This window comes from Pinus tabuliformis, chromosome 8, assembly GCF_031772625.1.
Source record: "Pinus tabuliformis cultivar Carrire ecotype Pingquan chromosome 8, CPIR1, whole genome shotgun sequence".
Lineage (NCBI taxonomy): Eukaryota > Viridiplantae > Streptophyta > Pinopsida > Pinales > Pinaceae > Pinus > Pinus tabuliformis.
In genome coordinates, this window is record NC_142294.1 from 801,656,646 (window position 1) to 801,800,824 (window position 144,179).

The window sequence follows — 144,179 nt, forward strand, 5'->3', positions numbered from 1 at the left end:
ATTTTAATGAAATGAAATCAACAAGAGTTTGTGCAATTATCAAGGAGAGAAAAGTTGATATGTTTTGACTATCATTAAATTTCAAATATTACCGTCATATCACCAATTACAAGGCATGTTCCAATAAGTTCTTTAAAATTACAACTAATAGCATTATAGGTAAATGCTAATAATTTTTTTCAATAAATAAAAAATTAATCTCTAAAGTTTCATTTTGTAAAATTAGAATTATTTACTCTGTTTGACCAAAGTAATAGGTGGCCCTTCTATTGCCAAATGTTGCATAATAAATGGATAAATTCATTTTTTTTTAACCAAGTAAAGTTCCACCTTTGTGTATTTATCTTTTGATATAGTTTGTTTTCAGATAAACCAAAATCTTGTAATATGGTTTGTTAGATAAATCAAAATCTTGTAATATAGTTTGTTTTGAAATAAATCAAAATCTTGTAATATGGTTTGTTTTGAAATAAGTCAAAATGTTATAATATGATTTGTTTTAAAATAAATCAATATCTTTAATTGAAATTCTCGTAAATAAATTTATGATTTTAAATTTAAATTTAGAAAATAATTATCAATGGTAAATATGTCTTTTATTTTATTATTATTATTATGAAATATGTCTTTTATTTTATTATTATTATTATGAAATGTGACTACGTACTTTTTGGTGAGATCACTATTTTTAATCATTTGAAATACAATTTTGATGATACTCATTCTATACACTTTAACCACTCAAATTTACCATTTTAACAAAGTTTAGACAAAACTCATCTTTTGATATTTTTAATCTAAATCCAATAATACAACTTTTTAGTAATTTAAAGTATACTTTTAAATACATAAATAAATTCAATACTTTAAAATATCACTAAAACATTCAAACTATATAAACTATACCATTCAAATTTTTAACAAATTTATATTAAATTTTAAATTAGTTAAAAGATATATTTCAACTATTCAAAAAAATAAATAAATAAACTTAAAAATAAAAATAAAAATTCACCTAATTCTCATAAATGGAAGTCTTGACTTTGAGAACTTTTCAAAAAATTGAAAATTTTTACTTTAATAAAAATTACAAATAAAAAAATATATCACACATTAATGAACACACTTAAAAGTCTATGCCCAAAGAAGATAAATAATAATAATTTCATTAAATATATGAATTAAGCAGCTCCTCCAAATTACAAGAGCTTCAAAATATGTGATTACTTAAAGCCGTGTAAAGCTTAGTCTCTGCCAAACACGTGGAAATGAGATCGAGGTCGTCAAAGAAAGTGAGCAGCCGAGAGGGTCGTCTGATCAGAGGGAGAGTAGGTCAACACCGCATATCCTAAACCCTCCTCACATTCGGATATCTGATTTCTATCATAGTTTCTCGGTCTCTCAAACCCTGGAGGCTTAAATCCCGGTACCCTCCACATCAAATTCAGAGACAATCAATCCATCACTCCCATAGTAAGCTCACTCATATACTTCGGATTCTCTGGCGAAATGCACATCTTGGTCGGGCATACATTTGAAGAAAGACGTTGTTTCTTATGAAAATCTAACTGAACAAGCTTTGTTTTTTATGAAAATCTAAGTGAATGAGTTTGGTGATAATGAAATGAAATTTGAAAGAGTTTGTGCAATTATAAAGGAGAGAAAAGTTAATATGATTTGACTAGTATTAAATTTAAGTGTTATTATCATATCCTGAATTACAAAGCATGCTATAATAAAATTTTTAAAATTACAACTAATAACATTATAGAAAAATGTTTTTTTTTTAATAAATAAAAGTATTAATCTTTAAAGTTTTACTTTGTAAAATTGAGAATTATTTACTTTATTTGACCAAGTAATAGGTGATCAGCCTATTATCAAATGCATAATACAAGTTGTGGCAGGCATAATAAGAATGATAAATAACTTGAAATTATTTCATTATTCGACATTGAGTAAGGTGAGGAATACTTTGTAGAATGTTTTGTTGTACCATGGTTAATTACTTTGATAAGTATCCCGAAGTTGATAAATAAATCATTTTCCCAAATATGATGGATTAGAATTAAAAATGCCATCATATTCTCAATCTCATTTATATCAATGCATAATTCTCACACATAACTTGTTTATATAAATATCTTGTTTAAAACATGTTTAAATTATGAAATTTACTAAATATGATTAAAAAATTATCTTGTCATTTGCTAAATGGCACCTATCGACATTAACAAAAAGTGAAAGGATTAAAGAAACATTATATTCTCATATAAACAAGAGTTGAAAATTAATGTAGAAAGTTTGTTTCACGGTTGTGTGTGTCCTAGATTAGAGTTAGTTCCTATTTTCTAGGAGATGCTTTTTATCTCCTTAAGTTGAATATAAACTTATATATTTCTGATATAATGATTAATGAGATAGAGTGTACTGTGTTAAAAAATGGAAAGACAAAACTTGAATGAAACTTACACATTGAAAACTAGCATCTCATAGGTGAGAAAACTACACCCGGAGATTGTCCAAGCAATATGCTCTATCTCATTAATGTTTAAATTAGAAATATATAAGTTTACATTCAATTTAGCGAGATAAAAACCATCTCCTAGAATATACGAGCTAACTCTAATCTAGGACACACACAACTATGAAACAAACTTTCTACATTAATTTTCAACTCTCCCCGTTAATAGAGAAAAGATTCACTTGCACGCCTAACATCTCCTTAAACAATTCAAATTTAGTCTTCCCAAGAGGCTTGGTGAATATATCAACAACATCTTCACAGGTGCTACAATATTCAATAAAAATCTCTTTGGATTGAATCTTTTCTTTAACAAAATGAAATTGAGTATCAATATGTTTTTTTTTTTTATGAAAAACAATATTATTTTCCAGCTTGATTGAACTTTGGTTGTCACATTTTATCACTGTAGCATCCTTTTGTTCTTATCCTTTATCATGAATGAGTCCCCTCAACCAAATTGCTTCACAAGTGGATGTACATACAACTTGATACTATGCCTATGTTGGTGATAAATATACAATACTCTACTTTTTACTACAGCAAGAAATGATCCCAAACCCAATGTTGGAAGCATACCCTGTTATAGATCTTCTATCATTCAAATCTCCACCTCAATATGAATATGAATAGCTTGTCAGTTTAACATCAAAAGAATTAGTATATTTAATGCAAAAATTTATGGTTCCTTGAAGATACCTTAAGACACCCTTTGCTTCCACCCAAAGACTTTCAAGATGTTTCGTAATGAACTGACTCAACACACTGACTGAATATGCTAAGCCAGGTCAGGTTGTAGTCAAATAAATCAAACTTCCAACCAGTTGTTTGTACAATGTAGTATCCACCTCTTTAGAACCATCATCATTATGAAATTTAACATTCTTTTGTATAGTTACTGAAGTAGCTTTACACTAATCCATTCTGAATTTCTTAAATAATTCCCTGACATACTTCCCTTGAGTAACAAAATTTTGGCCAAAGTCCTATTGACGGGGCTGGACCTGCCAACATTCAGGCGATCACCCCGGTATGAAGTCCCAACTAGACCTCACACTGTTTGGTGTGGGAGTCCCATCCGGTATGATGGCCTGGTTTCCATTGTCTTAAGGATTTGCCTCAACTCTTGCTTGTCAGCACAGGAGAGTGGTATGCTTTGTCTTTGAGAAGTGATGTTCGTGTGCTTGGTGATTGCTAGTGTTACTTGTGTCAATGGTTCTTTCACTGTAGAGGGAGAGGGTGAAAGTGAGTCCCAAGTCTGTTGGGAGGAATCTCCAACTCTGCTAAGAACACACAACACAACATGACGTGCATAGCTTCTAGAGGAGCAGTCCACATGGACGTGGCAGTCACAACAATCAAGGGAAAATAACATGTACAACACTCAGCGGATGAGTGCACATGAGTTAAACGATTGTTACAACAAGTTTTATGTGAAAGGTATGTCTGATGTCCGGGGAGATAGCCACCATGGGTGAGACAGCGTTAACAACATGTACAACACATTTTCATTAACAGATTATGCATTACAACAAGTGAAATAAGTTCAAGTGTTCAACACAGGTTAAAGAAACATGCATTACAAGTGTTCAATATTAGTCTTACAACAATTACAATACATGTGTGAAAAAGTGTTGGCCTATTAGCAACCTTTGAATTAAGCGAAAGTTCCAAGACACATCCTTATACCATACATCACTAACCCCATGTGCAGGGTGTTGGAGCCACTACTTACTCCTCAAAGAAAAGATTATAAACTCTCTTGGCTATGTGGGAGGAGCTCAGGTGAAAATTCCTTTACATGTACAAATGAGGAGGTATTTATAGCCAAGGGTGAAACTCACCCTTGTAGCTATTCGACTACCCTCTTGTTTGACTTCCATGACTTTTCGACTTTACATGACTCTTTGTACAACAAGTGGGTCCCTTGGACTTCCACGTTACATTACATTGATCGAAAACATGGCCCACAGTGGAGATTTGGACAATATGACTCATGACACAACTCGACATGACAGTGCTGGTACATTCATGTTGCTGCTGGAGTGCATGTCGAGTTGCAGTGTCGTTGGGTGACGGATGTCTTCATGGTGTGTTACATCTTCACCTCTGCATGGTAAAGTGTGTGAAGTCTTCGATGGTTGTTGGTTCACTTGATGTTGCTTTGGCACGTTTCTTCTTGCTTGTATGTTGGAAGGCTTGACAAGCTTGCCTGTTCGTGAAAGGTGGATGTTCGTTCGTTCATTCGTCTGCGAGCATGTCTTGCATGTTTGCTCATCTGTCCGTCTGCGAACACATCTTTGCATGATCATTTGTTCGCGAGCACATATCTTCACATGCATTATTTTTTTGTTTGTTGGTGAATCTGTCCTTCTACATGTGCTCCCTTCATTCATCCCATTCGTCGTCACGCTATGTTTGTTAGTGTACCTATAACTGCAGTCACTCATGATGAGATGACATAAAATCCAAAAACCTCCTAGTCTACCATGACACATGATCATTTTGGATGCAGGTAACTGGGAGAGGCAGCAAGGTTGGAATGCGGGATGATGGCTCCAGGCACTACTGATGAAAACTGTGCAAGAGTCATTGGGTGATGAAGATGGGAAATCGAAGTCGACAGTGACTATCCGTGAGGTTTGGCTTGGCTAGAAGGAAAAATTCCATAAATTTTGGGAGGGACAATCTAGGCTACAGGAAGGCAAGGTAGAAAGAATCTACGCATTTTCTAGAATGAGTGGGAAGCAAGGGATTGACATAAAAATTTGTGCAATTTTTTGGAGGAACAGGTCGAGCTGCATGGAGGATTAGCAGGCAGAAATTTGTGCAATTTTTTGGAGGAACTGGCCGAGAGCCTGGTAGCCAAAACTGTGCAATTCTTGGAGTGAAATGACAGCTAGCTGTTGGGTCACTAGCAACAAAAATTGCGTAATTCCTAAGGGGAATAGGCAGTCAACTGTCGGGAGGTTGACAGCAGAAACTGTGCAATTCCTGGAGGGAACTGGAAATCTGTTGTTGGGAGCTGTTGAAATTTTGTTACGAAGTCAATAATTCGCATTTAATCAGAGCTAAGGTTGAAAAGTTGTCAAGGATGGAAAAATCTGAATGAGATAGACATAAGTTTTTTATATATTAAAAGTAAACTCTATTCAAATGGAATATGGTGAAGAATAATAGTATTATTATTTTGATCTAATTTTAAGATCACATTCAAGCGAGTCATCAAATTGGTGTATAACTAGAAAAAAGGTTGAAATTTGTGTCACTAATGAAAAAGTCAATAATTCACATTTAATTAGAGATAAGATTGAAAATTTGTGAAGGATGTAAAAGTGTCATTGAGATGGACATAAGTTTGTTATATATTAAAAATAAATTTCATTCAAATTGAATTTTGGATTGCAAGTGTATTTTATTGAGGAAATAATATTTATTAAAGGTATTGCAAAGTGTACTTTGTTAGGGAAATAATATTTATTAAAGGTAGTCAATTTAAAATTTTGATATATTTATTGAGAAAATGGTTTTTTCTTTTTACAATTTTTTTTGTTAATTTTAATCAAAATCTAGCATATATTTTTAAAAACTTCAGTTTAAATTGTTTAATTTGCTAAATTTGAGTGCCCCAGGGAGTTTTTTAGGTGTTGAATTCATTTATCCATTCAAAAATGCATTTTAAACGACAAAAAATCACATTCTTTCATAAAATTGAAGCTCTAGCTTGTTTTAATCTCCCTCCTCCCTGACTCCGACTTGTTTTAACCTCCTGACCTCCATGAAATTGAACCTCCCAACTCCGACTTGTTTTAACCACCTAACCTCCATAAAATTCAACCTCCCGACCTCTAAGTCAACCAAATCATTCGAATATATGGCCATCTTTTCAGGTGAAAAATTATATTTCGTCTATAAGTTAGATTACACCTACTTTTTATTATTATTTAAAAATGATAACTTTTAATTATTCAAATGATTTTATAAATTATAATTACATTATATTTTATAATTACATTTTTTAAACTAAAATTTGTTTTATTAATATAAATCAGTGCCGTAAGGTAGCTTAGTCCCAATAACTTAAATTAGAATTTATGTTTTGGAAAAAATTGCATAAAAATATAACATATATTGGCCAATCTTAAATTAATATTAGTCAAGAGTCAAATCAAATCCTAGAGGATGAACCACATTAGATGGTTAGAAACGTCGACCTAAACATAGACCTCAAACTAATGATGTGATTAATCTGAAAGACATTCTAAATAACAATATGGATCACATAAGTCTGAAATCAAAGAACTAATAAATTGAAACATCGATAAATTAATTTATTGCTCAGACACAAGGATTTGGATAAGTTTTTGTGGGTAGTAGTCACTAGTAAGTCCACATTTACAATTTAACTCGTACTAAATTGAAACGTCGATAAATTAATTTATTTCTTAGACACAATGATTTGGATAAGTTTTTGTGGGTAGTAGTCACTAGTAAGTCCACATTTACAGTTTAAATCCTACATAAGTGCTAAGGAAAACCCTAAATAATGGTGGGAAGTAACTCCTTAGAAGCATATGACTGGATTTAGTTTTAGATCATTTTCCTACAAAGATTAAGAATAAAAAATAAATGCACAAATATCTATATATCATGTATGAATATTGCAAATATATCCATAAATTATGGCATAAAATATGTGAGGAAGTTATCAACACTACATTATAATATATAAAAATTGCAGCAAGACTTTCAAATTATGGTCCAATCAAATGTTTGAAAAATATATATTTTGAAGGTTGAGAGATCAATAAAAATGACCTAAAAAACTTTAAGTCGGCCCGTTTGGAACCATCTAGTGTGGTTCATCTTCAGGAAAAGATGAAGAACCAAATCATGGCATTAGATTAAATAATTAAGAGAGTTGTCTTCTAGCCGTTAGAATATAACAATTAGTTTTGACTAAAAAATTATCATTAATTAATAAACATTTTTTTAATTAAAATCAAGTAATAGATGGAAATTAGTTGTAAATGAAGAACTAAATTAAATTTATTATTATTAATATTATTTTAATCAAAATGAAGATAAATAATAATAAGGTCAAACTTACTTATCCTAAACAATAAAACTAGAAAAATAATAATAATAATAAAAAAAAATAGTAAAAATAATAAGTTCAAAGTTAACTATTCTAAACCATAAAACTAAAAATAGTAATATTAAAATTAAAAAACAAAATAAATATAAAATATAAATCAAAATAATGAATTAACTCAATTTTATTATTTAAATCCAAAAATAAAATAATATGGTCCCGGAAAATTTAAAAGTAAATAAATAAGAAATAAAGGAATACCAACAATTCGATTAAAATAAATAAGTAAATATTATAAAAACTTAGGAATAAAAGGTAGGGATCCAACACCTATTAATACTTCACCATCGTCTCTATTCAGATTGATAGAGTTCCTTTCAATTTCCAAGGCCTCCCTAAACTTACAGTGATGAAAATGATCAATCCTTGCAATGACCCTAGCCTCTTCAATGGAGATGTAATGTTTTGTCTTTTCCACATGCTCTGCCAAAACGGAGGAGCGTGACTTTCCATGTTTGATGTCAGTTGCATGCTCAACAATCCTCTGATTAATTGAGCGACCAGTTTCACCAATGTACAGAGTCCCACAGGAACAAGGGATGACATAAACACCTTTCCCATATTTAGGGTTCACAAGGTCCTTCACTGACCTTAGGGAGATTCAGATAGTGTTTAGGGGCCTAAATGTCGAAGTAACCTTATGCTTCTTCGGGATCTTAGTAGTCTTGTATGTGGTTCCTTGTATAAACAGAAGATGCACCCCTGAAAACCGATCTTTAAGATCAATTTTAATCCTAGGACCCTTTTTAGCAATAAGGAAGGCTCTAATACATTGACACTTACTATAACCACTTTTATTAAAAACAATAAGGAGATGAGTTTTTTCATCATTGAGGTGGTTTTCATCAGAAACTCGTAATTCCTAAGTGGCTAAGGTGTTGAGAACACCTAGCTTTTGAACAGGGAAATTATGTGAATTCGCATGAAGATATTATTCGGTGTGAGTTTTCTTTCGAAAAGCCTGGTGGGAGAAAGAACCACCATCTCTCTTTGAAATAAGAATGTCGAGGAAAGGGAGGTTGACATCGATTTCACAGTCCATAGTAAACTTTATGGAACTAGATGGATTGTTAAGATGCTACAAAAAGAGCTCCAACTTTTCCCGACCATTAGACCAGATGATGCAAGTGTCATACACAAACCTTTTCGAAAGATTAAGCTGGAATAGAGCTAAGGACAAGGCCTTAGATTCAAAGCCCTCCATAAACGCATTAGCCACCATTGGGGAAAGGGGGGAACCCATGGAAAATCCACAAATTTGTTCATAGGATTTACGTTCAAAACAAAAGAAAGTAGAAGTAACAAAAATTTCAACCAAATAAGTTGTATCTGGGTCCGTAATGCGCTTGATGAATTCAATGATATCATTAATGGTGATATTAGAGTACAAGGAGACCACATCAAAACTCACAAAATTATCAACAAGGTCCAACCTTTAATTCGTTGACAAACAAAGGAAAATCTTTGACAAATGATTCAATCTGAACAACAAGAGGTTTAAGCTTATTGGCTAAAAACTTAGCAAGAAGATAGGTCACACCTCCAATGGTGTTGAAAATAGGATGCAGGGGAGCCCCTTCCTTGTGGATATTTGGAAGACATAAACCCTAAGAGTGATAGGGCTACTCTCAATCGGCTTTTGGCTAAGGGAGTGAACAATGCTACTAGATTTTATGGCTATAGCAATTGTTTTATAAATATTCTTTAATGGATTCTTATTGAGTTTTCTATAGCTCCCACTATTACAAAGGTGATATAACATTTTTCTCCAGAAATCTTCCTTATCTAAGATAACAGCAGCATCCCCTTTTTCAGCTTTAAGAACAACGATGTCCTTGTTATTATTCAAAGCTTTGAGAGCCTCAAACTCAGGTTTGCTAAGGTTGTTCTTAGGGGGCTTAGTCTTTCTTAGGACAACCGCACAATCCCATCTAATGATATCCCTAGTCGAGTCCGAAAACACCCTTATCCTAAATTCAACGTCATAGATAATCTCTTCCACTGGGATTTTTCTAGGGAAAAATTTAAATATTTCTCTAAAAGACTATAAACATGAGGATCAAAAGAAAAACGAGAAAGTTTAACAACTCCATTATTAAAATGGTTGAAAGAAATTATATTTTTATTATTAATATTGCTATTAGAATCAATAAAAAAGATTTTATTATTATTATTATTATTATTATTATTATTATTGAAAAATAAATATATTTTTCTAAGTTAAACATTATAAGTTGCATTGCTCAATGCCAATGTAATAATAGTTAAGAGGCGACTACTAGAGTCCTAAGTTTGTCGTGAGGATGAACCACATTAATTTGTTCGAAAGGTGAACCAAATCCTAATGATGTGATTAATCTGAAAGACATTCTCATATACTTATATATATATATATATATATATATATATATATATATATATATATATAATTGTGTTATTAATTATTTCATATTTAGGATTTGTTTCTAATCGAATCAACTAATCCAATCAAATCAACGGAATAAAATTCAACATATAATTAAATAAATTTAAAATATCTAAAAAATAATAAAGATATATTTTTTAATGAAAAATATTTTTATACTCTATATAAAAAATATATTATATAAGTTAATATGATATATCTATTAATTAAAGAAATATATTAATTTAAATCTTATTAATATAATACTTAATTTCGGAAATAATTTAGAATATCCTTATTAAACTATTATCAAACTTTTTTATGTTAAGAGTTTACTCTTAGTAATCAATAATAGATTGTATCAAAAATTCTAACAAAAGAACTCTGAAATGGATCTATTGTTTTGAAAGATATTTTGAATGTCTTCCTTCTCATTGGGAATTGGCTAACATAGAAGACATGGAGAAGTTTAAAAGTCTAATTGGAAATGATCTAGTGATTATTGACACCTTCTATCAACACATAAATTTTGTGACCTCAACCAGGTGGAATTTTTCTTCTTCACTTAGATTTCGCATCAATATTTCATCACAAGTCACATTCAATGGATGTTTTGGAAAGAATTGGGTCTCCACGAAGATGAAAGGCCCAGTTGGAAAAAAAAATCGTTTATTTCTCCCTTGAATCAGGAAAATGAATGAATAGTCCCTAAATTCGACTAAAAGGTACATTGCCAAGCTTCACTCCAACATATTTCACAAATCCATCCCCATAGCAGAGAAAAAGTTTTGCATGTTAAAATTCTCTCTGAAGGAAAAAAAAAAATTCCAACAAATTTCCAACTCAGGAAAAACTCCAAAAAAGAGTTTTAGTGATCCAAGCAAATGTAGCTACTACAAATCAAGAAATTGAAACAAATCAACATATTATTCTAGACTACTTTCTCAAGGGATGTTTGGATAGAGATCCAAAGGACTACATGGTCTAATTATTCATGGGAGGGAGCCACAAATGAAGAAGATTTTAAATCCTAGATAGACAATTGTCACACAAAAGAGTAAAACGCGCCCCCTTTGATGATAGCCTAGTAAATTTGGTTAGCCGAGAATCACTCCCTGTTCATTGATGTGTCTCCCTCATTTATCCAATGTGTAATGCAAGGATTTCTCATATTAAATTCTATCTCACAAAGCTCTCATATGTAGGATTCCCTCCAACGACTACACACCAGGATACAAAAGGACTAGCCTCGGGAATTTTTTGATGGTGTGGTTCAAGGAAAGTGATCCATTGGAGGGGTGAGGTGGGGGACACAATTCTCACACAAAAGAATACAAGGTGCCTCATTTAATAATAGCCTAGGAAATTTGGTTAGCTTAGAATCACTCCATGTTCATTGTTGTGTCTCACTTAGTTATGTAATGTGTAATGCAATATTTGATCATATTAAATTCTTTCCCACAAAGCTTGCATATCTAGGATTCCCTCAACGATTAGACACCACAATACAAAAGTAATTTCCTTGGGAATGTTTTCATAATATGGTTCAAGGAAAACGGTCCATTGAAGGACTCAGTGGCTAAGGGGGTTCAACTTTCTTTGGAGAAAGACATCTCTTAGCTTCATATCTACAGAGATTCTCTTCTTATTATAAATTGAATGAATGGAATAATTCTCATTGTAAAATTATACATGTATGATTCTCTTTCAAGACATAAATAGTGCTCACTCCTTCACTCACACCTCTTTTGACCATGTATATAGGGATAAGAACAAAGGGGAAAATCAACTCTCTCAAACTAGTTTGGAAATGGAGAGGAGAGCTGGGAAAATCATTGAAAATATCCAAATAAGCACGTCAAAGTATCTTCACCAAATAAGACTTCAACTATGACAAAATAGATCATAGTCTCATAGTTTAGATTCTACATGCTATTTTGAAGTCCTTGTTCCTTAAGCTTCTATAGGGAACTGTCTCTAAATGCTTATAACCTATACAACACATGAGGTAGTATAACATCAAATTTCTCTTTTGACTCAATACAATCAAGTTTCATAGTTTAAATTTTTTCATGAATGCCAAAGCAGCCCTTGTACCACCTCAGGGGGAGTATTTCTCAGAGTTTCTTCGACAGTCTTGCGGGCGGAGCTTTGAGTTCCTGTGAGGGAAAAAGATTGTACACTTACAATGCTTTCATAGTTGTTGCCAATGCATATTTGAATTTGGCACCACTAGATCCAACTGTTGGAAAGGAAGAGGAGGCAGGGCAAAAAATAACACAAATAAATCACACATAATAACACGAGATTTGACTCTTCTATTGATCACACAAAAACTTAATTATCACAATGAACCCGGTGAGGGGTTTTTAAACCTTTTTCAACTAACGAATCACCTAAAATAACATGAAAAGCAACCACACACTAAATTTGACTATGACTTAACTCGACTTGACTTGACTTAACTTGACTCCATAAATTTAGCGAACTCTTCATGCATGATTAATTAGCTGATTTTGACACTCCCCCTTAATTACGACTACTAAAATAAGACATGACTCATAAGAACTCAAACATGTATGTTGGTTTATGTTTTAGCTACACTTACAACACCCAAGTTTCTTCTATGAAAATAAAACACATCTTTTGCTAATGACTAGGTAAATATATCATCCAATTGATCACTATATTTACAAGGCTTCAACTGAACTTTTCCATTGCTCACAAGTTCTCTAATAAAGTGATATCTAGTATCAATATGCTTGATCTTTTGATGAAACACACTATTCTTGGATAGTGCAATCACTGACGTGTTGTCACAATATATTTGTATCGATCCTTGTTATTTCTTCTTGAGTCCATCAAATAATCTTCTTAACAATACTTCTTGACATGCTGCTAATGTTTCTTCTACATATTCTTCTTCTACTGACGGAAGTGTCACAATATGTTTCTTTTTGGATCCCCATTAAATCACACCTAAACCAATATGGAACACATAACTACAAGTTATCATCCTATCTTCCAAACTACCTGCAAAATCACTATCAGTATATCCAACCAAATCCTTTTTTTTGTACTTGGATACATTATGCCATAATCTCTAGTTCCTGCTATGTATCTTAGATTTTTTTTCCTACTCTCCAATGTGTGTCTTTTGGAGTCTTCATAAATATGGAAACCAGCCTTACTCCTTGCATAATATCTGGTCTTGTAGCTGTGAGATACATGAGGCTACCAACCAATATTTTGAATAGAGTTGGATTGAAATCTAATCCTTCATCATCCTTGCTTAACTTTGTACCTACTGCAACTGGTTTTGGGACAAGTTTGCAATTCTCCATTCTAAATCTTTTCAGCAAATCTCTAGCATATTTATTTTGACAAATAAAAATTCTTTTTCAGATTGCTCAACTTCTATGCCAAGAAAATATTTCATAAGTCGAAGGTGTGTCATCTCAAATTATTTCATCATGGATTATTTAAATTCATCCAATTCAAATTCACCTGTATAAATCATGTCATCAACAGATAAGCAAACAACCGAAATATATCCATGCTCATTTACCTTTGTGTATAAGGTAGGCTCAATGTTACTTATGCAAAATGCATTCTTGATCATTTAGCCGTCAATTCTACTATACCAAGCCCTAGGTGCTTGTTTGAGTCCATAGAGCGCTTTCTTCAACCTGTAAAATTTATCTTCTTTACCTTTAACTTCATATCCTCAAGGCTATAGCACATAAATTTATTCTTATAGAATTCCATTCAAGAAGGCTAATTTTACATCCATCTGATATACTTTCCACTTGTTCTCAGTTGTTGTGGCTAAAACTTCTCTTACAGTATCCAATCTGACTACTGGAGAAAACATTTCTCAAAAATCTATTCTCAATTGTTGTGAGAATCCTTTTACTACAAGTCTTGCTCTAAATCTATCAATTTCACCTTTCTCATTCAACTTTGTCTTTTACTCCCATTTCACACCAATGAGATTTTATCCGTTGGAAAATCAACCAAATCCCATGTATAATTTTTTTCAATAGCTTTAATTTCTTCATCCATGGCTTGGACACAATTGTCATCTTTGATTGCTTCCTCAAACGAAGAAGGTTGGAATGCCAATAATGAAAAATTTGAACTAGCACACAAATCATCATAAATATCTTTTATACTTCTCATTTTTCTCTTACCATTACTTAATTAATCACCTGATTAAATGTTGGGAGAATATTGATCTGTTGATTTTCTTAAAGATACATGTTGCTCAAAAAACCTTGGAGTCCTTGTTGGTGTGTCTCTGTTTGGTGTCTTCACCTGTGATTCTTGTTGCTCATTTTCTACTACATCATCTTCTTCCATTAGTGGCACTTGTGCATTAACTATTTTGTCTATAGTCCCATTCCAATACTCTTTTTCTTTGAACATAACATCTGTGCTAATTATGGTCTTCTTGGTGACAGGGTTATACAATTTGTAAGCTTTTGATTGCTCACTATAACTAGTAAATATGCATTTTTCACTTTTATTATCCAATTTATCTATTAGCTCTTTAGGAACATGTGCAATAGCTACACATCCAAACACTCTAAGATGAGATACGTTGCAAGACATAATTGACCATGCTTCTTCTGGTACTCTATTCATCACACCCTTTGTAGGGGATCTGTTTATCACATAAACAACACTTGCAATGGCTTCTACCCAATACTCATTAGATAAATTTCTTTCTTTCATCATGCTTCTCACCATGTTCATAATTGTCCTATTCTTTCTCTCTACTACACCATTCTACTGTGGTGTGTACTTGGTTATAAAATGTCTTTTGATTCCATGTTGTTTGCAGTAATCATGGAATTCCTTCGAATCATATTTTCCACCACAATATGACCTCAATACCTTGATCTACTAATCAATTTGGTTCTCTTCTAAGGCTTTTATTCCTTGAATTTTGTAAAATTTTCATATTTCTACCTGAAGAAGTAAACCCAAGTCTTTGTGTTATAGTCATCAATGAAAGTGAGGAAGTAACAACTTCCACCCATCGACTATGTCCTCATAGGTCCACACAGGTTTGTATGCAAATCTAGCTCAATAGGTTCCTTTACTATGTATGAAACTCCCTTTGGAAAACTTTCACGGTGTTTCTTTCCCAAGATGCAACACGCACAAGTGCTAGTAGGCTCTTTGATGAGAGGTAATCCTCTGACCATCTGTTTCTACTGCAAAAATATAAAACCAAAAAAGCACAAGTGTCCAAACTGAAAGTGCTATAACAAATAATCATTAGAACATGCAACTGTAAAAGAACTGACTTTATCATTATAATTCATAACTAGAGGAAAGAGTTTGTTCCTCGTTATATGAACTTTTGCTATCAACTGCTTGCTTGGGCAATGTTGGGCTTCCAATTTGTCATAATTTTGTGGATGAAACCATCCATTTTCGCATCATTCCATTCACCCATTGTCATCATTTCAAACCATATTTCTTCATAAACGCACAAAGTTCCCACATACATGTTTACATGGTTTATTATTATTATTTCCATTATTTTTAATGAATTAAGAAGAATTTTGCATGGTTTTACTATTGACAATTTAGCAAGTTCAAGTTGCTACAATTTTGTGAAGTTTCTGTAGCTATCTCCATGGTTGAGGTAGTAGCACCACTCTAGAAGGAAATCTGACATATGCACATTGTTACTAGGAGCTCAAATATGGATTTTTATTGGTAAAATTCCACCCAGCTCGCACATGTGGACCTCCAGTAAAAGATCAAGGGGAAAACGCAACAGTTTTGACCTGTCAACTTCAAACGCGTTCTCTAAGCAAATGCAAGAACATCTCAGAAAAACAAAACATGGGTTTTATTCAAAATGGACACAATTAAGTTCTCTATGGGATTTTTTCTCAAATTCATTACCATTTGAGAGGTTTTTGAAGTTCTTTGGAGCCTTATTTTGCAGATTACATGGATATATAGTTTTGAAGATCTCATGACCAAAAATTAATCAAGAAAATTATGAGTTTGTTAATTGTCTCAAAATTCTATAAATGGCAGTCTCTTTGATGAGAGAGATGATCAGAGATATCAAGGATAATCATAATTTGTAATTGTTGTTGTTGATTGAAGGAGAAAAACTCTATTGTTATCCATTGAATGTATTTTTTTTTAATATGGTGCAACTATGAATGAAATTGGTCATTTAAATCTGCAACACGCACGGGTGTCGTGCTTTTAGGCTTGACAACAATGCTTATTATATACGTCGATATACCTCGAGAGGAGCGAGGGAAATCGATAGAGGAAATGTTGAGTAGCTTATCCCATTTATGTTGAGGAGTTGGAGAGAGCAGGATGAGTCCACATACCAGAGCCAGTATTATTAGAGGGGTGGGTTAGGAAGGAAAGCCAGTCATACCTCGCCTTACCTTCACCTTCACCTTCGCTAGGTTAGTAGGCTGGAATATAAATGAAGTGCTTCTGGTGTCCTGCGGAGCCCGGGCCCACACACATTGATACGCCTACCAGAGAATGGTGGCTTGATAGAGTTGCGTCGTCGATCATCCCTACCAGTGAAAAGCTCATACACGATACCAAAACACCCTTACCGGTGCTAAGATCCTACCCTTATTGAAGGTCCGTTAGCTACACCAAAGGTATCATGGGCAGGTGCATGGAAAGCACCGGAGGCAGCAGCACAGTCCACATCTTAGTAAGCATAAGGGATAAGCTAATAAATCAGCCTTGATATCTTTCAAAGTGGGCCGTGGAATTTGATTTCCTTGGAGTCTATCCCACATACATTACCATAAGGGCGAGTGATTTCTAAGCCTAACGCCGGCATTTGTTCATTATCTAATGGGGAAGAAGACAGTGGATCTTTTATGGTTCTATCACCATCCGACTATTTTCGAATCGTTCTATTCAATGATTCTAAATGTTATGATACGGGAAATCAATCAAATAGAAAGGATCCTATGAGCTTTTGGCCTTCGATGGGTGAATGCTTTACGGCTTGGCTTGCTCGCACTTCTCCCTGTGGAGTTATCCCCTATTTTCAACACCTTGCAGTCCCCAGGAGGGACCCCAGGAGATTTGTGAGAATAGTATAGATGATTTCCATTTATTTCATATTCTCATGAATGGTTTGCTTTACATAGATTAATTGTTTATGCTTATCATAGATTAAAAACTCATGCTTTCCATAGATTAAATGTTTATGCTTTCTAAGGTTAAAAATTTTCATCATTCCATAGATTAAGGTTTGTAAGTTTTAGAAAAAAATATCCATGCTTTCATAGGATAAAATCTCATGTTTTCGAAGATCAATAATATTTATGTTTTTTTTTCTAGTTTAACATTAATTTCTTTTTAAAAAACTTAGTACTTTCATAGTTTATATTAAAGAATATAATGAATATAATTTCCTTTTGAAGTTTCCAATTGATTTCAGTTTTTCATAGATATTGAAAGCTAATCTACTAGCACATACAATGTAGTGTACTTCACAAGTTCATGTACCCGAATTGACACATTAATGCAAGTAATTTAACCATCAATTAAATTACCCAACATTTTGGCTCCATTGCCGGGAAAGTATACATAGGTGTTATCTTTCAATTGCATCTCATTCTTAGTTGCATCCATTTAGTTGCATAAGACTAATCTCATTTAATACATCCTAGAGGTAGATTCATTTAAAAAAAAAAAAAAAAAAAACTCTAATCACCTACCACCCCCATTATATCACGTGGTGCAATAAGAGCCACATCATCTTCCACATCATGAATTCTCATTTTTGTCGGTAGAAGAAGAGGTAAAAGAAAAGGATGTTGAAGAAATGGATGAAGATGATGACAATGAGGAAGATCCTTTTGGATTTCCCATTCAAGAAACTAATGTCAATGTTCATATGAAGAACATCCCTCCATCTGTACTTCCTAACTCCAAATGTATGAGATCAGAAGACACGGAAACCTTTATTTTTGAATTTGAAATAATTTGTAGATCTTATGGCTACTCATTACACATTCAAAAATTGAATTTGTTCCAGAAACATTGAAGGATAGAGCTCTTAGATGGTTCATGACTTTAGGAACAAATTCTATAAGGACATGGGATGATATGAAAAGAGTATTTTTGGAAAAATATAAAGATTATTGTATACACCATGACCTTAGAAATTAAGTCTTTAAGATGAACCAAAAAGAGGATGAAAGCCTAGAAGATTTAGTGGAGAGATTTAGTTATAATATCAAAATATCTAAATTGCATAATTTAGGATCAGACACATTAAAAACTTTCATACTAAATTCTATAAGGGATGAATGGAATGATCTTCTTAGCCTGGTGGGAAAAGGAGATGTCTCTCAATTGTCATTTCAAGAGATTTGTGAACTGCGAAGAACATATCAAGAGGAAAATCAAAGAATGTAAGATCCCCTCAAGATCCATTTATGGCAAGAGTAAGTAAATCGACATTAGGATTGGTAAGTCAAATTGAAGTTAACAATTCTCTAGAAATTCTTGGTAATTTAAATGAACAAATTGATAGGCTAAGAATGCAAAATGAGAAAAAAGTTGAGATTGTTGCTTCATTTATATTTTTCCCTAAATGTAGAAAGAAACATTCTTTGCATGAATGTCCACTTGATAACATTAAAATTTGTGAAATCTGTGTAGGAGCACATACTACTAGATATTTTCCATCATTACCAGGGTTAAAGGAAATTTACCAGGGAGAAAATCAAACACTAGAACAATCTTGTTATGTAGCTCCAAGAAGACCATGGCAGCATCATCAACCTAGTATGATGCAAGATCTTATTTCACAATTTCAAGGTTATGCACAACAATCTCAAAGTAATTGGAAAACACACTTGCCTTAGCAACCTTAAACATCTCAATCCCAACCTCAAAAGCAATCTTGGCAACCTTGGCCATCTCAATCACAAGCTCAAAATCAATCTTGAAAATAGGGTTGGCAAGAGCCTTATAGAGGAAATCCACCATATCCTCAATATTTTCCTCACTATCCTCAATACAAATATCAATGTTATACATACCATTCACCTCCACCACAACATCAATTTCACCATCAATTAAACTCAATTCAAACTTTCTCATTACCACCCACATAAACAGCCCAAAGATCCATTCCCACTCCACTACTTTCACAACCATTTCAAATCCCAAACAATAAAACACCTCAATCCACTTACAATAATAAGGTATTTCAAAATGATTCACCATATGTCATTGAAGAACAACAACCAGAAGAAGAAGATTTAGATAAGCTCCAAGAATCATGGATGCTCGTTAAAGAAGAGCAGTTGTTGGAACCTGAGATTGAAAATTTTCTTGCATGCCTATCACTAGATTCTATGAATGAGAATTACATCTCTAAAGACTTGCATGGAATAATAGTAGGAAGCCAAGGAAGAAAAGATTACATTGAATCTTGGTTCAAGACAGTCATCAGATCCCAATGCTCAATTTTCAGTATCTTCTGAAATCATCTCAATCAAGGCAATTGGTCTCTCATATATTGGTACATATCAAAGAGTATTTTTCAAACTTGCATATGAGTTTATCTATCGTCTTGTTACACACATGGTTCCATTAGAAGCATTCATATACTTGAACAAGATTTTTATTATTATTATTTTATTTATTTATTTATTTTATTTATTTATTTATTTTTTTTTTTTTTTTTTTTTTTCAGGTAGAGTAGGACATATAAAAAATAAAAAAATAAAAATAAAAAGAATTAAAGAGCAATATAAGTCCTATTTTTTTTCTAGGAAAACTTGTATTCCTAAAGAATGCTAGCCCTCTAGGTTTGGCAGCTACCCTAGAAACAACAATTTAAAGCAATTCAATGATTTCTTCTATGTGTAATAGATAAGAGAAAGATAATGGAACCAACCTGGAACTTCTGCTTAATCCCTCGCTTGATCTCTCTCCCCTTTGACAGAGCCTGCAACTCCTCCTCGTACTTAACGCGCTTGGAGAGTACCTGCCCAAGTACAACAACAAAGAACCATCAAAGCATCGTGATCTATTACAACATAAACATTACAAAATTAGATATATAATGAACAAATGATAGCATTCACAAATGATAAGATTCAGAATTGCACGATCATATGGAAGAAAACTTGAAGAGATTTATTAATAGAAGGGAGAATTACAACCCAGTTGTTTGATCTAGCATCATCCTCCTAGCTTCAATCCTTCTTCACCTCATGAAATAGAAAGATCACTCCAACAATACAATTTGCTCTTTCCTCAATTACAAACTATCAGCACTTCCTTGTAATTTACAATATTCCAGCCTCTAGATCTCTTGGATGGGGGATCCATTTATAGATGTTTGCAAGGGTGTGAGTCATCCATGAGGTTTGATTAGTGTCATTCCACTTGTTACAATGGGTTCCACAAGAGAAGGGATTGGATTTTCTTAGATCCCTTATTCATCCTTGGGCGAATTTAGAGAGGCAAGTGGCATAGGAGAAAGTTCTGGAAGATTCCATGAGCAATCAATTGACAAATGTCCCGAACATTTGCCCACACTCATCCATCGCACCCTATAGAAGGCCTAAATAGTATGCATCACACCCTGGCAGTGTACCACTCAGTATGCATCGCACTTTGCTAATGGAGCAGTCAGTATGGTTCAATTTAAGCAGTTTCTGGATGGTTTCTCAGGTGGAACTTTTGGGGAATGATGTATTTAGATGACTATGTTCCTTTAGGGTATGAAACTACTCTTTTAGGGGTTGATGAGCCCTAATACATCGACATTTAAGTTTGGGGTTGATGTGTCCAAATATGTTTATAACAGTTGCACCCTAAAGCATGAGGTCGTAAATATCCATGTCGGGTGAAATGCTTTATCATGAGGATTCGAAGTTTCGAACTGGAAGGTGACCTGCATAAGTTACAATAAAATACATCATCATAATATAATCTTTCATGATCTAGCTGAGGGAGGCATTCCCATGCAAAGCTTTATAAATTTCATTTCATGTACATAGATCAGGTAGTTGTCTGCAAATACAGAATTGTGATTCTATAGATATAGGGTTGCAATCCATTATTAGGATGACCATCTGTGTAGAGCCTCTGTACATTTGATGTTTTTATATCCCTGAATATATCGCAGCCCGAATGGATGAAACTAGATCCGGGGTCTTCAAACTCTTTCAATCTTTGCTCGATGTACAATTCAATCCATGTGAAGAGATGTTCTGAAGTCAAACATGGAAAGACATCGCCTAATTACCAGCCAATGATGTGAGTTGTTAACAGATGCGAGAGGAATCACCGATAATGATAATGACCCTCAATGTACTACAGTAAAACTCATGTGGTGTGAATACATGATCCGATGTCGAACACCACACAAAATCTTTCAGTTGAAGGCCATTGATGTCAACCTGTCGCCGGAAGTGAGAAACTTGCCATTGATGTATGCAAGCTCCAAAGAACTGAAAGGGTTGTTTCTAAGTCAAATTCTTGGATAATGAACTGATCTCGACAAGAAGCAACTTGTCGTAGGAGGGCCTTGATGTACCCCACATCTACGATACGAAATGAAACAAATGATTTCTAGAGGTGTAAAAATGAATTGACGACACAAGGTTCAGGAATGGTGGTCATGAAAAAATGAAGGTTGGAGGTATTGCAATGGATGAGACATTAACTGGATGGTGTTTTCTCAACTGAGTGACTTTTCTTGAACATGTTGGTGACACTGAAATGAATTGGTAGTGTTAACCCCAAAATATGGATTGTATGAAAGGCTAATGGTAAGATGACCGGTGAATGGAATAACCCAACCCAACTCAATAATGGAGATGAAGTGAAAGTGTCATGTTCAAGAGCGACTTGTTACCATAAATTCTTCAAGTTTTTTGCCTTTTTCCCCAGTCATTGCTGACCAATACCTCTTTATTTTTGTCAAGCTTTAGGAGGATAACATATGCTTGTTCTATAATTCGCCCTTCGGGAAAACCTGTCGCTATTTAATGTTTTAACGAGTCTAGCGACAGTGAAACTCGGTCTTGTCTAGATGGACAAGCTTGTTTCTATTATTTTAATGAGTTTAACGACAAGGATAACTTGGTACTTTTCATGTTTAGATAGTTTGAAAAGGGACGAAAAGAAAACTCCATAAGTTATTTTTTGTAAAGTAATCCCTCAATGTCTGAAAAAGGATAAAATAATACAGGAGGGATAACATTTCCAATACCTTAACGAGCTAGAAAAGACAAGCGCTCGACAATCTTTTCATATTTAACATGTCTGAAAAGTGTTTAAAGAGGACTCTATTTTGAGGAACGAGTGGTGTCTAGGGTAGCAACTGATTCCGGTGATGTTGGAAATTTTCAAAACATGTTGATTTATGTGAAGAGGCTGGCTAATAAAACCACTCATTGCCACTGTTCCTTAAAAAGGGTAAAAAAATCAAGTGAAAGCATATGGTCAACGAAAGAGATGGTGGTGATGAGATGAAAACAACAAGGCTTAAAAAGCGGATAGAATGGCAATCACAAGGGTTAAAAATTGAAAATGGGTTCATTTTTAGATAAGCTTGAACCATGGGGAACTATTTTTAATGGGTTCATTTTTAGACAAGCTTGAACCATGGGGAACTATGCTTGGAATTAGTTTCATGTTTACACAAGCTTGAAACGAACAAACTATGCTTGGCTTCAGTTTCCTTTTTAGACAAGCTTAAAACGAAAAAATATGCTTGAATTGGTTTGCATGCCCCCGGCATGATGTACAACATCACTGAATTGATTGCTAGCTGATGTAGGTATGGAACAGGTTGCCCATAATTAACCCGTGTCGAGGATGATACCATTGATATAAATGGACCATTTAGGGACAATGATTGACTTGGAGCTATATTTGGACCAGGAAATGAAAGCTAGTCAACAGTGACAATCTTGCCTTCATGCAGGAAACACATCACTCGAAAGAGTGTTGAAACAATAGCTTCCATGTTATAAACATAGTCATGCCCAAGAAGTAAATTGTAGTCTAAAGGTCCTGGGGCTACCATGACATTCATGTGAACGGTCTTTCCTCTCAAAGTGATAGGTAACTTTGGAAGGATCCCTAATGGTCGACTGGTTCCTCTGTAAAAGCCTAACAGATTCTGTGTAACAGGGACAAGTGGTGGTGAACCAAGCGCTTTCTAGAAAGTTGAGGAAAGGATACTCACTGATGCACCTTCATCTATAATAATGAAAGACATAATCATTTTACAAACTTGTACTATGATTTGAAAACGCACATAAGAAGGAAGGCAAGATCCTGCCAGTCGATTCCAATCAAAGGAAGTGACTAGACTACTTGGAGGGGGTACCGAAGAAACGAGAGAGTTAACCCCTTGAGTTACGATAATTGGAGGACTTTCCTCCTGTCTTGATGGAAAAGGTGGATTGCCCCCAAGCTCATTAGAATTTGAAGTAACAAAAAGAACTTCAACAGTATCATTTTCACTCTCTTCGGGAAAGGTACGATTAGCTGAAGGTGAAATCGGGTCAACTTTCATTTTGACCTGTTGATTTGGGTTGGGTATAGTCTCATTGGATTCACTTTTCCAGAGAGTGGTTTCGACTGGCAGTTGATTTTGGCCAGTCGATTCTTCAACTAGTGAAGTATTTAGGGAGAGTTTCCTGTAACCAGATGGAAGTCACTACGGTGAAGTAGGACGATTATCCAACACTCTTTTGGCTTCATCCAAAAAGGGACAAAGGTGAAGGGAATGATTACCTTCACATAACCTACATGGAATTCTTACCTTTCCCTTCTTTCCATGAACTTTACTATCACAAGTTGATAGTGTGTTACCAACATGATCTCCAGAGGTTGATGACACGGGATGGTGTGAACGGGAAGACCATTCTTTCAAGATCCAAGGAAAGTACGGACAATTTCAATGAAAATTGTCTTTCGCACAAATTATGCATGGATATTTGGGTTTGTGAAGCTTAATGGACGAATTTTCATTTGATGTTGCATTCAGAGCAATGGTTGCTTGGTTGCCCTCTTACTGAATTGGCTTCTTCTTCTTCTCCTACCCTTTCTTCTTTTTCTTAGCCACCTGGTTACTAGTACCAATACTTTCACCAAGCGAAGAGGAGGAAGGGGAGGAAGAAACAAACGAGGAAGAAGGTGAAGGGTCAACTTCAGGATCGACTGGATGTTGATTTTGTCTAGTTGAGGGTGTACTCGATTGTGGAGAAATCATGACATTTTGAACCAAAGAGGTTGAAAATAGCCATACTAGCATGCCAATGGTAAGTCCTCGAAGGGATAATGTAGCCATATAAGGAGCACCAATATTTCCGAAAGAAGGAAAAGAACTAGGATTCCCATCAAAAGGGATTTCTTGATCAGTGGACTCCGAATTTGTCGACATATGTCTCAACCTAAGATCAACTAAGAGATGGGGATGTTATTTCGAATTCAATTAATTTTAATGATGCTTGGACACAACTTTGCTTTTTTAGTTTTTAAGAGTCGAGAAAAAGCTAAAGATGACTCTAGTCTCCTTCGATTTTTAATGAGCTTGAAAGGACAAGTGCTCAGATGGACCTTTCCTTTTAAAAAGTCGAAAAGGAATGAAATTGACTACTCTAGAAAATCTAGACAGAGGGATTACCAAACTAATCTCAAAACTACAATATACACCTTGGTGATAAATTAAAAAGAAATTACCAAGGACTTATGTACGACAGTCAATCTTCCCGAATGTTGTGTTTAGTGCATTGCGATCGATAAGGCAGCAGACTCAGTTCCCCATGGATAAAGGATTTAAGCCTATTGTGGTCTCCCAAAATATACGCAACGATACGAGGAGCACAAGTCCATGCTAGCACTTGTCATATCAAGGAGGAGGAATCACCCAACCTTGAATGAAAACAATAGCCACTAGTTTTAACGACGCTAGAACATGTCACTAGCCTAGACCTCTAGATATGTTGCGTTAAGTTCCAAAGCTTTGTTAGGTTCATTGAAATTTATTTTAAAGTTGATCTTATTTAGAGTTTGCCTTTCAATGGTTCATCGCATGATGATGATCTAAAATTCCTAAGATGCAATCTACAATGATAAACAATCTTTATTTATTTGAGCAATGAAAATCCTAGCTACTAGGGAAAGAATATGATAGTGCTTTTAAGCAAAGAGAAAAGAGAACACACTAGTGCATTCCCTAAATCATGTTTTCGCACACAAAAGAAAAAATTCTAAATGAAAATTCATGTATTTGGTTTCGTTTTCCTTAATGTGAAAAATGCCAAAAGGGAAAACTAAATGCAGCAAAAATCTAAAATATTTCACTCAAAATGACATTTTCGACAATTTCTTCTTCAAAAGAGAAAGGAAGATTCTAAACGACACTTTCAATTTTGAATAAAAATGCTTTCGACACATCAAATATAAACAAATCAAACCAAGTACATGAAGAAAAGTTCAATCGATTATCAAGGGAAGGAATAATTTACGACACTTCTCTTTTCGATGAAAAAAGACAATTACAACACTTTTTGTACCAAAGCGACAAATTGATTTAAACAACTTTTCGACAAAAGATTGTAAATGATGAACAAACGCACAAAAAATTCACTAATCCTAATGTAATTTACGCTGATCTAAATGATGCAAGTAAGTTTCAGTGAGGAGGCACTGTTCATTTGCAGCAAAACAACCAAACAAAACTGAAAACAAGGTAAAAAACCCTCAATTTCTAGATGGAAAATGAGATAAGTGAATCATTGCACCTGGGCTTCATAGAAACTGAGATGCATCACACTTACTGCACTTGGGAGGTGCGATGCATACTGAGTCACAGTGGAAGACAGTGCGATGGTCCAGGGAGGGAAATTGAAATGGGTTTTGGCTCAAATGTGGAGTTGTTTTCAATCAGTTAAGGTGGGTTTTGATGAACAATGATGAGAAAAGTATAATGGAGTGCCTTGAAAGGTTACTGAGCTACCAAAGGGGCATCTATATGTGGTTGCAAGTCAAATGTTCAATTCATAAACTAAACCAGAGATTGACTGAAGCAGCATTCATCTACTATTCAATTGCAGAGCAAGAGCAGTTCGAAGGCTACGTGGTTGATTTTAGACTCTGTCTATAGCTTATCAAATTGAACGTAAAACAAACAATAACAACAAAGAAACATCTTTTCATTCCCCAGCGGAGTCACCAATTTGTTTCTGGGAAAACTAGTATTCCTAAAGAATGCTAGCCCTCTAGGTTTAGCAGCTACCCTAGAAACAACAGTTTAAAGCAATTCAATGATTTCTTCTATGTGTAACAAATATGAGAAAGATAATGGAACCAACTTGGAACTTCCGCTTAATCCCTCGCTTGATCTCTCGCCCTTTTGACAGAGCCTGCAACTCCTCCCCATACTTAACATGCTTGGAGAGTACCTGCACAAGTACAGCAACAAAGAACCATCAAAGAATCATGATCTATTACAACATAAACATTACAGAGTCAGATATATAATGAACAAATGATAGCATTCACAAATTATAACATTCACAATTGCACGATCATATGGACGAAAACTTGAAGAGCTTTATTAATAGAAGGGAGAATTACAACCCAGTTGTCTGATCTAGCATCATCCTCCCAGCTTCAATCCTTCTTCAACTCATGAAATAGCAAGATCACTCCAACAATACAATGCTCTTTCCTCAATTACAAACTATCAACACTTCCTTGCAATTTACAATATGTTGGCATTATGAGACAAGTGTTGTCCTTGATGGCAAATCACACAGATGACAGATCATAGTGCAGTAGGTCAGCAGCAAGGAATTGATGATCAGACTACAAGAATGAAGAGAAAATATATATACGCAGGTTCATCGTGACCGAGACGCGTATACACGTGGGTTAGTCGTTGAAAAGACGCGTATGCGTATACACACACTTTCATGCAAGGAAAGCGCATGTCGGAGAACTTATGCTTAGTCCATGGTATTTAGTCCTTCGTATTTGAACCTATGGTTTTGGGCCATGGTATCTCGTCAGAAGTGTTGATCCCAAGTATTGGGTCCATAGTATTGTTTTATTATGGTTTCGGACCATGGTATTAAGAAAGGCCTAAGACTATAAAAGGAGAAGAAGATCATTAGGCAAGTGCAATGAGAAAGTCTTGAATATCTGATGAAGTATAAGATCCAGTATGCAGGTTATGGGTTGATGATGTATTGCTTGATCTGAGCTAAGGAGGGATCTCACTGGTTGATGAAGAAAAATATCTAAGGATAGATCGGGATCAAATGGTTTGAAATGAACTATCTCTATATGATTGATTATGTTTATCTGACGCATGTAATGATCTGAACTGGGTATAACTTAAGTTTGAAATCACTACAAGTCATGATTGAATATTTATAGATCTATACGCAGGTTGCCTTTGGTGTAAGCGCGTATGTACGCAGGTTTGGTTCATTGTAGTAGCATATACCATTTGAGCTATGATGTTTGAAGTTACAGGTAGTTTTGGTTGTTGATGAGTTTTGATGACAGTTTAAAGGTGTCAGTATTCTGCATATACTGTTTGGTTGATTGTGTTTAGCTTCAGTATTGATGGATGAGAACTAATATTGGATCAGGATCATAATGACTCATATTTATGTAATCTAATGGACTAGATCTGGGTGCTAAAACTCATATTATCCTTGTATATGTAATAATCTGGATATGTCTGAAGTCAGGAAGTGCATCAAGTTATAAGTAATTGATGACATATACGCTGGTTCACCTTGGTGAAGTTGCGTATACACGCTGGTTCAGCACTTCCAAGTAGCGTATGCACTCTGATGCATGATTTTGTTGATACAGTTGGTTTTGAATATTGTTGCAGAGTTCAGTGTTCTGCTCTGTGTTCTGGCGACTGTATTGTTGACAGGGTTTCAGTGGTTCAGTGATTCAGAAATTGATGATGCTAGTATTGATTTTTTTGTGCTTCAATGATATTTATGGGTCCAGTATGAAAATTTGATGAAACATGGCCTTCAGATTATAGTTTTGTGCTTCAGGAGTATCTAGTCTGAAAATGTATGAAATGTGGTCCCTGGAGGATGAAAGGAGATTGTAGGACGGTGCCTACGTACTAGTACATCAGCTAATACAAGAGCAAAGGGGGTAGTAGCTCCCTTCCAGTAGCAGCTAGAGAACAAGTGAAGATTGGAGCATTCAGTAGGCAAGCACCTACGTACTAGTAAATGGATCAGCTAGTACAAGAGCTAAGGGGGTTGTAGCTCCCATCAAGGAGAGTCTGGAAAACTAGAGATGGTTGTAGCCCTCTGCAGGTAGAAGCCTGCATACTGGTATAAGACTGCACCAGTACATAACTATTGTAAAATGAAGTTTCTTATTAAGAGAAGATAGAGACGACTTGCAGCAGGTGGTTTTCACCCACATTGGGTTTCCACCTTATATCATGGTGTTCATGTGTGCTTCTTGTGTGTGTGATGATCTGTTCTGTTTTACTGCACCTGCTTACTGTTCATATGCTTAATTAAGTTCTGATGCACTAACTAAAGATCAACATTCAATGAATTAACTGAATCATAAGTATTCTGGATATACGCTAATTGCATTAGACTCAGTTGCGTATACCCGTGGGTTCTACTAACTAAAGTAGCGTATATGTATCTAAGTATGGAAATGAAAAAGTTTTATTGATTTAATAATACTGATTCACCCCCCCTCTCAGTATTATTTCCAACAATTGGTATCAGAGCAGGTCCTTTGGTAGAAGCTTGATAGCTTGAAGGAGATCCATGGAACTATGGGAAAGAAGCTTAAGAAGAAAGCACCTAAGAAAAAGAAAGCATCTCAGAAGAACTATGACAGTGGGTGTATTGATTGGGGAATATGTGGAAGGAGCACATCAGATTCAGAATCACTTCAGAATGAAGATGAACAAGATCTATCAGGTATGAATTTGTTATCCTCTGGTGATACATCTATTTATCCTCTTAAAGATGATGAATGTGATAGCGAAGCAATTGAATTTGCACTTATGGGTCAGCAAGAAAGATATCAAATGGAGGCAGAATTTAAAACGCTTACAGATAAAATTAGAGATCAACAAGATCTATTGAATAAAAGGGAATGTGCTTTCAAAGAAGAAGCTACCAAACTGAAAGCTCAACTAGAGGAAGGAAACAAGGTAAGGATGTTATTCAAGAACAAGGAAGACCAATGTCAAAAGTTGCAGGATGAAGTGGCATCATTAAGAAATGAAGTCAATGAAAGGAGCTCAATCATAAAGAAACTCAGAGATAGATCCAGTTATTATGAAAGGCTTGAAGCTATGATCCACTCACTAAAGGAAGATCTTGAAGAATCAAAGAAGCAGAATAAATATCTACTCCAAAAACAAGAAAACGAAGTTCTTGAATTGAGGCATCAGTTGGAACAAGAAAGAAAAGCTGAAGAAGACATGAAGAAGAACTATCGTGAAAAGGAAGAACATCTTCAGGTTGAGGTAAATATTCTAAATGATAAATTAGAAGAAAAGGATAAGATCTTATGATTTCACGATAGTACTAAGATCTTGGATGATATTCTTAGTAGTCAAAGGTCTCCTCCTATCAAAACTGGTCTTGGTTTTTATGAATCCACTGAAAGTGAATCTAGCTCACAAGGAGAGGCAAGAAACTCTAATGAGAAATTTGAAATGCACAACGAAGAGATGAGAAGAAAGCCCCATCAATAGCCAAGGAAAGAAATTCTTCAAAGGAAATCTTTTACTCCTCCAATGCATAATATTGAATGTTATGTATGTCATAATCTTGGACATGTTGCAGCTAGATGTAGAAGAAGAATGGTTCAAGATCATCACACATAAAGATCATCACATTCCAGGTACTTTCAGGGATATTGTTTTTCTAGCAATATGTTTGGTCACAAAGTTGATGAATGCTACAGGAGGAATATGAAACATATGAGATGTTATGCATGTAAAAAGCTTGGAAATATAGCAAAGGAATGCAGGAACAAGGTACGAGAACCACACCAAAAGGAGAAAACATCATCACACTTGAAGATATGGAAGAAGAAGGAAGTACAGTCAGGAAGATGTGGCACAGCACCATATACAGACATAACAGACTCAGGGGGAGCAAAAAGTGTAAAACTTCAGTGTCCTAAAGCTCATACGCAAGTTGCATAAAGGGAAGTCATGTATATACACGAGTTTGACATTGCATAGTCGCGTATATGTCAGTTTCAGGAAAGGCAGTGGGGACGGGCTCAGAAAAAGGGTCTGATATGATTCAGTCCATTATTTGCTCTATTGGTTAATAGTTACAGTCTGCTGAAGATGTGGGGAAATGTCTTGATACTTGTAAGATGTTTAGAAGTGTTTTGCTCCTAACTTGATGATGATGATGTCTTGATGCTTATTGCTGATATATGCATGATCAGATCTAACAGTAAATAGATGGCACAGGTTGAGGGGGAGCATATGCCTTTAATAATGCATTGTTGGCATTAAGGTTAATAGTCCTTGGTGATGATGCTTATATGGCTAAATGATATATCTTGCTATGATGTGGTTATGAGTTGTCCATGATAAAATCTCATATGATTCTTGGGGTTACATAGTTGATGTTCAGATCATATTTGTGGATTGATTCTTAGATGGTGCATATATGATGCTTACATGGTGATCTTCATAAGGATAAGGAGAAGTACAAAGCTTGAATACACATCTTCATTACTTGATGATGAGTCTCTCATATGCATAAAGATCATATAATACAGTTATGATGCACGATTCCTATAGTTCTTGGTGCTCATATAAAGCCTTGACAAAAGATCTTGAGCGCAAGATACATAGTGCTCGATACATGAATGATTACTCAAAGTTGCATTGTTGGAGACATGATGATGATGAGTTCTTACCTATATGTTGATAGGTTGATACTTACATATGTTGATTGATGCAGATATTCCCAAGTGATGATACATGGATGATCGTGTTGATAAGATGGCTATGGTGTTTTACACATATGATATAATGTGAATGATTTTATGATGATGAGTTGATATCTATATACAGACATATCTTGTCATAGGACATTTACATGTTGTTGATCTGAAAATGGTTGTACGCGGGTTTAATAAGGAGTATCAGCGTATATACACTTGTTTCTGTGGATACAGATGCATATATGTTAATTTGAAGGAAATTAGTGGGCCAAACTCGGAAGGAGTATCCGCGCATATATAAGTTATAAGTAAGTAATTGATGACATATATGCTGGTTCACCTTGGTGAAGTTGCATATACACGCTGGTTCAGCACTTCCAAGTAGCATATGCACTCTGATGCATGATTTTGATGATACAGTTGGTTCTGAATATTGTTGCAGAGTTCAGTGTTCTGCTTTGTGTTCTGGTGACTGTGTTGTTGATAGGGTTTCAGCGATTCAGAAATTGATGATGCTAGTATTGATTGTTTTGTGCTTCAATGATATTTATGGGTCCAGTATGAAAATTTGATGAAACGTGGCCTTCACATTATATTGTTGTGCTTCAGAAGTATCCAGTCTGAAAATGTATGAAATGTGGTCCCTGGAGGATTAAAGGAGATTGTAGGCAGCGCCTACGTACTAGTACATTAGCTAGTAGAAGAGCAAAGGGGGTAGTAGCTCCCTTCCAGTAGCAGCTAGAGAACAAGTGAAGATTGGAGCATTTAGTAGGCAGGCACCTACGTACTAGTAAATGGATCAGCTAGTACAAGAGCTAAGGGGGTTGTAGCTCCCATCCAGGAGAGTCTGGAAAACTAGAGAGGGTTGTAGCCCTCTGCAGGTAGAAGCCTGCGTACTGGTATAAGACTGTACCAGTACAGAACTATTGTAAAAGGAAGTTTCTTATTAAGAGAAGATAGAGACGACTTGCAGCAGGTGGTTTTCACCCACATTGGGTTTCCACCTTATATCATGGTGTTTATGTGTGCTTCTTGTGTGTGTGATGATCTGTTCTGTTTTACTGTACCGGCTTACTGTTGATATGGTTAATTAAGTTCTGATGCACTAACTAAAGATCAACATTCAATGAATTAACTAAATCATAAGTATTCTAGATATACGCTAGTTGCATTAAACTCAGTTGCGTATACCCGTGGGTTCTACTAACTGAAGTAGCGTATACGTATCTCAGTATGGAAATGAAAAAGTTTTATTGATTTAATAATACTGATTCACCCCCCCCCCCCCCTCTCAGTATTATTTCGAACACAATATTCCAGCCTCTAGATCTCTTGGATGATGGATCCATTTATAGATGTTTGCAAGGGTGTGAGTCATCCATGGGGTTTGATTAGTGTCATTCCACTTGTTACAATGGGTTCACAAGAGAAGGGATTGGCTTTTCTTAGATCCCTTATTCATCCTTGGGCGAATTCAGAGAGGTAAGTGGCATAGGAGAAAGTTCTAGAAGATTCCATGAGCAATCAACTGACAAATGTCCTGGACATTTGTCCATCCTCGCCCATCACACCCTATAGAAGGCCTAAACAGTATCCATCACACCTTGGCAGTGTACCACTCAGCATGCATCGCACTTTGCCAGTGGAGCAGTCAGTATGTTTGAATTTAAGTAGTTTCTAGATGGTTTCTCAGGTGGAACTTTTGGGGAATGATGTATTTAGATGACTATGCTCCTTTAGGGTATGAAACAACTCTTTTAGGGGTTGATGAGCCCTAATACATCGACATATAAGTTTGTGGTTGATGTGCCCAACTATGTCTATAACAGTATTGTGAATACCAACTTGCTGGCGCAATTGGACATGAGCTTTGCTTGAAAACCAGGTAATTGGAGAGAAAAGTTCATAATAATTTTTGCAATTTTATGATGGTTTCAATATTTTATTATGGTTCTTCAAATAATTTTTGGTTCTATGCTCAAGTTGGCTGATGTGGGATTCCTTAAGGCCCACCTTCCAATAGATATTGTCCCATCAACCTCAACACTTTATCTGGGATCAAGATCAGAGATTACTTGGAGTGCCTTGAAACTTGCATACATCAATGGTAAGCCTCCTCGTTGACAACAATGGGAATACAACAATGTTTCGTGATTGTCAGATCTTGCCGGTGACTCAACTTCAACACATTCATTCGTCCGTGTCAAGATGCACTCAAGTACCTTGACACTCATTTACATTATCGGTGAGTTGTCTCGTATTGGTTAACAATTTTCATCAATGATCGATAATCCAATGATTTCTTTCCATGCTCAACTTTGGCACATTCATTCACATCGTAAGAATTGTACCATGAATTTGGTTTTGGATAAAGACTATATGGTTTTACAGAATCAACAACAACTTGCAATAATATATTGGTTTCTTATATAAGCATGTTCATCTTTTTGTCATTTAACAACAGTATGATGACACCATTACAACGCTTTTTCATTCATTTCATTTTAAAGAAAAATAATAACATTGGGTGTATTTTAGTCAATATGCTTTATGTTTCATGGTTTCTACTTCAGCATGGAGTACACAATCCACATCAACAATTCAAACTTGAAGAAAGCAACTTTCTGCAAAAATTGAAATTTTCTTCAACAACTATGGAAAGTTGTAGTTTCTGCAGTTATTGTTGTAACAACCTGTTTTTCGCTGTAGGAGCTTGTTCCAAAGGCAGTTTTGGCACAAATATTGCAATAGATTGGAGCATAAATAAAAAAATTATAAGCTTCTGTGTTTTCTTGTTCTTCATCTTGGTGACAATGAACCACACTATATGATTCGAAATACTTACACAAAACTCACTCTAATGATGTGACTTTTACAACACTATATGGTTCGCATTTAGACAAAACTCACTCTAATAATGTGATTTTTACAACACTATATGGTTCTAAATGGGTAAACAAAACTCACTCCAATGGTACAATTTTTATAGAAAGTTTCACATGTCCTTCAAAACACTATCATAGAATTGGGATCTCGTTTCCACGAAAATGATGTTGTCCCATCATTGTCACAACCACAAATTACTGAGATGGAAAGCGCCAACCCACATGAGGGAAACTTGAACTCCCCGCATTCAACTCCAAAGGCAGTTTTGGCACAAATATTGCAATAGATTGGAGCATAAATAAAAAATTATAAGCTTCTGTGTTTTCTTGTTCTTCATCTTGGTGACAATGAACCACACTATATGATTCGAAATACTTAGACAAAACTCACTCTAATGATGTGACTTTTACAACATTATATGTTTCGCATTTAGACAAAACTCACTTTAATAATGTGATTTTTACAACACTATATGGTTCTATATATGGTTCTAAATGCGTAAACAAAACTCACTCCAATGGTACGATTTTTATAGAAAGTTTCACATGTCCTTCAAAACACTATCATAGAATTGGGATCTCGTTTCCACGAAAATGATGTTGTCCCATCATTGTCACAACCACAAATCACTGAGATGGAAAGCGCCAACCCACATGAGGGAAACTTGAACTCCCCGCATTCAACACTGCGCGTCCCACAAGGCGGATTCGATGCATTCAACGCTTAACTGGCGGCATCTTATCTCAATTGCAGCTTCAGTTTATTCAATAGGGTACGGAATGCAATTTATTTATTCAAATAGGGTTGGAATTTCAAAATGGAAACACTCGAGTTTTATTAATCACAATTTCTTCTTAATAATGAGAAGAATAAATCTCTTAAAACTGTATTTGAAAAACAAATCACAAGCCATTTCACTCTCAAATTGGATACTGTATCAATGGAACAGACTTGATTTCACTCCTGCCTATTGAATGTTCAAATCTACAATTCTCAGGTCTTTAGAGGACGACCATTCTCTCTTGATTACAGATTCGATTCATCTGACGCATAAGGAGTAAAGAACCAATGTTAAGGCAGACTCGCGGGCGTTCAACGTTAGCGCGTCCCGCCGCCTATGAAGTCCTCGCAATTAGTTTATAAAATCAAACTCCAGATGGCTGCAATTGTTTGATAAAATAAAAGCTGCCAATATTGACCCAACCTTAACAAGTACTAGGGGAAGAGGAGATTGCGTTGGGATTTCTCTATAAAGAGGGAAGAATTGGATTGAGTAGTTCCATAAAGATATCAAACATTGAGATTGAGCGCGGGATTCTTTAATAGAGAAAATTATTAGTTATGGGGGTCAGTTGTGGTACTTCGGTAATGGCTCTGGTGCTAGTGCTGCTCCTGGTGGGCGTCAGTGTTAATGCTCAAAACTGTGGCTGTGGCAGCGGTCTTTGTTGCAGCAAGTATGGATACTGCGGGACGACCTCCGACTACTGCGACCATGGCTGCCAGAGCGGCCCCTGTACAATCTCAGGTGGAGGATCTCCTAGTACCGGAGGTGGAAACGTGGGCACCATAATTTCCCAGAGTGTCTTCGATGGCCTTGCGGGCGGAGCTGCCAGCTCCTGCGAGGGCAAAGGATTCTACACTTACGACGCTTTCATTGCAGCTGCCAATGCATATTCTGGATTTGGCACCACCGGCGCCAGCGACGACCAGAAGAGAGAGCTCGCTGCCTTCTTCGCTAATGTGATGCACGAAACTGGAGGTATATAATCTATCTACTCAACAACCATAATAATCTCTACAATCTGATTTCAAAGAATTCATGGATGATGAATTTTGATAGATCAATTAATTAATTAATTAATTCTTCCGTCATCATGTTAGGGCTGTGCTACATCAACGAGATAAATCCTCCAATCATCTACTGTGATGCCACATCCACCTCGTGGCCGTGTGCGAGCGGGAAGAGCTACCATGGGCGCGGCCCTCTCCAGTTAAGCTGGTAAGTAACTCACTAATACCATCCCCTCGTCTCATCTGTAATGGTAACTGAGGGCTAACAAACCGACTTTTGGATTTTTAATGAATGCAGGAATTACAATTACGGAGTAGCTGGGCAGAACATAGGCTTCGACGGGCTGAACAACCCAGACGTAGTGGGGCAGGACGCCACCATCTCCTTCAAGACGGCCGTGTGGTTCTGGATGCAGAACTGTCATTCTGCCATAACCTCCGGGCAGGGCTTCGGCGCCACAATTAAAGCCATCAACAGCATGGAATGCAACGGTGGAAACACTCCTGCAGTGAACAGCAGAGTTAATTACTACAATACAATATGTAGCCAGTTGGGTGTGGATCCCGGAGCCAATGTCTCCTGCTAAATCTATTTTCTCTTCATGGCTGCCAAATATATCAATAAAATGCCAAAGATGTCCATGGCTATCCACTAAATAAAATTTGCACCGCACCTCTCCTGCGTTGCATATAGATTCTTTCACACATTTAGTTGAATTGGACGGTTACAAAAGTATCATTGGTTTTCTTAAATTTGCATCTTGTATGATGATTTTCCTTGGAATTTCCAAAAAATTGGACGACAATCCGTGTTTCTCCGTTTTCTAACGCATCATCAAAATTGGCCGTATTGTTCCGATCAGTAACGCTTGCTTTCCGGGTAGGTCAATCTGCTAATCGTAACTTTGCCAAACAGACAACATTTTCCTCAACTACACTTCAAAGCCATCGAATTTTACAAATTTAATTTGTGAGAGTGCAATTAGATGCGTAATTCATCATAATCCAGTACGGTATCCAGATGCAGTACAAGTAGCTGGGGGAAGTCCTAATTTTGCATAATACGGAGTTCTGCAAGTTTAAGCAGAGGCCTAATTCATCATAATGAAAAAGATGGCACCAAGCATAAGAAATAGCAAACCGCAATCATGGATGGTAGGGTGGACGAAAGTGTTAAGAATGGGTTTATATGGAATATTTTTTTGTTGGCAGCAACCAAAAAAATATTGCAGTTGTTGAAGATATGAATAAGGTTACAACAAATATTGAATTTGAATTTAACTATGAGCTTGAATTAACATTTCTTGAGGATTGCTTTGTAAAGCTCAGGTATAGTGGAGATGAGAGTTGGTATGGACATGTTGTGATAAGCACATCATAAGATATAGAAAAGAAATGAACACAACTATTAAGGATGGTTGAAGTTATTCCAATAATGAAAGAGGAGACGAAAGAAAAACAAAGACTATCTTATAAAAAATGATAGATGTATTCCATTAACAATACCTAAATTACAAGGCACTGTCAAAAAAACAAAAAAAAAATTAAAAAAATTAGAATAAAAATACAAAACCAGAAGTGAAAAATATAAAATTCATAATCTTCGCATGGTACTTACATGTGTTACAGGCAGAATTTAAATTCAGGAAAGAGCTAACATACTTGTAAGAGTTAAAATTAGTATTACTCTATTAGCATCCTAAGATCTTTCAGACGATAAAAAGGTTTATTCATAAAGTTGGGTTTATTTATTTATTCTCCGGTGTTAAGTAATTCAATCAATTCCAAATTCGCACCCGTAGTTTTATTGTGTGATTTATTTATCATGTTAATTTCTGTAAATTTCTGGTTTCTCCATCTCTCCATAAGGATCCTGTGATACCAAATCCAAAATAGGCATTGCCAACTGCAATGAAAGCATTGGTACTCCTCCCAAAGTCATATTAAAGGAACTCTGGAATACTTCTTCCTCACTTAGATTTCACATTAAGATTTCATCAAAAGTCGTATTCACAGGATGTTTTGGCAATAGATGGGTCTCCATGAAGATGAAAGGCCTAGATGGAACAAAACTCATTTATTTCTCGCTTAAATCAAGAAAATGAATGAATAGTCCCTAAATTCGGCTAAAAGGTAAATTGTCAAGCTTCACTCCAAAATTCTTCACAGATCCATTCTCAAAGCGGAGAAAAAGTTGTGCATCCTAAAATTCTCTCTAAAGGAAAAAAAAAGAAAAAGTTTCCAACAAATTTTTAACTCAAGAAAAGCTCCAAAAAAGAGTTTTAGTGGTCCAAGCAAATATAGCTACTACAAAGCAAGACATTGAAACAAACCAACATATTATTCTAGACTACTTTCTCAAGGGATGTTTGGATAGAGATCCAAAGGACTACAAGGTCTCATTATTCATGGGAGGGAACCACAAATGAAGAAGTTTTTAGATCCTAGATAGATAATTGTCACAAAAAGGAGTACAAGGTGCCCCCTTTGATGATAGCCTAGGAAATTTGGTTAGCCTAGAATCACTCCCAGTTCATTGATGTGTCTCCTTCAATTATCCAATATGCGATGCAAGGATTGCTCATATTAAATTTTATCCCACTAAACTCTCATATGTAGGATTCCCTCCAACGATTACACACCACAATACAAAACGACTCGCCTTGGGAATTTTGTGATGGTGTGGTTCAAGGAAAATGGTCCATGGGAGGTGTGAGGTGGGGATACAATTCTCACACAAAAGACTACAAGGTGCCTCATTTAATAATAGCATAGGAAATTTTGTTAGCTGAAAATCACTCCATATTCATTGACGTGTCTCCCTTAGTTATGTAATATGAAATGCAATATTTGAAAATATTAAATTCTTTCCCACAAAACTCACATATCTAGTGGATTACACTTTAGCCTGGCTGTGGTTCTGATGTGGGATCCATGCCCACCAGGAGCTTGCCCACTTTGAGTTTTTTGTAACTTGTTAACCTACAGTGTGGGGGGCACGTTGGGGAGAAGATGCTTTGGCATGGACCCTACATTGATGACATAGCTATGCCACTAAGGCTTGGTGGAGGCCACGTGGTTGAATCGTGGTTCCCTTGGGATGACACTACCTCTTTCAATAGGATGAAAACTTCTAGTGGACATAACTTTGAATCCATGACTTGTATTGAGATAAATATTATGTCATTAGAAATATCATGATGAGATGATCACAATGATGGTATCAAAATTAAATTCTGCATACTTTCAAAAATAAGGTTTTTGGTAAACCCATATTCATAATAAACCTCAGAGATTCGGTATAAAAGTAACCCTCCCAAGTCCCAGGATGGTCAAAGGGGGTGGGAGGTGGTTATGCCTTCAATCATTCCTTGATTGAAGGCTTGTTTTTCCAAGATCACTAAAAACGAGTTCCTAAATTCTAGGGATTTAATCCCTTGATAGATTGATTCTCTTGAGTTATAAATTTGAATGGATCATGTTGCAATTGTGTGTTTAAGTATTGACACCCTTTATGGGTGGATGAGAGGACATAGTTCCTCTTTTTCCTCATGTCATGTTGGAGCATGAAACCTCCCTTGATTTGACCTACTTGAAGTATGGGTCAATGTAGCATGTATATATCCCTAAAATCATGAAAGAAATAAATAAAAGAAGACATAACACACACTTCATAATTGAACACATTTCCTCCATCATTAAGTGCATAATACGTATATTAATCATTTCCAAAGAGAGGTTTACGAGGTATAAATTAGGTCAACATGTCCCAAAAGTGGGCCTTATGATTTGCAATGGAGAGGCCAATTAGTGAACATTGGTTTAAACATTTCAGGACATAAAGGAAGCTAGTTGTAGCTAAATACACATAAGCATAAACAACCATTTTTTAAACCATCATCTTATAGTCTCAAAAGTATGTTTAGGAACACTAGTGAATTTTTTAACAGCTCAAGAATTTGCATTGGTTAAATGGAGAGGCTATAAGCCTATTATTTATGGATTAAAATATGTCTATAAGCCACGATTTTATTTAGATGTACTTGTGTATGACATTGTGGTATTTTAAAATCACGTGACACTCATTAAATTTGGTATCATTGTTGAATGCAAGGTATATAAGGTATTTGTGTATTGTGAGAGTAGCTGTGATCGTTGAAAAAAAAGCCAAAATAACACCATCCCGATAAATAGCACCGATTTTTTCAAAAAGGTGGAGAAAAATACACTAAAAAAGTCAGTGGAAGAGAAAAGGGAGCTAAATAGGAAGCTAATCACAAGGATTTGTTGTAGTGTAACATTTCTCCTTGATGGCATAAAAAAAATTCAATTAAGTGGTTTTGTTGCAAATGATTTAGACTCATCTTTGATATGTTGCAAACATCAAGTGGCCTACTAATATTTGAAATGGGAAAGGAATATAAGGAGTGCAAAGTTGGTCTTCTCAGCATTAGAAATTTTTTGAATTAGGTAAAACGCTCTAGTAGAATTAACCATTTATTTGAAACATTATTGCCTATATTCCATTCGATTAAAATAATGTCAAATTTAACTTGTACCTTAAAGGACATCATACGTCCAAAGTGATTGGTTGTCAAAGGTGGCTCCATCACCTTTTGGATATTTTGAAGGATTTGGGTGAAATTATCTATCATCTTGTTCCTTTATCATGCAAGGCTTCCTTGATAAATATCTTGATAGGATCTCTTGGTTTCTCATCATTATTTTATACAATCGGAAACCACTAAGGTTAGTAAAGGAAGTCTTCAACAATGTTAGTTAGCTCAAGGCACATGTCTTTATGCCCTAATTTCATTAGGGACATGAATGATACAATAAAAAAGAGAAGATTACTCTAATGCCACTAATTTGAATCATATTGAGAATGAAACAAAGATAGAAAAGCATGGAAAATAACACAAATATATTATATAAAGCACAATAACATAATGAAACCAAACTTCATTAATGAATGAAATAGTGAAAATAATGCAATATGCAAAGAAATACAATTTATTTATAATGGCCTTAGTTTATCTCTAAGATGAGATGTCTTTGTGATACTCATTCTCAAAAACCCCTTCCTAAGAAGTTAAGACCTTTTAACAAAAATTCTAGAAACTTAAGAGCTTAAAAACCTGAATCCTGGGGTGGGGTATTATGTGTATTGGCATAATAGGAGATAACCAAAGTTTTCACAAGTCAAAGAATGTTGTGTTAGGATTAAAAACAATTTTAAGAGTTAAAAGACATTGTGCCAGGGAGGAAAGTTGGTCCTTAACACACACCACATCATGTTAGAGAAAAGGATATTATGCAAGCATCCATAGGCATCTATGGAAAAATTGATTTATGATTTGAATGATGTCTCCCCATTAGAATAAATCACATTTTGAATGGGATCTAAATTTTAAGGTCTAATCTCCTTCCATCATCAAAGAAACTTCCATCAGCCCTGTAAAATTAATCATAATTGAAATAAAATAATTAAGAATAATTAAAATAAATAAATACCTTAATCTAAATTTTAGTTTAATATAGCTTTAGTTTAATATTTTATGAATTTGACTTTTTTTTTCTAATAACTTGGGAAAACAATGACAAGCATTTCACAAAAATCATGAATGAAAATAAAAATATTAATATTTAAAAACAAAGTAAAAAAATGTTAAATTTATTTTTATACTTGTTTAATAATTTAAAATTACATTTTGGGCACTTTTTTTAATTAAAAAAAAAACCACCATTGCAAGTTTAATCTTCTTCATTTGATATATATGTGTTCCTATAAATAAAATAAGGCTAAATATGTGATCATATAAATGAAATAAGACTAATTGCTAGAGTCCGCAGAAGAGAGTACTAACCAAAAATCTTAGTAAATCAAGAAATGGGTGGATGGGAGCCTTCTTTTTCTTGACGTCCTTATTTCAAAGAAGGATGATGGATCATTCTCACACCAGGTCTTTCAAAAGAAAACTCACACGGAGTAGTGTCTTCACGCTACGTCTCATTATTTTCCTGCTCAAAAGTTGGGTGTTCTCAACATTTTAGTGACTCGTGCGTTTAGATTTTCCGATGAAAGTCATCTTGATCAAGGTTTTCAAAAATAAAGGCTATAATAAGCTCTAATGTCTTAGGGATTTTCTTAAGGTTGATAAGGGTTCCAAGATTAGAAAAGAATCCAATGATTAGTTTTCTTGGGTACACCATCCTTTTATACAACGGACCAACCACAAGATTGCAAGGATCCTAAGAAAGCAGATGGCTCCCTCAACCTTTAGGCCCCTTGACACCATTCAAAGTTCCCTGAGATCTGTAAAAGACCTCGTGGACCCTAATAATATGAAAGGTGTTTATGTAATCCCTTGTTCATGTGGAACACCCCATGTTGGTGACACTGGCCACTCAATAAATCAGAGAATTCAGGAACATGCGACAGAAATCAAACATGGGAGGACCCGCTCTTCAACATTCGCAGAACATGCGGAAAATAAAAAACACCACATGTGGATTAAAGAGGCTCAAGTCATTGCTAAGATAGATCATTTCCATCACTGTAAGTTTAGGAAAGCTATAGAGATTGAAAGGAGGCGAAGCAATCTGAATAGATGCAATGGCTAGAAAATTAAGAATTGTTGGATCCTGCCATTTCTTGTTAAGTTTTATATATATATATATATATATAGGAGAAAGGAAAATTTTAAGGATGGAAATTAATTTTAAAGTTTAGAAACCTTGGTGAATCTCACTAGTATATAATATGCAATTTGTAAAATGTTTGGCAATGTTTTCGTAAAAGTATTCAAATTTATAATAATTTTATATAGTCTCTATATAGAATTTAGGCGAATAATTTTTAGGAAAAAGGGAAATTAATGAATTTTGTTTTTGGAAAAAGCATGAAAGATTAGCCCATTTGCGAATATTAGCCCCTAAAGCGAAGCAATAAGAGAAACAATCGTTGGAAAATTAGCTAGGAGTTATTGGATCTGTGTCATTTCTTGTTAAGTTTATATATATATATATATATATATATATATATATATATATATATATAATTTTTGTTATTTATTTGTATTTTTATCTTGACTAAGATTAATTTTTTTTTCATTATTTATTGATTTATTTAGTTAATTATTATTATTATTATTATTATTTAGTCAAAATCTAACCATTAAATTTTTATCTCTTCATCTATTTAACTTCATGCCAAAATCTTGTTCTTCATCTTGGTGACAATGAACCACACTATATGGTTTGAAATGCTTACACAAAACTCACTCTAATGATGTGACTTTTACAACACTATATGGTTTGAAATGGATAGACAAAACTCACTCTAATAATGTGATTTTTACAACACTATATGGTTCCAAATGCGTAGACAAAACTCACTCTAATGGTGCGATTTTTAAAAGTTTCCTTACAATGAAAAAAACCTAAATTAAATTAAACACAATTTTGTACATCTTGCTAGGGTGTGTTCACATGTCCTTCAGAACACTATCATAGAATTGGGATCTCGTTTCCAAGAAAATGATGTCATCCCATCATCGTCACAACCACAAATTACTGAGATGGAAAGCGCCAACCAACATGAGGGAAACTTGAACTCCCCGCATTCAACACTACGCGTCCCACAAGGCGGATTCGATGCATTCAACGCTTATCAGGCGGCATCTTATCTCAATTGAAGCTTCAGTTTATTCAATAGGGTACGGAATGCAATTTATTTATTCAATTAGGGTTGGAATTTCAAAATGGAAACACTTGAGTTTTCACATCTATTTTATTAATCACAATCTCTTCTTCTTAATAATAATAATAATAATAAATCTCCTAAAATTGGATTTGAAAAACAAATCACAAGCCATTTCACTCTCGGATTGGATACTGTATCAATGGAACAGACTTGATTTTACTCCTGTCTATTGAATGTTCAAATCTACAATTCTCAGATCTTTAGAGGACGACCATTCTCTCTTGATTACAGATTCGATTCATCTGACACATAAGGAGTAAAGACCCAATGCTAAGGCAGACTCACGGGTGTGCAACGTTAGCACGTCCCACCGCCTATGAAGTCCTCACAATTAGTTTATAAAACCAAACTCCAGGTGGCTGCAATTGTTTAATAAAATAAAAGCTGCCAATATTGACCCAACCTTAACAAGTACTAGGGGAAGAGGAGATTGAGTTGGGATTTCTCTATAAAGAGAGAAGAATTGGAATGAGTAGTTCCATAAAGATATCAAACATTGAGATTGAATGCGAGATTCTTTAATAGTGAAAATTATTAGCTATGGGGGTTAGTTGTTGTACTTTGGTAATGGCTCTGGTGCTAGTGCTACTCCTGGTTGGCGTCAATGTTAATTCTCAAAACTGTGGCTGTGCCAGCGGTCTTTGTTGCAGCAAGTATGGATACTGTGGGACAACCTCCGACTACTGCGGCGATGGCTGCCAGAGCGACCCCTGTACAAGCTCAGGTGGAGGATCTCCTAGTACCGGAGGTGGAAACATGGGCACCATAATTTCCCAGAGTGTCTTCGATGGCCTTGCGGGCGTAGCTGCCAGCTCCTACGAGGGCAAAGGATTCTACACTTACGACGCTTTCATTGCAGCTGCAAATGCATATTCTGGATTTGGAACCACCGGTGCCAGCGATGACCAGAAGAGAGATCTCGATGCCTTCTTCGCTAATGTGATGCACGAATTTGGAGGTATATAATCTATCTACTCAACAACCATAATTATCTCTACAATTTGATTTCAAAGAATTCATGGATGATGAATTGTTGAAATATAATTTCAACCATAGCTCCATTAAACGGCGACCGTAAAACCATTTCAGGAAATCTGCCAAGCTTATCGCACCGCTTTTCATGAGCAAGTGGTATTCTCTCAAACGCCTCGATATTGTACACCTTTCGACACGTGTCCATGATACTTTTTCCAAAACCTCTTTTTATCTGGACGTAGCGTACGTTTGATTTGACCGAGCGATATCTGTTGGATTGAGATGAAGGTTGTCCACCGTTCGATTAAGCCAAAGTTGATATACAGGCCTGCAACAAGGATTTACGTGAACTTTTGGGTTTGACTGCCGTTTGTTTCAGTGAAGAAATTAATGGTATTTACTCTTGTTCGTAGAATGTAGGTAAATGTTTTTAATTTTATTATTTGTTTAAGTCACGGAAGTATGGGCATAGCTAATAGTATTTTAATTATATTGTTTTTAATTATTCAGGGGAGTATGATAGGTAAAAGCGTGAAAGTGTATGTGTAAGTTTTTTTTTTGTTAAGAAAATACAGGGGGTGCATGTAATGAAGAGAAGGGAAGCACGCATTAGTGCGAATGATGAAATCTTTCACACAACAGTGAAAAGGGTAATGTAAGTTTTTTTTGGTTGGTGAATATGTAACGAAAATTACACAGCAGTATAAAGAAAAGATGTATGGAGAGAGTTTGTAACGCAGCAGCGTGATGTTTTTTTATTTAGTGGTTGTTCTTTGAAAGAACAAAATGAAACTCGCAGCAGAGCATATGTAAGGGATTTCTTTTACAGTAGTAAATCCATGTAATTTTTTTTTATTTACAGCAGTAAATGTAAAAGAAATTTTTACACACAGTAGTGTAAAATTTCTAAAAGAGACAAAGTAATTTTTTTAAAGTTCTTGGTGAATCCCTCTGAGAGAGAGGAATAAATATGTAACAGGCAGTTTATTAATGAATAGAAAGTTTTTATGCGTGTGGCTGAAACTCTGTTCTCTGGAGAAATTTTTTTTTGCTTCCCTGTGTTAAAGATCTTGTGGCAAAACAGAGTATTACTCTCTATTCAGTGATTTTATTTTGGAATTTAACAGAAAATTCCCAACAGTGGTATCAGAGCTTGTCCAGCCTCTTTGAAGGTGTCAAAGAATCTGAAGGAATGACTTCTTGTTGTAGCAACTTCTCAGTCAAGAAAGGATCTAGGTATTTCTCAAAGTTTTTTTTTGTGTTGCTGTTAAAGACACTCAGTGTTTTTTAAATACACAGTCAAATATTTGAAGCATAGCTGAGAGTGCAAGGAATGGCTGGCTCCAGCACCAACACTAGCATGGGTATTTTTAATAGTCAGCTCCCACAGTTTAATGGAAAAAACTATGACTATTGGGCAATAACCATGAGAGCCCTATTTGCCTCACAAGACTTATGGGAACTTGTTGAATATGGGTTTGAAGAACCAGGAGATGAAGATGAGCTTAATAGATTAACTCAGGCAGAGAAAGATCTATTGAAGAGCAATAAGAAGAAGGATTCAAAAGCCCTCATATTTTTTTATCAAGTAGTGCATGAGAGTGTGTTTCCAAGGATAGCAGCAGCCAAGACATCCAAAAAAGCATGGAAAACTCTCAAGACAGCCTATCATGGCATGGAGAAAGTGAAGATAGAAAAACTACAGTTGCTGAGGAGAGATTTTGAGAATCTGTGCATGAAGGAGTCAGACAATATTGACTCATTCTTCACACATGTGATTGGTCTGGTCATACAAATAAGACCTCATGGACAAGCTTTTGAAGAAAGGAGGATTGTGGAGAAACTATTGAGGGTCCTACCCTCAAAGTTTGATGTGGTTGTCACCACCATAAAAGAGACAAAGGATCTCACAAACTTTTTAGTTTATGAACTTCATGCATCACTGATAACACATGAGAAGAGGTTGAGTAGAAATCAAAACTCATCTCTAGAGCAAGCCTTCAAGACCCAAGTATCCTTTGGAAGAGGAAGAGCTCAAGGTAGAGGAAACAAGAGAGGAAGAGGCAGAAGCCAAAACAGAGGTGGAAGAAACAGTCCAGCAAATGCTCAAGGAAGAGGTAGCAATCCAAATCAGAACCAAGGCCAAGGCAACAGCCAACAAAGTGGAGAACATCATGCTCAAGGACAAAGGTATGAAAAATCCAATGTCTAATGTTATTATTGTAAAAAATATGGGCATTATGCAAATGAATGTAGGAAGAAGCAGCATGATATGAGTAATAGATCTAGTGCAAATATCACTAGAGAAAATATCAGCCAAAATAATGTGCTTTAGCTTGTAACATGGCTGAAACAAATAGTGATGATATATGGTTTCTAGACTCCGATTGCAGCAACCATATGACAGGAAACATAGCCCTGTTTTCTGCTTTATATCAAAATGTGAAATCACAAGTCACACTTGGGACTGATAGTAAATTTTCTGTTATGGTAAAAGGAGAAGTAAAAATATTTACAAAGAAAGGTGAAAAGAAAACCATAGCAGATATCTATTATGTTCCTGGAATGAAGTGTAACCTTTTGAGTATTGGACAACTTGTTCAAAATGGTTACAATGTCTTCTTTGAGAATGATGTATGCACCATCATGGATAGAAAACCCAAGAAACGATGTATTGTTGAAGTGAAGATGACGAGGAACAGGATGTTCCCTCTCAAAATAAGGGCAGATTTAAAAAATAAAGAAGTAATAGCAGCAGTGACACAAGAGGCTTTCCAAAGCATACCAAAGGATGAAAATTGGTTGTGGCACTTGAGATTTGGACATATCAACTTTGGAGGTCTTAACTTGTTGAGTAGAAAAGGAATGGTAAGAGGACTACCATTGATAGAGAAACTAGACAACCTTTGTGAAGGTTGTATCTTGGGGAAACAACATAGAGAAAGTTTTCCATGAGGGAAAAGCATAAGGGCAAAGGCACCCTTAGAGATTGTCCACTCAGACTGATGTGGACTAATGCAAACTCCATCACTAGCAGGCATCCAATATTTTCTAACATTCACTGATGATTTTACAAGAAAAACTTGGGTTTATTTCTTGAAGAACAAAGGTGAAGTGTTTGAAAAGTTTCAAAATTTCAAAGCACTTGTGGAAAACCAAAGCGGGCTGCATATCAAAGTTCTAAGAACTGATAGAGGAGGTGAGTATATCTCCAAGGAATTTCTATGTTTTTGTAGAGAAAATGGAATACATAAGCAATTTACAGCTAGGTACACCCCGCAGCAAAATGGAGTTGCCGAAAGGAAGAATAGGACAATCATGGATATGGTGAGGAGTATGTTAAAGGCAAAGCATTTGCCAAATGATTATTGGGCTGAAGCTGTACACTGTGCAGTATATATTTGAATAGATTCCCAACAAAAGCAGTCATGAACAAAGTGCCGGAAGAAGCATGGAGTGGGAGAAAGCAAGGAATCACCCACACGAAATTTTTTGGTTGTGCAGCTTATGCACACATTCCAGATCAGCTAAGGAGGAAGTTGGACAACAAAGGGGAGAAATGTATTTTCATTGGATACAGTGAGGAATCCAAAGCTTACAGGTTGTATATCCCATCAACCAAGAAGTTTTTTGTGAGCAGAGATGTTCAATTCATTAAGGAGGAAGCTTGGGATGGAAGCATAGAGAAAACAGTGAATGTTAAAAACTGTTTGTCTCATGATGAAAATGATGAGGAGATGGCTGAAATGCATCCCCAAACAACAGCACCAACACAAGGAAAGCAAGAGAAATCCTTGAGGATAAATGAAAGCGCTTCTACAAGCACACCACGAGGAAATTCAAGTGCTTCTTCAAGCACTTGTACACCAAATGAAAGAGGTAAGAAGTTCAGAAATTTAAATGACATTTATGAACAAGAGGCAGCAAATGAAGGTATGAATTCTTTGTTTACATTATATTGTCATGTTGATGACCCTATTCATTTCGAAGAAGCAATTAAGGATAAGAAATGGATATAAGCTATGGATGAGGAGATCAATGCCATAGAGAGAAACAAGACATGGGATTTAGTTGAACTACCAAAAGGAAAGGAAGTCATTGGAGTTAAATGGGTCTACAAGACCAAGAGCAATGATGAAGGCAAAATATAAAGACACAAGGCAAGACTGGTTGTCAAAGTATATAAGCAGCAGTATGGGAGAGATTATGAAGAAACTTTTGCACCAGTTTCTAGAATGGAAACAGTGAGAGAAGTGTTGTCCATAATAGCACAAAACAAGTGGAAAGTTTACCAAATGGACGTGAAGTCAGCATTCCTAAATGGAGTGTTAATGGAAGAGGTTTACCTTGAACAACCTCTAGACAATGAAAAGAAAGGCCAAGAGCACAAAGTGTACAGATTGAAGAAAGCTCTTTATGGGCTGAAGCAAGCGCCAAGAGCGTGGCATAGTAAGATAGATTCCTATCTTCTGGAAAATGAGTTTGCAAAGTGTGATGGAGAACCCACCCCCTACATCAAAGAAAAGAATGGTAAAATACTAATTTTTGTGTTATATGTTGATGATGTTATCTTCACATGTAATGATGAATATCTCATTAAAAATTTCAAAGCAGTCATGAAGGAGGAATTTGAAATGACTGACATGGGCTTGCTGAGATACTTCTTATGAATAGAAGTAGATCAAAATGAAAATGGAATCTTTATTTCACAAGCAAAATATGTTAATGAAGTATTGGAGAGATTCAATATGCAGGACAACAACAATCACTCCCACGGTGATTGGATTAAAACTCAGCAAAGAGGACAGCAGCAAGGATTTTGATCCTAGTTTGTACAAGAGCATAGTTGGCAGCCTCATGTATTTTACTGCAACTAGCTCGGATATAATGTTTGTTGTTAGTTTAATTTCCAAATTCATGGAGAGGCCAAAAGAAGCACATTGGCAGGCAGCAAAAAGAATTCTGAGATATGTTCAGATTTAATTGGATACACTGATAGTGATTGGGTTGGAAGTGTAGATGATCAGAAAAGCACATCCGGTTATGTTTTTCACATGGGTTCAGGAGCCATTTCATGGGCTTCTAAAAACAGCCTATTGTAGCATTGTCTACAGCAGAGGCAGAATATGTGGCAGCTACAGCAGCAACATGTCAAGCAGTTTGGATGAGAAGAATGTTAAGGAGCTTATGCCAAGAGCAAACAAAAGGCACTGTGATTTTTTGTGACAATAGCTCAGCGATTGCATTATCCAAAAATTCAGTGTTTCATAAGAGAACGAAACACATTGAAAAAGGGTTTCATTACATCAGGGAATTGGTAAGCAATGGAGAAATTGTTTTAAAACATTGCAGGACTCAGGAACAGGTTTCAGACATTCTGACAAAGCCATTGGACCAGAAAAGCATTGAATTTTTGAGGAAATGTTTGGGTATGACTGATAACCCAGCAGTTGAAATTAAAGGGGAGTGTTGAAATATAATTTCAATTGCAGCTCCATTAAACGGCGACCGTAAAACCATTTTAGGAAATCCGCCAGGCTTATCGCACCGCTTTTCATGAGCAAGTGGTATTCTCTCAAACGCCCCGATACTGTACACCTTTCGACGCATGTCCACGGTACTTTTTCCAAAACCAATTTTTATCGGGACATAACATTCGTTTGATTTGACCAAGCGGTATCCGTTGGATTGAGATGAAGGCTTTCCACCGTCCGATTAAGCCAAAGTTGATATACAGGCCTGCAACAAGGATTTACGTGAAGTTTTGGGTTTGACCGCCGTTTGTTTCAGTGAAAAAATTAATGGTATTTACTCCTGTTCGTAGATTGTAGGTAAATGTTTTTAATTTTATTATTTGTTTAAGTCATGGAAGTATGGGCATAGCTAATTGTACTTTAATTATATTGTTTTTAATTATTCACGGTTGTACGATAGGTAAAAGCGTGAAAGTGTATGTGTAAGTTTTTTTTTTTGTTAAGAAAATACAGGGGGTGCATGTAATGAAGAGAAGGGAAGCACACATTAGTGCGAATGATGAAATCTTTCACACAACAGTGAAAAGGGTAATGTAAGTTTCTTTTTTTGGTGAATATGTAACGAAAATTACACAACAGTGTAAAGACAATATGTATGGAGAGATTTTGCAACGCAACAGCATGAAGTTTAGTGGCTATTCTTTGAAAGAACAAAATGAAACTCACAGTAGATCATATGTAAGGGATTTCTTTTACAGCATTATATCCATGTCAATTTTTTTATTTACAGTAGTAAATGTAAAAGAAATTTTTACACACGGTAGTGTAAAATTTCTAAAAGAGACGGAGTAATTTTTTTTAAGTTCTTGGTGAATCCCTCTGAGAGAGAGGAAGAAATATGTAACAGGCAGTTTATTAATGAATAGAAAGTTTTTATGTGTGTTGCTGAAACTCTGTTCTCTGGAGAAATTTTTTTTTGCTTCCCTGTGTTAAAGATCCTGTGGCAAAACAGAGTATTACTCTCTGTTCAGTGATTTTGTTTTGGCATTTACCAGAAAATTCCCAACATGAATTTTGATAGATCAATTAATTAATTAATTAATTCTTTCGTCATCATGTTAGGGTTGTGCTACATCAACGAGACAAATCCTCCAATCATCTACTATGATGTGACATCCACCTCGTGGCTGTGTGCGAGCGGGAAGAGCTACCATGGGCGCAGCCCTCTCCAATTAAGCTGGTAAGTGACTCACTAATACCATTCCCTCGTCTCATCTATAATGGTAACTGAAGGCTAACAAACCGACTTTTGGATTTTTAATGAATGCAGGAATTACAATTACGGAGTAGCTGGGCAGAACATAGGCTTCGACGGGCTGAACAACCCAGACATGGTGGGGTAGGATGCCACCATCTCCTTCAAGATGGCCGTGTGGTTCTGGATGTAGAACTGTCATTCTGCCATAACCTTCGGGTAGGGCTTCGGCGCCACAATTAAAGCCATCAACAACATGGAATGCAACAGTGGAAACACTCCTGCAGTGAACAACAGAGTTAATTACTACAATACAATATGTAGCCAGTTGGGTGTGGATCCCGGAGCCAATGTCTCCTGCTAAATCTCTTTTCTCTTCATGGCTGCCAAATATATCAATAAAATGCCAAAGATGTCCATGGCTATCCACTATATAAAATTTGCACCGCCCCTCTCCTGCATTGCATATAGATTCTTTCACACATTTAGTTGAATTGAACGGTTACAAAAGTATCATTGGTTTTCTTAAATTTGCATCTTGTATGATGATTTTCCTTGGAATTTTCAAAAAATTGGACGACAATCCGTGTTTCTCCATTTCTAACACATCATCAAAATTGGTCATATTGTTCCGATCAGTAATGCTTGCTTCTGGGTAGGTCAATCTGCTAATCGTAACTTTGCCAAACAGACATTTTCCTCAACTACACTTCAAAGCCATCAAATTTTACAAATTTAATTTGTGAGAATGTAATTAGATGCGTAGTTCATCATAATCCAATACGGTATCTAGATGCAGTACAAGTGGCTGGGGGAAGTCCTAATTTTTGCATAATACGAAGTTCTGCATGTTTATGCAGAGGCCTAATTCATCATAATGGAAAAGAAAACACTAAGCATAAGAAATAGCAAACCACAATCATGGATGGTAGGGTGGACGAAATTGTTAAGAATGGGTTTATATGGAATTTTTTTTGTTGGCAGCAACCAAAAAAATATTGTAGTTGTTGAAGATATGAATAGGGTTACAACAAATATTGAATTTGAATTTAACAATGAGCTTGAATTAACATTTCTTGAGGATTGCTTTGTAAAGCTCAGGTATAGTGGAGATGAAAGTTGGTATGGACATGTTGTGATAATTACATCATAAGATATAGAAAAAAAATTGAACACAACTATTAAGAATGGTTGAAGTTATTCCAATAATAAAAGAGGAGACAAAAGAGAAACAAAGACGATCTTATAAAAAATGATAGATATGTTCCATTAACAATACCTAAAGTACAAGGCATTGCAAAAAAACATTTTTTTTTTTTAAAGATAGAATAAAAATACAACTGAAGAACCAGAAGTGAAAAATATAAAATTCATAATCTTCACATGGTACTTATACGTGTTACATGCAGAATTTAAATTCAGGAAAGAGTTTACTTATACGTGTTACATGGAGAATTTAAATTTAGGAAAGAGTTAACATACTTGTAGGAGTTAAAACTAGCACAACCACATTTAGTTATGACTCGATTAGCATTCTAAGATCTTTCAGACAAAAAAAAAGGTTTATCCATAAAGTTGAGTTTATTTATTTATTCTGTGGTGTCAAGAAATTCAATCAATTCCAAATTCAAACCCGTAGTTTTATTGTGTGATTTATTTATTGTGTTAACTTCTGTAAATTTTTGGTTTCTCCATCTCTCCATAAGGATCCAGTGGTACCAAATCCAGAATAGGCATTGCCAACTGCAATGAAAGCATTGGAAATTCTCCCAAGGTCATATTAAAGGAACTATGGAAAGTTATGGTTGCCAGCCTTCCAGTACAGCAAATCCTCCGGCTTAGTTGTAACAGGGTTCGTTCTTGCAGCTATCTGCAACAGTCATAATTTTGAGTAGTAACATGACCAGTCCTCCATTGTTAATTATTCCTCCCGCACTTACTCTCAATATTTAGTTTCTTGATACGAGTAATTAAATGAGATGTTTGTTGTATATATACAAAACCCTCATGTCGCATATAAGCAACTCAAGCCATCCGCAACCTAAAATTTGATTTTAATAAGCTGCACGTCAACATGCGACGGGACCTGCTTCACTCTAGAGCGTCAACTAGTCAAATCAAATGAGCGCAAGTTTAGATTTTCTTCAGCATGCACAAACTTCAACGTTTCTTGGAATCCGCCTTTTTTTTTATTATTTATTTATTTATGAGAATAGTGAAATGGATATTGACACATTCAGGATTCAATGGAATTTTTATCCTAAGAGTGGCCGGAACTGAAATGCGTCAAATAGGGAATAAACACATTCCATTATCACACTGTGGAAAATAATCTCATTGAACGAGAGATAAGGTTGAAATTTGTCAAGGATGGAAAGGTTTGAATGAATGACATGTATATAAGCTTTTGGAGTAGTGTAACAAGGCGGAGGAATTTTCTGGTTTCCTTTCTCGTTTGGAAAAACATTTAGCTCCAGCAATCGGCAATTCTGCCACCCTCTTCCACCTTTCGACCACTCCGCCACCCTTCGACATTAATTGCGGTGGATCGTTTGACATATCCGGGAGTCATGACGATTCTTGGCCACATCTCGCTACGGGCGATGGGTTGTCCCGAGTTGATGGCCGGTATTCAAACACCTCCAAAACTATGCATGAGAAATCCCTCCCCATTTTCACGAGCTCGGACATGGACTTGCCTTCAGAACTCTCAAACCAGGCGATCAAAACTCTCAAACCAAGCAGACAACAAGTTATTGCAAGCGAGTAAAAGCTAACTTTATATCCTCAGTTTCATGGATCAGTTTTATGTAGCATTGCCATCCTCTGGTTCCAAAGCTTGAAATAACCATTGCAGAGCTAGTAACATCATTACATAATAATTTCAAAAACGTCATTTACTGGCATGTAAGCTCCACCTATTCAGATTTACCCTATATCAGTTTCTATAGGCTGAAATCTTTCATTTTCAAATACAACGATTCCTGAGACTCTTCTCGAATCTGGTTTTAAATGTTTTTGCAATGGGATTACTATCTCATGCCCCCTCTCTAATTCATGTCTTGGTTGAATGCCTATCTCTTTGATTCAAACAAGAAAGCTTAAAAATTGCATCTAAAATGTTTCACTGCAAGAATTGCTACAATATCTTTCATAAGTTTTTGTCTAATACCCTAGGTTGATCCCTTTGTAGTTATTATTTTTCTCATATATTCAACCTCTTTATTAATTAAATCGTTGTTACATACATAATTGTGTTAGATCTCCTTGAATTTCTCCTTTTGTGTCACTAATCTATCAAAGGTGCTTCACATCTTACATTAATTGTATCTGTTATTCTTCTCCACACTATCATCATAATGTTATATATCATATGACCTTATACTTATGGTTGTGAAAAATTCATAAACGTCAAGCACTTGCTTTGGTGCGTGATTTGGTTGTTTTCCATGTAAGGTCGAATGCTTGAAGCAACAAAAATCCGGTTAAAAGTATTGATGAACTTTGAATGGCACTTAATCTCTCTAGTGGAGATCCTAGAAAAGATCAGAAGAAAATTTGTTGAACAATTATATTTCATTATTAGCAGCTTGAATTTTCCTCGACGCTAACTTATATGGTTTTTGATGAGTTTGTTTAGCACCTACTTTCATTCTACTAAAGACTAGTTTTAATGGCAGTGGTGACCATGATATGTGTGTGCCTGACACTGGAGGCGATGCTACAGAAATAACATCATTAAATGTTATTAACTCTGGGAAATCGTGTAAGGTAGGGTCTTCCAGTGTAGGAGCTCCTTAGATGGTAAATTTGTATATTGCAAAACCAAAATAGGCTAAATCATTAAGAATAGGCAAGGTTAATCTTCAGAGAATATAAAACTAAAAAAATTTACATATCATGCCTTTATGGAAAATTAACAACCTTTATATGATGAATAAAATCATAGATGACCTTTGAACACTAAGCTTTCAGTTGATACCTAACTCATGAAAAAGGAACTGGAACTCCCTCCTTGAAGAACTCTAGGACCACATCTGAAGCTTCTATAATATTCCCCATCTGAAAATATATTGTTTTTGTTTCCTTTTTGGAAAATGCATCAGATATTTCATTCTTAAACAATATTAAAGTATAAGAATTTACATTACTAAAAGGATCGTCACACAGGTAAAGAATACACTGCATTCCATACATTGATTATCATTCTTCCCCATGAAGAGCATTTGAAATTTAGTGTTTTTGTCCCTCACAGAGCTAACGAGTAGTGTTAAAGGAAAAAACAGAAAACGTTGTTGATATTAAAGATGGAAATCACTTGGCCATCATTACTTTGGCAAATTCCTCATAGTTAATGTGTCCATCACCATCCACATCGGCCTCCCGAATCATCTCATCAACTTCTTCATCAGTGAGTTTTTCCCCTAAATTTGTCATGATGTGGCGTAGCTCGACAAGAGATATGAAACCATTCTGGTCCTTGTCGAAAACCTGAAATGCTTCCTTCAACTCTTCTTCAGGATCAGTGTCCTTCACTTTCCGTGCCATGAGATTTAGGAACTCAGAAAATTCAATGGTACCATTGCCATCTGCTTCAACCTAATTTATCATATCTTGCAGCTCTGCTTCAATTGGGTTTTGACCCAATGAACGCATTATTGTCCAAAGAACTTTTGTTGTGATACATCCTGTATTCACAGATCATTTAAATATGAAATCAAGCATTAAATACAAATCAATAAAAACCATATCCTTCAAGATTTCCAGTAACTGGCCATCAATGAGGTCTAAAGTTCCCCATGCTAAATAATTTGAAAACATCCTTCAACTAATGAGAACAACTTGGTATATTTCTTCCCAACCCAGAGATTTTTTCTTTACATAACCCATATATAGAGAAAGTAAAGTAAAACAAGACATAAATTACCTAATCACCAAAACCAACCTTTCACAAATTTTGTGAAGGGATTAACAAGACACAAAGAACCAATATCTTTAAAAATAAAGAAAACTATGAGAATTTCTTATACTTGCATAGGGTTAAAATCTCCTCACTCTTACCTCAAAAATGAATAAACTCTCAACGAAGATCTAGGTATCATAAAATGATGTAAACTTATAGCTTAAAAACAAGAATGCTCAATGAGACATTTAAAAGCTTCAACAAACAACATTAGAAGTAACAACTTATATACTGACCATACAAACATCTACATAAATCTATAGGATATTCGTAAGCTTTGCTAGCTCTTCATTTTCTAGTAGGACACTTCAGCACAAGCATTAGAAGCTTTAATGAAGGCACAAAATGCACGACCTTTTAAAATTTAAAACGTGATAGATTTCTTAGGTAATTACACAACATGCTTTAGTTTAATATGAATATACACTTGAGGAAGTATTCAATTCCAAGACAAATAGCTGAAAGTTGTGGTTAAGTTGCGGGGAAAAATCATTAATGTTATAAATTCTAAAAATATAGTACATACCAGATTGAAGATTAATTTCGATTTTAGCTAGAATGTTGCAAAGAAAGAATTCTAAATTAGAGAAACTACTCAAATAATCAAAAGGTGCTGTGAAGATATTTTAAATTGCACTATATACCCCAAAACGTCATCAGACAACATATATCGCACTAGTTTATCTTTCTGAGCACGCGGGAACTTTTTAAAACCAGTGCACTGAAGAAATCTTACTGTTTTGAAAATTATTCTTGCAAGCTCTGAAATGGAATTTCTAGCTCCACCCTATAACTACTAGTAGGAAATATGACATTGGAACAGTCATAGGTATACTTATATCTAGCAATATCAAAAGCATTCAATTTGGTTCTAATACTCCAACAAAATTTGTCAGTGAGTCTTACAATGAATTTGTGAAAAAGATTATCTACTTTTTTTAATTATATATGACTGAAAAACATGTTGAGTATTAAGAAATAGATAACTGTCTACTTGTTTAACATGAATTTATTGTTATCTTATTTTCCAGGTTTTTGAAGTGTAGAAAATGGTGCAAAAGTTGCATTTATGCATTGAAGTGTCCTGCTTTCCAAATCCAAGTCGAGCAGTTGTTAAATTTGTCCTTTACAATATGGCAACAAATCATTTATTTCATGGAAAGAAGTTCCTGGAATGACGACAAACAATGAGGCATATTACGTTGCCCTTGTTGAAGGGCTAAAAGAGGCAAAACAATATGATGTCAATGATATTGAAGTCTTCACCAACTCGAAGTTCATATGTAATCAGTTGAAAGGCATCTATTAGGTTTGGAAGGACAATTTAAAACTCCTTTATAAGGAAGCAATGAAATGGAGTTGTTAATTTCAATATTTTACCATCAATCTCTCTGCAAACATTGAAAAGATGTCCAGTGATATAATGTCGAGAGAATTTTTAAGCACATATGTAGATGTCAAATATGACATAGGATCACCATCCACTGCAACAGAAATCATTGATCTCCATCAATATAGATCCCCAGTATGCGAATGGGTTGTTGTTATCATTTTTCTTGGGTCTATCATAGCATGGTCCTTTCACTAAAGAAGAACCTGGTAATGTTTTATTTTTCCCCAACATGTAGCGATTACCGTTTTTTGTATGGGAGATAAATTTATGGACAAATATAATATATTCCATGTATATGGACAAATGTATTTTGTGAAAAGTAACTGGTTCATGGTTTTGTGATTATCATTAATACATTATGGTGTTGCCTAATTGATTTTTATCTTTTTTATTTTGAAAATGCCTCAGATAGGCGTACAGATCACACACAATTATTAATTTACATCCATAAGCTACATAAATTACAAATCTATTGCACTCCCAATCGGTACATATAGCAGCTAAAAGAATTTGTGATCTTCTACATATCACAAAAACTATAATCATGGCATAGAATAGCACTAAGCTACATATTTTTGTCTTTATTTCACATCACACATCTAGATTTTGTACCCATAAGGAAGGATAGTCTCGAATTTGACTCCCAAAAACCCACGGCAAAGAGTGGAGATCTGGCTCAAGGGCAACCAATATTTATAATGCTATTGACCATTAATGCGTGGCGGCTGTATATTTCCACCGTTGGATAATGTACTTGCTTAAATCCAACAGTGGGCATATACAACCTCAATAGGACAATAAATATTGGTTGTCTAGCTCAAGAACCTTATCGAAACATCCAAATATCTCTCTCATATCCACTGTTTATCATTCCACTTTTGCACAACAAAATGATTGTTCTATTTTATTTATTGTTGTACCTACTTGATAGGACAAATAGGGTTGAAGGTTGTCTAAAGCCTAAAGTCATTTAAAAAAACTTAATTCTATTAGAAAACATTAAAGTTACAAATGTAACCGGAAAATGGAAATTTAATAAGCACTACATTCTAGCACCTCGAGTGGTCAACTGAAATACCTACTTGAAATTGTACATCTGATGTTAATAGAAGACACATCCTGTTCAGTTTTTATGTTCTTATAAAGCATTTTTTGAATGGATGTATTTCAATTTATTTTTATATAATCAAGTATATCACTAGAGATGATTAGCAAACCTTTTTCCCTTTTTGGGAAAACATCATGTGTTTTGCTTCAAAGGAATGGACAACATGAAGGTTTTTTAGAAGGCTAGGCCATCCATACGACCCAACCTTATCAAGAAATGCAGTAATAAAAAATATTATTTCATAAATTCAGCCAACTTCCACTTCATCTCCACCAGCCAAACACTTTCAATCAATGATGCTCACCTCTGATAACAACCAGGAGAACAATCAACTATTCATTCGGTGCTTACTATTTGGGCTTTGCAATTTGAACTTTTGGTTACTAATGGAAGTTATAGATCCCCTTTTTTTTGTTTTCTCAAGTCGAATTTCTTTCGGTATATTTTTTTATGTTTTTGTTGTGCCGCATAATGCTTAACCTCGCCAACAATCTCACCACAAATCATGTGAATATCTAGGATTGGGATGATTATCAGGTGAGATTGTTGGAGATGTACAACATGTATCTACACAAGAGTATTACAGCATAAAGGAGAAGCAATATCTGCTATGAAAAGGTCTAGAGTAAGAAGTGAAATTCTCTGATATAGTATCTGCCATGAATGAATGAGATATTATAGACTTTTCATGCCCATTTCCCTGTCAATTCTAAATTTGTAGATTTTATATATAGATTTAAATGGAAAGATAAATGGATACTGATTATATTTATTGGTGTTGTCGTGGGTTATTTTGTTTTCATAGCAAATATTAAATACTATGGAGTGAGATAATGATTGGCTCATTACTTTTATATTTTGTATTAGATAAGAATAAAGAAATTAAAAAAAAAATGATGGAGAAGAAATAAGTCAATGATTGGCTTACTGCATGGTGCTTAATATTTACAGTATTAGAACAAGCTGCAAGAAAACTTACTTAATACTAGTATCAATTTGATTCGAGCTACTAACTTACTCTTGACAAAACCTCGGAACATTCTTTTGCTTGTAGAGTTACTCTTTGTAGCTATGATGTAACTTATTGTTATGTACATAATTTTTTTGAATAAAAGTTTACATTCTCTGCATACAGAGTGAGCCCCTATGTTTGATGGAAGATCTTTCAAATCTGAAGTCTGAGAAGTCTTGTGCATGTTATTTTTACACCATGCTCTTGCTTTAAAAACTATTAATGGGTAGTTGTGTTATATTATTTGTTGGAGCTCTAATGGCATAAATGTTGGCAAAGTTTTCAGAATGGGCAACACATATTTGTGATTTTTATTCAATATTCTTAGCTAAACATTCAGTAGAAAGAGTATTGGAGTGTGACTCATTGTTGTGTTTATTGTGACGTATTTTATTAGCTCAAAGAGTTGTGATTGTTATTAGAACAAGTTGCAAGCCAACCTACTAAATACTATCAATTTGATTCAGGATTAAATCCAACTAGGCCTTTCTTGCTACGGTTCCGAAAAAACTGTAAAAACATTGTTTATTATTCATCATTGTGATGGAAAGGTCCATTATATATCTTTAGTGGGAGGCATCGAACTTATAGAAGTCATATTAGACCGCGTTGGCATTTTTCAATTCTATTAGTGCATTGATTTTCTAGAATTGTCGACATCAAGGAACTTAGTAGCCTGCTACTTACGTTCATAGAATTTCTTGAGCCCTAGTGTTTTTAACATAACTCTTGAGAGCCTACTTGATCATTTGTCTACCATAAGTAATATATAGATCTAGATATGCTTCTGGAACAACTAGAAACTCCTAAACTCGAAATGTTTATGTTAGGGTCCAGTGCTGGAAAGATATGTTTACTGATGACTGCAAAAAATGTCTATTATTCACAATCAATATATGGTCAATAACTATGTTGGGTGTCAAGGAGTCGAGGATTTCATTGGCATTTGCAAAGTTCATTATGATATGTACGATATTTCTTATTGCCCAAGATTTCCATGCTACAGATTGAGGTATTGTTACCCAAGATCTCATTAGGTAATTTAAAGGCTAATCTAATGATGTTTTGAAGCCATGACATGCTTGTGTAAAATTTCAGTATCAGGGATCCAAAGTTGAAACATAGTTTGTAACTTTGTTAGGCCTATGTTATGAAACCAACCCAAGAAAAGATAGATCAATGCCTTAGAATTCAGCCTCTTCGAGGGGGAAACCTCCTTTACATTACATAAATGAACAATTCTTGGATGATACAAATGAAAAGACCTCCTTTCTATATAAGAGTCTAAGGGGTCATAACATAATAAGAGCCAACATAACAATAATAATGTAAGGGCACAATAATAACAATAGTGGGCTTCTATGTGGCACAATAGTAATAATATGGGCACTACATGGGTACATCAATATAATAAGTGGGTTGTACTAATAACAATAAGGGGTTACACTAGTAGTATAGGGGCCTAACATGCCCCTCTCCTTCAAAAAGCATTGTCCTCAATGCTTGAGTAGTTCTTGATGATTCTGTATAAAATTCTTGTCCTCCCATGTGGAATCTTCAGCGGGTAAGTTCTTCCACTTGATGAGATACTCGGAAATTGATTGATTTCTTAGCTGTCGGGTTCTTGTTTCTATGACTGCTCTAGGTTCCAGTATGATTTTTCCTTCCTCTTCAATTTCTGGAAATATTGTTTGAATTGGGATCTTTTGCACCTTTTGAATAAGTGGCCACACTTCTTCGTCCTTCTTCCATTCATCCCTTGCTTCATTTATCCAATCTGGTTGGATAATAGAAATAGCACAAAAAAATGCTTCCACATCCTCATCCTAGAAGAGTCTTCCCATTCGGGAAGGTCGCCATTTTTTAAGTACATGTAGTATTGCCAACATTTCCTTCTCATAAATAGCTTGCTTGAGATGTAGCAGTAAAAATACCCAATCACTTACATCAGAGAATTTTTCACTACGACGTTGATCTACCTGTTGTTTCGTTTGATTTTGCACCGAAGTGGCGTTATCCTTTAAAAGTTGGAGAACTTGTTGTTGATGCTCGATGTGATCTTTCTCTGCTTGAATATTTTTCTTCTTGATATGTCCTTCTATCTCTAGAGTTTGAGGAGTGGTAATTTCTTCCAATCCTTTACAAGATATGGTCGGATTCATTTCTTGATTCTCGATGTGATCTTTCACTTCTTGAACATTTTTGTTCTTGATATGTCCTTCTATCTTGGTAGTTTGAGGAGTGGTAATTTCAACCAATGAATTACCAGATATGGTTGGATTCATTTCTTCTTTCTCGATGTGATCTTTCACTTCTTGCACCTTTTTCTTCTTGATATATCCTTCTATCTTGAGAGTTTTAGGAGTGCTAATTCTTGCCAATGCTTTACAAGATATGGTCTGATTCATTTCTTCTTTCTCTGGGGTTGGGTCTTGGCATATATCCTCTTCTTTTGATGTTTCTTGATCCTTTTCTTCCTCCTCTTCATACTCTATGTAAAATAATTTCTTCTCAGCACACTTATGACCTTTAGTGCATTTGCTATCACAATTGTAACAAAGCCCTTTTTCTCTTTTTTCTTCCAATTGTTGTGGTGTAACCCTTGTAGGTTGTGGAAGGCTAGGAGAAACAACACTTCCATCTTTATAGTTGTGAGGGGTATACTTCCTTGTTGCCATAATTTTACTTTCCAATATGTCACAAAGCCCTTTTACTCTTTCCAATTGTTGTGGTGTTGTTGTAAAGAAGGTGTTGCTCTTTGTATCCTCATAATGTGCTATCATTTCCTCCGTGAGAATTGACCACGTAACAAGTTGTTTATGAGAACAAAGCCCTTTATACCATAAAAATTGATCTGGTTCTAAATAAGAAGATGCAATACATACCTTTTGTAATAGTGGTACACCATGTAGATCAAAATATTGCTCCATCTGAAGTATCCAATTTACCAGATCCTTGCCATCAAACTTCCTCATCTTGCTTTTTCTTGATTTTAGGACATCGATCTTGAAACGACTGTAACGCTGTACCTTCGGATATTTAAGTTCTAAACTTTATACCTGTAGTAGCCCTCTGTGTCCTCTTTCCAATGCCACCAGTCTGATCCAAATTAGATTCTCCAAGAAAGAGTTATGCACAATCTCCCAAGATGACCTGATTATACACCTTTCCAGAAGAGCGAACTTGTATGAAGTGCCACTTGTCAATTTTTCAACCTTTGGCTCTGACAAATATATACAAGAAACTACAGTCCCTCCTCTTTCTATACCTTCTTACGAAATTTCAATCTAATGCTCAGAGAGAAAGTTATGATGATTTTCCCCAGGTCACCTATTTGGAATGTAATTCAGGAGTCTATAAAAATACCAACTTCCTCAGATCATATCTCAGCGAATATAGCGCGAAAAGCTCTGAAATTCGGACCCAAGCTTTAGCACTATTTCTTCTCAAATGGGTTTTCTTTGCAACTTCTGAAACGTCGTAGAAAAAAAAGTTATAGCGCAAATGCCACAATGACCTGTTTGGAGCAACGAAACCCTAGAATCCAAAGCTCTGATACCAAATGTTATGAAACCAGCCCAAGAAAAGATAGAAAAGATAGATCAATGCCTTAGAATTCAGCCTCTTCGAGGGGGAAACCTCCTATACTACTAGTGTAGGGGCCTAACAGCCTATCATGGGTAAAATCAAAATTCATATCTGAGAGGTTGTTTATATAAATGCAATGTTTCACTGAAAGTTTTGGCACACCAATATGGCATTTCATTTGAAATCTGGATGTGGCCTTGAAGCATACTAAAATCTTGGACTTTTATTATTCAGGATTTATGGATTCCAGTTTGTATGTGCATGTTGGAATGATATTTCTAAAAAGGAACCACCAAGAATTTGCAATACAGACCTTAATGATTGAGGAAAGAATTCATCTGAAATTTATATATGAGAAAATGATAGATATATTGCAACTTGGTTAGACAACACCTACACAATTAGAATGTATCCATAATATTGCTAGTAGAATGAAACTACAAAGTTCATATAAGTTGAGAAGGTGCTTCTCTGCTAAGGTGCACAGTCTCATTACCCAACGAAGTTTTGAATGGTATTTTATGGGTTAAGGTTCGAAATCTTTCCATCAAAATGTCATCTCCAGCGAGTAATAATATAAAACAACTACTTAGGTGAGGCTTCCAACAAAGTTCCCATAATTTTGGATGGTGTGCGTGTCTTTCCTCCCATGTTCATTGTATGCATGTTCTCATGTTGGATAAACTCTACCACATTTCAGAAATCATACAAAGTTCATGAGAAAGTTGATAAGAATGCATTCCTGAGTGATCGTCATGTAATTTATGAGATGGGAATTATGGGGTCAACATGGAATCCTTACAAGTGTTGAAATAATCGATGATCCATGTTGTTTGACAGCTAGATCAATGAAGTGTATGAAAGATATGTTGAGGGGAACCGGTGGGAAGTGGTTTGGCCAAGCCATCCATATCTAGATCGAAGACTACAATTTATCCTACTGGTACCCATCTTCATTTCCAGAAACCACCAAAGGAAGTGCTGGAGGTGGAACAAAACTCATTTATTTCCCCCTTGAATCAAGAAAGTGAATGAATAGTCCCTAAATTCGACTAAAAGGTACATTTCCAAACTTCATTCCAACAAATTTCACGGATCCATCCCCATAGAGGAGAAAAGGTAGTGCATGCTAAAAGGTACATTTCCAAACTTCCCACCAACAAATTTCACAGATCCATCCCCATAGAGGAGAAAAGGTAGTGCATGCTAAAATTCTCTCTCAAGGAACAAAATAGTTTCCAACAAATTTCCAACTAGCGAAAAATGCCAAAAAAGAGTTATAGTGGTCCAAGAAAATGTTGCTACTACAAAGAAAGATATTGAAACAAACCGACATATTATTCTAGATCTCTTTCTCAAGGGGTGTTTGGATAGAGATCCAAAGGACTATAGAGTCTCATTGTTCTTGGGAGGGAACCATAAATGAAGAAGATTTTAAAACCTAAATAGACAAATGTCACACAAAAGAGTGCAAGGCACCCTCTTTGATGATAGCCTAGGAAATTAGGTTAGCCTAGAATCACTCCATGTTCATTGATGTGTCTCCTTCAATTATACAATGTGAAAGGCAAGGATTGCTCATATTAAATTCTAGCCCACAAAGCTATCATATGTATGATTCCCTCCAACGATTACACACTACAATACAAAAGGACTCACCTTTCAAATTTTTTGAAGGCGTGGTTCAAGGAAAATGGTCCATTGGAGGGGTGAGGTGGGTGAGACAATTCTCACACAAAAGACTACAAGGTGCCTCATTTAATAATATCTTAGGAAAATTAGTCAGCTTAGAATCACACCATGTTCACTGTGATGGTATCAGAGGAGAAAAACTTTACAACAAAAAAATGCAGACAACAGAATTCAAAGACAGAGAGAGAACAACACAAATGGAGAACAAGATAGAGATCACAAACAATAATGAACATATAACACAAGTTTTTTCATCACTGGAAGGCCTTGTCTTGCCCTGCATTTCTCAGGCAAAGGAAAGAAAACAAATTTATAGATGAGGGAAGAAGCTCTAGAATTCTCTAATTCTCTCATGTGGAATACATGACTTCATAGTGACTTCCATAAATTCAATGGTGATGTGGTGGGTTCAGCGTGGGAGTGGCGGTGACGATTGAAGATGGTGTCAATAGTAACTTTCGGCATAAGACAATGTTGGCATCTTCATTATAGCTTCATGTTTAATATTCTCCCACTTGAAGCCGAATGAAGAATCCTGAATCAAGTCACACTGAGTCCTACCATGCCTCTACATAACTCATGCTTATTTCTTGGTAGAATCTTAGTGAGCATATCAATAGGGTTCCTATCTGTATGGATTTTTTCCAAGGATAGTTGTCCTTCCTCCAATACATGTCTAGTCCAATGGTACCTTAAGTCAATGTGCTTGGTTTTTGAGTGAAATGCTGGATTTTTCCCCAAGCGAATGTCATTTTGACTATCACAATATATCACATACTTGTCCTACTTTATTCCTATCTCTCCTAGGAATCGTTGCATCCACAACATCTCTTTACAAGCCTTTGTTGTAGCTATGTACTCTACCTCTGTTATAGAGAGAGCTACTATTCTTTGTAGCCTTGACAACCAAGATAATGCTGCTCCTGCAAATGTATACAAATAAATTGTAGTGGACTTTTTGGTGTCCATATCTACAACCCTATCCACATCTGTAAATCCTTCAAGTACAGTCTCATTATGACCAAAACATAAACAATAATGACTAGTACCCTTAAAATACGTCAAAATCATATTTACTATTTGCTAATGTTGTTTGCGTGGATTGGCAAGAAACCTACTCACTACTCTCACTAAATATGCAATATCTAATCATGTACCTATAATGACATACATCAATTCTCATACAAAATGGTCCATTGGAAGGGCGAGGCAAAGTGGGCAGACAATTCTCACACAAAAAACTACAAGGTGCCTCATGTAATAATAGCCTAGGAAATTTGGTTAGGTTAGAATCACTCCATGCTTATTGATGTGTCTCCCTTAGTTATGTAATGTGTAATTCAATGTTTGATCGTATTAAATTCTTTCTTACAAAGCTCACATATCTAGGATGCCCTCAATGATTAGACACCACAATATAAAAGGACTTGCCTTGGGAATTGTCTGACGATATGGTTCAAAGAAAATGCTCTATTGAAGGATTCAACAACCCAAGGGTTCAACTTGCCTTGGAGAAAGACATCTCTTAGCTTCATATATACAAAAATTTTCTTCTTATTATAAATTGAAAGAATGGAATAATTATCATTGTAAAAGTATACATGTATGCCTCTCTTTCAAGACATAAAGAGTGGCCACTCCTTTACTCGCATCTCTTTTGACCATGTATATAAGGATAAGAACAAAGGGGAAAATCAACTATCTAAAACTAGTTACTAGTTTGGAAATGGATAGGGGAAAATCAACTCTCTAAAACTAGTTACTAGTTTGGAAATGGATAGAACCTAGAAAATCATTGAAAATATCCAAATAAGCACATCAGAATATCTTCACCAAATAAGACTTCAACTTTGACAAAATAGATCATGTTCTCATAGTTTAGCTTTTATATGCTATTTTGAAGTCCTTGTTCCTTAAGCTTCTATAGAACATTGTCTCTTATGCTTATAACCTATACAACACATGAGGTATTATTATATCAAATTTCTATTTTGACTCAATTCATTCAAGTTTCATAGTTTAACGTTTGCGAGGGATGCCAAAGTGGCCCCTGTACCACCTCACGGGGCATATCTCCTAGTACTGAAGGTGGAAACGCAGGGACCATAATTTCCCAGAGTTTCTTTGACGGTCTTGCGAGCGGAGCTGCGAGTTCCTGCGAGGGGAAAAGGATTCCACACTTACGACGCTTTCATAGTTGCTGCCATACGTATCTGGATTTGGCACCACCGGATCCAACGACGACAAGAAGAGAGAGCTCGTTGCCTTCTTCGCTAATGTGATGCACAAAAAATTGTTTCTTCCATCATGTCAAGGTTGTGCAACATCAACAACTATATAGATCCTTCGTCAAACTACTGTGACCTAAGTTACAGCTTGTGGCCATGTGCAAGCGGGGAGAGATATCATAGGCACGACCCTCTGCAGTTAAGTGTTGGGGATTTTTCTGGTAAAATCCCAAAAACAAACAATCTGAACACACACAGAGACAATGCTCTGTTTTTCTCTTTCCACAGGATCTTTTTGCACAGGGAAGCTTTTAAAAAAAAACTGAGAACAGAGTATTACATACCCAGAAAATGATTGGTATTCATTTAAAATAAAATGCCTGAAACAACATTCATCCTCTTTTACTCAGAGGGATTTACCAAAAATACATTCAACCAACAAAATATTTACTCTGTCTCATCCTGAGAATTTTTACACTGCTGGTGTGTAAAAGTCTCTTTTTCTTTTACTGCTGTAAAAACGTTTTTTACATTCACTGCTGTGAAAAACATTTTACACATACTGCTGTAAAATAATTTTACATATGCAGTAAAATTTTACATTACATTTACAAAAAAAAACTTTACTCACACCATATGATTCTTCATTCGCTTGCTTCCCCTTTGTTTGGACAACACCCAAAATAAATTTCAACCTTTGTTCTTTTGTTTCACACTGTTGTGCATTTTTACAACATACGTTAAAAAAAATACGGAAGCTCTCCCTGCTTTTTTCATATGCACTGTTGTGCATTCATATCTTTTCTTACCACAGGAAACCAACACTTCTTTCACTGCCACGAGCTTCACCACCAGTCAACAAAAACATACCATTACATTTGTGCTCCCTTGTTCTTTTCTTTTATGCACTGCTGTGCAAAATTAATTCTACGTTTTTCGCTGCTCCTTCATTCTTTTTCAATGGTCAATACATAATAAAAATTCAATGCTTCTCCCCCTGTTCTTTCCTGCTGCCACAAGCTCATATCACAATGGTCAAAACTCCAAAACGTTAACCCCATTTTTTTAATATGTATACCATACAAAAAAAATATCACATAACGTGTATGTCAAAACAAAATAATACATGCCGTAAAACTTAAGAGTTTTACCAACCCTCTTTAAATGCCATTTAATTCTCAGCATGGCATTTAATTAATTTAGTCGGCAGTCAACCAGAATTCTTTTTACTCCTCGTAAAGCTTTTAATTGTTGGCTCAAATGCAACTTTGGTTGATGGATGGCGGAGGACGAAGAAGCAAATCGGACGACGGTGGAGGATTTCGGAAGGCCTCTTTATGCTGAACTTTACGTCCCGAAATGTCAGACTTTCTGACGTATGTAGAGGACCACGCGTCAACAGGAGATTGTATCGGAGTCGATTATACGGAAACTGCTTGCTGGTCGAAGGCGGTCAGATATGCTGGAGGTTTTTGCTGAGCGGTTTTGTGCTGCCGTCGTTGTCCACGTCCGCCTGCAGTTGGAATTAATATTCCAACACTCCCCTTTAATTTCAACTGCTGGGCATTCAATCATACCCAAACACTTCCTCACATAGAGAGATTCACCAACACTGTTGTTACAAGAACATCTTCCTCATATAGAGGGATTCACCAACTGCTGTTACAATAACATCTTCCTCACATAGAGGGATTCACCAATACTGCTTCACATGCAGTTCCACAAACAATCAAAATAGTCTTCCTCTTAACAGAGGGATTCACCTGAGACTGTGCTGAAGAGCACCTTCCTCATGACAGAGGGATTCACCAGTGTATGCTAAAAAGCATCTTCCTCTTGACAGAGGGATTTACCACACTATGCTGAAAAGCATCTTCCTCTTGACAGAGGGATTCACCATGACACTGTGCTGAAAAGCACCTTCCTCTTTAAAAGAGGGTTTCACCAAATGACTGTGCTGAAAAGCACCTTCCTCTTTAATAGAGGGATTCACCAAGAACTTCACTTCCTCTCACAGAGGGATTACAACCAGACACTGCTTTAGATGCAGTTCCAAAACAACCGAAAATATTACTCTGTTTTCTTCCTGAGATTTTACACTGCTGTGTGTAGAAATCTCATTTACATTTACTACTGTAAAAACATAGTATTACATATACTTCTGTAATAAAAAAAATTACTTACATTTACTACTGTAAATGTAATTCCTTACACACAAAAAAAATCTCCTCCACTGTCCCGTTGCTGCACCTCTCTTGCTCTTCATGATTGCCCTTTTCACTGCTGTGTAAAAACACATTTCTTCATTCTCTTTTAGCTCTGGTTTCATTTTCTTCGCACTGCTGCACTTCTCCTTCTTGCCATCACGCTGCTGCCTTTTTCTTATGCACTACTATCCATACCCATAACCATAGAGTCTGTCTCCCTTGGTTTTTTATTCGCTGCTGCGTTGCCTCTGCAATTTGCACTGCTGTGCGTATTTCATTTCATTTTTCTGCAGCCACACACATTCTCATTCATCCCATGTGCATTAAAAATATACGTTGCCCCAGTTTTTTCTTTATGCACTTCTGTGCATATTGCATTGCATATGTGATAAAAAAAATTACATTTTTCAACACTGCTGCATATTACATTTCAGAGGGATTAACAAAAAAAAATTCATTTGCGCTCTGCTGCGCTGCAATACATCCTCCACGCAATCTCCATGACCTGCAGACTTTTTTTTCTCTGCTTTTATGGCAGATTTAATTCCATATCTCTCCCCTATAACAAGATCTTCATCAAAGAATGACTGTTAAAACAGTTCAGCAATAATGATCAATAATTACAGGCTCCCCCTTAACTGTATGCATTGTTTTCTTTCAGCAAAGTTTTCTTAAAAGAAACTTAGATCAGCTAGAGAGCTCAAGGGACTTTCAGGCTGTATTTCCTTCTTTCTCCATACTTGTGTAACTTTCTTCTTTTGCATGGGTCTAGCTTGTGTAAGAGCCCATGTTAAGTTACAATCACGTGCCATATGCCCAATGTTATGACACTTGAAACATTCTACATTATTCATGAATAAGAATTCATGATTTTTTTTTGTAAAATTATTTCTTGGAGATTGTCGGAGACTACAACATCTATCTCTATGAAATGCTCTACAGTCTTTTGCCATATGACCAAAGTTTGAGCAAGAGTAACAATAACCATAAAATGAACTTTGGTACCTGGGATATGGAGGTTTCCTTGATGTACTTCTGAAGCCTTGCTGCCTTGAGATCCTTTGATGATAACCATTGCCTCTTACCTCTTTGACATCAGCTACATTTCTTCTTGGAGCTGGTTTTCTGCTTGAAGTAGGATTTCTTCTATTACAGCCTTCATTTTTCTCCTTGCCTTTGCTGAAACTAGGAGCATCACAATTTCTTTCTGCCTTCTTCACATCTCCTTTGCTTAAAGCATATTCATTCTTTTTGAAGGTTCACCTACATACCCAAGTCCTGATTTATCAGATGGAGATCTGTGATAGCTGAGCATGTCATCCAAGACTTGAGAGCTCTTCATGATTTTGTTCATCCCTTCAACCTTTTTCTTGAGGAGGACAATCTCTTCTTCCAATCTTTCACACTCATTGTTCTTCTTTGTAAGTTGTTCCTCAGTTTCTTCCTTGCTACGAGTAGCTTCAGCTATTGCTATTTTAAGGGAGATGATATCTGTCTTCATTTTGGAGATTTCTGCTTGACTGCTCTCCATTTTCTTTTCAGCTTCTTGTGCCTGCTTCCTAGCTTCTTGTAGTTCAGACTTAAGGGAGGAGACCTCTACATTGTACTGTCCAATCTCTTCTACAAGCTTGTTCACTCTCTTGTGCCTTTGTTAAAGTTGACTTGTCAAGACATCTTCCTGCTTCTTTGCTTTATTCAGCTGATTTGTCATGGATATGACTTCTTCATGATGTTTCCTCTTGCATTGATCAAGCTCCTTCTTAAGCTTGACGAGCTCTTCATCCCTTTCTTTTACTTGAAGTTTGATGAGGTCAACCTTCTCACATTCAGCTTCTATGATGGGTTCAGAATTTTCTTCTTGACTGATTGTCATGGTCAGTGCTCCCTTTGCATGAAGGTCATGAAGTCTGTCCCATATATCCTTTGCTGATGAATATTTTCCTAGATTCTTCTTTACAGAATCAGGCAGTCCATCCAAGATTATTTTTGCTGCTTGTGCATTACACTCCTTGGATTCTCTATCCATATTGCTATCATCTATCACTGATTCCCAGATTTCAATCCCTTCAGACTTTAAGAAAGCCCTCATTTTTATTTCCCATACATCAAAGTTCCCATCGAACCTTGGAACCTCAAATAGAATGCTTTCAAATATATTGTTTTCTACTTTAGTAGAAGAGGGAGACACAACCTTAGGAGGATTGGAGGCTTTTTTCTTTGACCTTGCCATTCTTAACTATACTCCAAAATACTTGACTGTGTTTTTAAAATGACTCACTGTTTCTTCAACAGCAACACAGAAAAAAACTTTGAGGAATACCTGGGCTCTTTTTCCTGAGACTTCACTCTACTGGAGAAGCTTTCTCTGCTGCAACAAGAGTCTTTCCTTCAGCTTCTTGAACACCTTCAAAGAGCCTAAACCTGCTCTGATACCACTGTTGGGGATTTTTCTGGTAAAATCCCAAAAACAAACAATCTGAACACACACAGAGACAATGCTTTGTTTTTCTCTTTCCACAGGATCTTTTTGCACAGGGAAGCTTTTAAAAAAAAAACTGAGAACAGAGTATTACATACCCAGAAAATGATTGGTATTCATTTAAAATAAAATGCTTGAAACAACATTCATCCTCTTTTACTCAAAGGGATTTACCAAAAATACATTCAACCAACAAAATATTTACTCTTTCTCATCCTGATAATTTTTACACTGCTGGTGTGTAAAAATCTCTTTTTCTTTTACTGCTGTAAAAACCCTTTTTACATTCACTGCTGTGAAAAACATTTTACACATACTGCTGTAAAATAATTTTACATATGCAGTAAAATTTTACATTACATTTACCAAAAAAAACTTTACTCACACCATATGATTCTTCATTCGCTTGCTTCCCCTTTGTTTGGACAACACCCAAAATACATTTCAACCTCTGTTCTTTTGTTTCGCACTGCTGTGCGTTTTTACAACATACATTAAAAAAAATTACGGAAGCTCTCCCCATTTTTTTCATATGCACTGCTGTGCATTCATATCTTTTCTTACCACAGGAAACCAACACTTCTTTCGTTGTCACGAGCTTCACCACCAGTCAACAACAACATACCATTACATTTGCGCTCCCTTGTTCTTTTCTTTTATGCACTGTTGTGCAAAATTAATTCTACGTTTTTCATTGCTCCTTCATTCTTTTTCAATGGTCAATACATAATAAAAATTCAATGCTTCTCCCCCTGTTCTTTCCTACTGCCGCAAGCTCATATCACAATGGTCAACACTCCAAAACGTTAACCCCCTTTTTTAATATGTATACCATACATAAAAAAATATCACATAACGTGTATGTCAAAACAAAATAATACATGCCGTAAAACTTAAGAGTTTTACCAACCCTCTGCAAATGCCATTTAATTCTCAGCATGGCATTTAATTAATTTATTCGGTGGTCAACCAGAATTCTTTTTACTCCATGCAAAGCTTTTAATTGCTAGCTCAAATGCAACTTTGTTTGATGGACGACGGAGGACGAAGAAGCAAATCAGACGGCGGTGGAGGATTTCGGAAGGCCTCTTTATGCTGAACTTTACGTCCCGAAATGTCAGACTTGCTGACGTATGTAGAGGACCACGCGTCAACAGGAGATTGTATCGGAGTCGATTATACAGAAACTGCTTGCTGGTCGAAGGCGGTCAGATATGATGGTGGTTTTTGCTGAGCGGTTTTGTGCTGCCGTCGTTGTCCATGTCCGCCTGCAGTTGGAATTAATATTCCGACATTAAGCTGGTAAGTAACTCCTCATGCAAGTAACACCGTCTCCTCCTCTCATTTGTAATGGTGAAAGAGGCTCAGACCGATTGTTGAATTGTTAATGAATGCAGGAATTACAATTATGGTGTAGTCAGGAAAAACATTGGGTTCGACGAGCTGAAAAACCCAAAGGTTGTGGGGCAAGACTCCACCATCTCATTCAAGACGGCTGTGTGGTTTTGGATGCATAACAACAACTGCCATTCCTCCATAACCTCCTGTCAGGGCTTCGATGCGACAATCAAAGCCATTAACAACATGGAATGCAATGGTGGAAACACTGCTGCAGTGAATAGCAGGGTTGGATGTCCATTGTCCATTGCGCCTACTCTGAATAACCCCCTGTTAGCCTGATTATTACCAATGTTATCATAAAAATTGAGTTCCTCGGGAATTTTGGACCAAAACCAAGCTTCTGATAGGCTCAAATTTTCGGCCAGACCAGCACTAACCCGTCGAAGTATCCCGGATCCCACTGCAATACAGTATGTGGCCAATTGGGTATCGATACCGAAGCCTGTGTCTCTTGCTAAATCATTTTTCTCTTCATGGCTGCCAAATATATCAATAAGATGCCCATGGCTATCCAATAAATAGAAATTGCAGTGCATCTCTAGTGTCGTGTATATAGATTCGTTCACACTATCATCTTCAAGATTTAGTTGCACTGAAGGGTTACAAACATTTCACTTATTTTCTTAAATTTGCATATTATACGATCATTTTCCTTTGAATTTTCAAAAACTTGGATGAAAATCCGTGTTTCTCCATTTTGTGGAACACGTCAGCAAAATTAGTTGTATTATTTGGATTAGTAATTCTTTCTCTCTGCGTTGGTCAATCTGTTAATGATAAATTTGCCAAACAGATAACCTTTTCAAGTACACTTCAAAACCATCGAATTTTACAAATTAGTTTGTGAGAATGCAATGATGCAAACAGATAAGAATTCATCATAATCCGATATTGTATCCGGATGCAAGCAGCAACACACCTAAGGGAAGTCCTAATCTTGGATAACAAGGAGTTCTGCAAGATTAAGCATATGCCTAATTTATAGTAATGAAATTGAAAGCACCAATCATAAGAAATAGAAAACCCCAATCATGGATAGTAGGGGTGGATGGAAGTGTTAATAATGGGTTAACCTGCAACGAAAAAACTCATTTAAAATATCTATTGAAGGTTAGGGTGACTACTTTCCTTGTTGAGTGTTTGCGTTGTCATGAGAAAAACATTTAAATCACTTGAGTGTGTACATCTATTTAGAGGGAAGTAAAAGGATTGACCTACGTGCAAAGGCTTTCTACCTGCAGAAGATCAAAGTAAAGCTGAAGGTGAGGAACAAGAAAACCTACGCAAAATTTAGAGTTTGGAGAAAAAAAAGAAAAAAATGGTTGTACAATATAGCATTGAGGACAACCAAACAACCTTTTGAATTAATTTCAAGTGTTGTAATCCTAACTACAACTTAGACCGGTAGAGACAAGTAGTCATAATTAAGGGTCTTCATGTAGTTTGAATGTAGTTTGCATATATTGAATGCAAAATCTAAATTTAAGAAATAATGAGCCATAAATATAAGAATTAAAATTAGTGTGACTATTATTAACTTTCTAAGATTATTCTAGATGATCTCTCCACAACATTTTGTGTCTATTTATTATTTTATTCTCAAGTAATTCAATGAACTCCAATTCTCGAATTACAACTCTATTGTGTAATAATATTGTATGAATTATTTATTATCTTAACTATTGTAGCAACTTTTGGTTTCCTCTTCTATCTGTTGGGATTTGGTGCTACAGATCCAAAATCAAAATAGGCACTGGCAACTCCAATGAAAGTGTTCTAAGTGTAAAAGCTCTTGCCATAACAAAAGCTACAATCTCCACTCATAAGGTCATGTTGAAGAAATTATGGGGATTTGTGGTCACAATGCTTTCACCTCAACCACTTCAATATCTTCCAAGTGAGTTGTAATAAGGGTTGCTCTTGTAGCTATTTCCATAGTAATCAATGTCAATACTACAATAGCCTTACCTGTTGCAACACAAATCACTGCAACAATCACAATTTCAAGCATTAACAGTTATGCCCACCAGTAGCAACACTAACCCCAACACCATTACCGATGTACCATTACCAATCCCCAATGCTGATAATTCCTCTAACACTCCCACACTTACTCAAGGGAAATTTTAACGATGGAAAAATTTCTTGAAGTTTAAAAACATTGGCAAATCTCACTAATCCCTGATATGCAAACTATAAAATGTTTATTGATATATTTGTAAAATTATTCAAATTTATAATGATTTTATATATAGTCTCTATATAATGTTGGCGATTTTTCAGGTAAAATAATTTTATATTCTAAAATTTGGGCGAAACATCTTTTATAAAATTGGAATTGACAAATGTTTTTTGTGGAAAAATCATGGAAAATTAGCCCACTCGATGAATATTAGCCCCTAAAATTTTCCTTGCATTTACTCTCAATATTTAATTTCTTGATATGGGTAACTTAATGGGATGTTTTTTTTATTTATATTGAATCCTCATTCCTTATTCACATCAAACACAAGCAACTCAATCCATCCACATCCTAAACATTAATTTTAAGGATTAGTGAGATACACATTAATATGGTAGAAGACCCACTTCCAAGGTAGGAATTTCAAATTTGAAACACCCATCAAATTTGATAATTTCTACAACTCAAGTGCTTGTTTCGATCACTTTCACAAAGAATATTAATGGGAAGGGAAATGTTTTGACTATATTTGAGGAGAAAATCACCCTGTCAAAATTTTGGTTGTATTTGGTTATATTTGGTTGTATTTCAATAAAAAATGTTGATGGGAAAGGAAAATCACTTGTGACCTATCAAATTCCATCCATGCTCAATTCACTCTGGAGTGTCAACCACCCATTTTCAATTTATACAATAACAACTTATTTATTCATAGATTTTGGATGTTATCATTACACTTGCAATCAAGTCAAATTAATGGAACACAACTTGAGATTTCCTCATATTACTGTCACATTTCTTATTACACTGAAGGTGTTTTTCAGGGGAAGTTGCTATGAGGACTTTCGTCACCTATCCAGAGCCTATAAAAATATTTTAAATGTCTACAATATGTTGTCATTCATTTTTCAACAGTGAACCATCACATGCAGAAAAAACCCATTCATCATGGGGATGACTAATGGTCGATGTGATTGCTCCATCTGACAACCCATCTTCACATTCTCTTGTAATGGCCACCCTTCACTTTACGTATATCACAGTCTCATCGATCTACTCTTTGCTCATACCCTTAATTCCTTTCTACAACAAGATTTTTGTGGTTTTATTTATGTTCACTCATACACTTCAATGGTTTTTAGCACAAGATTCCCTAGTGTTTTTAGCAAATATTTTTAGTTTTTTCCCATATTTTCTCATACTTTTAATTTTTTTTATCAAAAGACTTTCAAGCATTTTCAGCACAATATTCCACATTATTTTCTCTTTATTTTCTCATACCCTTCATTTGATTTTAGAAAGTCTAAACAACTTCTAATACTTGTGATTTAATTGTAAACTAGTTTATGCTTATTTTGGAGTAATTTGAGAAATTGTAGTGGGATTAGTGGATATGATTCCCAATATTCCATATAAAATCAGTTGAGAGAACTTTCTCACAATCTCTTACAATTTAAATGATAAACTCAAATTTCTTTGAAGAAGCTACGAGTCTATGGTGAGTATCTCGTTGTTCTACAAGGATGAAAAGATCTCTAGGACTAACAAGTAATTTATATGTTTGATTTAGGCTATTCCTCAAGGGAAGCTATCTAAATGGTAGGCCACCAAGGCTTATGGGATGACTCTATATGACCCTCAACAGGGTGCTTGGAATTGACTTCCTTTAATTCCCAAATTTTTCAGCGGGATTCCCCTCTTTTGTCTTTGGGTATATAAGAAGCAGAATCCCTCTTGTTGGGAAGAAATGAATTTTTTATCTATCTATGACTTCATGATGGGTAAATGGCACCATAAAGAAGACATGGGGATGGTTGTATCCTTCTTTGAATGTTATGTTTATCATAGTGGGCTTCTCTATATCTTTGAAGGACACGACAAGGATAAAAATGATCTTCGAGTTGTAGAAGAATATGATGTTAAACCAAAAAAGAAGGAGGCTCTACTTCCTATGAACCAAGAGTGATATTGATTCCATGTACTCTTTTTATATTGAGAACTCATTATGCTAAGTGGGTGTTCAACAAAGTTGAAGGGTCAAATCCAGAATCATGGGGAATTATTTGATCATAATACAGGTGTTTGTAGTAGAGTGGACAATATGTGGAATATTGAGTGTTGTCTAAGGTTGTGCTTAGTTGCCTTAGACAAGTACTATTGACACCTTCAAACTCTACGCCTATTGAATCCAGTCAATTTTATTTTATATGGCTAAACATATGGACATTATCTAAATCTAAAGGTGGGCATGGATACTTGAAATTAGACTAGACTGGAAACCATGATTAGAGTGAACAAATCAAATTGGGCAATATTAAAAACCCACAGTTACCATCATACTATAATTTGAATTAAATGGTACTAACCAATTATTTCATGAAACTCTGTCTCATATAACATATGATAAAACTCATGAAATTTATTTGACATCATATGTAATAGCATTGTGAATCATATAGGAAACTTGGGATTCTCTTCAACTCGATAGTAAACAATTTTGTAATTTTGAACTACAAAATCAAGCAAATCTTTCCTTTTCTAAATGTGAAAACTAACCTTTCCTTTACATCCATTACATTACATGTTTCCCTACATACAAAAAAAATCTAAACACTTTAAAATAAATCATAAAAACATAAAGAATAAGTTATTTGAATAAAAATTAAATAAAACCAAAATTATAAATTCAATACCATCACAACAATACCAGGTCACAACCCGGATGCGGGTGATAGGACGAGTGGCAGTGAGGAGCCACATGCCAGACATGTGCTGCCTAGAGTATAATCGTAGAATTCAATGCCTCTCGCCGCCGAGGAGTTAAAGGCTAAGGTGAGATCGCAGGGTATTCATTGCAGCGTCAGGTGAAATGGGGAGACTGCAGAGTGCAGTTATGGAGAACAGGTATCGAGGGAATGTTGAGAAGTTTAAGGAGGATGAGGGAATGGAGCAGGCTTATGCTCATAGCTGGGATCACGCAGTTCAGGTTTCTGTTGGCAATTTTATCATCCAGGCTACAACTCTTGCTGTTAAGGCCGGCATTCAAGAAGCTGAGGGAAGTCTCAAGCTCGGAAATTCTGTTGATTGTTGTCTCTGTTATGTTGAGTATCGTCCCAGAACTGTTGGGAGCGGATTCAATTCTGTTGGGGGGCATCTCAAGCCGGGAAGGCCTTCAATTGCAGCTCTGCTTCAAGCCACTGGCATCCCTGCAAAGATGGTTAGACCCCGGCAAAGGCTGCTCAGTCGACGAGGTTCTGCTCGAGGAGGTTCTTCTCGCCATTCAGCCGTAGAGCCCCATCACCACTGTTGTTGTTGTTACTGCCACAGAAGGGTAGGGGCCAATCCTATCCAGGTGAGCCAATTCATGGATGCGAGCAATCCCAACCCTGGACCGAACCCTCTTCCAGCGTTCGGCTCCGCCATCTTCACTCTCGGCAGCTCGAGGGACAACTCCCGCATCAATGCACACATCTCGGTTTTATTCATTGAGGAAACTCAGGAAGGTGAAGGTGGTTCGGGCAGTAAGGAGGAGCTCCCAGGTGAAAGCCTGGAAAACGACGAGGAAAAACAAGCGGGGGTACCTGAGCAAACTCCTAACCGCCCTCAGGAGCAGGAGGCGTCGACCTCCAAGAAGAACATGGCTGAAGATTGGGACGCCATCCCAGAACATTACGGGTGGTGCAGAATTCTCGAGGAGAAGCCGGAGGAATAGCCTCCATTGGCACACTCTGTCATCCTCCATAATTGTTCAGGTCTGGTATAGGTTATACGTCTTTGTCTATGTCTCTCTGGTTTATGTATATGTCTATGTCTGCTTTGGTTATGTTTGTAGGACCCGTAAGGGATGTTGTTATAAGTCTTTTGATGCCCCTGCGAGGGATGAATTTTTTGCTCCGGGGCCCCTGTGTGGGATGATTTTGTATGGTCTAGATACATTGTTGTGTTATGTTGCGATGTGGAAACAGTTCTGTGTGGACATGCTGCCCCTGCGAAGGCTGGTATTGAGCTGAGAAATGCTAACCCAAAGAGCCACAGTCGGCCTTGGGCAACCTGACTCTATGATTGTAATGTTTTCATGTATATAATAGAATAGAATAGATTTACCGAGAAAAAAAAAACAATACCAGGTCACAAATGAACTTTTCATTAGGGGCACCCAATTTTGAAAAATAAAAGTAAAAGAAAAAGGAGAACATTACCCGTTTAAACTTTTTCATGTCAAATGAATTCCATTACATTAAATCATTTTATTGCACAATAGGGTTTTGTCTAGCCATGTCATGCCCTTGGATATGAAATCAAGAAGGTAAAAGATCAAAATGTGATTCACCATTAGAAAAGAAGAAATCTAAAGGAACAAATACAAGAATGAAACCTGGAAAGAAATGAAAGAAATCTAAACGAACCAATATAAGAAAGAAACCTGAAAACAAATAAAATAGCGCTGGAAGTCGATAAAACGGCGATGAAAGAAAAGGAATCAACCCGAGATCAGTTCGAACAAAATACAAAATTAAGATGGAACGATCGAAGCCAATGACAACTACCTTTTATAGATGGAGCTTCCTTCTTTCGCTTTTTTGAATACACAGAACATGGCTTTATTGTGATTTTATAAATGGAGTTTTTTGCTTTGTGAATTGACTAAACGCAGATTTACCTTTTATTGGGATAATGGCGCTAAACAGCTGTTGATAGTAATGGACACTTGTCTTCAAATACTAATCCTTGTATCATTTGTATGATGAAAACAAGTAGTATTATTAGCTTCACATTATCATTATGGAAATAAAGATTATTATCATGGAAATACAAGCTACATATTAGTTAATACTTGTCATTTAATTTTAATATAATTAAATTAAGGTAAAAATATTAAATTTAAGTTATTATTAAGGTTTAGAATTGGGTTAATTTAGATTCCAGTGATTGGTAAATTGAGGTATTAAGTTATTTGTAATTTATTATTTACCGTGTTTGACTAAAGTAATAGTGGTCAACTGATTACCAAATGTCTAATACAACAAACATTTTTTGCGATACAGTCGTAAGCTTTAAAATCAAATCAAAAATGTTTTGTAAAATGTGATCATGCAATTTACAAAAATAATGTACAACATTATTTTCTAATGAAAGTTTATTAGCAATAAGGTTATAGACTTTAAAATCATATTAATAATGTTTTCTAAAATGTGATCATGCAATTTTGTTTTGTACTATGTTATATGACTTTTTCTCATTTTGGAAAAAGTTGTGTTTCCATTTTATCTTATTTAATAACATAAAATTTAATTTTATAAAATTTAAACAGAATAAATAATAAATTAATTTATATAATTCAAAAAATTAATAAATAAATAATTATAAATAATATAAATTTTTTTTGTCAAAAAAATTTAAATCAATTAAATAATCTAAGATAATTTTGTTAATAAAATAAAATCAATTAAAATAATCATCATCAAGATAATATTGTACTTAGTTGAAGAGAATGTTAAAAATATAATGAAAGTTCTTTGGTCCTTAATGATGAATGGAATTACCATTCAAAACATTGGGTAGATCACAAATATTACACAGTTCTCTTACGGAAGTCTCCAACAAAAATATGAATAATTGTGAAAGTGTCCAACCACTTATTAATATAATGAAAATTTATTAGAAAATTGAAAATATATGGAAGATTATTTTTAATATGACGATAGATGCTATTTTACTTTTATAAGAAATAGTATAACAATAAAAATTGTAATAGTATACTAAATTTTAATATATATATATATATATATATATATATATATATATATTAAATTAATTTATAATTTTTTTAAAAATAATAATTTTATAATGGAATGATATAAAATATTTTTATTAATGAAATTAAATCAATTAAAATAGTGTTAATTCAACTTAATATTATATTTAATTAAAATTAAATTAAATAATTTAAAATAATTATAAAAAATTAAATTTAAAATGAGTAATTATAATGTTAGTGAATGTTTTTATTAAATATTAAAAAGTAAAAAAAAAATATGTATTTTTAAATTGATATTTATTTTGTTATTAGATAGTAAAATCTATATTTTTATTTTATTAAACGACATCAAAATAAAATAATAAATAATAAATATCCAATCATAAGTGATTGGTAAGCACATTTAAAAAAAAATAATAATATGAATCAAATAATAACATACCTATATATAAACAAATGTTATGATAAAATAGAAAAATTAATAATTAATAATATCACATCATAATAGGATAATATTGATCCATACCTAGTGGTGTATTTGATTTATCTACATTGTTATACTTTGGCTTCTCTCGCTAAATGCACAACTTGGTCGGGAATACATTTGGAGAATGGCATTATTTTTTCATGAAAATCTAATTGAGCTAGTTTTTGTGCTATTGTATTTTAATGAAATGAAATCAACAAGAGTTTGTGCAATTATCAAGGAGAGAAAAGTTGATATGTTTTGACTAGCATTAAATCTCAAATATTACCGTCATATCACCAATTACAAGGCATGTTCCAATAGGTTCTTTAAAATTACAACTAATAGCATTATAGGTAAATGCTAATAATTTTTTTTAATAAATAAAAAATTAATCTCTAAAGTTTCAGTTTGTAAAATTAGAATTATTTACTCTATTTGACCAAAGTAATAGGTGGCCCCTCTATTACCAAATGTTGCATAATAAATGGATAAATTCATTTTTTTTAACCAAGCAAAGTTCCACCTTTGTGTATTTATCTTTTGTAATATAGTTTGTTTTGAGATAAACCAAAACCTTGTAATATGGTTTGTTAGATAAATCAAAATCTTGTAATATAGTTTGTTTTGAAATAAATCAAAATCTTGTAATATGGTTTGTTTTGAAATAAGTCAAAACCTTATAATATGATTTCTTTTAAAATAAGTCAATATCTTTAATTGAAATTCTCGTAAATAAATTTATGATTTTAAATTTAAATTTAGAAAATAATTATCAATGGTAAATATGTCTTTTATTTTATTATTATTATTATGAAATGTGACTATGTACTTTTTGGTGAGATCATTATTTTTAATCACTTGAAATACAATTTTGATGACACTCATTCTATACATTTTAACCACTCAAATTTACCATTTTAACAAAGTTTAGACAAAACTTATCTTTTGATATTTTTAATCTAAATCCAATAATACAATTTTTTTAGTAATTTAAAATGTACTTTTAAATAAATAAATAAATTCAATACTTTAAAATATCCTTAAAACATTCAAACTATATAAACTATACCATTCAAGTTTTTAACAAATTTATATTAAATTTTAAATTAATTAAAAAATATATTTCAACGATTCAAAATATAAAAAAAATTAAACTTAAAAATAAAAATAAAAATTCACCTAATTCTCATAAATGGAAGTCTTCACTTTGAGAACTTTCTCAAAAAATTGAAAACTTTTACTTTAATAAAAATTAAAAATAAAAAAATATATCTCACATTAATGAACACACTAAAAGTCTATGCCAAAGGAAGATAAATAATAATAATTTCATTAAATATTCGAATTAGGCAGCTCCTCCAAATTACAAGAGCTTCAAAAGATGTGATTACTTAAAAGGGAGATGTCTATAATGCGACTTTTTGGAGATTCCGGTGACGGAATCCGGCAGAAGAAATTGAGGTTAAATCTTGATTTGTTGCAGTTAAAATGGTTTTTTAACTGCATATTTGGATTCAGCATCCTGAAAAACCCCTGGGATGCTTTCATTGTGCAGAAACTAGCTATCAAACTTGCGATTCCAAAAAATTCCTGCCGGATTTCTACCGGAAAAACCCGCCGGAAAGGCTTTCAAAAAGTTGCGTTATAGACAACTGCACTTAAAAGTCATGTAAAGCTTAGTCTCTGCCAAACACGTGGGAGGGTCGTCTGATCAGAGGGAGAGTGGGTCAACACCGCATATCCTAAACCCTCCTCACATTCGGATATCTGATCTCTATCATAGTTTCTTGGTCTCTCAAACCCTGGAGGCTTAAATCCTGGTACCCTCGACATCAAATTCAGAGAATCAATCCATCACTCCCATAGTAAGCTCACTCATATACTTCGCCTTCCCGCGAAATGCACATCTTGGTCGGGCATACATTCGAAGAATGACATTGTTTTTTATGAAAATCTCACTGAACAAGCTTTATTTTTTATGAAAATCTAAGTGAATGAGTTTGGTGATAATGAAATGAGATTTGGAGAGAAAAGTTAATATGATTTGACTAGCATTAAATTTAAGTGTCACTATTATATCACGAATTACAAGGCATGTTCTAATAAGATCTTTAAAATTACAACTAATAACATTATAGAAAAATGCTAATACTTTTTTTTAATAAATAAAAAAATTAATCTTTAAAGTTTCACTTTGTAAGATTGAGAATTATTTATTTAATTTTACTAAGTAATAGGTAGTCAGCCTATTATCAAATGCATAATACATGTTGGGGCAGGGATAATAAGAATGAAAAATAACTTGAAATTATTTCATTATTCGACATTTAGGAAGGCAAGGAATACTTTGTAGAATGCTTTGTTGTATCATGGTTAATTACGTTGATAAGTATCCCGAAGTTGATAAATAAATCATTTTCCTAAATATGATGGATTAGAATTAAAATGCCATCATATTCTCAGTCTCATTTATATCAATGCATAATTCTCACACATAACTTGTATATATAAATATCTTGTTTAAAACATGTTTAAATTATGAAATTTACTAAATATGATTAAAAATTTATCTTGCCATTTGCTAAATGGCACCTATCGACATTAACAAAAAGTGAAAGGATTAAAGAAACATTATATTCTCATATAAACAAGAGTTGAAAATTAATGTAGAAAGTTTGTTTCACGGTTGTGTGTCCTAGATTAGAGTTAGTTCCTATTTTCTAGGAGATGAATTTTATCTCCTTAAGTTGAATATAAACTTATGTATTTCTGATATAATAATTAATGAGATAGACTGTATTGTGTTAAAAAATGGAAAGACAAAACTTGAATGAAACTTACACATTGAAAACTAGCATCTCATAGGTGAGAAAGCTACACTCGGAGATTGTCCAAGCAATACGCTCTATCTCATTAATGTTTAAATCAGAAATATATAAGTTTACATTCAATTTAGGGAGATAAAAACCATCTCCTAGAAAATACGAACTAACTCTAATCTAGGACACACACAACTATGAAACAAACTTTCTACATTAATTTTCAACTCTCCCCGTTAATAGAGAAAATATTCACTTGCACACCTAACATCTCCCTAAACAATTCAAATTTAGTCTTCCCAAGAGACTTGGTGAATATATCAACAACATCTTCGCAGGTGCTACAATATTCAATAAAAATCTCTTTGGACTGAATCTTTTCTTTAACAAAATGAAATTGAGTATCAATATGTTCTCTTTTTTTATGAAAAACAATATTATTTTCCAGCTTGATTGAACTTTGGCTGTCGCATTTGATCATTGTAGCATCCTTTTGTTCTTATCCTGCATCATGAATGAGTCCCCTCAACCAAATTGCGTCACAAGTGGCTGCACATACAACTTGATACTATGCTTATGTTGATGATAAATATACAATACTCTGCTTTTTACTACAGCAAGAAATGACCCCAAACCCAATATTGGAAGCATACCCTGTTATAGATCTTCTATCTTTCAAATCTCCACCTCAATCTGAATATGAATAGCCTGTCAGTTTAACATCAAAAGAATCAGTATATTTAATGCAAAAATCTATGGTTCCTTGAAGATACCTTAAGACACCTTTTGCTTCCACCTAAAGATTTTCAAGATGTTTCGTAATGAACTAACTCAACACACTGATTGAATATGCTAAGCCAGGTTAGATTGTAGTCAAATAAATCAAACTTCCAACCAGTTGTTTGTACAATGTAGCATCCACCTTTTTAGAACCATCATCGTTATGAAATTTAACATTCTGTTGTATAGTTACTGAAGTAGCTTTACACTAATCCATTTTGAATTTCTTCAATAATTCCCTGACATACTTCCCTTGAGTAAAAAAATTCTGGCCAAAGCCCTATTGACGGGGCTGGACCTGCCAACATTCAGGGGATCACCTTGGTATGAAGTCCCAACTAGACCTCACACTGTTTGGTGTGGGAGTCCCATCTGGTATGATAGCCCGGTCGCCATTGTCTTAAGGATTTGCCTCAACTCTTGCTTGTCAGCATAGGAGAGTGGTATGCTTTGTCTTCGAGAAGTGATGTTCGCGTGCTTGGTGATTTCTAGTGTTACTTGTGTCAATGGTTCTTTCACTTTAGAGCGAGAGGGTGAAAGTGAGTCCCAAGTCTGTTGGGAGGAAGCTCCAACTCTGCTAAGAACACACAACACAACATGACGTGCACAGCTTCCAGAGGAGCAGTCCACATGGATGCGGCAGTCATAACAATTAATGGAAAATAACATGTGCAACACTCAGCGGATGAGTGCACACGAGTTAAACGATTGTTACAGCAAGTTTTATGTGAAAGGTATGTCTGATGTCTGGGGAGATAGCCACCACGGGTGAGATAGCATTAACAACATGTTCAACACATTTTCATTAATAGATTATGCATTATAACAAGTGAAATAAGTTCAAGTGTTCAACACGGGTTAAAGAAACATGCATTACAAGTGTTCAATATTAGTCTTACAACAATTACAATACATGTGTGAAAATGTGTTGGCCTGTTAGCAAGCCTATGAATTAAGCGAAAGTTCCAAGACACATCCTTACACCATACATCACTAACCCCATGTGCGGGGCGTTAGAGCCACTACTTACCCCTCAAAGAAAAGATTATAAACTCTCTTGGCTATGTGGGAGGAGCTCAGGTGAAAAGTCCTTTGCATGTACAAATGAGGAAGTATTTATAGCCAAGGGTGAAACTGACCCTTGTAGCTATTTGACTACCCTCTTGTTTGACTTCCATGACTTTTCGACTTTACATGACTCTTTGTACAACAGGTGGGTCCCTTGGACTTCCACGTTACATTAAATTGATCGACAACATGGCCCACAGTGGAGATGTGGACAATATGACTCATGACACAACTCGACATGACAGTGGTAGTACATTGTGTTGCTGTTGGAGTGCATGTCAAGTTGCAGTGTTGTTGGGTGACGGATGTCTTCATGGTGTGTTACAGCTTCACCTCTGCATGGTTAAGTGTGCGAAGTCTTCGATGGTTGTTGGTTCACTTGATGTTGCTTTGGCACGTTTCTTCTTGCTTCTATGTTGGAAGGCTTGACAAGCTTGCCTGTTCGTGAAAGGTGGATGTTCGTTCATTCATTCGTCTGTGAACACGTCTTGCATGTTTGCTCATCCGTCTATTCACGAACACATCTTTGCATGAACATCTGTTCGCGAGCACATATCTTCGCATGCATTGTTTTTTGTTTGTTGGTGAATCTGTCCTTCTACATGTGCTCCCTTCGTTCATCCCATTCGTCGTCACGCTATGTTTGTTAGTGTACCTATAACTGTAGTCACTCATGACGAGACGACATAAAATCCAAAAACCTCCTAGTCTACCATGACACATGATCATTTCGGATGCAGGTAACTGGGAGAGGCAGCAACGTTGGAATGCGGGATGATGGCTCCAGGCACTGCTGATGAAAACTCTGCAAGAGTCATTGGGTGATGAAGATGGGAAATCCAAGTCGACAGTGACTATCCACGAGGTTTGGCTTGGCTAGAAGGTAAAATTCCGCAAATTTTGGGAGGGACAGTCTAGGCTACAGGAAGGCAAGGTAGAAAGAATCTACGCATTTTCTAGAATGAGTGGGAAGCAAGGGATTGACATCAAAATTTGTGCAATTTTCTGGAGGAACAGGCCAGGCTACATGGAGGATCAACAGGCAAAAATTGCGTAGTTTTTTGGAGGAACTGGCCGGGAGCCTGGTAGCCAAAACTGTGCAATTCCTGGAGGGGAATGACAGGTAGCTGTTGGGTCATTGGCAGCAGAAATTGCACAATTCCTAAGGGGAACAGGCAATCAACTGTCGGGAGGTTGGCAGCAAAAACTGCACAATTCCTGGAGGGAACTGGAAATTTATTGTTGGGAGCTGTTGACAAGGGAAACTGCACTGATGGTGGGAGGTCGGCTTGCTGATCATCTCTACACAATTTCTGAGCTGAGCGGACTGCTGGGCAACAGAAGGCATGCTCATGAAAATTGCACAATTTTCTGGATGAATAGCTAGTCGACTGTCGGGAGGACTGATTAGGAAAACTGCGCAATTTTCTAAGGGATATAGGGATGGGCACTTGGTGTCTGTCCGACCTATTTGTACAATTTCCTCAATCAGCAGAGCAGGCAATGTCAGCAGCCTCTGCTCAAGTTTTGAGGGGAGTTAGTCTCGGAGTGGCTATCTGGTTCGACTCTCCAGGTGGCCAACATGAAAGTTGATTGGATTGATTGCGAGCAACGCAGCTTGAAAAGACTTGCTTGGTGCTTTTGCGTTGTTCTGGGTGGCAGTTGATTGAGTCGATGGCGAGGTGATAGTTCGGCTATGAGAGGGGAGTTTGGTCATCAGAATTTCATCAAAATGACTAAGTGTGTGAGCAAGTGAAAGATGCAAATGTGATATTACAAACACACACCAACATGACTTGATGATGAGATGACTTAAAAAAACCTGACACACATGTTCAACATGACTGGTCGATGGTGCAAGAGACAAGCGCGACATTCGTGATTGATCATTGATTGACCGCAATGACGCTTGTGCGACAATGGATGTGACTCCATGTGTGAGTGCGACAGATGATTTCATAGCAAACATAACATGTACACACGAAGTGAAAACCATCCCATTAAAAAGATTAATTAAGAAAATGATTAAAGTGCCCCATTCCACTAAGAGGGATGCATATCCACTTAATTAATTCTTTTGTCATCAAGTTAGGGATGTGCTACATCAACGAGATAAATCCTCCAATCACCTACTGTGATATGACTTCCACCTCGTGGTCGTGTGCGAGCGGGAAGAGCTACCATGGGCCGGCCCTCTCCCGTTAAGCTGGTACGTAACTCATCATGCAACTAATACCATCCCCTCATCTCATATGTATGGCAACAGAGGCTAACAAACCCACTTTTGGATTTTTCATGAATGCAGGAATTACGATTATGGAGTGGTTGGGCAAAACATAAGCTTCGATGGTTGACCAACCCAGACATGGTGGGGCAGGATGCCACCATCTCCCTCAAGACGACTGTGTGGTTCTGGATGCAGAACTATCATTCTGCCATAATATCCGAACATGGCTTCGGCGCCACAATTAAAGCCATCATCAACATGGAATGCAACAGCAGAAACACTCATGTAGTGAACAACAGAGTTAATTACTACAATACAATATGTAGCCAGTTGGGTGTGAATCCCAGAGCCAATGTCTCCTGTGAAATCTTTTTTCTCTTCATGGCTACCAAATATATCAATAAAATGCCAAAAATGTCCATGGCTATACATAGAGTTGGGTTTATTTATTTATTCTCTGGTGTCAAGTAATTCAATCAATTCCAAATTCTGACCCGTAGTTTTATTATGTGATTTATTTATTGTGTTAACTTCTGTAAATTTTTGGTTTCTCCATCTCTCCATAAGGATCCAGTGGTACCAAATGCAAAATAGGCTTTGCCAACTACAATGAAAGCATTGGTAATCCTCCCAAAGTCATATTAAAGGAACTGTGGAAAGTTATGGTCGCCAGCCTTCCAGTTCAACAGATCCTCCGGCTCAGTTGTAACAGGGGTCGCTCTTACAGCTATCTGCAACAGTCAGTCATAATTTCGACCAGTGCCATGACCAGTCCCCCATTGTCAATAATTTCTCCCGCACGTACCCACAATATTTAGTTTCTTGATACAAGTAACTGAATGGGATGTTTGCTATATTTATACAAAATCCTCATCCCTTCTTTTTCACGTCACATATAAGCAACTCAATCCATCCGCAACCTAAAATTTGATTTTAATAATTGCTCTATTGTACGTCAACATGCGATGGGACCCACTTCACTTTGGAGTGTTAACTAACCATTGCTAATTCCATTGGTTCCTTCCATCATACGTACAACCACAATTTATTTTATTTCTTTGATAATCACATCAAAATTTATTTGTGGTTCCTAATCAATTAATATAGTTTATAAATTTGTAAATGAAAATTAATATAATTTGTAAATTTATAAATAAACTTTAATGTGATTATCATTTAAAAGTAAATAAATAAATAAATAAAAATAAAAATAAAAATCTCAATAAATCACAAAAACTTAAATTCAATTAGTAATTTATTTATTCATAAAAAAAAACTTAAATTCAATTAGTAATTTATTTATTCATAAAAAAAATTGTGATCTTATAGCTGTTACACTGTAATAAAAAATACAATAAAATTTAACAAGCAAATATTCCCTATAGAACCAAAAAAATTTCTTCTTTGTTATTATTATTTTATTAAAATATTTCCTACCATGCTCGCAATCAAATCAAATCAAATGAGCGCAAGTTTAGATTTTCTTCAGCACGCACGAACTTCAGCGTTTCGTGAAATCCACTTTTTTTTATTATTTATTTATTTATGAAAATAGCGAAATGGATATTGACACATTCTAGATTCAATGGAATTTTTATCCTAAGAGTGGCCGGAACTGAAATTCGTCAAATAGGAAATAAAAACATTCCATTATCACACGGTGGAAAATAATCGCATTTAGCGAGAGATATGGTTGAAATTTTGTCACGAAGTCAATAATTCACATTTAATCAGAGTTAAGGTTGAAAAGTTTTCAAGGATGGAAAAATCTGAATGAGATAGACATAAGTTTTTTATATATTAAAAATAAATTCTATTCAAATGGAATATTGTGAAAAATAATAGTATTATTATTTTGATCTAATTTTAAGGTCATATTCAAGCGAGTCATCAAATTGGTGTATAACTAGAAAAAAGGTTGAAATTTTGTCACTAATGAAAAAGTCAATAATTCACATTTAATTAGAGATAAGATTGAAAATTTGTGAAGGATGTAAAAGTGTCATTGAGATGGACATAAGTTTGTTATATATTAAAAATAAAATTCATTCAAATTAAATTTTGGATTGCAAGAGTATTTTGTTGAGGAAATAATATTTATTAAAGGTATTACAAAGTGTACTTTGTTAGGGAAATAATATTTATTAAAGGTAGTTAATTTAAAATTTTGATATATTTATTGACAAACTGGTTTTTTTTTTTTTTTACAATTTTTTTGGTTAATTTTAATCAAAATCTAGCATATATTTTTAAAAACTTGAGTTTAAATTGTTTAATTTGCTAAATTTGAGTGCCCCAAGGAGTTTTTCAGGTGCTAAATTCATTTATCCATTCAAAAATGCATTTTAAACGACAAAAAATCACATTCTTTCATAAAATTGAACCTCTAGCTTGTTTTAATCTCCCACCTCCTTGACTCCTACTTGTTTTAACCTCCTGACGTCCATGAAATTGAACCTCCCGACTCCGACTTGTTTTAACCACCTAACCTCCATGAAATTCAACCTCCCGACCTCTAAGTCAACCAAATCATTCGAATATATGGCCATCTTTTCAGGTGAAAAATAATATTTCGTCTATAAGTTAGATTACACCTATTTTTTTTTATTAGTATTTAAAAATGATAACTTTTAATTATTCAAATGATTTTATAAATTATAATTACATTATATTTTATAATTACATTTTTTTAACTAAAATTTGTTTTATTAATATAAACGAGTGTCGTAAGGTAGCTTAGTCCCAATAACTTAAATTAGAATTTATGTTTTGGAAAAAATTGCATAAAAATATAACATATATTGGCCAATCTTAAATTAATATTAGTCAAGAGTCAAATCAAATCCTAGAGGATGAACCACATTAGATGGTTAGAAACGTCGACCTAAACGTAGACCTCAAACTAATGATGTGATTAATCTGAAAGACACTCTGAATAACAATATGGATCACATAAGTCTGAAATCAAAGAACTAATAAATTGAAACATCGATAAATTAATTTATTTCTCAGACACAAGGATTTGGATAAGTTTTTGTGGGTAGTAGTCACTAGTAAGTCCACATTTATAATTTAACTCCTACTAAATTGAAACGTCGATAAATTAATTTATTTCTTAGACACAAGGATTTGGATAAGTTTTTGTGGGTAGTAGTCACTAGTAAGTCCACATTTACAATTTAAATCCTACATAAGTGCTAAGTAAAACCCTAAATAATGGTGGGAAGTAACTCCTTAGAAGCATATGACTGGATTTAGTTTTAGATCATTTTCCTACAAAGATTAAGAATAAAAAATCAATGCACAAATATCTATATATCATGTATGAATATTGCAAATATATCCATAAATTATGGCATAAAATATGTGAGTAAGTTATCAACACTACATTATAATATATAAAAATTGCAGCAAGACTTTCAAATTATGGTCCAATCAAATCTTTGAAAAATATATATTTTGAAGGTTGAGAGATCAGTAAAAATCACCTAAAAAACTTTAAGTCGGCTCGTTTGGAACCATCTAGTGTGGTTCATCCTCAGGACAAGATGAAGAACCAAATCATGGCATTAGATTAAATATATTAAGAGAGTTGTCTTCTAGCCGTTAGAATATAACAACTAGTTTTGACTAAAAAATTGTCATTAATTAATAAACATTTTTTTAAATAAAATCAAGTACTAGATGGAAATTAGTTGTAAATGAAGAAATAAATTAATTTTATTATTATTATTATTTTAATCAAAATGAAGATAAATAATAATAAGGTCAAACTTAATTATCCTAAACAATAAAACTAGAAAAATAATAATAATAATAATAAACAAAAACAGTAAAAATAATAAGTTCAAAGTTAACTATTCTAAACCATAAAACTAAAAATAGTAATATTAAAGTTAAAAAACAAAATAAATATAAAATATAAATCAAAATAATGAATTAACTCAATTTTATTATTTAAATCCAAAAATAAAATAATATGGTCCCAAAAAAGTTAAAACTAAATAAATAAGAAATAAAGGAATACCAACAATTCGATCAAAATAAATAAATAAATATTATAGAAACTTAGGAATAAACGGTAGGGATCCAACACCTATTAATACTTCAGCATCGTCTCTATTCAGATTGATAGACTTCCTTTCAATTTCCAAGGCCTCCCTAAACTTACAGTGATGAAAATGATCGATCCTTGCAATGACCCTAGCCTCTTCAATGGAGATGTAATGTTTTGTCTTTTCCACATGCTCTGCCAAAATGGAGGAGCGTGACCTTCCATGTTTGATGTCAGTTGCATGCTCAACAATCCTTTGATTAATTGAGCGACCAGTTTCACCAATGTACAGAGTCCCACAGGAACAAGGGATGACATAAACACCTTTCCCATCTTTAGGGTTCACAAGGTCCTTCACTAACCTTAGGGAGATTCAGATAGTGTTTAGGGGCCTAAATGTTGAAGTAACCTTATGCTTCTTCGGGATCTTAGTAGTCTTGTATGTGGTTCCTCGGATAAACAGAGGATGCACCCCTGAAAACCGATCTTTAAGATCATTTTTAATCCTAGGACCCTTTTCAGCCGTAAGGAAGGCTCTAATACATTGACACTTACTATAACCAGTTTTATTAAAAACAATAAGGAGATGAGTTTTTTCATCATTGAGGTGGTTTTCATAAGAAACTCGTAATTCCTAAGTGGCTAAGGTGTTGAGAACACCTAGCTTTTGAACAGGGAAATTATGCGAATTTGCATGAAGATATTATTCGGTGTGAGTTTTCTTCCGAAAAACCTGGTGGGAGAAAGAACCACCATCTTTCTTTGAAATAAGAATGTCGAGGAAAGGGAGGTTGACATCGATTTCACAGTCCATAGTAAACTTTACGGAACTAGATGGATTGTTAAGATGCTAGAAAAAGAGCTCCAACTTTTCCCGACCATTAGACCAGATGATGCAAGTGTCGTACACAAACCTTTTCGAAAGCTTAAGCTGGAATAAAGCTGAGGACAAGGCCTTAGATTCCAATCCCTCCATAAACGCATTAGCCACTACTGGGGAAAGGGGGGAACCCATGGAAAATCCACAAATTTGTTCATAGGATTTACGTTCAAAACAAAAGAAAGTAGAAGTAAGACAAATTTCAACCAAAAAAGTTGTATCTGGGTCCGTAATGCGCTTGATGAATTCAATGATATCATTAATGGTGATATTAGAGTACAAGGAGACCACATCAAAACTCACCAAATTATCAACAAGGTCCAACCTTTAATTCGTTGACAAACAAAGGCAAATCTTTGACAAATGATTCAATCCGACCAACAAGAGGTTTAAGCTTATTGGCTAAAAACTTAGCAAGAAGATAGGTCACACCTCTAATGGTGTTGAAAATAGGATGCAGGGGAGCCCCTTCCTTGTGGATATTTGGAAGACATAAATCCTAAGAGTGATAGGGCTACTCTTAATCCGCTTTTGGCTAAGGGAGTGAACAATGCTACTAGATTTTATGGCTATAGCAATTATATTCTTTAAGGGATTCTTATTGAGTTTTCTATAGCTCCCACTATTACAAAGGTGATATAACATTTTTCTCCAGAAATCTTCCTTATCTAAGATAACAACAGCACCCCCTTTGTCAGCTTTAAGAACAACGATGTCCTTGTTATTATTCAAAGCTTTGAGAGCCTCAAACTCAGGTTTGCTAAGGTTGTTCTTAGGGGGCTTAGTCTTTCTTAGGACAACCACACAATCCCATCTAATGATATCCCTAGTCGAGTCCGACAACACCCTTATCCTAAATTCAACGTCATAGATACTCTCTTACACTGGGATTTTTCTAGGGCAAAATTTAAATATTTCTCTAAAAGACTATAAACATGAGGATCAAAAGGAAAATGAGAAAGGTTAACAACTCTATTATTAAAAGGGGTGAAAGAAATTATATTTTTATTATTAATATTGCTATTAGAATCAATAAAAAAGATATTATTATTATTATTATTATTATTGAAAAATAAATATATTTTTCTAAGTTAAACATTATAAGTTGCATTGCTCAATGCCAATGTAATAATAGTTAAGAGGCGATTACTAGAGTCCTAAGTTTGTCGTGAGGATGAACCACATTAATTTGTTCGAAACATGGACCAAATCCTAATGATGTGATTAATCTGAAAGAAATTCTCATATATATATATATATATATATATATATATATATATATATATATATATATATATATACATATACATATATATATATATATCTATATATCTATATATATATATATATATATATATATATATATATATATATATATATATATATATATATAATTATAATATAAAAAATTGTGTTATTAATTATTTCATTAGGATTTGTTTCTAATCCAATCAAATCAACGAAATAAAATTCAACATATAATTAAATAAATATAAAATATCTAAAAAATAATATAATAATATATTTTTTAATGAAAAATATTTTTATACTCTATATAAAAAATATATTATATAATTTAATATGATATATCTATTAATTAAAGAAATCTATTAATTTAAATCTTATTAGTATAATACTTAATTTTGGAAATAATTTAGAATATCCTTATTAAACTATTATCAAACTTTTTTATGTTAAGAGTTTACTCTTAGTAATCAATAATAGATTGTATCAAAAATTCTAACAAAAAAACTCTGAAATGGATCTATAGTTTTGAAAGATATTTTGAATGTCTTCCTTCTCAATGGGAATTGGCTAATATAGAAGACATGGAGAAGTTTAAAAGTCTAATTGGAAATAATCTAGTGATTATTGACACCTTCTATCAACACATAAAGTCTGTGACCTCAACCAGGTGGAATTCTTCTTCTTCACTTAGATTTCGCATCAAGATTTCATCACAAGTCACATTCAATGGATGTTTTGGCAAGAATTCGGTCTCCACGAAGATGAAAGGCCCAGTTGGAAAAAAAATTCGTTTATTTCTCCCTTGAATCAGGAAAATGAATGAATAGTCCCTAAATTCGACTAAAAGGTACATTGCCAAGCTTCACTCCAACATATTTCACAAATCCATCCCCGTAGCAGAGAAAAAGTTGTGCATGTTAAAATTCTCTGAGAAGGAAAAAAATAATTTCCAACAAATTTCCAACTCAGGAAAACTCCAAAAAAGAGTTTTAGTGATCCAAGCAAATGTAGGTACTACAAATCAAGACATTGAAACAAATCAACATATTATTCTAGACTACTTTCTCAAGGGATGTTTGGATAGAGATCCAAAGGACTAGATGGTCTAATTATCCATGGGAGGGAACCACAAATGAAGAAGATTTTAAATCCTAGATAGGTAATTGTCACACAAAAGAGTACAAGGCGCCCCCTTTGATGATAGCCTAGGAAATTTGGTTGGCCGAGAATCACTCCCTATTCATTGATGTGTCTCCCTCATTTATCCAATGTGCAATGCAAGGATTTCTCATATTAAATTCTATCTCACAAAGCTCTCATATGTAGGATTCCCTCCAACAACTACACACCAGGATACAAAAGGACTAGCCTTGGGAATTTTTTGATGGTGTGGTTCAAGGAAAATGGTCCATTGGAGGGGTGAGGTGGGGGACACAATTCTCACACAAAAGAATACAAGGTGCCTCATTTAATAATAGCCTAGGAAATTTGCTTAGCTTAGAATCACTCCATGTTCATTGTTGTGTCTCGCTTAGTTATGTAATGTGTAATGCAATATTTGATCATATTAAATTCTTTCCCACAAAGCTTGCATATCTAGGATTCCCTCAACGATTAGACACCACAATACAAAAGTAATTTCCTTGGGAATGTTTTCAAAGTATGGTTCAAGGAAAACAGTCCATTGAAGGACTCAGTGGCTGAGGGGGTTCAACTTTCTTTGGAGAAAGACATCTCTTAGCTTCATATCTACAGAGATTCTCTTCTTATTATAAATTGAATGAATGGAATAATTCTCATTGTAAAATTATACATGCATGATTCTCTTTCAAGAAATAAAGAGTGCCCACTCCTTCACTCGCACCTCTTTTGACCATGTATATAGGGATAAGAACAAAGAGGAAAACCAACTCTCTCAAACTAGTTTGGAAATGGAGAGGAGAGCTGGGAAAATAATTGAAAATATCCAAATAAGCACGTCAAAATATCTTCACCAAATAAGACTTCAACTCTGACAAAATAGATCATAGTCTCATAGTTTAGATTCTACATGCTATTTTGAAGTCCTTGTTCCTTAAGCTTCTATATGGAATTGTCTCTAAATGCTTATAACCTATACAACACATGAGGTAGTATAACATCAAATTTCTCTTTTGACTCAATACAATCAAGTTTCATGGTTTAAATTTTGTCATGAATGCCAAAGCAGCCCCTGTACCACCTCAGGGGGAGTATTTCTCAAAGTTTCTTCAACGGTCTTGCAGGCGGAGCTTCGAGTTCCTGTGAGGGAAAAGGATTGTACACTTACAATGCTTTCATAGTTGTTGCCAATGCATATTTGAATTTGGCACCACTATATCCAACTGTTGGAAAGGAAGAGGAGGCAGGGCACAAAATAACACAAATAAATCACACATAATAACATGAGATTTGACTCTTCTATTGATCACACAAAAACTTGATTATCACAATGAACCCGGTGAGGGGTTTTAAAACCTTTTTCAACTAACGAATCACCTAAAATAACTTGAAAAGCAACCACACACTAAATTTGACTATGACTTAACTCGACTTGACTTGACTTAACTTGACTCCATAAATTTAGCGAACTCTTCATGCATGATTAATTAGCTTATTTTAACACTCCCTCTTAATTACGACTACTAAAATAAGACATGACTCATAAGAACTCAAACAAGTACGTTGGTTTATGTTTTAGCTACATTTACAACACCCAAGTTTCTTCTATGAAAATAAAACACATCTTTTGCTAATGACTTGGTAAATATATCATCCAATTGATCACTAGATTTACAAGGCTTCAAATGAACTTTTCCATTGCTCACAAGTTCTCTAATAAAGTGATATCTAGTATCAATATGCTTTATCTTTTGATGAAACACACTATTCTTGGATAGTGCAATCACTGACATGTTGTCACAATATATTCGTGTCGATCCTTGTTATTTCTGCTTGAGTCCATCAAATACTCTTCTTAACCATACTTCTTGACATGCTGCTAATGTTTCTTCTACATATTCTTCTTCTACTAACGGAAGTGTCACAATATGTTTCTTTTTGGATCCCCATTAAATCACACCTAAACCAATATGGAACACATAACTACAAGTTATCATCCTATCTTCCAAACTACCTACAAAATCACTATTAGTATATCCAATCAAATCCTTTTTTTGTACTTGGATACATTATGCCATAATCTCTAGTTCCTGCTATGTATCTTATATTTTTTTTTCCTACTCTCCAATGTGTGTCTTTTGGTGTCTCCATAAATATGGAAACCAGACTTACTCCTTGCATAATATCTGGTCTTGTAGCTGTGAGATACAGGAGGCTACCAACCAATATTTTGAATAGAGTTGGATTGAAATCTAATCCTTCATCATCCTTGCTTAACTTTGTACCTACTGCAACTGGTTTTGGGACAAGTTTGCAATTCTCCATCCTGAATATTTTCAACAAATCTCTAGCATATTTATTTTGACAAATAAAAATTCTTTTTCAGATTGCTCAACTTCTATGCCAAGAAAATATTTCATAAGTCGAAGGTGTGTCATCTCAAATTATTTCATCATGGCTTATTTAAATTCATCCAATTCAAATTCACCGGTATAAATCATGTCATCAACAGATAAGCAAACAACCGAAATATATCCATGCTCATTTACCTTTGTGTACAAGGTAGGCTCAATGTTACTTATGCAAAATGCATTCTTGATCATTTGGCTGTCAATTTTACTATACCAAGCCCTAGGTGCTTGTTTGAGTCCATAGAGCGCTTTCTTCAGCCTGTAAAATTTATCTTCTTTACCTTTAACTTCATATCCTCGAGGCTATAGCACATAAATTTCTTCTTATAGAATTCCATTCAAGAAGGCTAATTTTACATCCATCTGATATACTTTCCACTTGTTCTCAGTTGTTGTGGCTAAAACTTCTCTTACAGTATCCAATCTTACTACTAGAGAAAACATTTCTCCAAAATCTATTCTCGATTGTTGTGAGAATCCTTTTACTACAAGTCTTGCTCTAAATCTATCAATTTCACCTTTCTCATTCAACTTTGCCTTTTACTCCCATTTCACACCAATGAGATTTTATCTGTTGGAAAATCAACCAAATCCCATGTATAATTTTTTTCAATAGCTTTAATTTCTTCATCCATGGCTTGGACACAATTTTCATCTTTGATTGCTTCCTCAAACGAAAAAGGTTGGAATGCCAATAATCCAAAATTTGAACTAGCACCCAAATCATCATAAATATCTTTTATACTTCTCATTTTTTCTCTTACCATTACTTAATTAATCACCTGATTAACTGTTGGGAGAATAATGATCTATTGATTTTCTTAAAGATACATGTTGCTCAAAAAATCTTGGAGTCCTTGTTGGTGTGTCTCTGTTTGGTGTCTTCACCTGTGATTCTTGTTGCTCATTTTCTACTACATCATCTTCTTCCATTAGTGGCACTTGTGCATTAACTATTTTGTCTATAGTCCCATTCCAATACTCTTTGTCTTTGAACATAACATCTATGCTAATTATGGTCTTCTTGGTGACAGGGTTATACAATTTGTAAGCTTTTGATTGCTCACTATAACCAGTAAATATGCATTTTTCACTTTTATTATCCAATTTATTTATTAGCTCTTTAGGAACATGTGCAATAGCTACACATCCAAACACTCTAAGATGAGACACGTTGCAATACATACTTGACCATGCTTCTTCTGGTACTCTATTCATCACACCCTTTGTAGGGGATCTGTTTATCACATAAACAACACTTGCAATGGCTTCTACCCAATACTCATTAGACAAGTTTCTTTCTTTCATCATGCTTCTCACCATGTTCATAATTGTCCTATTCTTTCTCTCTGCTACACCATTCTGCTGTGGTGTCTACTTGGTTATAAACTGTCTTTTGATTCCATGTTGTTTGCAGTAATCATGGAATTCCTTCGAATCATATTTTCCACCACAATATGACCTCAATACCTTGATCTACTGATCAATTTGGTTCTCTTCTAAGGCTTTGAATTCCTTGAATTTTGAAAAATTTTCATACTTCTACTTCAAGAAGCAAACCCAAGTCTTTGTGTTATAGTCATCAATGAAAGTGAGGAAGTAACAACTTCCACCTATCGACTGTGTCCTCATAGGTCCACAGAGGTTTGTATGCAAATCTAGCTCAATAGGTTCCTTTACTATGTATGCAACTCCATTTGGAAAACTTTCACGGTGTTTCTTTCCCAAGATTCAATACTCACAAGTGCTAGTAGGCTCTTTGATGAGAGGTAATCCTCTGACCATCTGTTTCTGCTGCAAAAATTTAAAACCAAAAAATCACAAGTGTCCAAACTGACAGTGCCATAACAAATAATCATTAGAACATGCAACTATAAAAGAACTGACTTTATCGTTATAATTCATAACTAGAGGAAAGAGTTTGTTCCTCGTTATATGAACGTTTTCTATCAACTGCTTGCTTGGGCATTGTTGGGCTTCCAATTTGTCATAATTTTGTCGATGAAACCATCCATTTTCGCATCATTCCATTCACCCATTGTCATCATTTCAAACCTTCATAAACGCACAAAATTCCCACATACATGTTTACATGGTTTATTATTATTATTTCCATTATTTTTAATGAATTAAGAAGAATTTTGCATGGTTTTACTATTGACAATTTAGCAAGTTCAAGTTGCTACAATTTTGTGAAGTTTCTGTAGCTATCTCCATGGTTGAGGTAGTAGAACCACTCTAGAAGGAAATCTGACATATGCACATTGTTAGTAGAAGCTCAAATATGGATTTTTATGGGTCAAATTCCACCCAGCTCACACATGTGGACCTCTAGTAAAAGATCAAAGGGAAAATGCAATAGTTTTGACCTGTCAACTTCAAACGCGTTCTCTAAGCAAATGCAAGAACATCTCGGAAAAACAAAACATGGGTTTTATTCAAAATGGACCCAATTAAGTTATCTATGGGAATTTTTCTCAAATTCATTACCATTTGAGAGATTTTTGAAGTTCTTTGGAGCCTTATTTTGTAGATTACATGGATATATAGTTTTTAAAATTTTCATTTAATGCATAGTCAACAAAAAGGATTGAACTAGTTGTTCTTTAGAAAATTTGTGGCATAGAGATAGGTTTCATCAGATTTGGGCCAATCTTTGATCCAAAAAAAATCCATGAAATTTTATTTGATTTGATCTCATGACCAAAAATTAATCAAGAAAATTATGAGTTTGTTAATTGTCTCAAAATTCTATAAATGGCAGTCTCTTTGATGAGAGAAATGATCAGAGATGTCAAGGATAATCATAATTTGTAATTGTTGTTTTTGATTGAAGGAGAAAAACTCTATTGTTATCCATTGAATGTATTTTTTTTTAATATGGTGCAACTATGAATGAAATTGGTCATTTAAATCTCTTCCCTTGATCTGCATTTTCAACACCTTGCAGTCCCCAGGAGGGCCCCCGGAGATCTATGAGAATAGTATGGATGATTTCCATTTATTTCATATTCTCATGAATGGTTTGTTTTACATAGATTAATTGTTTATGCTTATCATAGATTAAAAACTCATGCTTTCCATAGATTAAATGTTTATGCTTTCTAAGGTTAAAAATGTTCATGATTCCATAGATTAAGGTTTGTAAGTTTTAAAAAAAAATCTCCATGCTTTCATAGGATAAAATCTCATGTTTTCGAAGATGAATAATATTTTTTTTTTTTCTAGTTTAACATTAATTTCTTTTAAAAAACTTAGTACTTTCATAGTTTATATTAAAGAATATAATGAATATAATTTCCTTTTGAAGTTTCTAATTCATTTCAGTTTTTCATAGATATTGAAAGCTAATCTCCTAGCACATACAATGTAGTGTACTTCGCAAGTTCATGTACCCGAATTGACACATTAATGCAAGTAATTTAACCATCAATTAAATTACCCAACATTTTGGCTCTGTTGCCGGGAAAGTATACATAGGTGTTATCTTTCAATTGCATCTCATTCTTAGTAACTTGCATCCATTTAGTTGCATAAGACTAATCTCATTTAATACATCCTAGAGGTAGATTCATTTAAAAAAAAAAACTCTAATCACCTACCACCCCCACTATATCACGTGGTGCAATAAGAGCCACATCATCTTCCACATCATGAATTCTCATTTTTGTCGGTAGAAAAAGAGGTAAAAGAAAAAGATGTTGAAGAAATGGATGAAGATGATGACAATGAGGAAGATCCTTTTGGATTTCCCATTCAAGAAACTAATGTCAATGTTCATATGAAGAACATCCCTCCATCTGTACTTCCTAACTCCAAATGTATGAGATCAGAAGACACGAAAACCTTTATTTTTGAATTTGAAATAATTTGTAGATCTTATGGCTACTCATTACACATTCAGAAATCGAATTTGTTCCGGAAACATTGAAGGATAGAGCTCTTAGATGGTTCATGACTTTAGGAACAAATTCTATAAGGACATGGAATGGTATGAAAAGAGTATTTTTGGAAAAATATAAAGGTTATTGTATACACCATGACCATAGAAATTAAGTCTTTAAGATGAACCAAAAAGAGGATGAAAGCATAGAACATTTAGTGGAGAGATTTACTTATAATATCAAAATATCTAAATTGCATAATTTAGGATTAGACACATTAAAAACTTTCGTACTAAATTCTATAAGGGATGAATGGAATGATCTTCTTAACTTGGTGGGAAAAGGAGATGTCTCTCAATTGTCATTTCAAGAGATTTGTGAACTGCGAAGAACATATCAAGAGGAAAATCAAAGAATGTAAGATCCCCTCAAGATCCATTCATGGCAAGAGTAAGTAAATCGACATTAGGATTGGTAAGTCAAATTGACGTTAACAATTCTCTAGAAATTCTTGGTAATTTAAATGAACAAATTGATATGCTAAGAATGCAAAACAAGCAAAAAGTTGAGATTGTTGCTTCATTTATATTTTTCCCTAAATGTAGAACGAAACATTCTTTGCATGAATGTCCACTTGATAACATTAAAATTTGTGAAATCTGTGTAGGAGCACATACTACTAGATATTTTCCATCATTACTAGGGTTAAATGAAATTTACCAGGTGTTATCACTCAGGTTGTCCCTTGGCTTCTTAAGGGATATGGCCGAGGTAACCACAAACCAATCTTTGGATTGCAGGTTCTAGCCTACATGCAACCAGAGAGGGCTCTCTCTTTAAAATTTAGCTTTGTTTTAAAATGATTTTAGGCTAGTTATGGTGTACATGGATTTTGTTTTGAGTTTGGTGGGATGGGGGTGATGTTTTCAAACAGAGTTGGCATGAAAAGTGAGAAGTTCAGACCATTGGGCATGGAGTCAAGGATTATGGGCTGCTGGGTGTGTTTTCTTTGGCAAAGAAGGATTACAGAGCAAGATAGCTACACATGGCACAATGTTAAATGCTGGAATTAAGATGAAATGGAGATTAGGGGATGAGAGGCAATTAAGGATCTCTCATCCAGCCAAAGAGGGAAAGTGGATGAAGGCTAAATAGGAGCAATGAAGGATTCCTAGACAGCATTCAGAAATGAGAGAAATAACTTAAACATGATCAATTAAGTATGCATATTCATCATTAATTCAGAGGAAAACATATGAAACCACATAAATTGAGCACAGAGCATATAGAAATAGTTCTGAGCTATTCTTTCTTTCTGTAGCTTAGATTGTGATATATAGATGATACAGACACATATAAACTGAAAAACAGAGGTAGGAAAGACTTATTGAACCATGAGGAAGCACGAGAATTCCATATTAAGCTCTTCAGCCATTAAAACCACAACTAGCTAGTTCATAAGCAAATATTCCAGCAATCTTTGATTATAGAAACTCTCAGCTTACAGCGCAAGTCTAGAATGAGAAAAACAACCAACCAACCAACCCTTAATATATTGCTCAGGGTGGTATTTATAGGAAAAATATCTACAAAACAGATCTGAGGGAAGATCTGGGGAAATAACTCTGATTAACCTAACTTATCCTGAAATAAATGTAACAAATATCTATCTAAGTTGCGTTGGAGGTAGCAGCATTCAAAATGAGGCCTTGAGGTGTCCTTTGAGCTCTGTGCTGTTCATTTTTATAATAACTGTGCTTTGGTTTCCGCAGCGCTGCTCTCATGTGGCCTTATGCGCATTAACTCTGATATGGTGAGCCTTTAAATGCATTTGACTGCTTCTTTGACTTTGATGGAGGCCTCTTTATTGTCTATCTGCCTTGGAAATAAAGATTTCTACTAAAAAACATTAACTGATACTCTCTAACGCAACTCTGATACACTTTAACTTGAATCGGGCCACTTTCCTCTCCACTGATACTCTTTAACTGTCAAAATCGCCCTTGCCTGCCACTTTATGGACAGATTTGACTACTGCTGTGCTTTCCGTGGCCTTTAGAACTATTTTGACGCTTGGTCGATCAAAATATCATAAAAAAGGAAGAAATATTGAAAACTAGCAGAAGATCTGCAAAAATATAACTGTGCTGGGACCGTGCTCGTTGTCCGGAGCAAATCTGGGCTTTGGAGCGATAAAAAATGGTTGAAGAATGCATACTTCCTTTGAACTGGAGCGCGCGCGGGCATAGACATGAAAATATGAAGAAATGCATCTTTTCCTTTATAAAGAAAGAGACCATATTATACGTGAAAATCACGAAAAAATCGAGCGGGAGCGATTTTGTAGCGGAAAATTAATCCTGGCCGTTGGATCGCGCGATGGCAGATCTAACGGTTGCGATTGAATCGCAATATCGCTATCGGCGGGGATCGGGGGACGGGGACTTTAATATATATGCGACTTGCGATATAGCGATCACCGATATCGCATCGGCGATCAGCTATCGGGGGTGGAATGGGAGATGGCTTTTAGATATGCGATAGCGATGGGAGCGATGCGATAAGATCTGGACCGTTGATCTGCGGGCAGATCAATGGTCCGTTGCCGCGCAATCGCAATATCGCGTCGGTGGAGGTCTATGGGTGCAGGCTTTATATATAATTGCGATAGCGATGCGATATATGGCGATAAAGGGGAAATATGCGGAAATTCAATGTTTAGCAGAAAAATGGGTTTTAATGATAAAACTTAAGTTTACGGTAAAACTTAAGTTATAACGATAAAGCGGGGATTTACGATAAAGGCAGATATATGTGAAAAAACTGGAAAATGCGCTAGGGGGGCCTCCCAATAGCGATATCGCTTCGGATGCGATAGCGATATTGCATCGGAGCATGAGGATTGGGAGCATATATATAAAGGGGCCAACACTGCTATAGGGGGGGAATGCCATCAGAGGAGGGTTTTATATGCCTTAAAAGGGTTATAAAGCATCGGAAGGGTTTGTTAATGCATCGGAAGGGGTATTTTTAATGCAATGGAAGAAGTCCAATGCATGGAAAAGAGGGTTTTATGAAGTAAAAGGGGTTTTATGCTTTTGGAAGGGGTCCAAAGCATTTGAGAGATGGTTAAGGAGGAAAATGAGGGTTCTTACTAAGTTTCAAGTAAACTTAGTAATTCCCAAGGCATATTTATGGTTATATTTCAACCAGAGGGAGGGGATATGTATATAAGGGGGATATTTTGCATATTTTTAATAGGGGAAGGGGAAATAAGAAGGCATTTATATAATAGAGTTAGAATTTAATATGGATTTTGTGAAGAAAGCGCTAAGGATAGAAATCTTAGGCTATAAAGGGGAAATATGACTTTATAGAAGAAATATGAGCACTCCTAAGTAAAGCAGATCTTTACTTAGGCAAAGTTTATGGAATATGATGATTTTTAAAGATATCAAACAGATCTTAACATCTTTTAGGGGGAATTAGTGAATGATTTGGGGAAAAGGAAGAAGGGTAAGTTAGTCATGCCTCGCTTGAGCTGCTCCAAGGGAAAAATTGCCTTGCACTTGTGATCTGAAGTAGATTAACACTTTGAAACACAAAACTGGATCACAATTCATCATTCTGCCACCTCAAAACTACCTACCCGGCCTACTTACCTAGCATTTTCTCTTCTTTTTGGTTTGGGTGCACTTGAACTAGCAAACCCAACTTTTCAACTTTTTTTTTGGCTATCCTCCTATCTAAATCAATCCTTATTTCTTCCGGGGCTCAGATTAAGTTGTTGAGCGCCCTTGCTTCTCTACCTATCTACAAATCTGCCAAGATTAAATAGTTTGGACAGATATTCATTCTCTATCTTCTAAAACAAGTAATTTAAACCTAGGGAAGCCAATATTAAGATGTTTGGCCTTCCCTTAACTGAAAAACTCTTCAAAAATGGTGTTTCTTGGAAATATGGAACCTTTGCAGCATGGAAAGAATGACATATTTGGCATGTAAACAGTCAATCATGAAATATGAAACCTATAGCAATAGGAGGCTAACACCAGGGATTAAATCAAACACTAGAACAATCTTGTTATGTAGCTCCAAGAAGACCATGGCAGCATCATCAACCTAGTATGATGCAAGATCTTATTTCACAATTTCAGGGTTATGCACAACAATCTCAAAGTAATTGGAAAACACCCTTGCCTTGGCAACCTTGGACATCTCAATCCCAACCTCAAAAGCGACCTTGGCAACCTTGGCCATCTCAATCACAAGCTCAAAATCAATCTTGGAAATAGGGTTGGCAAGAGCCTTATAGAGGAAATCCACCATATCCTCAATATTTTCCTCACTATCCTCAATACAAATATCAATGCTATACATACCATTCACCTCCACCACAACATCAATTTCACCATCAATTAAACTCAATTCAAACTTTCTCATTACCACCCACATAAACAGCCCAAAGATCCATTCCCACTCCACTACTTTCACAACCATTTAGAATCCCCAACAATAAAACACCTCAATCCGCTTACAATAATGAGGTATTGCAAAATGATTCACCATATGTCATTGAAGAACAACAACCAGAATAAGAAGATTTAGATAAGCTCCAAGAATCATGGATGCTCGTTAAAGAAGAGCAGTTGTTGGAACCTGAGATTAAAAATTTTCTTGCATGCCTATCACTAGATTCTATGAATGAGAATTACATCTCTAAAGACTTGCATGGCATAATAGTAGGAAGCCAAGGAAGAAAAGATTACATTGAATCTTGGTTCAAGACAGTCATCAGATCCCAATGCCCAATTTTCAGTATCTTCTGACATCATCTCAATTAAGGCAATTGGTCTCTCATATATTGGTACATATCAAAGAGTATTTTTCAAACTTGCATATGAGTTTATCTATCATCTTGTTACACACATGGTTCCATTAGAAGCATTCATGTACTCAAACAAGATTTTTTTTTTCAGGTAGAGTAGGACATATAAAAAATAAAAAAATAAAAATAAAAAAAAGTAAAGAGAAAAATAATTCCTATTTGTCTCTGGGAAAACTTGTATTCCTAAAGAATGCTAGACCTCTAGGTTTGGCAGCTACCCTAGAAACAACAATTTAAAGAAATTCAATGATTTCTTCTATGTGTAATAGATAAGAGAAAGATAATGGAACCAACCTGGAACTTCTGCTTAATCCCTCGCTTGATCTCTCTTCCCTTTGGCAGAGCGTGCAACTCCTCCCCGTACTTAACACGCTTGGAGAGTACCTGCACAAGTACAACAACAAAGAACCATCAAAGCATCGTGATCTATTACAACATAAACATTACAGAATCAGATATATAACGAAAAAATGATAGCATTCACAAATGATAACATTCAGAATTGCACGATCATATGGAAGAAAACTTGAAGAGCTTTATTAATAGAAGGGAGAATTACAACCCAGTTGTTTGATCTAGCATCATCCTCCTAGCTTCAATCCTTCTTCACCTCATGAAATAGCAAGATCACTCCAACAATACAATGCTCTTTCCTCACTTACAAACTATCAGCACTTCCTTGTAATTTACAATATTCTAGCCTGTAGATCTCTTGGATGAGGGATCCATTTATAGATGTTTGCAAGGGTGTGAGTCATCCATGAGGTTTGATTAGTGTCATTCCACTTGTTACAATGGGTTTCACAAGAGAAGGGATTATATTTTCTTAGATCCCTTATTCATCCTTGGGCGAATTTAGAGAGGCAAGTGGCATAGGAGAAAGTTCTGGAAGATTCCATGAGAAATCAATTGACAAATGTCCTGGACATTTGTCCACCCTCGCCCATCGCACCCTATAGAAGGCCTAAATAGTACGCATCACACCCTGGCAGTGTACCACTCAGTATGCATCACACTTTGCTAATGGAGCAGTCAGTATGGTTCAATTTAAGTAGTTTCTGGATGGTTTCTCAGGTGGAACTTTTGGGGAATGATGTATTTAGATGACTATGTTGCTTTAGGGTATGAAACAACTCTTTTAGGGGTTGATGAGCCCTAATACATCGAAATATAAGCTTGGGGTTGATGTGCCCAAATATGTTTATAACAGTTGCACCCTAAAGCATGAGGTCATAAATATCCATGTCGGGTGAAATGCTTTATCATGAGGATCCGAAGTTTCGAACTGGAAGGTGACCTGCATAAGTTACAATACAATACATCATCATAATATAATCTTTCATGATCTAGCTGAGGGAGGCATTCCCATGCTCAGCTTTATAAATTTCATTTCATGTACATAGATCAGGTAGTCGTTTGCAGATACAGATTTGTGATTCTACAGATATAGGGTCGCAATCCATTATTAGGATGACCATCTGAGTAGAGCCTTTGTACATTTGATGTTTTTATATCCCTAGAATGGATGAAACTAGATCGGGGTCTTAAAACTCGTTCAATCTTCGCTCAATGTACAAGTCAATCCATGTGAAGAGATGTTCTGAAGTCGAACATGGAAAGACATCGCCTAATTACCAGCCAATGATGTGAGTTGTCAACGGATGCGAGAGGAATCACCGATAATGATAATGACCCTCAAGGTACTACAGTACAACTCACGTGGTGTGAATACATGATCCGATGTCGAACACCACACAAAATCTTTCAGTCGAAGGCCATTGATGTCAACCTGTCACCGGAAGTGAGAAACTTGTCATTGATGTATGCAAGCTCCAAAGCACTGAAAGGGTTGTTTCTAAGTCAACTTCTTGGATAATGAATTGATCTCGACAAGAAGCGACTTGTCGTAGGAGGGCCTTGATGTATCCCACATCTACGATACGAAATGAAACAAATGATTTCTAGAGGTGAAAAAATGAATTGATGACACAAGGTTCAGGAATGGCGGTCATGAAAAAATGAAGGTTGGAGGTATTGCAATGGATGAGACATTAATTGGATGGTGTTTTCTCAACTGAGTGACTTCCCTTGAACATGTCGGTGAAACTGAAATGAATTGGTAGTGTTAACCCCAAAAGATGGATTGTATGAAAGACTAATGGTAAGATGACCGGTGAACGGAATAACCCAACCCAACTCAATAATGGAGATGAAGTGAAAGTGTCATGTTCAAGAGCGACTTGCTACCATAAATTCTTCAAGTTTTTTCCCTTTTTCCCCAGTCATTGCTGACCAGTACCTCTTTATTTTTGTCAAGCTTTAGGAGGATAACATATGCTTGTTCTATAATTCGCCCTTCGGGCAAACCTGTCACTATTTAATGTTTTAACGAGTCTAGCGACAGTGAAATTCAGTCTTGTCTAGATGGACAAGTTTGTTGCTATTGTTTTAATGAGTTTAAGGACAAGGATAACTTGGTCCTTTTCATGTTTAGAGAGTTTGAAAAGGGACGAAAAGAAAACTCCATAAGTTATTTTTCGTAAAGTAATCCCTCCATGTCTGAAAAAGGATAAAATAATACAGGAGGGATGACATTTCCAATACTTTAACAAGCTGGAAAAGGCAAGCGCTCGAAAATCTTTTCATATTTAACGTGTCTGAAAAGAATTTAAAGAGGACTCTATTTTGAGGAACGAGTGGTGTCTAGGGTAGCAACTGATTCCGGTGATGTCGGAACTTTTCAAAACATGTTGATTTATGTGAAGAGGCTGGCTAATAAGACCACTCATTGTAACTGTTCCTTAAAAAGGGTAAAAAAATGAAGTGAAAGCATATGGTCAGCCAAAGAGATGGTGGTGATGAGATGAAAACAACCAAGGCTTAAAAAGCTGATAGAATGGCAATCACAAGGGTTAAAAATTGAAAATGGGTTCATTTTTAGACAAGCTTGAACCATGGGGAACTATGCTTAATGGGTTCATTTTTAGACAAGCTTGAACCATGCAGAACTATGCTTGGATTCAATTTCATGTTTACACAAGCTTGAAACGAACAAACTATGCTTGGCTACAGTTTCTTTTTTACACAAGCTTAAAATGAAAAAATATGCTTGAATTGGTTTGCATGCCCCCAGCATGATGTACAACATCACTGAATTGATTGCTAGCTAATGTAGGTATGGAACAGGTTGCCCATAATTAACCCGTGGCAAGGATGATACCATTGATATAAATGGACCATTTAGGGACAATGATTGACTTGGAGCTATATTTGGACTGGGAAATGAAAGCTGGTCAACAGTGACAATCTTGCCTTCATGCGGGAAACACATCACTCGGAAGAGTGTTGAAACAATAGCTTCCATGTTATAAACATAGTCATGCCCAAGAAGTAAATTGTAGTCTAAAGGTCCTGGGACTACCATCACATTCAGATGAATGGTCTTTCCTCTCAAAGTGATAGGTAACTTTGGAAGGATCCCTAATGGTCTACTGGTTCCTCTATTAAAGCCTAACAGATTTTGTGTAACAAGGACAAGTGGTGGTGAACCAAGTGCTTTCTGGAAAGTTGAGGAAAGGATACTCACTGGTGCACCTTCATCTATAATAATGCAAGACATAATCATTTTACAAACTTGTACTATGATTTGGAAAGGCCCATAAGAAGGAAGGCAGGATCCTACTAGTCGATTCCAATCAAAGGAAGTGACTAGACTACTTGGAGGGGGTACCGAAGAAACGAGAGAGTTAACCCCTTGAGTTACGAGAACTGGAGGACTTTCCTCTTGCCTTGATGGAACAGGTGGATTTCCCCAAGATCATTAGAATTTGAAGTAACAAAAAGAACTTGAACAGTATCATTTTCACTCTCTTTGGGAAAGGTACGATTAGTTGAAGGTGAAATAGGGTCAACTTTCATTTTGACCTATTGATTTGGGTCGAGTATAGACTCATTGGATTCACTTTCCCAGAGAGTGGTTTCGACCAGCAGTTGATTTTGGCCAGTCGATTCTTCAACAAGTGAAGGATTTAGGGAGAGTTTCCTGTAACCAGATGGAAGTCACTGCGGTGAGGTAGGACGATTATCCAACACTCTTTTGGCTTCATCCAAAAAGGGACAATGGTGAAGGGAATGATTACCTTCACATAACCTACATGGAATTCTTACCTTTCCCTTCTTTCCATGAACTTTACTATCACTAGTTGATGGTGTGTTACCAACATGATCTCCAGAGGTTGATGACACGGGATGGTGTGAACAGGAAGACCATTCTTTCAAGATCTGAGGAAAGTATGGACAATTTCGATGAAAATGGTCTTCTGCACAAATTATGCATGGATATTTGGGTTTTTGAAGCTTAATGGATGAATTTTCATTAGGTGTTGCATTCAGAGCAATGGTTGCTTGGTTGCCCTCTTGCTGAATTGGCTTCTTCTTCTTCTCCTGCCCTTTCTTCTTCTTCTTAGCCACCTGGTTACTAGTATTAATACTTTCACCAAGTGAAGAGGAGGAAGGGGAGGAAGAAACAAACGAGGAAGAAGGTGAAGGGTCAACTTCAGGATCGACTGGAGGTTGATTTTTTCTAGTTGAGGGTGTACTCGATTATGGAGAAATCACGACATTTTGAACCAAAGAGGTTGAAAATAGCCATACTAGCAGGCCAATGGTAAGTCCTGGAAGGGATAATGTAGCCATATAAGGAGCACCAATATTTCCGAAAGAAGGAAAAGGACTAGGATTCCTATCAAAAGGGATTTCTTGATTAGTGGACTCCGAATTTGTCGACATATGTCTCAACCTAAGATCAACTAAGAGATAGGGATGTTATTTCGAATTCAATTAATTTTAATGACACTTGGACACAACTTTGCTTTTTCAGTTTTTAAGAGTCGAGAAAAAGCTAAAGATGACTCTAGTCTCCTTCGATTTTTAATGCGCTTGAAAGGACAAGTACTCAGATGGACCTTTCCTTTTAAAGAGTCGAAAAGGAATGAAAGTGACTACTCTAGAAAATCTAGACAGAGGGATTACCAAACCAATCACAAAACTAAAATATACACCTTGGTGATAAATTAAAAAGAAATTACCAAGGACTTATGTATGGCAATCAATCTTCCCAAATGCTGTGTTTAGTGCATTGCGATCGATAAGGCGGCAGACTCAGTTTCCCATGGATAAAGGATTTAAGCCTATTGTGGTCTCCCAAAATATATGCAACGATACAAGGAGCACAAGTCCATGCTAGCACTTGTCGTATCAAGGAGGAGGAATCACCCAACCTTGAATGAAAACAATAGCCACTAGTTTTAATGACGCTAGAACACGTCACTAGCCTAGACCTCTAGATATGTTGCGTTAAGTTCCAAAGTGTTGTTAGGTTCATTGAAATTTATTTTAGAGTTGATCTTATTTAGAGTTTTCCTTTCAATGGTTCATTGCATGATGATGATATAAAATTCCTAAGATGCAATCTACAATGATAAACAATCTTTATTTATTTGAGCAATGAAAGTCCTAGCTACTAGGGAAAGAATATGATAGTTCTTTTAAGGAAAGAGCAAAGAGAACACACTAGTGCATTCCCTAAATCATGTTTTCGCACACAAAACAAAAAATGCTAAATAAAAATGCATGCATTTGTTTTCATTTTCCTTAATGTGAAAAATGCCAAAAGGGAAAACTAAATGCAGCAAAAATCTAAAATATTTCACTCAAAATGACATTTCGACAATTTCTTCTTCAAAAGAGAAAGGAAGATTCTAAATGAAAATTTCACTTTTGAATAAAAATGCTTTCGAAACTTCAAATATAAACAAATCAAACCAAGTACATGAAGAAAAGTTCAATCGATTATCAAGGGAAGGAAGAATTTACGACACTTCTCTTTTCGACAAAAAACGACAATTATGACACTTTTTGTACCAAAGCGAAAAATCGATTTAAACAACTTTTCGACAAAGGATTGTAAATGATGAAAAAACACACCAAAAAATTCACTAATCCTAATGTAATTGAGGCTAATCTAAGTGATGCAAGTAAGTTTCAATAAGGAGGCACTGTTCATTTGCAGCAAAACAACTAAACAAAATTGAAAAAAAGGTAAAAAACCCTCAATTTCTAGATGGAAAAAGAGATCAGTGAATCATCGCACCTAGGCTTCATAGAAACTGAGATGCATCACACTTACTGTGCTTGGGAGGTTCGATGCATACTGAGTCACAGTGGAAGACAGTGCGATGGTCCAGGGAGGGCAATTGAAATGGGTTTTGGCTCAAATGTGGAGTTGTTTTCAATGAGTTAAGGTGGGTTTCGATGAACAATGATGAGCAAAGTATAATTAAGTGCCTTGAAAGGTTACTAAGCTACGAAAGGGACATCTATATGTGGTTGCAAGTCAAATGCTCAATTCATTAACTAAACCAGAGATTGACTGAAGCAACATTCATCTACTATGCAATTGCAGAGCAAGAGCAGTTCAAAGGCTACCTGGCTGATTTTAGACTCTTTCTATAGCTTATCAAATTGAACGTAAAACAAACAATAACAACAAGCGAACATCTTTTCATTCCCCAGCGGAGTCACCAATTTGTTTCTGGGAAAACTAGTATTCCTAAAGAATGCTAGCCCTCTAGGTTTGGCAGCTACCCTAGAAACAACAGTTTAAAGAAATTCAATGATTTCTTCTATGTGTAATAGATATGAGAAAGATAATGGAACCAACCTAGAACTTCCGCTTAATCCCTCACTTGATCTCTCTCCCTTTTGACACAGCCTATAACTCCTCCCCGCACTTAACATGCTTGGAGAGTACCTGCACAAGTACAGCAACAAAGAACCATCAAAGCATCATGATATATTACAACATAAACATTACAGAATCAGATATATAATGAAAAAATGATAGCATTCACAAATGATAACATTCACAATTGCATGATCATATGGACGAAAACTTGAAGAGATTTATTAATAGAAGGGAGAATTACAACCCAGTTGTCTGATCTAGCATCATCCTCCGAGCTTCAATCCTTCTTCAGCTCATGAAATAGCAAGATCACTCCAACAATATAATGCTCTTTCCTCAATTAGAAACTATCAGCACTTCCTTGCAATTTACAATATGTTGGAATTATGAGACAAGTGTTGTCCTTTATGGCAAATCACACAGATGACAGATCATAGTGCAGTAGGTCAGCAACAAGGAATTGATGATCAGACTACAAGAATGAAGAGAATATATATATATATATATATATATATATATATATATATATATATATATATATATATATATATATATATACGCAGGTTCATCGTGACCGAGACACATATACACGCGGGTTAATCGTTGAAAAGACGTGTATGCGTATACATGCACTTTCATACAAGGAAAAGCGCGTACATGTCGGAGAAATTATGCTTGGTACATGGTATGTAGTCCTTGGTATTTGAACCTATGGTTTTGGGCCATGATATCTCGCCAGAAGTGTTGATCCCAAGTATTGGGTCCATGGTATTGTTTTATTATGGTTTTGGACCATGGTATTGAGAAAGGCCTAAGACTATAAAAGGAGAAGAAGATCATTAGGCAAGTGCAATGAGAAAGTCTTGAATATCTGATGAAGTATAAGATCCAGTATGCAGGTTATGGGTTGATGATGCATTGCTTGATCTGAGCTAAGGAGGGATCTCACCGGTTGATGGAGAACAAGATCTAAGGATAGATCAGGATCAAATGGTTTAAAATGAACTATCTCTATATGATTGATTATGTTTATCTGACGCATGTAATGATCTGAACTGGGTATAACTTAAGTTTGAAATCGCTACAAGTCATGATTGAATATTTATAGATCTGTACGCGAGTTGGCTTTGGTGTAAGCACGTATGTACGCAGGTTTGGTTCATTGTAGTAGCGTATACCATTTGAGCTATGATGTTTGAAGTTACATGTGGTTCTGGTTGTTGATGAGTTCTGATGACAGTTTAAAGGTGTCAGTATTCTGCATATCCTGTTTGGTTGATTGTGTTTAGCTTCAGTATTGATGGATGAGAACTAATATTGGATCAGGATCATAATGACTCATATTTATGTGATATGATGGACTAGATCTGGGTGCTAACACACATATTATCCTTGTATATGTAATAATCTGGATATGTATGAAGTCACGAAGTGCATCAAGTTATAAGTAATTGATGACATATACGCTGGTTCACCTTGGTGAAGTTGTGTATACACACTAGTTCAGCACTTCCAAGTAGTGTATGCACTATGATGCATGATTTTGATGATACAGTTGGTTCTGAATATTGTTTCGGAGTTCAGTGTTCTGCTCTGTGTTCTGGTGACTGTGTTGTTGACAAGGTTTCAGTGTTTCATTGATTCAGAAATTGATGATGCTAGTATTGATTGTTTTGTGCTTCAATGATATTTATGGGTCCAGTATGAAAATTTGATGAAACGTGGCCTTCAGATTATAGTGTTGTGCTTCAGGAGTATCCAGTATGAAAATGTATGAATGTGGTCCCTAGAGGATGAAAGGAGATTGTAGGCCGGCGCCTATGTACTAGTACATCAGCTAGTACAAGAGAAAAGGGGGTAGTAGCTCCCTTCCAGTAGCAGCTAGAGAACAAGTGAAGATTTGAGCATTCAGTAGGTAGGCACCTACATACTAGTAAATGGATCAGCTAGTACAAGGGCTAAGGGGGTTGTAGCTCCCATCTAGGAGAGTCTGGAAAACTAGAGAGGGTTGTAGCCCTCTGCAGGTAGAAGCCTGCGTACTAGTATAAGATTGCACCAGTACAGAACTATTGTAAAATGAAGTTTCTTGTTAAGAGAAGATATTGATGACTTGCAACAGGTGGTTTTCACCCACATTGGGTTTCCACCTTATATCATGGTGTTCATGTGTGCTTCTTGTGTGTGTGATGATCTATTCTGTTTTACTACACCTGCTTACTATTCATATGGTTAATTAAGTTCTGATGCACTAACTAAAGATTAACATTCAATGAATTAACTGCATCATAAGTATTCTGGATATACGATAGTTGCATTAGACTCAGTTGCATATACCCGCGGGTTCTACTAACTGAAGTAGCGTATATGTATCTAAGTATGGAAATGAAAAAGTTTTATTGATTTAATAATACTGATTCACCCCCCCCCCCCCCCCCTCTCAGTATTATTTCCAAAAATTGGTATCAAAGCAGGTCCTTTGGTAGAAGCTTGATCGCTTGAAGGAGATCCGTGGAACTATGGGAAAGAAGCTTAAGAAGAAAGAACCTAAGAAGAAGAAGGCATCTCAAAAGAGCTATGACAGTGGGTGTATTGATTGGGGAATATGTGGAAGGAGCACATCCGATTCAGAATCACTTCAGAATGAAGATGAACAAGATCTATCAGGTATGAATTTGTTATCCTCTGGTGATACATCTATTTATCCTCTTAAAGATGATGAATGTGATAGCGAAGCAACTGAATTTGCACTTATGGGTGAGCAAGAAAGATATCAAATAGAGGCAGGATTTAAAAGGCTTATAGACAAAATTAGAGATCAACAAGATCTATTGAACAAAAGGGAATGTGCTTTCAAAGAAGAAGCTACCAAACTAAAAGCTCAACTAGAGGAAGGAAACAAGGTAAGGAAGTTATTCAAGAACAAGGAAGACCAATGTCAAAAGTTGCAAGATGAAGTGACATCATTAAGAAATGAAGTCAATGAAAGGAGCTCAATCATCAAGAAACTCAGAGATAGATCCAGTTATTATGAAAGGCTTGAAGCTATGATCTGCTCACTAAAGGAAGATCTTGAAGAATCAAAGAAGCAGGATAAAGATCTACTCCAAAAACAAGAAAACGAAGTTCTTGAATTGAGGCATCAGTTGGAAGAAGGAAGGAAAGCTGAAGAATACATGAAGAAGCATTATCATGAAAAGGAAGAGCATCTTCAGGTTGAGGCAAATATTCTAAATGATAAATTAGAAGAAAAGGATAAGCTCTTATGATTTCACGATAGTACTAAGATCTTGGATGATATTCTTAGTAGTCAAAGGTCTCCTGCTATCAAAACTGGTATTGGTTTTTATGAACCCACTGAAAGTGAATCTAACTCACAAGGAGAGGCAAGAAACTCTAATGAGAAATCTGAAATGCACAACGATGAGATGAGAAGAAAACCACATCAATAGCCAAGGAAAGAAATTCTTCAAAGGAAATCTTTTACTCCTCCAATGGATAATATTGAATGTTATGTATGTCATAATCTTGGACATGCTACAGCTAGATATAGAATAAGAATGGTTCAAGATCATCACACAGAAAGATCATCACATTCCAGGTACTTTCAGGGATATTGTTTTTCCTGCAATATGTTTGGTCACAAAGTTGTTGAATGCTACAGGAGGAATATGAAACATATGAGATGTTATGCATGTAACAAGCTTGGACATATAGCAAAGGAATGCAGGAACAAGGTACGGGCACCACACCAAAAGGAGAAAACATCATCACACTTGAAGATATGGAAGAAGAAGGAAGTACAGTCAGGAAGATGTGGCACAACACCATATACAGACATAACAGACTCAGGGGGAGCAGAAAGTGTAAAACTTCAGTGTCCTAAAGCTCATACGCAAGTTGCATAAAGGGAAGTCACATATATACGCAAGTTTGACACTACACAGTCGCGTATATGTCAGTTTGAGGAAAAGCAGTGGGGACAGGCTCAGAAAAAGGGTTTGATATGATTCAGTCCATTATTTGCTCTATTGGTTAATAGTTATAGTCTGCTGAGGATGTGTGGAAATGTCTTGATACTTGTAAGATGTTTAGAAGTGTTTTGATCCTAACTTGATGATGATGATGTCTTGATGCTTATTGCTTATATATGCATGATCAGATCTAACAGTAAACAGATGGCACATGTTGAGGGGGAGCATATGCCTTCAATAATGCATTGTTGGCATTATGGTTAATAGTCCTTGGTAATGATGCTTATATGGCTAAATGATATATCTTGCTATGATTTGGTTATGAGTTGTCCATGATAAAATCTCATATGATTCTTTGGGTTACATAGTTGATGTTCAGATCATATTTGTGGATTGATTCTTAGATGGTGCATATATGATGCTTACATGGTGATCTTCATAAGGATAAGGAGAAGTACAAAGCTTGAATACACATCTTCATTACTTGATGATGAGTCTCTCATATGCTGTTGTCGTCATATGCATAAAGATCATATAATACAGTTATGATGCAGGATTCCTATAGTTCTTGGTGCTCATATAAATCCTTGACAAAAGATCTTGAGCTCAAGATACATAGTGCTAGATACATGAATGATTACTCAAAGTTGCATTGTTGGAGACATGATGATGATGAGTTCTTACCTATATGTTGATAGGTTGATACTTACATATGTTGATTGATGCAGATATTCCCAAGTGATGATACATGGATGATCGTGTTGATAAGATGGCTATGGTGTTTTACACATATGATATAATGTGAATGATTTTATGATGATGAGTTGATATCTATATGCAGACATATCTTGTCATAGGACATTTACAGGTTGTTGATCTGGAAATGGTTGTACGCGAGTTTAATAAGGAGTATCCGCGTATATACACTTGTTTCTGTGGATACAGACACGTATATGATAATTTGAAGGAATTCAGTGGGCCAAACTCAGAAGGAGTATCCGTGTATATACAAGTTATAAGTAAGTAATTGATGACATATACGTTGGTTCACCTTGGTGAAGTTGCGTATACACGCTGGTTCAGCACTTCCAAGTAGCGTATGCACTCTGATGCATGATTTTGATGATACAATTGGTTCTGAATATTGTTGCAGAGTTCAGTGTTCTGCTCTGTGTTTTGGTGACTGTGTTGTTGACAAGGTTTCAGTGTTTCAGTGATTTAGAAATTGATGATGCTAGTATTGATTGTTTTGTGCTTCAATGATATTTATGTGTCCAGTATGAAAATTTGATGAAACGTGGCCTTCAGATTATAGTGTTGTGCTTCAGGAGTATCTAGTCTGAGAATGTATGAAATGTGGTCCCTGGAGGATGAAAGGAGATTGTAGGCCGGCGCCTACGTACTAGTACATCAGCTAGTATAAGAGCAAAGGGGGTAGTAGCTCCCTTCCAGTAGCAGCTAGAGAACAAGTGAAGATTGGAGCATTCAGTAGGCAGGCACCTATGTAATAGTAAATGGATCAGCTAGTACAAGAGCTAAGGGGGTTGTAGCTCCCATCCAAGAGAGTCTGGAAAACTAGAGAGGGTTGTAGCCCTCTGCAGGTAGAAGCCTGCATACTGGTATAAGACTGCACTAGTACAGAACTATTGTAAAATGAAGTTTCTTATTAAGAGAAGATAGAGACAACTTGCAGCAGGTGGTTTTCACCCACATTGGGTTTCCACCTTATATCATGGTGTTCATGTGTGCTTCTTGTGTGTGTGATGATCTGTTCTGTTTTACTGCACCTGCTTACTGTTCATACGGTTAATTAAGTTCTGATGCACTAACTAAAGATCAACATTCAATGAATTAATTGAATCATAAGTATTCTGGATAAACACTAGTTGCATTAGACTCAGTTGCGTATACATGCGGGTTCTACTAATTGAAGTAGCATATACGTCTCTAAGTATGGAAATGAAAAAATTTTATTGACTTAATAATACTGATTCACCCCCCCCCCCTCAGTATTATTTCCAACACAATATTCCAGCCTCTAGATCTCTTGGATGATGGATCCATTTATAGATGTTTGCAAGGGTGTGAGTCATCCATGGGGTTTGATTAGTGTCATTCCACTTGTTACAATGGGTTCCACAAGAGAAGGTATTGGGTTTTCTTAGATCCCTTATTCATCCTTGGGCGAATTCAGAGAGGTAAGTGGCATAGGAGAAAGTTCTGGAAGATTCCATGAGCAATCAACTCACAAATGTCCCAGACATTTGTCCATCCTCGCCCATCACACCCTATAGAAGGCCTAAACAGTATGCATTGCACCTTGGTAGTGTACCACTTAGTATGCATCGCACTTTGCCAGTGGAGCAATCAGTATGGTTCAATTTAGGCAGTTTTTGGATGGTTTCTCAAGTGGAACTTTTGGGGAATGATGTATTTAGATGACTATGTTCCTTTAGGGTATGAAACAACTCTTTTAGGGGTTGATGAGCCCTAATAAATCGACATATAAGTTTTTGGTTGATGTGCCCAACTATGTCTATAACACTATTGTGAAAACCAACTTGCTAGCGCAATTGGACATGAGCTTTGCTTGAAAACTAGGTAATTGGAGAGAAGTGTTCATAATAATTTTTGCAATTTTATGATGGTTTCAATATTTTATTATGGTTCTTCAAATAATTTTTGGTTCTATTCTCAAGTTGGTTAATGTGGGATTCCTTAAGGCCCACCTTCCAACAGATATTGTCCCATCGACCTCAACACCTTATCTGGGATCAAGATCAGAGATTACTTGGAGTGCCTTGAAACTTGCATACATCAATGGTAAGCCTCCTCGTTGACAATAATGGGAATACAACAATGTTTCTTGATTGTCAGATCTTGCGGGTGACTCAACTTCAACACATTCATTCATCCCTGTCAAGATGCACTCAAGTACCTTGACACTCATTTACATTATCGGTGAGTTGTCTCGCATTGGTTAACGATTTTCATCAGTGATCGATAATCCAATGATTTCTTTCCATGCTCAACTTTGGCACATTCATTCACATGGTAAGAATTGTACCATGAATTTTGGTTTTGGATAAAGACTATATGGTTTTACGGAATCAACAACAACTTGCAACAGTATACTGGTTTCTTATATAAGCATGTTCATCTTTTTGCCATTTAACAGCCGGACGATGACACCATTATAATGCTTTTTCATTCATTTCATTTTGAAGAAAAATAATATCATTGGGTGTATTTTAGTCAATATGCTTTATGTTTCATGGTTTCTACTTCAGCATGCAATACACAATCCACATCAACAATTCAACTTGAAGAAAGCAACTTTCTGCAAAAATTGACATTTTCTTCAACAACTACGGAAAGTTGTAGTTTTTGCAGTTATTGTTGTAACAACCTGTTTTTTGCTGGAGGAGCTTGTTCCAAAGGAAGTTTTGGCACAAATGTTGCAATAGATTGGAGCATCAATAAAAAATTATGAGCTTCTATGTTTTCTTATAATATGGTAAATTGAGTAATATGCAACCAAAATTCCAAAAAAGTTCAATTTTCTAGGACTTTTTTGCGGGTTTTTAAGGCAGATTTTCAATTTTTACCATTGTGCACAAATTATGACAGAATTTGGTATTTTTGCACAATAGCTTCTTTTCGTCATCAAAAGTGGATTATGAAGGCATGTGGTGGTAAAAAAGGTAAAAATACACTATTTCCCTTTTGAAGCACTCAATTTGGCCTTAAAATGAGTTCGTGTCATATGTTTTTGTTGCAACATTGGGCAACGTGAAAAGTGAAACAAGGTAGAAATTGATTTGACCATATCTTATCCATTGGTCCTGAAATTTTTATGGTAAATGTATTGAGGTAGGGTTAATAAAGACAAAAAAATTCAAGAAATTCGAGTGTGTATCTTTCAAAAACTCGATCAATTTCACCTACAGCGATTTCTCAATTTGCTCGAAATTCATGCATCCATTGGCTAAGATATTTTGTGGGAAAATGCATAATATTTATGGTAATAATATCCAAAATATTCAAGACAATTTGATTTACCATTTGAGAGAAATTTCAAAAAGAAGGTTGTTACACGAAAATGATACATTTTGTGGAGCAAAGTCAAAGTGATGGAGCAGCATACCACAACCAAACCAACACCAAATCAGCCATTAGATCATGTTCTCTTCTTCAAATCCAACAAGCAAACTTGAGGTAAAACTAGCCTTAAACTTTTTAATTCGTTAAAAGAATTGGAAATTGTAATAAGAAAGTTATTCTAAAACATGTGATCTATGTATTTGACCCTATCATATCCACATTGTTCAAACCATTTTCTCAATCCTTCATACCTTATTGGATGCTCTACAAATCGTGTTATGGTTGAACCCCATCCCATGATTGCATAATCTTTTCCTTCATAAGGTCTTATGTTTGCCCTAGTAATAATCTTGTCTCCCACCATTCTCATGTTTAACTTTCTCTTCTTGCTACAATATAAATTGATTCATCTCCTTGAAGAACAATTTGACCTTTTTGGCCTTCATATGAGACTAATTCAAAATGTGGAGATGATTTTCTTAATGAATCATCATAGTACATGGTTGTAGCACATGCTCAAAAAGTACATGGGGCATTTGGATTATGTGTCATATTGTTCATCTTTAGATTTCTAATGGAAGCCAAGAAATGATGAGTACAAATCCACAAGAAGAAGAAGGTTGCAACAAGGCTTTGTTTACACACTCTTGAAATCACTTGGAAGCATATTTTAGGCTTTGATCAGTTGTATAATCCTCACCAACAACTCTTATTTTGTTTTATGTGCAACTCATATTGCCAAAGCTTCACATTGGGAAGTCTTCTTATTTCATTAGTTTGTGAGTTCTTGAAAAAACTATTTGATAACATTGTTGAAGTAGCATTGGTTGCTATAAAAAAATGTTTCTATGCATGGAAGATAAGAAGACAATCGTTATGGGTTGCAATCTATGATCATTTCCATCCATGCTAATGGGATGAACTTCACACGGATGGAAAGCACATTCTATCACTACAACAAAACCAACGATTTGCGCCAGATTTAGCGCCAGATTTTAGTGCATTTTTTTTGTAATTGTGATGAGCAACCTGGCGCTAAATCTGGCTCTATTGTACAATTTTTAAAGCGTCCTTTTTTGCACCTAATTTTGCATCCTTTTTCACGCTAGATTTTGCATCATTTTTTACACCAAACTATGCATCATTTTTTGCGTCAAATTTTGAACCAAGATTTGCATCTTATTTTATGACAGGTTTTGCTTCTAGTTTTGTGTCATTTTTTGCATCTATTTTTCATTCTCTTTTGCTTCCTATTTTGTGTCATTCTTTGCTTCCATTTTTGCACCATCATTTGCATCAAGTTTACACTGTATTTTGAATCCAATTTAACGTCTTTTTATGCATCCATTTTGTGTCAGTTTTTGCATCTAGTCTTACGCCAGGTTTTGTATCTAGTCTTACACTAGTTTTTGCTTCTATTTTTGCACCAGCTTTGGTGCCTATCTTTGCACCATGTGTTGAATTTGATTTAGCACCAAATTTTGCATCCATTTTTGTGCCCATTTTTGCATTTTTTTTTGGACCATTTTTTACATCCACATTTACGTTTGATTTGTCTCCATTTTGCCCATCTCATTTTGCACCATATTTTGCGTCATTTTTTTCATCCAATTTTGCATAATTTTTAACACCATCTCTTGCATCTAATGTTACATCATTTTGAGCATCCAAATTTGCATTTATATTTGCATCTTATGTTGAGTCATGTGTTGTGTCCACCTTTGCATCTTATTTTGTGTCTAATGGTACATTCAATTTAGAGCCATTTTTTACGTCTACTTCTATATTTTTTTTGGACCAAGTTTTGCATCCAATTTTAAGCTATTTTATGCCCCTTTTTGTACCATTTTTTTGTGTCTACTTGTGTCCAATGTTGCACCATTATTTACACCGACTTTTTCATCCAATTTTGCATTTTTTTGGTGTCTAGTTTTATATCGTTTTCACCATCCAAATTTGCATCTTTTTTTGCCTCATTTTGTGTCCACATTTGCATATAATTTTGTGTCTGAGTTCGAGCCTAAATTTGCATGTGATTAGGAATCATTTTTTACATCCAATATGGCATCCTTGGTTTCACCTTTTTTCAGCCCCATTTTGCATCTTGTTTTATGTCTTTTCTTACATCTTTTTTTTTTTTTCCTTTTTTGCACCCAAGTTTGCATCCCAAATTTACACCATTAATTGCATCATCATTTGGCATATTAATTTTTAACGTTTTTTGCTTCTTTTTAACGCTCAACTTTGCATCTTATTTTACATCTAGTTGTTGTCCTTTTTTGCATCTAATTTGGTGCCCATTTATGTGTCCTTGTTTTTGCCCAATTTGATATCCTTTTGTATGCCATGTTTTGTTCCCTTCTTTGTGTCAACTATTGCACAATTTTTCACTTCTAATTTAAAACACTTTGTATGTCAATTGTTTGCATTTTGTATTAATTCCTAGTTTAACATCCAATTTTACTTTCAATTTTGCATCCATGGTTACATCCGCATTTGACTTCTTATATAGAGTATATTTTTCTTTACATATATGACCTCCTTTATAGATTCATAGTGAAATATATGATAGTTTCTAAATATCATTAAAGCAGATATCACAATTCAAAATCATTTGTAAAGAAATTTAAGAGAAATTGACAACATCCATCCAAAAAAATAACAATGTGTCATTAACAATTTTCAAAACATGTATAAAATAGCAACATAATACTAATAAAATTAGTATTATTTTTAATCAAAACAAGTAAAATTCAAATATGATTAACAAATCAAAATATTTCATGAATATCGTTATTCTACGATAAATTAACAACATACATAAATCAAACTCATCGTATGATTACAAAATCAAAATGTCTCATTGATATAGGGTAAATTCACAACACCCATCTAAACATAACAATGTCATTCTACACAATAATTTCTTCATAAAAAACAATGCATGTGCATGCCTAGCTACCACCACCAAGATCATCCTCATGATCATCTTGACCATCCTCATTACTCTGATCCACATCATCACCAACACCGCAACTATCATCATCATCTCCTCCTTCACCACCATCATCCTCATCCTCATCCTCATCATCTCTTGATATATGTTGAACATAATTTGGATCATCGTCTTGGCAATCATTACCTATAGCATTCTGACAAAAAAAATCAATATTACATGTTAGTATTAATTACATAACACAACACATGTTTTTGTTATACAATGTTAACCATAAAATGAGGTAAGATATACTAGCATTTGCACCAAATGTTGCAAAGGAAACGTCGTAAGGCATAAATTGAAAAATACAAATACAACAAAAGAATACTTTGATAAAGAATAAAAATATATTGAATGCTCAAATCAATGCCCCATTAATTGGAAGCATTTAGTAGACATATCTATCAACATTAGGATTATACACAATGATCAAGAAATTTTCCATATACAAACAACAACTTCCACAACAACCTTTTGTCACATCCACATTTTAAGAAATGCCTTGGAACGTGATCGGAATCTTCCATATTGCCTTTTTCATTATGCAGATAAATCTTCCATATTTCTATTTTCATCATGAATATTGTTAGTTCATTGTTGTAAAGTGTTAGTGTGTTAAATTCAATACTATAAGTTCGACAAGTGAAAAACATTCCTCAATTAGCATAATATACATTTTTCTCTCACCGTGTATTTTTCGGTCAAAGAGCACAAGTAACATATTAACATGTATTTTCCCTTCATTATTTTCATCATAGAGCCAAGAAATCTACGCCTTATCTATAAAGTAACAAAAACATTTTGAAATAAGTTTAATATTTCAAGCCAGTGTCTAACCTATAAAGTAACAAAAACTTTTTGAAATAAATTTAATATTTTAAGCAATTGACTAACCTACTTTAATAATTGAAAAATTCTCAAAGATGAATTATACTCCATAATAAGAGAGCCAACATTGGAGCCCATACTTTCACTAAAACCAAAAGAAACACAACCACTTGTTAAGAAGAAATTCAAGTAATAATAATAAAACAAAAATAATAAACATTAAAGTATAAAATGGTATTTCCAACACACAAGTATATATATACATGCTCTATGTCCATTGTTAGATTAAATGGGTGTGGAGAAAATTAGTAGAGAACCCAAAATTGTATTTCTAATTAGGATGGGTGGAGAAATGCTTTAAATGCGGGTTGTTGTCATTCTAATGAAACCCTTTGCAAAGGGGATGTTAAGATTCTGAGAGAAAAGCTAGGCTTGGTAGAGAACACCTTCCTTGTTAAACATTCCCCTACTGTAACCAAAAGGAAAGGGAAAGAGAAACAATAATTAGGTTTTTGTTCACAAGTTGTACAAAATATATAGGTGCTATTGATGTTTGAGTGAATAATGGGAGAGATTATTTATGAAATTGTGATAAGGCGCACCTAGTTTTGTCAGAAAGAGGCATATTAATGACAAGTACATCACATTTAGGTAGCATTTCGTCAAGATTTGTCTCCAATGTTGCTCCAGTTTCCTTTTCCAATTCGGGTCCAATAGAAAGACGGTCGTGGTAAAGAAGCTTACAATTGAAGGGCTGTACAAAGGAACGCAATTCAATTCAACATCATGTAATGTTTATTATTATTAGATTGAAATTTTGAAACAAACAGCATGCATGCATAAGAATTATGGAGCACTGATTTTTGAAAAGAAGTTTGCAACATCATGAAGTAGTACTAGATCCTAAGAATGAATACCTTCAAACGCTTAAGTAGTTCTTTGCCAATACACCCTGCACCAATAGAACCAATAGTTTTCCCTTCTAGATCATATGACCTGTAAGAAATTGTTGCCACTTTCCAATCACCCTCAACAATTTGCTTATATCCAGGCACAAAGTTTCGCATCAATATGAGAATGCGCATTAGCTCATCTTCTGCCACGGACACCACATTACTTTCGCTGATCTTCAACCAATGATGATACAAACAAATCAATGGAATTAAAAAATATATCCAATATAAATAAAATGCGTTTAAAAGTAACTCTCTGTTTTATTTACAGGAAAATAAAGAGAGTGTTAGTCTATCTGTGTTTCTCGAGATATAATGCCCCATATCCAAAATACGAAAGCTACAGGAGAACAGTTATTACACAGTACAATCTCACCATTACAAAGGAGTCGATAAAAGACCAAATGCATTAAAGCTTTCCAAGAAATTGCAAAAACATACAATAACACAAGTGAAGATCAAGGTAAATCTGCAGTACATGTTGGATTGGGGATAAAGCCAACATCATAGCATGAGATTGACAATTAAATGAGTTGTAAATAATAATGGAATGATATGGAATTGAATAGCCTACAGGTTGAATATAAACAAGAGAGTTATTATTTCATTGTTATTAATTTATTATAAAATCACATTTTTTAAAACAATAACTATTTTTATTTCAATACCAACCATTAACTAATTTCTAAGAATAATTCTAATTATTGTTGTCCACTTCATCTTCTTTCCATTTCTGTACCATGAGGGAAAAACCCAATATCATTCCTATATCTTAAAATTAACATTAAATATGTCAAAATAGCTCAAGCATATTTTTGCAAGCATATGTTGGAAAACAATCATTACAGACGGATTAAACAAAGAAGAGCGCTTTGAGATCTTCCGCAAATCTTTCAGGAATGTAATAAGAGAAAAATAAAACCCATGGGTAAGTACAGCCAAAAGGATAATGAATCAATCTAGTCACAGTAAATATCAATATGATAATCCAGGTAAGATGTATTGTCACTTTTCCTGATTTTAGCCCTCTTGGCACCGGTAGGTTACCTATATCCTCACCCAAAACCAAAGTAGAAGCAGGCCTGGCTGGGAGACTATCTTTCAAAATTGACAAGGTATTATTTCTATCAATTAGAATGCACATCCTCAGGTGTTCAAGAATAATTAATAGAACAGTCAGCTAGATGAGCAGATCCAATTTAGAGAATCTCACTCAGATCTACTTGACATCACCTCCATGATTTAAATAATGATTCGAGGAGTCTTAATACTCCAGAGTCCAGATCACTTAACATACAGAAACTAAGGCAGCCAAAGAACAATATCCCATTACTCCCATGCCACATATATATGTTTAGGTATAGTTGGAAGGACACATACCTTTCATGTAACTAATTCAGCAAGGTTGTCATTACACGTTTTGGGCTATGTTCACTGCCCTGGTATTGAAAGGTATACAGGTTGTTCACCTTAATTACACACATCAATGCATATGTATGTTCAGGGTTTAAGCTCATAGGCCTGTAGCTATTACAACAAAACTACAAGTGTAAATATATAATACAGTGAATTCATTTCTGAGCAAATTCCAAGTCCAGCGTTTGTTCAAGCCAAACAGTCATAAGGTTCTGAGTATCTTATGGTCAAGCATCTCATCAAAAATGCATTCCATCACATTTTATCAATACCCATGCACTATCAAAAGACACGACTCTGTTCCTTCTCCTTGTTATCAAAGGACACGACTTTCTATATGTTAATTTATACAATCTTAATTCTTATTCTATTCTCTATGTACTTTCTAAATCCTTATCCAACATATCCTAGATCCAACTTCTGCATAGCCAAGGATCTTCATACTTCCACCTTCATACGTTTCTCACAACAAGACCCAAATATAAACCAAGGCTTTGGAGGAGAAACAAGAAGAGAGGAGTGTAGTGACCAACCTGATCTGATCTGCTAATAATACTACAAACTAAAAGATAACTCTCACTTTATTGTTTGTAGCTTCTTGGGGGTGAATGTGACAATGCTATATATATCATAAGGATCTGGAATCTGATATCTCCTCTTTGTTGTGGGCTGTTGGTTCCAGGGTGAGAAAAAGTGGTATAAAAGTCCTCTAAAAACGAAGGTGAAGGGTGTCATAGTGAGGTGGTTTTCCAGTTGCTTGTATCTATATAAACTATAAATGGATCTTTACTATAAAGTATTCTAAAGAGTTTCTTCAACTTACTTTAATATCCTTTTAAATTAACTCGTCCTCTTCTCAAAGACCCATATATAAATAAAGCATTGTTCATCTTTTCAAAGCTCATGTCTTAAGCATTCCATTAATACCAATAATAAAAAGAAGGATGATGATTCTGATGTATGTAATTTGTAGTTCTTGTTGCCTATGAATTCTAAGGAGCTTAATCCCTCAAGAGTAAAATAGTAAAAGGAATTTAAGTCTCGGTTGTATTGTTAGTTCCTAATCTCCTACTAACAAAGACATTCCGCTATCTTTTTTCAGGAGTGAAGACTAAACTGTATGTAATCCAAAACATACTTTCTTTGTCCAAGATTTCCCTACTTGTAATAGATTACTACAACCACATATACTACAAAAAGAAACCAATAACTCCTAATTATTATTCTGATGCCTTTGCGAGTTACTGATTAGATAATATAAACAAAGGAGTTATTCTTTATTCCAAGTGATACTAAACTAATAAGAAGACTAATCATACTATTCTTGTTTGTATTATCTCTGTATCTTTTCTATCTAAAGTAAATCTAAAGAGGAAGAATTGCTTATCCTAATCAAGTGGGGTGAGGATCTAGGGCGACCAATGGGAGAGGAAGGCCTAAATGAGGCACACACTTCTTCTGCTGCTAGGGCCTGGGTTTTTAATAGGATAACCACAGGGATATGTTGCAAGGACAGGGGAATAATTGGTTCTATGCAATGCCATGATCTTCTTTACAAGAGTCGCTGCTAATCCCTTGAATGTATCTTGTTTTTTTTTTTTTGCTTCTAGGATGGACCTACTTAGTCCTTCAACAACTAGAAGAAATAAATAAGGAGACAAGGTACAACCTTGTTTTAAGTTTTAACCCTCTTGAGGGTCTTAAGAAATTAGAGGCTGAACCATTTATAAAAAATGCATAAGAAGCTTAAATAACACATCCCATAATCTAATTTACCAGTCGTAAGTTGAAACTAATATGGATAAAAAGAAGTATCAGAAAGAGCCAAGACACCCTTTATAAGCCTTGGAGAGGTTCAACTTGATCACCATTATTGTAACATTTTTGACTTGAATAATATGGAGGCCCTCTTGTGCTGAAACAATTGCTTCATGGATCTGACGATCCTCTAGAGAACCAAGCGGTTCTGTTATATGAACTTACAAAGTAGTGCTTTCAATCTGACAGCCAAAACCTTAGCCATTATCTTATAAATACAATTAGACAAAGAAGTGGGTCTAAAAGCATAAAAAGACTCAGGTTGATCCACCTTTGGAATGAGTGCAATAGAGGTCCAGATGAAGGAGCCAGGGAGCCTTACTAAAGCTTCTCATTTCTTCCACTACCTGAAGTAAGTTGTCTCCCAACACTTCAACAAATCCCAGGTAGAACTCCACAGTCCACCCATAGGGATTGGGACTCTTGTCCTTATGGAAAGTGGACAAACACATTCAAAAGTGCTTTTCTGGACAGATCACCATTGCTGGAACTTTGTTGACTTGAATAGTGTAGAGGCCCTCTTGTGCTGAAACAATTGTGTCATAGATTTGACAAACTGTTCTGGTTAGATGAAGTTAGAAAGTAGTGATTTTAATCTCACAGACAAAACCTTAGCCATTATCTTATAAATCCAATTACATAAAGCAGTGGGTCTAAAAGCATCAAAAATGTTCAGTCTCAAAACTCTGAAGTAAATTTGTAAAGAATGTAGCATTAGCTTTCTTGGCTTAGTGAAATCCCTAATTTTCTATCCTATTTGCCTGTCTTAAAAATCTCACGAAAACCTGTAAAGATTGTGCCATTGTGTACGCTTAGCCTCTAAAAGCCCTAGCTTTCTATCTTCTTCTGTGTAATTTGAATAGAACACCATCAAATACCAGAATTATCAATTCCCATTCTCCAAAACTTTTAAATGTGCGGAACTGAGACAGAAATCATTCAATCAAACCACTCGAAATGCATCTGAATGCTGATCCATTAACTTAAAGAACTTCTTCCCAAACTCTGCCATTTTTTAAACAAAATTCATCCATACATGCATACATCCATACATGCATACATTGTATGTATGTATGTATGTATGGATTGTATACATGTATGTATGGATTGTATACATGTATCTATGGATATGTACTATGCATACATACATGCATACAATCCATACACACATGCATACAATCATACATACATACATGCATCAATTGTGTAAAATGAGAGCTCAAGTGCCAATTGCCAAGGGATATACCTATGCATAGATGACAACATTTTATTTAGCCAACATGTGAAGCTTGCAATTAATTGGATTATGAACCAGATTGCCTTGGGAAAACAAAGAGGGGTCATGATATGTCAAATGGAGTAAAATTATTCTTTCTCTTGCTGAGGATTAAAGCTACATCAACTCTCAACTTGCCCCTGCCAACCATCTCACTTTCATAGATAAGAAGATGATGTTGTTGGTTATGGTTTTTCTTATTGGTGCAACTAGCCAGATACTGCACGTTGCACATTCTGCAATTTTCCCTTGACCCTTATATGATAAGCTGGTATAACCAACTACACACTTGCAAAAGGAATGTGTAGGCAGAGATATATTCAAGAAACCTTACTACTACAATGTTTGTTTGAATGTATCTTGTTCCTCAATCTCATGGGACTAGTAAGGAAGCTTGCTACATAGCTTTTGCCTTGATTTAGTTAGGGCCAGAAATGAGACTCTGATCGTATGCAACCAGCAAGTTACCATTTGGGTTGTTGTATATTTCTTCAGCTGGCATATTGGTCACCTCAATTTGTTGGGGTCAGCGAGATTTCAAGCAGCTGGATATTGCCATATTGCCCCTACTCACAGTAAAAATTTACCTTGAACATTCTATATAGTATTATCTTGACCTAAATAGGACAAGAACGAGCACTCTTGTCATGTGTCCCTTGAATCTTGAAAGAAAACTTCCATATAAACTACACCTCCATTACCATATCATTGCCTATTCTCAAGGATGGCATTCACATCAGACAGTTGGATCAAGAAGAGGTATCTTGCCAATAAGTTCCACAAGCCATGAAGATAAGTACAAGGCTGCATGCCCACCATTGGGTAAGTTCCCTGGGTTTCTGCACTTCATCCACACATAAACCCTATATTGAACCCTCAAACAAACCCTGAATTTTCCCATCAAAACTACAAGACTTGGCCTTCAAAGTTCAAATTAGGCCTAAGCTCAACCTTCAAACATCGAAATTTGGCCACCAGAACAAACCTGAAACTCAGCCTCAACAACATTGAAGTTCGGCCTTCAACAGGGCTAAAACTCGGCCTCTAGAACAGCGTTGCAACTCACCTTCTAACTAGGACCAAAAACCTTCACAAAGAGTGCCAAAAACCCTTCCCACAAGAAAACTCTCCAACTATGCTTCACTTGGTTCATGAGGTATGAACCTTAGAATTACTCCTTTGCTTGCTTAGACAAACCTGAATTGGCTTGAGCGAGTAAGTCCTAGGTCCCTACACATAACACCTATATATAGTGTGTTTGACCACCAAAAGCAAGGCCGACTTGCCCACTGGCTAGGCTAACTTGGCAGACTATAATATTGAAAAAAATCATCTCTTTAACCAAAAGAAGTTAGGGGGAGTGCCATATAATGTTGCAAAAATCTTGGAATAAGCTTTCCAACCATATATATATATATATATATATATATATATATATATATATATATATATATATATATATATATATATATATATATATATATATATATATATATCATGTTCCATAATTGGAGTAAAAATGCATTCAAAGATAGGATACCTAAATGGGACATCAAAAATCCAAAAACAATATTTCAAGAAGGTGTGTCATATATCGTTGGTGAAAGGTCTCAAAATATGTTATTTGACTATATAACTCTCTTTCATTTGGATAGCCTTTGACATCAATAACAACCATTTTCAACATACATAATTCAAAGGAATCTGTTGCTAAAATTTAGCTACTTTTTACATGGCTACCATCCATCGTCTATCAGTTGAAATGTTAGACAAAAGGAAACAAGCCCAATACAACAAAAAGAGAGAATTAATAGCCTGTAATATGTCAAGCCAACAATCCACAAACAAGAAATAAGTGGCAGAAAATTTATAATAACACTTGCCCTTCTGTGCCTTCCAGGGTGGAAGGAGATGCGAATATAAACAAAGGATTCACGCTCTTAGTTTAATAATAATTAACTACTACCGTTATGTAACCATTCTGTAATTACTAATGGGCAAAAATAATAACATCTTACCCCACACTCACTTTTGGGAAAAAGTGGTGGCTGTGGAAAACTGTATGTAAAAGTACCAAAGGCAAAGGAATGTATTGATGCTCAAAGAATCATCGAAATGAGACCAAAAATCTTCAATTAATGCTCTGTTGTCCAATACAGTGTTGCAAAGATTGGTTATCTATCGTCAATATCATGAGATATCATGATTCTCTCAGCTCAGGGATATTATCAGCAGAAAAAGTTGTGAATTTTACAAATTTTGAACATATCATGATATTTTGAAAATATCCTGATATATCAACAAAATGTCACCAAAAAATGGAAAATATTAGCTGAGTTAGCAGATTATTGGATTTTTTGGCTCAGTTTGAAGTGGTATCAAAGCTTTTTCGAGGTACAAAGTGGAAGAATTTTTATTTTTTTATATAAATTTTTCAAAGGAAAAAGAGGACAGCAAAAATCAAATCATATTCTAAAATTTTAAAATATGAAGAAACCAGTTGTAGATCTGGGTTCCTCTAGAAAAATACCCAGCTTCAAAAAAATTGTGCAAATCAGAGCCTAGGAAATGGAGTTATTGTTGATAGAAAACCAAAGTTTTAGGGTTTTCCTGATGAAGACCACAGATTCTAGACCAATACATATTGACAGTTTGACCAGATTTTAGTCCATCCAATGCCAATAGATACAAAGTGGTTGTAGCATTTCCTAATTGTGGTCTATCTTTCAATTGCTTGAACCAGGACTATATCACGGATATTGCAGCAATAAAAGAAATAATTCCAGTCTATAGAAAGGTAGCATAGTAATAACATACTTGAGTTTTCGGGGTGCTTCAAACAATCTCGTCCTAAAGATAGGATTCCAGGTTGTTTGCAGATTTTAATTGGTGAGGTTGGCTCTAATTTTGGAACTTTGTTGGCTCTGCTGCAGGTATCATTTTGCCCCAAATCTTCGCCAAGCCTTTTTCATGGACTCACTAAAGGACTCTCATTTTCTGCATCCTTCATATGAGTAAACCTTCGACCCAGCACTGGTTTTCAATACAAACTTTCAAAGAGAGAAACTGGCAGTTTGGAGCAGGTTACAAGACCTCCTTCTATAATGAACAGAGATGACCCCGGAATGTGGCAAAAGTTCTCCCCTTCAGCCGGTGCTAAAGAAAACAAAGAGCTTCTCTCTGAAATCTCTAACGGCGTGCTTGGATGGCCTAATCTGACCAAAACTACAAAAATGTACCATGAGTTTTCCTCTACGTTGTTATATTGTGAAGGATAGTGTTTCCCTCAATTACTAACCGTTCCAATAGCCCCTGCTTCCTGATCCATTAGTTTTGACTTCTCCAGACACTAAAGAGCATTAACGATTCTATTCCATTACACAAAGATGAGCTGGAAGGGAAAACCCTTCGGAGCACAGTATTTCATGTTGAGGTATCAAATTCTTGGTTCCATGGAAATAGAAACCGCATGAAGATATCTACGAACCACTTGAACATAAAAAATGTTCAGTCTCAAAACTCTGAAGTAAATTTGTAAAGAATGTAGCATTAGCTTTCTTGGCTTAGTGAAATCCCTAATTTTCTATCCTATTTGCCTGTCTGAAAAATCTCACGAAAACCTGTAAAGATTTGCCATTGTGTACGCTTAGCCTCTAAAAGCCCTAGCTTTCTATCTTCTTCTGTGTAATTTGAATAGAACACCATCAAATACCAGAATTATCAATTCCCATTCTCCAAAACTTTTAAATGTGCGGAACTGAGACAGAAATCATTCAATCAAACCACTCGAAATGCATCTGAATGCTGATCCATTAACTTAAAGAACTTCTTCCCAAACTCTGCCATTTTTTAAACAAAATTTTGAGCACAACCTTGTCTAGTCCATTTATAGAGAGCGTTAGTTTATGAAATCTTGCCTGTAAGCCAAAATAGAGTCAAAATTTTCCATTGAAAGCTCAGAATAACTGAACCAGAAATAACCCTTGTGAAATTTGCTGCTTAAAACATTGTTTTGAGCACGGCCTCTTTCTTCAGATTTATTTTAGATAATACGGTAGCTTATTTAATGAAATATTTCCAGAAAGTTGAAATATGGCAAATTTTTCCAATCAAGAACTCTAAATAATTTCATTAGGACAAGGCGTAGAGGATTCATGACGGCGACAAGAAAATAATGGCGCTTTGCAATTTAAGCACTCTCTTGCAGAAAAATACCTTTTCTGAAATCGTTTTGACCACGAAGAAACGCAGATGAACTGTTGGAAGTCGTGCAGAGAGAGATCTGGTGGCTCGTGGATCGATTCTGGGGCAATGTTTATGCGATTGCAAACCATGATTGTTCATATGCGAGCTACTGAGCTCGTTGAGAGGGATACGCGCAATGGCGCCAAACTACCAAGAGGATTTGAATTTAAAGGCGGGATAGAATATCTACCATCCGATCATGTCATCGACGGCCATATATTTGTGTTTCAGTAAAACGGATTTTCAAAGAATTTGAAATATTATACATTTTATAGAATTTGAAATATTATACATTCTATTATTTAAGCTGAATAATAGTTTTACTTTGGAAAAATAATTGGGCACATCAAATAAAATATTGATGCGACGGACATAGAACTCCGAAACAATAATGCACCCTTCTCTTACTCCAAAACAATAATGCACCCTTCTCTAGCTGATGTGTCAATGCTTTCTTTGAAGTGGAACTTAAAGAATTAAGTAATTATTCATTATTAAATTGGGATTCTATATAAATTAATTGATTATTTATTAATGTTAATTTCATTTTATAATTTTATAGTAATTTTTAATAGATTTTTGTTAAAGATAATTATTTGAGCTATTATTGTATCAAGATTTTTGTTGTGTCTTTTATTATTATATTTTAATCCACTTTAAACATGCTCAAAATATGTTTTCATCTTCATTTGTGGAGATTATCTACTTGCATATTCAAAAAGTTTTGATGTAGTTTTTGCCTTGAAAAATGATTATTGTGATTGTAATGGTGAGAAATTATTCTATAAACAGTGTTAAGTGTTATTTAGAATAAATGAGAAATTCTTTTTGAATATATAAGACTAATCTTTGAGAGAATAGATATATATTCCCTAATTATCACATAAACAAGGGGTTAATCTTGCATTTAGTGCTTTATCTCTGTAGAGTTTCGCTAAACAAAGGGAATACCTCCTCCTGCGTGACTTCGATTGTCCCTCCCTCTTACAGGATTGCAAAGCATTAAGAATTGAATCTTCTTTATTTTAAAGATGTAGTCTTGTCGAATATACCAAAAACATAGTAGGATTCTTTCATTATTGACAAAATCAAGCACATGTGCAAGGGAAGTATTCATCTATGGATGGTTAACAAGTTCATTAATAACTACAAGCAAACGCTTCAAACTATGTATTTAATGATCTGTAGTCATCATCTAAAGAGTTCAAGAATCAAATCAATTCCAACCTAAGTTCTAAGTATATGGTAAACCTCTACTCTAGAGGTTCTATTATTGTAAAATTTCACAACTATGGAAGTTGTGGCAAGGTCTCAAAGGAGGGACTTTCTTTTTGGGGCAAAACTAACCTTTTTTCAAAAGATAGTTTCTATAATTGAATCCATCTTCAATATCCATTTCTTCAACCCCACTCTGCCGGATTTGAATATTGAATCCCCCCTACTTATTTTGGGATGAGATGATCTTTCAAAAGCCAACATAAATATATTGGGGACTTACAACAATATACAAACTAAGCAAGGAAGGGTATACACACATGTGTTAGAATTTGAATTGAAGTTGACTTGAGCAAAGGTATAACAATGCATATTTAATTAAATATTGGTGATTTTAACAACCACGTCCATTAGATTAAAATAATGATACTTTATGTGTATCTATATGCAAAGACAAAATACTTGAAAGGCACCTTCCCAACAACAAAGGTCATTATAAGAAAAATGGAAAAATAACAAGTTGATGGGTGGTATGATTGAATGAAGAATCAAAGGGCAAGAAAGAAGAGACATCCAAGTTTAGTCCTAATAAAAGATTTTATGGCCCCTTCCAAGGAGTGCGTTATTAAGAGGGACACAAACATGATCATGGAGTCTGTGCTAAAGTCTTATGGGAGAAATAGGAAGCATGTGAATGAGATATTATGGATTTCAAAAGAGAAATCATGTTATTCAATCCAATAGAAGCAAGGGGATTGGTGCTACTTGAGACTCCATAAGCTCTAAATCAATTGGTGAAAGCAAGAAGTCTAAAAGATAAATGCAAAGAAAGGAATATCCATCTATGTACAAATCTACAATAAATAAATTCAAAATTATACAGTGTTTCCATATAGACAATGTTAGGTCCCTATAACACTAGTGATTCCCCCATTACTAGTGTCATTGTGGCCCTTACTGTTATTGTTGTGCCCTTATTGTCCCCATATTGTTATTATTGTGCCCCATAGAAGCCCACTATTGTTATTTTTGTGCCCTTATATTATTATTGTTATGTTGACTTTGATTATATTGTGACCCCTTAGACTCCTATATATAGAAATGAGGCTTTGTCATTTGTATCATCCAATAATTGCTCTTTTGTGTAATGTAAAGGAGGTTGCCCCCTCGAAGAGGCTGATTTCTAAGTTGTTGATCTATCTTTTCTATCTTTTTGTGAGTTGGTTTCATAACAGACAACCTAGGTTCGAACCCTAAAAAGTGTAGGGTCTTTGTGAGTGTTTGTGAGGGAATGTGTTTGACATCACATAATTGGATTCCCTTCATCATCAAAGAGACATGTGTCCCAAAAGTCAATTTGGTTTAAGTGGATGTTAATATGATACATTGTATATTTTCTGAGGGTAGTAGCACAATTGGAAAAAAGCATGTTGGCAAGCCCTTGTGTATCCAAGTGATTGAAAGTTCAATCCCCCAGACATATCTCACCAATTGAACTTAAAAAAAATATGATACATTGTATATTGCAAAGCCATTAAGTTAAGTAATGACCTTGGCTAACCCAAATATTTAATTAGAATTTAAGCTCAAACACAACATTAGAAATGAAACCTTCACTCTAGATCTAAGGATATAGGGGTCAACATTGGATATTGGATACAAGACAAGGTGATCAAATGTATCTCTTGGACTAGCATTTTTTACAAAGGAATACAAATTTTAATGCTTATATTAACATGTATGTATAATATAATAATGAAATAGTCACTCTTTAGTTCATGGATAAAAGTGTTGGTGTGGAAGGAAATCTCGAGGGATGTGTCACTATAGTCATAAAAATTGCATTTATTGTGGCACATGGAGAACTTATTAATTGGGTGTAGCTTTAAAAATGGATAGGAGTGTTATCCTCCCCACCTAACTGCAATTCCTACAAATGACATATTTAGTGATTAATGAGTATATTGTTGTAATAATTTTGAACCCTGTGTTAAGAAATCCCTATGCAATCCAATTTAACTTAGGTACCATCCTCAAAATGAGGAGAATTCATTTGTGGGTTTCCTTAGAATGTGTATTTCAAGGAAGAATGTGTACTTTGTCGATATGTTGAAAGGTTTTACGGTCTTTGTGTTTTAGTGTACCATGTCATGTTTGGCATTGAGCGTTGGGTGTGTTGGAAGCCAACTCTTGGTAAACTCAAATACACTTGTCCTAAGGAGGGAGTTGGGGTTTTAAGGTTCTCTGGTTGTAAAAGCTTTCAAAGTCAATGTTTTTCATCCTCTTCTTGCATATTGCAGCCTCAAGGCCATTCGATGAGTTGGTGGTCATGCTTAAGGTTTTCATCCTATTCTTGCATTGTGCTTAAGGTTGATTGGTACCTTGTTCCATGAATTATGATCAACTTTGGGTCCTCTTTCAGTAGACACCTCCTAGCCACAGTATTAAAGGCAACATATTGGTTTCCTTTACTAATTTTAGCTTGTAATAAATTTAGATGTAATGGTTGTCACACGCGTTCATATACAACTACCTCATAACAAAGCTAACACAAGCACTTCTACCCATGCCTACATCACATCACAGAGGAGGAATCAATCAATATTATTCAATATCCCGCATTCGAGTATCCCTCCTTTGAGGATTCAATCCAACATTTATGGAGATCAGGTCATCCATTTACAATAACTAGCTTTGCCATATAGCATGTTCATATTCCTATTGTCATGGCCGAAAGTACCACCGACATATATCTTATGCAATACGAATAAATAATTAGAACGCCTCAATGGATGCAATTCATCCTATAATGCATAATGCATATATTAGATAACCCGAACCATAGGCTCTACCGTTTCAAAACAAAATCATTTATCATACATAATCAATAATCCGTCTGCCACAGTTGCATGACACGTTAACATGTGTATCTTAGGGATTATGCACAATTAATCAGAAGCGCAGCATTGGATGCATAGCACAAATAACTTGTACCATAGTTTATACAGTCGAGCCTTAACCACAGTTAACAAATTTGCATAGCGGCTCAAGCACGACTATTCACTATCTTAACAAAAGACAGGTTAACACCAATTCTACATAAGATCCACATACTGTGACTGTGATTAGAATTTCATTTATGTGCATCCATAAAATCATCTCATTAACGCCACATGCAGTGCATTTAAAACTCAAGCAAATTCTCTCATATGCTAAGGAATTTATAACATAGAGGGTAAGAAACCAACATACAGAACAATCCACGCAAGTGAGTCAAACTAGATCAAAAGAGAGAACGACACTTGGAAAACAGAGCACCGCTACCCAACCTAGAAATGACTCTTCAGTTCACCACCGAGTCGAGGTTCTTGCCATGGATCAACTGCCTCCAATTGATCTATGCAATGGGTATTTAATACCTTCTTTCATGATATGGTTTCCATTAGCGGTGTCTCGCTTTTATGGATCTTTTTATCCATTTGCGTAGGCTTATCTCATAAAAGCTCACCTTTCTCTCCCATGAGGATTTTCCTCATAGAAGATTGCCTTTCTCTCCCACACAACTTTTATGTTTTTCTCAATGGATATTTATCTCCAATCCATCCAACTTATCTAGAATTAAATCGAGAAGCTTTACCATGAAAGAATTATCCTTTCCCATTCACCAATGTGATTTGGCAAGAATCTCATCTCTTGGTGTCTTGCTTTTCCAAGTGATTAATTTATTAATAATGTATTTACTTTTTATATTACACATCATACCTAGCTTTTCTTAGCTTAGGTTTGCAAAGTTTGACACACAAGGGAGGGGTGTTACATTTTGGATCCCTCTCTTTCCTTAAGATCCCTCCAACTGCAGCTAGAGTTCTTAGATGACTGTAAGGAGGAAGCCCCTATTGGAAAGGGACAGACAGTTTGAAGGTGTCTATCTTGTTGGTAATTCCTATATCGAAAAGTTGTATTTTCATAGTCCAGGGGTTGGGAATACACAATTCCCATCCACTTGAGCTCAATTTTATCTCGCAAAACTTCATTGCGATCTACCTAAACACATATGCAAACATAGGTGAAAATGCCTTTCAAAAGTCTTTCCCTGTCTACTTTGACGAATCTTCCAATAAAATTGCCCACTTTTTCTAAGAGATCTAGATGGGTAAAGTGAATGGGAAAACTGGGAATCTTACCCATACTAGAGTAGTCATCGGCAACATAGTGAGAGGATTGAAGTTGGGAAACCATGGCTTCACTAGAAGACCAACTCATCCCCAAAACCATGGACCTTGGTCAAGGATTTTTTTCTTATCCTCAAGACATTTGAAGATCACCACAAAAAATCATGGGTCTACATCCACCCAAACCGGCGTTCATCCAATCCTATCATAATCGAACAGAAAAACGCTACTTTTTCAATAGAAAATGGGGAATAAAAGTATCACCCAAGGATAATGACCATCGTATCAAGCGCTCAATCATAAGGGAGGAGCAATAATTTGATAATCACACGTCCTTGATTTCTGTTGATTTAACTCTGAACACTCACGTAATATTCTCTTGCTTGGCGAATTAAACACCACTGCATGGAATGGACGAGGATTGAGCCGAAACCTGGATGAAGCCCACTTCATTCTCATCTAAACACAAAACTATATATACGTCAAAGCTATTACAATAGATTCTGACTGTCAACACCTCGAGGTTCTGTTTATATGTGGCTACCTTTTATGGTTACTATTGAATGTGTGATTGGCAATAGTAATGGCAACTTAGGGCTGCCAAATTTCCTTCGATTCCCTCACTACATCCTAACGCAAATAGTTGTTCAATGCCTTGGTTGTCTTTCAAAACTGGTAGGCAGCGTCTTCTTTGATATTTCTCGATGGTTTTAATTCCACTACAATCACAACTTTCATTTACATAAACTTCGTGTTTTCGCACGAGCGACGATTGTTCCAAGGTGAAATGTCACTTGGATGGTTTCAATGTTGTTGACCCATCATAACTAACTAACGGATATGCCCATTACAATTTTATACCACCCCATTATCAATATCAATTATGCATGGGAACCAATTAAAGCAACTTTTCACATTAATTTTATATGAGCATGAGAACATGTGTTAACAAGCAGCCCATAAAGCCTCATTTTGAATGCCATAGTCACTTAGAAGGAATTCCTCTTGTAGTAGCATCCTCCCTACTAAACTTTGCTAGTGCTAACATTAGAACCACCATTACAACAAGATATCTTTCTAGTGTTGACAACACCATTATAGTAAGATACCTCAAGAGAGACAGAAAATTTAAAAAGTATGATAGTAATACGTATCCAGAAGATGGTATTGAAAAGAGTAATTGTTCACGAATCCATAAGATTGTAAGGTCATTCTCATTATCATAATCATTGTCATCATCATCACCATCATCCTTGTCATTGTTATTGCCATCATTACATTATCATCATAATCACCATTCATGCCATCATCATCATCATTATGGACATTGTTTGCAATTGTTCATAATTGTAGATGTTGTAAGAAATATCATCAACCCAAAAAATGTGATCAGTGCTAGAAAAGGGTTGTTTAGGACACATTGATATACGTAAGAGAAATTTAACAACTCTATTTTTGACAGATGATCGATGATGATCATCATCACCACCATTATCATCGTCATTGTCATTTTTATCATCCCCATCATCATCATTAATGTAATTTCTATCGACATTGTTGTAATCATGCATCACCATCATTCATGCCATTATTGTTTTTGATGATGACCTAGATGAAAATGATGATCATGACACCAAAGATAATGCTTATGATTATGACAATGACAACATCTAAAATTGGGAAGATTCGCCAACGTCATTAGCATCGTCATCATCATAATCATTGCCATCATCATCATTGTCATTGTAACCACTATCGTCTTTATCATCATAATCACAATTCATGTCATCGCCATCATCTTCATTTTCATCATTGTCAATATTATTGACATTGTCATCAATTGTTCATAATTGTCAATGCCATAAGGAATATCATCAATGCAGAAAATATGATGAGTGTTGGAAAAGGGATGCAAAAGCGAACATAGAAATGGGGGCAACAATAGAAGTAAAATTGGATGAAAAGTGGATACAACATAAGTAGATGCACAACAACATGAAAAACCTGACACAAAATTGGATCCAAAAGAAGATGTAGTTGTCAATGCAAACTTGGATGCAAACATGAAGGAAAAAGTGGAAGCAAACATGGGTCCAATGGTAGGTGTAAAACTTGGCACAAATTGTGGTGAAACAAATGTGGATGCAACAACGGAAACAAAAGTATATGCAAAAATGGATGAAACAAAAGTGGACGCAATAGGGGATGCAAACGTGGAAGCAAATGTGGTTGCAATGGTAGGCGCAAGATATGGTGCAACAAAAGTGGATGTAACAATAGACAAAAAATATGCAAAATAAGATGCAAAAATGGATGTAAAAGTGGAAGCAAACATTGATGCAACAGGCAAAACAAAATTGGATGCAAAAAATGGATATAATGTAAGTAGATGCAAAAGTAGATACAAAACAAGATGCAAAACCCAATGCATAAACCTGACATAAAAGTGGATGCAAAAATAGATGCAATATTTGATGCAAAAGAGGATGTGAACATGGATGCAAAATTGGAAGCAAACGTGGATACAACAGTGAGTGCAAAACATGGTGCAAATTGTGGCATAACAAAAGTGGATGTAATGATAGATGCAAAAAAAGAATCAAAGTATGATGCAAATGAAGATGTAAAAAGGGATGCAAAAAGTGAAATTTAAAATGGGTGCAACAGTGGATGCAAAATTGTGTGCAAAAGTGGATGCAATAGAAGTCGATGCAAAAGTAGATGCAAAACGAGACACAAAACCCGATGCAAATCTCGGTCCAAAATTGGATACAAAAAGGGATGCAAAAATAGATGTAGTAGTTGATGAAAACCTAGACGCAAATGAGGATGCAAACGTGGATGCAAAATTATAATCAAAAGTGGGTGCAAAAGGAGGTGCCAAAATAGGCGCTAATTGTGGCACAAAAATATTAGATGCAATAGTGGGTACAATAATAGATGCAAAAGAGGATGTAAATATGGATGCCAAACAAGAGGGAAAAGTGGATGCAACAAAAGTAGATGCAAAATTTTATGCAAAACTAGACACAAAACACGATGTAAAACTTGGCGCAAAAGGGATGCACAAATGGATGAAAAAATGGATGCAAAAAATGATTTAAAAAAGGATGCAAAAGTTGATGCAAGTGTAGGTGCCAAAAGTGGATGCAAATGAGGATGCAAAAGTATGTCAAACAAAATTAGGTGCCAAACTTGATGCAAAACCTGGAACAAAACCTGGTGTAAAGGATGACACAAAACTTGGCATAAAATTTGGTGCAAAACATGGTGCAAAACCTATTGCAATACCTGGTGCTAAACTTGGTGTAAGATTTGGTGCAAAACTTGATG

The 144,179-nt window shown here is 35.2% G+C and overlaps 2 protein-coding genes and 3 pseudogenes across 3 annotated transcripts; 3 read left to right on the plus strand and 2 right to left on the minus strand.

Moving 5' to 3' along the window:
• Positions 1 to 35,239: 35,239 nt before the first annotated feature.
• LOC149238003 (endochitinase 4-like) lies at positions 35,240 to 36,510 on the plus strand. Its single transcript, XM_089372886.1, has 3 exons — positions 35,240 to 35,725; positions 35,848 to 35,965; positions 36,056 to 36,510. Exons 1-3 carry the CDS (start codon positions 35,308 to 35,310, stop codon positions 36,342 to 36,344), a joined length of 825 nt encoding a protein of 274 aa, XP_089229012.1. The 5' UTR covers positions 35,240 to 35,307; the 3' UTR covers positions 36,345 to 36,510.
• A 7,552-nt stretch (positions 36,511 to 44,062) lies between these two features.
• On the plus strand, positions 44,063 to 51,650 carry LOC149238004 (endochitinase 4-like; annotated as a pseudogene).
• Positions 51,651 to 55,540: 3,890 nt separating this feature from the next.
• LOC149238005 (calmodulin-like) lies at positions 55,541 to 55,909 on the minus strand (annotated as a pseudogene).
• A 10,261-nt stretch (positions 55,910 to 66,170) lies between these two features.
• On the plus strand, positions 66,171 to 89,071 carry LOC149238006 (endochitinase 4-like; annotated as a pseudogene).
• Positions 89,072 to 124,652: 35,581 nt separating this feature from the next.
• LOC149238007 (formate dehydrogenase, chloroplastic/mitochondrial-like) lies at positions 124,653 to 135,615 on the minus strand. 2 transcript variants are annotated; one of them, XM_089366901.1, is made up of 4 exons: positions 135,430 to 135,615; positions 126,669 to 126,873; positions 126,354 to 126,505; positions 124,653 to 125,077 (listed from the first exon to the last, which is right to left on the minus strand). In XM_089366901.1, exons 1-4 carry the CDS (start codon positions 135,546 to 135,548, stop codon positions 125,068 to 125,070), a joined length of 486 nt encoding a protein of 161 aa, XP_089223027.1. In that variant the 5' UTR covers positions 135,549 to 135,615; the 3' UTR covers positions 124,653 to 125,067. The 2 variants fall into 2 exon arrangements, with proteins under 2 accessions (XP_089223027.1, XP_089223026.1); XM_089366900.1 differs by having other exon boundaries at positions 126,669 to 126,878.
• Positions 135,616 to 144,179: the final 8,564 nt, after the last annotated feature.

What these genes read in the sequence shown, in the direction of transcription:
- LOC149238007 (XM_089366900.1), bottom strand. Translation starts at nt 135,558, where the DNA reads ATGAACAATCATGGTTTGCAATCGCATAAACATTGCCCCAGAATCGAT. An exon ending in TCAAAACGATTTCAGAAAAG is followed by an intron (nt 126,879 to 135,429) that starts GTATTTTTCTGC and finishes CATTGGTTGAAG; the next exon opens with ATCAGCGAAAGTAATGTGGT. An exon ending in AACTACTTAAGCGTTTGAAG is followed by an intron (nt 126,506 to 126,668) that starts GTATTCATTCTT and finishes TCCTTTGTACAG; the next exon opens with CCCTTCAATTGTAAGCTTCT.
- LOC149238003 (XM_089372886.1), top strand. Translation starts at nt 35,308, where the DNA reads ATGGGGGTCAGTTGTGGTACTTCGGTAATGGCTCTGGTGCTAGTGCTG. An exon ending in TGTGATGCACGAAACTGGAG is followed by an intron (nt 35,726 to 35,847) that starts GTATATAATCTA and finishes TCATCATGTTAG; the next exon opens with GGCTGTGCTACATCAACGAG. An exon ending in GGCCCTCTCCAGTTAAGCTG is followed by an intron (nt 35,966 to 36,055) that starts GTAAGTAACTCA and finishes TAATGAATGCAG; the next exon opens with GAATTACAATTACGGAGTAG.